This window comes from Myotis myotis, unplaced genomic scaffold (genome assembly GCF_014108235.1).
Source record: "Myotis myotis isolate mMyoMyo1 unplaced genomic scaffold, mMyoMyo1.p scaffold_m19_p_1, whole genome shotgun sequence".
In the NCBI taxonomy this organism is placed as follows: domain Eukaryota; kingdom Metazoa; phylum Chordata; class Mammalia; order Chiroptera; family Vespertilionidae; genus Myotis; species Myotis myotis.
Window position 1 is genome coordinate 220,656,381 of NW_023416313.1, and position 140,175 is coordinate 220,796,555.

The following is a 140,175-nucleotide window of genomic DNA, read 5'->3' on the forward strand; positions in this document are numbered from 1 at the left end:
ATAAGGAAGTTGACAATCAGCCCAAAGGGACAAATATACGGGAAATATGGACAGAAAGTTAAGAGACCTAAAAAATAGAGTGAGAAGTTCCAATGTAGTCTAATTGCAGCTGCAAAGGGAGGGGAGAGGAGAAAGGAAGAGAGAGAAGGAGAGATGAAGGCAGAGAAAGGGAGGGATGGAGCAAAGCCTACCATGTGAAAAGATAATGGCTGAAAACTTCAAAATCGAGGCAAGAACAATCCTCAGAAGCCCCCGAATTCCAAGCGAGTTCATTTAAAAGAAAAACATGGCACAATGAAACTGGGTCACCAAAAAACTAAGAATCAATTTTATAAGCAGGAGAGAAAAGATAGATTATACATAAAGGATGGACAAGCTTACAGCTACCTTCTCAACAGAAACAATAGGCTCCAGACGACAGTGGGATGGTATCTTCAATGTGCTGAGAAAAAAAATCGTCAACCTGGAATTCTATACCCAGTGAAAATATCTTTTAACAATGGGGATTAAATACAGTTGTTTTAGATGGGCAAAACTAGAAAATTTGCTACCCATAGACCCTCACTAAAAAACTCCAAAGAAAAATGATTCCAGGTTGAAGGTCTGAGGCACAGAGAGGAATGAAGAACTAAGAAAGTTAAAATGTGGGCAAAAATTGTTTTTGGAGTATATTAAAGTATATACACCTGGCATGTGCTTGTCAATAGTAGTAGTGATGATGATGATGATGATGATGATGATGGTGGTGGTGGTGGTGATGAAGATGGTGATGACACCAATGGTGAATACAATTTGCAGGGTGGTTATATAGAAAGAGCACAGGATTAATAACAGGAAAACTCAGATTTAATCATAAAACTTCCAGTTATTAGTTGAACGAGTTTGAGAAAATTACTTCTACTCTCTGTGGTTTTATGACATATTAGAGAGGGATAAAAATAGTGCTCATATAATTTTTTTTTGAGAAGTAAAAATAGAAAATGCATTTAAAACACGGATTACAGAGCTTGGTACAGAGTTGAAACTTTGATCTCAGTTTGAATCTCAACTTCTCTAAGTCTGGAAATGGAGGGGTAAGAGGTTGAGAAAGGTGGATTGAGGACCAATTGCTTATGGGTGTTAAAAACAAAAGCTACTGACCTAGCTGGTTTGGCTCAGTGGATAGAGTATCGGCCTGTGGACTGAAGGGTCCTGGGTTTGATTCTGGTCAAGGGCACATGCCCAGGTTGTGGGCTAGATCCCCAGTAGGGGGCATGCAGGAGGCAGCCGACCAATGATTCTCATCATTGATGTCTCTCTCTCTCTCTCTCTCTCTCTCTCTCTCTCTCTCTCTCTCTGTCTCCCTCTCTCTCTTTTCCTCTCTGAAATCAATAAAAATATATTTTTTAAAAAAGCTACCATACATTCAGCATCCACTAAGCCCTAGGCACGGCCATGGCCTTTGTATAACTTACTTGTCAGCAGCATTTCTAGTATGCGTAACAAGGGAAGCAGGTGATTTTTAACACTTTCCTTCCTCAATGTAACAAAATTATTTAAGTAATAGTCATACAATAACCAGTAATATTATTTTCTCAATGGCTATTTAGTTCTAAAACAATAAACAATTTAAAAAGAAATACCAATGTTACATACATTTAAATTCAGCAAAATAGTTAATTTATGAATTAAAATTTTCACTTACAAAACAAAAATACCACACCTCTCAGTTGGCAAGCTTGCATGCGTCCCAACCATTATGAACTCACTTTCCAAATGAACACGTGGCACTGTGTTCACGTGTATTGGGTGCAAACCACTTAACTGGAAGTTCTTTGAATTAACTTCTATGTAGGATACAATATTCAATAAAGGGTGAGTAATAAAAATGTGCTAATTTGAAACTTGCCTACATGTTATTAAAACTCAAATGTAATAGCAGCAATTACTTATAAGTTAGGCCAACAAAGTATTTTTTTTTTTCCAGGAGTATTTTATTACTGGCATTATTTAGAATGGCCAATGTGTGGTGTTAATAAAAAGCAAATAAATGTCTAGCTTTATTATTGTTTAAAAATTATCTAGAGACAATCTGCATACAGGGTGACTACTCTCATGGGTGCACCCTTAACACGCCTTCATATGCCACTGACTTCGACATTTCCTTCAGAAATGGTCATCGTAGTTGGGGCTCTCACTTTTTTAAACTTCAAATTTATGATATCTTTGTGCATCATTTAAAAGATCTATTTTAAGACCTATCTTTCTATCCGTCCATCTAAAGTGAATGTGTGTGTACATACGTACACCTAAATGTATAGTAAACAGATCATTAGCGTCATGCTATGTGATTATTTAAAAACTTTCCCTTAAGGTGTCTTGAAGATATTTCCAAATTAGTACACATAGGGAAAATTACCTCAGTAAAAATGGTTACATGGCATTTTGTCGTGTCGGTGCACCCTGATTGTCAAAGTAATTTAAAAAACCGAAGTGTAACACACATAGAAAAACATATTCAGACCACAGTTGTATAAACTAATGAATTTCTGGGAAACCAGCCCATTTGTGTAACCACCACATATGCCAAGAAATAGAAGATTATCAGCACCCAGAAGCACCCTCGTGTTCCCATTGCTTTCTCTCAAACGTCACCTCCTTCTATCACCGTGGCTTATTTTTTTTTTTTTTTAAGCTTTATATACATGGACTCATACAGGAGGTAGGCAATTATATCTGACTTTGTGAGCTGTAGCCATATTATTGCATAGATCATTGGTTCATTTTATTTTCTTATTGATCTATGGTATTCTATTTTATGGCCATACCACAGTTTATTTATTCATTCTACCATTGACAGGGATTTGGGCTGTTCCCGGTTTGGGGCTAAAATGAAGAATGCAGCTATGCACAATCTTCAACCTGCTGCTTGGCGCCGATGTGTGCTCACATTTCTGTGGGGGAGGGATGCGAGGGTCGGCATGTATTTCGTTTTAGTCCACAGTCTTGCCTCGTTCCTAACCTGAGGGGGAAGCATTGTCTTTTACCGTCAAGAATGATGCTAGCGATAGTTTTTGTAGCTGCCCCTTCCCAGGGTGAGAAAGTTTGCTTCTATTCATAGTTTGCTGAGTTTTTAAAGCACGAAGGAGTGTTCAATTTTTTCCAACTGCTTCTCCTAAATTTTTTTTGAAATGATCATGTGGTTTTTCTCCTTTAGTCTATGAATACTGTAAATTGCATTGATTGATTTTCAAATCTTAAACCAAGTCTTCATTTCTGGGATAAACTCTACCTGGTTATGATGCATTGTCATTTTTATGTATTGCTAGATTTTATCTGCTAATAGTTATTAAGAGTTATATATATATGTATTTTTAAATTTTTTAAATCCTCACCCAAAGATAGATATTTCTTAAATGGATTTTTTTCATCTTTTGTAATATATACATTTATTAATTGTTTTTATTTTTATTTTATTGTTGACAGTATTACAGGTGTCCCCCAATTTCTCCCCTCCTGTACCCCCTCCTCCCAGCCCCTGCTCCACTGCAGGCCTTCACCACACTGTTGTCTCTGTCCACTGGTCATGCATATATGTATGCAAGCTCTTTGGTGACCCAGCTCTCTGCCCTCATGCAGCTTACATTCTGGTAGGGGAAGACAGACAAGACACAAAAGAAGTAAAATTTCCTACGGAGGGGCAAAAGTAGGTTTACAGCTGGGAGTATGCAAAACACAGTTGATTCTGGCATTATCATTTATTCATCATTGTATTGCTTTCCCTTGAGCAACTGTACGCCTACTTTTGCCGCCCTTACATTGATAGTCATTACCTTCCCGGAAGAGATAAAGCCCAGGGAGGGGACAAGAGGTGCCAGGAAAGGCACTGGTGACCACAGAGACGAGTTACTTCAGTGTCCGACCTACAGAAACACGGCAAGAACAATGCAGATAACTCAGATACTCATCAGCCATCCTCCCCAAATGCTAATCTATTGCCCCATTTACCCTCCTCCCCACCTCTGAACCACTTAAACATATGATGGCCATATGATGCCTTTAGCTCTAGAGCAGTGGTTCTCAACTTTGGCTGCACATTAGAATCACCTGGGAATCTTTTTAAAATCCTGATTTCTGGGCCTCATCCTCCGGAAATTCTGTTTCTTTGTTACTAATGTTGTGGCCCCACCCCATCACAAAGAAACAGAATTTCCGGAGGATGAGGCCCAGAAATCAGGATTTTATAAAGATTCCCAGGTGATTCTAATGTGCAGCCAAGGTTGAGAACCACTGGCCTAGAGATTTCTGAAAACAAGGACTGCTCTTAGGTAACCACAGGTGATCAAAGCCAGGCGATGAGGCCTGCTGTCCGCTCCGCACTCAGGTGTGTGCGCTGCTCACCTGGCGGGGCATCCGCAGAGGCAGCGTCTGCGCAGGCGCACAGCCAGCCTCTCAGGAGTCTGCCCCCCGCCGCCGGGTCCACCGACTGGCGGGCCCAGGCACTGCCAGGAGCGGCCTGCGGTCTCCGCCTGCAGCTACCTGGTCCAGGTGAGCACAGAGGGATGTGGTGGTGGCCGCAGGAGCAGGGGCAGGACTCAGGGGTCCTGGGGCAGGAGGGCAGAGCGAGGACACCCGGAAGGAGGTGGTGCCCGACAGGCTTCCTGGCCCAGGCCCCCAATGCCACGGTGCAGCTTGTCACCTGCTGCAGGGACCGGCCGAGCGCCCAGGCAGAGGGACACGGCGTGAAGCCACGGCAGGCCCGGCACTCAGCCTGCAGGGACCCAGCAGGTGGCCAAGGTGGTGGGCTGGGGATGAGGTGGCCCTGCAGTGGGTGGGTGCCCTCCTCTATGACCCAAAGGGCTGGGATTCCCCCCCTCCAGGTGCTCACCTGGAAGCACGTCTGGTCGGCCCCACTGCCACAATGAGTTCCCTGCAGGTCTGATGTTTCTGTTTCCCGGGTGGGCGGTGAGCCCAGCCTCACGCCCCATGAGAACGCACAGAGCAGCCGCCACCCTGCCCTGGTGGGCCTGTGGGCCAGCGAGGTCCCTGGGACAAGGTACCCCTCTGACTGGGAGACCGTCCATGTGGGTGTCCACTTTCCTGAGCGGGTCCCTGATTTCTTTAGGACCTGGTGGCCATCCTGGAGGGGACACCTCGTCCAGGGTGAGGGCTGGCCTCTCTGGCCTGGTGCAGGGCACACGTGGCAATGATGCCGTGTGGAAGGAGAGAACGGCCCCTTTCCGTCCCTGACGACCAGAGTCCCACCTCACACACCATTTCCCTGGCACCCCCTGTCGTCCTGGGTGACTGGCTGTCGGGAGCCTTTGTCAGGCCTAATGGAGACTGAGCCCTAGGATTCCTCAACAGCTTACTTCTCTTGTGGTATTGACAGATTGAAAAGGGATTTGGGGGACGTCAGGGGTGCAGCCACGGGCCTGGGGGTCGGGACACGGAGGCCCCCACACCCCACCCAGGCACTCGCTCTGGCCAGGTGCCTCCTCCCCTGGCCTCGGACTCCCTCCCCAGGTAGGTGGACCCCATCATCTCTCGGCTCCTCCCAGCTTTGAAGTTCTCTGCTCCAAATCTATCCATCAAACAGTATTTTGAGGGCTTCGGAGTGAAGCTGGGTGTTTTACATTATCCCACACACCTGTCTCACACCTTCCAGAGTTCCGAAGTCTCTTTTGATTGGCATGTCAAGTGGACACATTCTTGGACTGGAGGGGCTCCGTCTGGGACCCCCTTCTTCCTAGGAGCTGACTGGTCCCCTCAAATTCTGCAGGTCTGTGTTCTCCTGACGGCGAGATGCACAGCGAGTTACAACGTCTCCTAGAGGAGGGCTTGCGTGTTAACCTGCAGGCCCTGCTCCTCCTCAGTGTGACGGGGGCAAGCGGAGAGATGGTTACAGAAACTGTGAGTATCAGAGGGTGGAAAAAGCCCATTGGCTCAGAGTAAGAATCCTAAGTAAGTTATGTAACACACTGGGCGTGTTATCTCTGTCAGGGAGCCATCCTCTGCTCCCCAAGTTGACAGGTGAAGAAATTTCTAGTTAAAGCCCATTCGTCCTTTTAGTCAAGACTTGGTATCCAAGGGTTACACTATCTTTGGACATGGTGGCCACCAGGGGCAGGCACGGCCCTCCACTGTCCCAGGTGCTCGTCCATATGTCCCAGCCTCCCTTGCAGTGAGGTTGGGTCCCATGACTAGCTCCGGCCAATGGTCTGTGAATAGAAATGCCATGGGTCACTTCTGGGCTGAGGCAGTTAAGAGCCAGTGTGACTCTTTGGTGTCCCTGGAGGCCAGGAGGTGTGGCGAGAAGGGCAGTAGACAGCGGGGAAATGATGCTTTTCTTGTGCAAACCTCTATGGTTAGGGACCGACCGGCCGGTGACTACAGCACGGCCAGCTTGTCCTGGCTAACATGAGGCTGTAGAAAGAAGTGGGACCCACACCACTGGAACCCTGACTTGGGATCCTAACTCTGCCGGGACTGGCCGTGCAGTGCTGGGCAGGCTGCCCGACTTGGTTTCCCCACCTGTCAAATGGGACACTGGTGTCTCAGCGGCAGGGTGGGTGGGCGGAGAGTGGACGCAAGGTGTCCAGCCAGTGCCTGGCACACAGGAGGTGCGCTGACTGTGCGGGTTCTCCTCTGGAAGCCTGGCCCCAGCACCCCACTCCTCTGGGGGTCACAGTCTAATAGGGAGACAGACCCCTATTAGCTAAGTCCCATCAACTGGCCCTACCTGGGAGCGTTTGGTCGAAGTCACACCTTTGCCTGGCGTGACTGCAACACTTCTCAGAAGTGTGAATTCCCCGTTCTCCCTCCACGCTGCACACACAGGACCCAAGGCCGCAGAGCCACCCGGAGTCCATTCTGCCCCTGGCCTGAGCTTTCTTTCTTTCTTTTTAAAAAATACATTCTTATTGATTTCAGAGAGAGAGGAAGGCAGAGGGAGAGATAGAAACATCAGTGATGAGAGAGAGAGAGTCATGGATCGGCTGCCTCCTGCACACCCCCGACTGGTGATTGCGATCACAACCCGGGCATGTGCCCTGACTGGGAATCGAACTGTGACCTCCTGGTTCATGGCTCAACACTCAACCACTGAGCCACCCCAGCCAGGCTTCCTGAGCTTTCTCACAGGGCACTTGGGGAGACAGGTAAAGAAGTTCCTCTCTGATCTTTAAGCTGGAGCCAGGCTGCTTTCCTTGCCTGGAGGATTTTTCAGGTGTGCGTGGGGTGGGGTGGGGTGGGAGGAGGCCTGCTTCTATTATATGCAGAATGGTTTCAGTCCAAACCCGAGAGACCTGTCTTTTACCCAGTTCCATTTTCTGTAACTCTGTCACTTACTACCAGGACTGCAAGGTAGTCAGTTCTTTGTTGTCTCTTGCTTCTCATTCTTTGTTTATTTAACCCCTAAATGAAAATGAAACCCAACCACAAACCAAGCTAAGGCCTCAGGTGCTGAAGAGTGTGAGGGCTGCTGTGCTGGAATCACCTTCTGCAGATGCTGAGTGCCTGCTTACAGGGGTGGGGGTAGGGGTGGGAGGGGAGGGGGAGGGAAGGTGGGGGGTGAGGGTTGGGGGGGAAGGGGTGCTCTGGGGGCCCGGGAGAGGCTTTTTGGCCTCCAGGGCTTCCTCCACCGAAGTGTGGCTTTCCCCAAGTCCTGCCATTATAGTTGGAGTTGGAAGTTTGCTCAAAGCCTGGAGCTAGGATGAGAGATTAGTGCGGGGTTTTTTGGGGGGCTGTCAGGATGGAAGGGGGAACCTGCCATTGTCTTGGCCTCATGACTTTTATAGTCCAGTCATCGCTGTTCGACTTGAGGGTGACAGGAGGGTGGACAGTTCTCGTCAACATCCTCTTTGCAAATACAAAGCCCGTGGGTTGTAGGAGAGGCCCGTGGCCTGGGAGCCTCCCGGGGCAGGCGCTCCTCTGGGCTGCCCAGCTCTGCCGCCTGTGCCTCGCTCGGGGCCGCACGCAGCCGGAGCCTGTGTTAGTCTCCGGGGGAAGTACCGCAAACCGGGCGGCTCAGAGCTAGACGCTGACTGTCTCCCGGCTCTGGAGGCCAAAGGCTGGCCTGCAGGTGTCGGCCCAGCCACGCTCCCGCCCAAGGCTCTCGGGAGGGGCCTTCCTCGCCCCGTCTGGCTCCTGGGGCAGCTGCGCTGGGCATTCTTGGAGTTCCTTGTCTCCGTGGACCTATGAACTCTCCCCTGTGTGTCTCTCTCTGCGTGTCATCTCCTTTTCCTATAAGGACTCAAGTTGCATTGGATAAAGATGCACTCAATCCAGTGTGACCTCCCCTGAACTCAGCACACCTGCAAAGACCCTGTTTCTGACTAAGGTTGCAACGGGACAGCCAATGGGTCCGCGCTGACTGTCACTACTTGAGCCAATTCAGCAGAGACAGGGTTGAATCCTATATGAGCGTTTTTCTCAATCCTGCCGGCAGTGTGGGAGCATCAGGTCAGCCACAAACATCTGCTCTGCACCCCCATAAGGCAGCTGCTTATATTGGGCAGAAGGACAAAGATTAGTAGGCTAAAGGGTATGCCAAATGGGCAGTTAACAGATATGCAAAAGGTCTGGGTCTTCAAAGGGCTGGCGACTCTGGTTCTGCAGCAAAGTTGTTCATCTTTCCCTGAGAACAGGCAGCTCCCAATGGGGAGGCAGGGCGGCCTCCAGAGGTGAGCTCCCAGGTCCCGTGAGCAGCTCCCAGGCAGGCTAGAATGCGCCTTCTTTAATCAGAACACAACCATCACGGTTAACAGAGCATGATTGATATTTCCTACAATTATAGCTGGTCCCCAAAGTTCTATTTCTGCCCCTATCAAGGCCACATCCACGGCACAGGGATCAGGACTTCAATGTATTTGGGGGGGGGGGGCTACCCTCCAACCCACAATAGAGCGCAGTCCATATTTCCCCGGTGAATGACCGGTGCTGGGGAGCAGAGGGGCCACTGGGGATGCGAAGGCGGTGGCAGACATGGCGGTGCCGGTGCTGGGTGCTGCTGAGAGGCTTTCACCGCACCCCTCCCCCACCCCCTCCCCCTCCCCCTCAGCATCCCCCACCCGCCAGGAGGCCCAGCGTCTCCCTCTGACTGTGCCCTCCTGCGCTTTCTCATTCCTGCTGAGTTCTGATGAGCCCGAGAAGTGAAGGGTGCAGTCCCCTCCCCGAGGAGCACTGGCCAGGCCAGGCACAAGGCCCTGACAGCGTAGATCTCATCGGGGAAGGTGAGCAGAGCAAGATTAAAAAAATACAAACTTCTTTTTTATTTTTTGAGTTTTGTTTTATCCAAGTCAGGATCCCTGATCTAAAAAACCACGCCTGACCCCCCGACTGTGAAGGAGAATGTGGGCGCCTGGCTGGGGCCAGGGTTTTCTCTGCAGCGATCAGGGCGTGGGCGCCTGTGACAAGTGCGTTTCCCCGCGCGGCGGCTCCGGGATGGAAGCACACGCCGCCCAGGGCTGGTGGCGAAGGTTCCAGGGGACAGTGTCCTTTGCAGGAAGAAAAAGAGCCATCCTTGTCACCTTCCATGTTCCAGAAGGCTCCGTGGTGAATGCATAATTAGGCCTCTGTAATTACCAGCTTGAATCTGCCTAGGACAGTAGGGCTCCCACCCCCTAATTTACCTTATAAATTTATTCTGCTAAAAGTGTTGGAAATGTCAGTCTTCTGTGAAAGCTGCATAAATGAATTATCCCCCAGATGACAGAAGGTGGGAAGGAGGGGGAAGCTCCAAGGGGACATTCTTCGCTGCGAGTGTCTACGGTCCCCCACTCAGCGTGTACCCAGCCCAGGGCCTAGGGTTCGCTTCACCAGGTGAAGAGTTCCAGTTCCCTGTCCCCGGAGGGTGGGGAGAAGAGGCATTCAAAAACCAGCCCCTTTTGCCCGCAACTGTGGCTCAGGGGTTGAGCATCGACCTATGAACCAGGAGGTCACAGGCTGGATTCCTGGTCCAGGGCACATGCTCAGGGTATGGGCTCGATGCCCAGTAGGGGGCGTGCAGGAGGCAGCTGATCAATGATTCTCTCTCATCATTGATGTTTCTATCTCTCTCCTTCTCCCTTCCTCTCTCTGATCTCAATAAAAAGCATATTAAAAAAATAAAAATAAAATCAGCCTCTTTGGATGTTAGAGTCTTGCATCAGGGCTAGCAGTTTCAGGCGATGGGGCCCCACACAGAAGGGAAGGAGGGAGAGAACAAGGCAGCTTCTCCTCCCCCTCCCTCCCAATGCGCGAGAGAAACATCGATCGGTCGCCTCCTGCACGCGCCCCAAGACCTCGGTGCATGGGACGGCGCTCTAACCACTGAGCAACCAGCCAGGGCCACAGGCAGCATCTTCAAAAGAGTCCCTCCAACCTTGTCCTGCAGTCCCCTGCCCCCAGGGCGGTCCCATGCCAGGGCAGAGCCCTCTTGTGACAGCCTCTCAGGGCCAGACGCCCCCAGGAGCTGTTCTTCAGAGCCCAGCGATCGCTCCCTCGATTCTTTTACAAACTTTATTAAAAATGTATGGCAAGTCTTTAAGGGCATTTTAGGAGGTTTGGGAAATAAAGTTCTTTAAGAAGCCTCTGGAATCCCATAATGTGAACGCTCAGCGGCCATCATTTCAGCCTCTTCTCCCAGGCTTTTCGTCATAGGCCGTCTATTTATCACTCTCCCCCTGCACCCCCCCCCCCCCCCGGCTGATGTATGGTGACCCTCGGGTCCCCATCTCTGAGATGACGCCTGCTGGCACACCACAGGGCTTCTTCCCAGTGTTTGCTCTGAGGGCCCTGTGCCCGGGTGCAGATGTGTTAGGCCTTGGGTGCAGGCCGAGCTGGCTCCTTGATAACCTGCCGCATGCCGCCCTGGGCAGAGGAGAGGGGGCAGACTCCGCTGTCTGCCGTGAGGGGCCCAGCGCCCAGTGAAGGGCTATAACCCTGGCAGATAAGGACCATGATGTCTTCCTCTGGGTATTCCCAGAGGTTAGGCTGGTCCCTGGCACGTAGTAGGTGCTTCATCAATATTAGGTGACTATGTTCACAAATGAACTGTGGGGAGAGTTCCTCTTTTCAGACCTGAAATGAAGGTGCTGAAGTGTATGCCATAGATGATTGAGTGTGAGGCTCCTCCACCCTAGCATAAGGCTTTAATAATAATAATGATAATAACGATAATGATAATAATAATGATAATGATAATAATAAATACCTGTGATTTATTAAATGATTGCTGTGTGCCGGGCCCGGTGCCGGGGGCTTTCAGGTAGGCAATCTGATGTAATCCTCAGAACGTTTTGGTTGTAATACAGGCGCCGAGACCAGCGTCCCAGCTCAAGTGGCACCGGCGTGTGTGTGTGTGTGTGTGTGTGTGTGTGTGTATGTGTGTGCACGCGTGTATTAAGCTAGTGATGCCTTGCCCTGCATATCTCACAAGGTTGCTGGAAGGACAAACTCAAGTCAGGGAATAAAAGGGCTTTGTGCTCTGTAACGGTCTGTACCAATTTTGGTTATTCCCAAGTTTAACCGGCAGACCCTCTGCCTACCCCACTGCCTCTCACTGTACCCCAAGTCCATGGCTTCTGCTCGGCCGCCTCTGAGACCCACCATCCCCAGATGCTCTCCATCTTTTCTCCTGATCTCTCTCCGCCTCAGTTACTGGGTTTCAGAGCCCTGGTCACGTTTCCCTGGATTTTGCTGTCCCACATGAAAGAAAACTTGTCCTGCTGCTCACCCCGCTTTAGGCGTTGTTTCCCTTTTTGTTCTCTCCTGCCGCTTCTGTGTCCTGGACCTGCACTGTCTTTGCCTTTGCCAGTGGTGCCTGCAGCTGCCTGCTGCAGCCTTGCAGGATGGGGGACCCGAATCTGGGAGGGATGGGGAGGTGGCTGTCCCCAGGCTGGCTCTGGCCGGCCTCTTAGCTACTGGCCGTGGGCTTCTGGGAATGAAGATCTTTCTTGTTCCTGGATTAAGTAGGATAAGCCTGGCAATGGCATTGGTCCACCTGTCTTTGACCTAGCAGGCCTCAAAGGTCTTAGAGGAAGTCTGTAGCCTGGGACCAGCACCCTGCCCCCGCTCCTGTGCCCCAGGAGTCCCTTGTGGGTTGACTGTAACTGCCAGGGTCCTGTAACTGTCACAGACTCCTGCTCCACCTCCCACGTTCCTCGGAGCAGGGACGGTGCGGCAGATCAGGCTGTCTGAACGAGAAACCCGGGTCCTAACCACCACACACACACACCGCCGTCTTTGGGCCCTAGCACCCCTCCCTGTGTTTGGCATGTAGTAGGCACCCCGTTGTCACGGAGTGTTGTTGGAGGAACGAGACATGGTGATGCTTATGAAGTGATTGCTGGGTGCCAGAGATTGGGCCGGGCGCCAGGGCCCATCTCCCGCAGCTCCGCCGGTGGGCCCGCCGGTGAGGTGAGCCCCGTCTGACAGGGAGATCCAGAGCCCGAGAAGTGAACGCCCTCTCCCCTCGCCCCGGACCACCCAGCCGGAGACCAGCTCTGAGGTCCTGGCCGCTCAGAGTGGCAGGATTTTGCAGGGCCGGGGACTAAGGGGCTGCTCTTGGCTGGTGAGGAGGGGCTGACACTTGGCCTGGCCGTCACTCCTAGCAGGCAGGGTTTAGGGGGCAGCCACCTCATCCAGACCCAGCCTCGGGTTTTCATTTAGAAATGACAGTTGATGGGCGCTGTGGTGGCGGCTGAGGCTGATTGCAGGGCCTGGGAGCCAATGCAGCCGCTGTGGTCCTTGTCTCCTGCAGCCACTCGGTGGCAGCTGCCATTGGATTACACGGGGCCTTCAGGGGCTGTGCGCTCCCCAGGGAAGGGGTCACATCAGAGAATGGCAGGGCACCAGGGCAGCTAGGGGCGCAGCACCGCCTCCCTCCGTCATTAATGAGAGGGGGACCTGGGCGACCACTGCCCGGCCTAATCGGTCGTGATCCGTCGCAGTGGAGCCTGCCCTCAAAGACCTGGGTGGGCAGCAGCAGCGCGGACAGCCCAGCTCGTGGCGGGAGGAGACCGCCTGGCCCACGGGCTTGGGGGAGAAATCACGCCCCCGGCTTGACTATCCCAGCGTCGCGGGCCTCCCTGCAGCCTGTGCGGGGAGTCTGGGGCTGGCCTGCCTTTGCCCCTGACGTGGGAGCCGTACCCCTTGGAGATCAGGAGGAGCCTGGGAATCAGACAATTCAATAAACTCACAATCAAACATCCGCAGCCTTTCATACTTTTTCACTTTCTTTAACTCAATTTATTTTTCATTTTGTGGACAGAGATTTAGTCCGGGTATTAGTTTATGATTTTTTGCTGAAGGAATTACTCAACACACACACATATAAAAAGGAAATATTATTTTTATCATTTATTTTGTGCCATGTATACCATAGGAGAAAAAAACGGAGTGAAATCACTTCAGTACCGCTGTGTTTTTCATTACAAAGTTATTACATATAGAAATTACTCCAAATTATCTGAAATGAATGGAAATTATGAGGTTTAAATTCCCCAGGTTACTGCAGGCACAGCTCTGGAAATTTATTTTGTCATCTTGCTGAACATAATTGCTACAACAAAATTTCTTCCATTTTACAACTGCAGCATAACTTATTTATACCGGTATAGCTGTAATTTTACATCAATAAGTTGCATGGGAAGGAATACACAGGTGGTAATTGAAAACAATAATTTGTACTGAGGTCCAGGTGGAATGGTTGGCTGAGGAAAAGACTCCAGTTACCGTCGGCAACAGCTTTGTGTCACTGTGCTCTCTTCCCATCCGGTTCGCCAGCATCCTGCGAGCCATCCAAACACCCTCAATCACCTCCCTGTGGCTGCCAGGGTGAGAGCCAGGGTGGACCCACTTCCCACCACGGCCCAGGCGTCCTGGTCCAGAAACTGAGGTCGTGGGCCAGGGGTGGGGGGGCGAGGGAGGCCCTGGCATCTCTGTGCAGCCCCTGCCCGTCCCCTCTCATGCCTCGCAACTTGCCTCTGGGTTGGGCACACTCAGGTACCCAGAGCTAATTAAGGTGTTTGATAGATTTCAATTGGAGTATGAGTTTTTGCCAGAAACATCAACAATTCGATTCCCTAAACACAACGCGGAGTGTTCAACCCACTAATGCTTTATACATTACTGTGTTCCTTCCCAGCCGGAATGTGTGGTCTGGGTACAATACCGAACCGGTCCCCAAACGGGCGTCCTCACTCTTCAGTTCTCTAATTGTTCCTGTTAAGCAGATACAAATAATGAAACTGCAGATGCCTGTACGAAGTCCCCGCAGCCGATGCATCTGCCCATTTGAATCCGGAGATCCAAATTCAGATGTAAGGAAAACGGGCCGTGAGTCTGCCCTGTTTGGATTGCAGACCATCGGAGATGGGACCGGGATGGGTGTCTGTGCTCCTGTCCAGATCCATTTCAGGTCACATGTGGGAGGAAGATAGATAGATAGATAGATAGATAGATAGATAGATAGGGAGATGGATGGTGGTGGTTGTGGTGGTGTGGGGTGGGGGGGGGGAGGGTAAAGGGCTTTGTCGCAAGTTCAAATAGAAAGTGTTCTTGCCACATCCATATTTTAGAGGCCATTGTTGTTTCAAAGACCCCAAAGGCTTAAAATCACAGCGAAATCAGTTTTTAAAGGACCAGATTAAACGAACACGCTGTACCAGAACGCACAGCAGTCCCGCGGCTCCGTTTCCTTGGGTGGCATTAATTATCTTTTGTTGCAGCAAATTGTCTGCCTTGTAAATTGAGCCGAGTGTGTGTCTTCAAGCAGATTCAATGTTTTAATATGTGCATAATGGAATTTCTATAACGTCCACGTCCTATAGATCTATTATTCCACCTCCAACAATGTGCCTGCCGCTCAGACCGTGTGCTGTGGAGGCTTGTTTGTCGTCTGGCAACCGCAGCCCCTGTCGGTTCGACAGAGGGAACACCACTTAACTGTTTTCTAGGGTACAAACCACCTTTGTTGAATTCACTCGAAAGCATGCATGGCTGTTTCTAGAGCTACAAACAACAGATAGCTCCCAGACCCTTTCTTTTCCGGCTCTGGAAGGCATATGTGAGGCAAGGTGTTGCCTGGTTTTTATGTTTACCTTTCGGTAAGTGGTCCCTCGCAGCATTCTCATTAGACATGCCTTTCGGAGGATGCTGGCCTGACTCACGCCTCTCTCTCCTCTGCTCTTCCCGGAGCCAGTCCTCCCCCCTCACTCCCCTCCACCAGGTCCTCTGCAGTGCATCTCAGCACAGACAGAGCCTAGGTTGGCGGTGGGGCGGGGGGAACGCAGAGCTTGCCACTGAGTCAGATTCATCTACAACTCCAGCTCAGCATTTACTGAAACTTCCTCCTTCTCCAACTGCTTAAGGATACAAACTAATTAATCCTCACAGTCTCATAAAAACCCTTGTTAGAAGGTGATCATTATTGCCTCCACCCCACCCCTGTGCATTTCCTATTATCAGACACCTCGTTGCCACTGCAGTCTGACAGCCAGAGTCAGAACTGAAAATTCCCTTCTGGTTCTCAGTTCTTTCCCCAAATGAACCATGTAACCCTCTCCTCACTCTCCCCCCTTGTGTTCTCAGTAGGGGAGATTGACGGCCACTGGACCCATGAATTCAAACTCGTGTGTGTGTGTGTGTGTGTGTGTGTGTGTGTGTGTTGCACATTCAGTCTTACAATCCGGAGACTCAGTGACAAGAGAGACGCAGCAGAGAGACCCTTTCTGCACATCACCTCCCCCACACGCCCTCGCCCTCTCACAGTCACTCTGAACTCTGTGCACAGGGGTGGGGGTGGGAGGGGTGGAGGGTGCGGTGGGGTGGGATTTGCTGCAGTCGGATCATCCTTGTGAACAGTATTTCTCCCTCGCCGACCAACTGGGTGATGCCAGTCAGTCCCTACCAAATTTGAATTGATGACTCAACTAAAGAATTAAAATTAGCAAGGCAAGAAAATTCCAAATGAGGTGAGAAAGCTGTAGAAATAGTTCCAGATCCCCTAGTACTGAGCCATTCAGTATCATTTCTGATGACAGGGACAGAGAGCTAGGAACATTCGTGTGGGTGTGAGTCTTTCTCATATATGGAGAGCTGGGTTAAGTGTTTTGTTTTTTTTTATAAGAAAAATAATGCATGAATCAGAAGCAGTGACTTTGACTTAACCCCTTGCAGGCTGCAGCTGTAAAGACAGCAAAACAGCGCTGCCTCTTAGATTTCCTAGAACATTCCTAGGCTCCGCACAGTTATCCAGCCCAAGTGTTACAGAAACGAATAAGGTACAAACGGTGGCATGTTTGAGCAGAGGCGATGTTGCTAAATTCAGTACCTGCGGAGAACCAGCCAACCAGTTGTTGGAAGGCACCTTGTGGTCCTGCCTCGCTACAAGGTGACAGACTGCAAAATCCCCTTCCCAACCTGGCAAGCCAAGCCTTCCTCGAGTGCTTGGGGCACCTGGAAACTTGCTGTACTTTGCAGAAGTGACATCAAATAATTCTAGAAGATACTCCAGGAAGCCCACACGACCTCTTTTGCCTTTTTATGCTTCTGGATTTGGCAGCTCCTAGAGATTCCAGAATGGCGAGGAAGGAGGCCGGGGCCGTCTTGTTAATATGTGCACACCCCGGATTTGCGTCGTGCCTCCACTGCGGTTTCCTCGAAAGTGAAAACAAGCCAGTCCACCGATCAGACCGATGCGTGCTATTTATCGCCATCTTCTCAGCCAATCGCGCTCATAGATCCCGAGGACTGGAAAGTGGAGACAGTTGGCTTCTGCACTGGCCCTCTACCTGTGAATACGCAAAGACTCGCCGCCTCTTTGCACGGATTTCCTGCAGAAACACTGGGAGTTCCCATTTCTACTGCCATTACTCATCTCGATTCTTTCCAAATTTTCATAAACACATAATATAAAATATAACAGCCCAGAAGGCAAAGATAACATTGTAGAATCTCCTACAGCCCCCACCCCCGTCTCAGCTAAGAATTAAGGATGAGAACCCTTCAAAGAATTTGAAACAAGAATCTCTGCCTGGGGGAGGGGTCACGGGTCTGTGTCATCTGCCCCCACTGCAGGGCCTGTCACAGGCAGCGCACACAGGGAATCAGAGCCCCTCACAAGATGAATAAAAACACACCCCGACTTGATGGAACTGATCTCTGACTGCTGAACTATTCCTCTATAAGGAAATTTAAAATGACGGAGAATATGGGGGGGGGGGGGGTTATCTGTTGGAATGAGCTCCGAAGCTAGAAAAAGGAGAGCAGGGAAATAGTTGTGACTTCAAAAAGCTTTTTGACATCTGCTGTTTTTTTTTTCCTTCTCTCTCAAAGACAGTGCAGAAAATGTGGCATTTCTTTCCATCTGATTCTAATCTGCACAAAGCCCCAGCACTGGGTCCAGCACACAGTAGGCCCACTGCAGGTAGGCGCTGGAGAAATGAGTGTGAGGTTGTGTAATCTTTGGGACTGCATAAACACCTGCACGTTTTCCTTCATATTTTCATATGTTAAGCACCTGCCCCCCCTCCCCCCTCCCCCCTCCCCCCATTGGGGATGGAGGGACTTTTATTCTAAACAAAGGCTTGGTAGATCAAGGAGTGGTGTGTGTGTGTGTGTGTGTGTGTGTGTGTCCCCGCAGTGGCCTCAGAAGGGTACAAGATTACAGGATCCCCAGCCTGCCTGGGGTCCTGAGGAAGGGGTAGAGACCGGGCTGTGGCCGGACCTCCGCCACTCTCTTCCTGCCCAGCCCGCCTGTTGTGTGGGTATCAAGAGAGGGGAGAAATCTTAGAGCCGGCCAGCTGCTGGAGCCGGGCGGGGTCTAGGGAGAGGTCAAGGTCGGCGGAGAGGCGGCTATTGATCTGGCTTGGAACGCGAGACAGGGAGCGCAGCAAGACTAAAGGGGGAGCTGTGAGACCAGACATTAACAGCTTTCAGCGCTAATGATGCCCGTGCCAGACGGGCAGAGGGAAAAAAAGGAGACTGGAGCGGCAGCTGGGATTGCTCGCTGCCTGCACCCGGCCGCCTCTCCTCTCGGGAGAGGAGGAGGAGGAGGAGGGCAAAGGGGCCAGGGCCTCCACTCCCCGGCCACGGCGAGGTGGAGCGCGCGGGCGGGCGGTGGCGTGTCCGGCCCTGCGCCGGCCCGCCCGCCCGCGCGTCCCTCTTCCCGCCGTCGGGGCAGCGCAGGGCCAATGAGGAAGCGCTCCTCTGTCAGCCGCTGCCCGTGCCGCCCCCTGCCCGCTACTTCCTGCCGGGGGTGGGGCGGAGGGTGCCCCTTCCCCAGACCTGCCGCCCCCCGCGCGCCGGAGGTGGCAGCTGCAGCGGAGGCCCCTGAGCGCCCCGCGCAGTCCCCGTAGGGGCCTCTTTCTGGAAGGGGCTGCCCCATTCCCCCAGCCCCAGGCCCCTTCCTGGTCACCAGCCCCCGGAGGGCGAGGGTGGACGGTCGGGATTTCGGGCGCCGAGCGCAGGCGGCCCGGGCGGCGGGCACGCCGAGGCGATCTGAGTGGAGACCTGCCCCATGCGCGGCGTGACCTTGGGCAAGACGCTAACCTCTCCTGGACTTCACAATGCCAGTTCTCAGGAAGGGAGCGTAGGGCTTCCCCGCACTTAAGAATCTGGGCGAGTTAGAATGGTCGGTTTATGGTTTTCTTAAGTTTATTAAAGGTGCGTGTGGGCATTTTTTTCTTACTTAGGCCACTTCTTTGGAAGGTTTTTCGCTGTAGGGCGGCATGCGAGGAGAGGGAGGTGCTTCTAGACTTTGGACCACGTGGAGGTGGGGTGTGGGTTGGGGGTGGTGGGCAGCTGTGCGTAGTCCTGGGGTGGGGGTGGGGAATGCAGACTCGCCCCTCCCTATCCCCCTCCACCCGCTCGGCCGGCGACCCCGCAGTCCATCGGAAAAACTACATGCTAGGGCACATTTTATTGTTATTGTTTTGGGGGGGCGGGTGGTTTGGGCAGGGAGCGCTTTCTATCCTCGCTAATGGGCGCTGCGCTCGGTTAAGTGGTACCGTCGCCCACCAGAGACCTGGGGGCGAACTAAAGCCGGTGTGCCCCCAAAGGCACAGGCCCCGAGGGAGGCGGCGCGCCCGGAGGCGTCACAGCCCAGCCCCTCGCTCCGCTGAACCGCCCGAGCCGCGCCTGGGGGCGGGGTGGGGTGGGTGCAGCTCGGCTAGCCTGCCAAGCCCAGCCCCGAGCCAGGCCCCGACCCGCCCAGGCCGCCTCCGGCCCGGACGAGAGAAACCCTGAGAAGGGAGAGCGCTGCAGCCGCGTGGCCCGCCCAGCCCAGCCCGGGAGCTCAGGTCATCAAATAGACTAAGTTAGCCGCCGCCTGGGCAGGAAAGGGGGGTGTCCACAGACCATGGCCTGGCCTGGTCCCCTGGCCGCGGTCAAACCCTCCTCCCCCACCCCCCTTGTCCTCGCCGGCTGGAGATCAAACGGGTGACCAGACAGCTGTCTTCCCAGTCTGCCCGGGGGTTTCAGGTCCTGCCCTGGGCCTGGGCGAGGAGCAGTGGGGTTGGGGGCAGCTTTTCTGCAGGAGGCAGGAATTGTCAGGGGTGGGGGGCGGGAACTGGGGAACCCGAGTATCTTTGGAGATCCGGCCACACCTACTTCTGGGTCAGCACGCACAAGTTCCTGTCCCACGTGGCGCACCCCTGCCCAGGTACCCCCACACTTCCCACAGACCCTGGCCTTGGAGGAATTAAAGGGGCGAGCTGGTGGGATTCCGGTGAATACTGTTTCCAGAATGAGACTCAAACCAGGTCTCAGGTCCCCCCCCCCCCCCCCCCCAGTATGCTCTTAACTGTCTTCTCTTAGTATCTCTTATTTTGTCCACTTCGCTGGACAAAATATCAGGACTTATATGGAGACACTTTTTTTTTGAAGTTTGACCCCAATCCCCCAATAAAATAAAAAGTAAAAACAACCAAGCTCTTTTCCAGGAAGACGAAGCAATTGACCATCACCCCCAGTCGGGAGGCCCACCCCAACTCTCCAAGAACTTTTGGTGGGTGTGGGTGTGAGCGTGGGGACTGGCCTTGATTCAACTTCCACACACACTGCACTTCTCCCCCCTTCTCAGGGGGTCCTGCTCCCTGGAGGGGAGGAGGGACAAGAGGATTTTAAAATTTTATTTAAAAATATCCTGCCCATCGTCCCCCCCTCCCCACTTTGCGCTCCCAGTGCAAGGGGAGGAGGGTCCTGACCAAACAAGCTGGACTGTGGGTGTGCACGAGAGAGAGAGAGAGAGAGAGAGAGAGAGAGAGAGAGAGAGAGAGAGAGAGAGAGAGAGAGAGAATGGTGTGCTTTCTTGTTCTCTTACAGGGTACAATGTTAAAAAGCCACCGCTAGTCGCCCCCAGTGCTCCGACTCTCTGGGTCTTTTTGTCTCTCTAGTGCAGATTAAACGTCACGTCCGCACTTGAACTTGAATTTTATCCCATTGTACAGAGGCAGCCCCAGCCATAGAGAGACCGAGAGCTCCCAGAGAACCCGGACTCCGCCATCTTCACGTTGCAATCTATAGCTCCCAGTCCGCGCCCGCACCGACCCAGGCGCACTGGGCGAGCCGCCCCGCAGCCCAGCTCCCCCCGGGCCCGCGGCGCCAGGGGAGCGCGGGGGAGCGCTCGCGGGGACCCAGCAGCCTCTCGGCCGGCGCCAGCCTGCCAGGTGAACTGGGAAGGAGCCGCTCCCGGAGTCCCCCCTGAACCTCGGAAGGGTCAGTCTCCGAGAAAAAACCAGGCAGCCCGCAGAAAATCCAGAAACAACCGAACCCGGGCAGTTTTCCATTGCTTTGGGTTTTTTGAGGGGGCGGGGTGAGGGGGTACGCGACAAGTCCCCAAGTTTTCTTTCCTTTTTTTTTCTTTTTCTTCTTCTTCTTCTTTTTTTTATTTGTTTGCATTTTTTTTCCTTCCCCCCTCTCCTGGTAGAAGTGCGCTTTCCACCTACCAGACCCTGAAAGAAAAGTGTCAGGAGCCGGTGCAAAATCCGGTTTAAGTCCAAGAAGACATCTGGAAGTCCAGGAGGCCAAGCAGTCTGAAGAAGTGCAAAGGATTTTTTTTCTTCTAAAGAATATATTTTTAAGGAAACCAGCCAGTCCCCGGCAAGCAAGAGCAGATTTTTTTTTTTTTTTGCCTCTTTCTCCTATCGAGGTTTTTCTTCTCTTTTCCTTTTTGCAAACAAAACAAAAAACAGCATAGAAGAAAGAGCAAAATAAAGAGGAAGAAGAGGAAGAGAGGGCAAGAGAGAAAGGGGGCAAAAACCAAAACACCAACCCGGGCAGAGGAGGAGGCGCGGCGGCGGCGGCGGTGGCGGCGGCGGCAGCGGCAGCGGCGGCGGCGGCGGCGGCAGCGGCAGCTCAGACCCCCTCCCCGGCTCCCCTCATCAGAGCAGCTCTCCGGGCGATGCCAGAATAGATGCCGGGGCAATGTCCCGCCGCAAACAGGGCAACCCGCAGCACTTGTCCCAGAGGGAGCTCATCACCCGTAAGTGTCTGCGGCGTGCGCGCGTGGGGCCGGAGGATGGGGCTCCGGGCGCCCGGGGCTGGGGACGCCGAGCCGGGTGCAGCCGGGCCGGGCGCCCAGGCGGCCCGCGAGCTCGCAGAGGCAGCGGTGTGGGCCCAGAGCGTGGTGGGGGGCGGGGGTCCACAGGAAAGTTTCTTTGCAGCCTGGGGAGTCGGGGCGCTGCGCAGTCAGACGCGCCCCGGGCTCTGGGGCCTGCGTAGCGGGTGCTGGGCCGGGGAGGGGGCGCGCAGGCTGGAGGAGGTGTGTGTGTGCGCGCGGAGCCGGGCTGGACGCTCGCCCCTCCGAGCGGCGTGTGTGGCGGCGGCGGCGCTGGTGGCGGGGTTTGGAAAGGAGGGGGAGGGGGCTAGGGGAGAGGAGGGGGAGGGGGAGCTGGGAAGTGGGGAAAAGTTGGCGAGCGCGTGGGTCCGCGCTGACGGCGCGGGCGGAGAAGAGCGGGGTGGCTCTGGACTGGGGGAGACGCGGCTCGGTCGGCGGCCGCCGGCTCCGAGGCCCGGGTCGCTGCACCCAGCCCGGCAGGGCTCCGGCCACGCCGGTCTTCGGATTCCGAAGCCGCCTTTCTCACCCCTCCTCTCGCTATTTGCAAAAGAATCCAGCTGCGCCGCTGTTTGCCGGCTCCTGCACCCCCACCCCTATCTCCCCACCTCCGCAGTCTCCTGGGATGATCTCCTCTTCTTTCCCCCACTCCAAAAAAAGGTGGGGGTGGGGGCGATTGGGGAGGGGGGGTTGATGAAAAATCCCCGCCACGGCGTGGTGGTGGTGGTGGTGATGGTGGTGGGGGCAAAGATTGTCAGCTAGGAGTGGGAAGCGAGGGATGTGCTTGTAAATTACTAGTAAAAAAGAGAGAGAGAGAGAGAGAGAGAGAGAGAGAGAGAGAGAGAAAGAAGAAAGGAGACCTATCAATCTCTTACCCATCCTTCTATCCAGCATCTTTCATCTTCTCTATCTAAATAAACAAGGCAGGTCGCAGGGGAAAGCCATGGGCTGAAATCCTGTGGATTTCAAGCCAATGGCGGGGCGGACAGAGTCAGGCAGCGGGGCAGCGCGGCGGCAGCTTCCAGCGCCCAGTCGGGCTCATTGGGAGAAGGAGAAGGAGAAGGCGGGCGGGCGCCGGCGGGCCAGGTGCCGGCTTTGCCGCGGAGCTCGCCCCGGTGCCCGCGCAGTTGCAACGGGGAAGGTCGGCTGCAGCGCTCCCGGCCCGGCCGGCCGCTGCTTCGCGGCGCGGGAACGTTCCCCTGCGGTCCTTTCTCTCGCGGTGCCGGGGTCGCCGTTGATATATGTATATATATATTTAAAATTATGTTGCAATAGAAATAAAACATCCTCTGGGTGCCATCGAGACCGCGGGCAGGTTGTGTTCCTGAAATCCTCCGGGCGCCTGGCTCCTCGGGCTGGGGCCGGGCTGCCCGCGTGGAGCTGGAGACGACCGCGCTCCCAGTCGCCGCCGCGGCCTCGGCGGACTGGCTGCAGGACAGCGGAGAGCCGAATATTTATGTTATATTTTAAAAAATTTAAATAAATAAATAAATATATATATAAAGGGGTTCTCCCCTCCCCTGAATTCCCAGCATAGGAGCCATCTGCTCGGAGCAGTTGCTGCTGCCATCCTCCTTTGTTACAGCAGATACCTTAGTAAGAATTTGTGGATTTATTCTTATTTTTTTTGGGGGGGGGGAGGTAATAGGTATCAATGTGGGGTTCACCTTGGGAGAGGGGTGCCTTTGGAGGGAAGGACGAGGACGTCTCTTTTATTTAGCACCATTCTAACCTGAAAGAGGACTTCCCGGTTGCATTTAAAACAAAATGTTTTGCAACCAGATTTGAGCCTGGCTTGACCCAGATCTTCCTTTTTGCCAGTTGACATTGTGCCCTTTACCGATAATCAATTGCTTCTTACCCTGACCCCCCACCTTTAGACGGATAGTGGAGTGGTTGTTAGAATGTCTGTACTTGCAGATGCCTAATCTTTCCAGGAGGCAATTTGCCCCACACAGCTTCTGTATAATGGCAAGAGTTGTTTTTGAGGAGGGGAAAGTTGGGGTGGGGGTCTGGGAAAGGGGGAGTCATGGGGGTGCATTGCTAAGCTAGCAGCTTCAAAAAAGCAGCCGGGCATGTTTGCAGTTGTGTGTCAGGGGGAAGAAGCAGGTAGGTTTGCTTGGCTTTTGCTGGCTCCCTTTCTGGCATTCCTGGGCTTCGGGGAGAAAGCCCGGACCAGGAGGACTGAAGGCAGCTGGGTGAGGGGGCCCAGGGGTGCCTGGTGCGACATCCTTCCCTGTCTCATTTGTTCTGAGTCTCTCTTAGCCTCGCTCAGAGCGGTGCTGGGGAAAGCCAGTGCGGGAGCCCTGGCAGGGAGGGAAAAGGGAGGCAGAGGAGGAGGGAGGTGGGGACAAGGAAGAGAGAGGGCAAAGGGTATCCCGCCTGCCTCTCAGGGCACAGGGAGTCCAAAGCATGTGCAGGGGTTTCAGCGGGGAGAGTGGCCCAACCAGTTTGCAGACAAGGCTATTTATTATCCACAAGCAGCTGGCTCTTCTGTCTGTCCTGTGTCACCGGGAGGTGGGAGTCCAGGCTGGGGAAAGGCCAGAACTGGGTGCAGTTTAGGCTGCACGGGTCTGTGCATGTGTCCCTCCATGATGCTGGGAGCATGGCCGGGAGGTGCGCTGGAGCCCTGGCCAGCAAAGTGGGTGCTGTCACAGCCCCCACCTGGAGTTCACATTTTAGATTTTAAATGTGAAAGGAACCTGCAGTGTGGTACAGCTTCGGTTGGGTGGCAGCCGGCCGGCCTGGGGAGCAGCAGCCTGGGGCTCTTCAGGGATGACGCAGCCTAGGAAGAACTGATGGTCGGGGAAACACAAGAGCACAGAAAGAGCCTGGATAACCTTGGGGTGTTGGGGGGAGTCGAAGGGCTCCATGATGAGCTGGTTACATTTGCAGGCAGGACCCCTGAGAAGCGGAGGGAGGTATGAGGAGTGTGGGAGACAGCTGGGGATGAAAACCTGGGCTTCTGGTTTGTTTCAAAATGTTTGACCCAGATGGAGATGGCTTTTCAAACCGGAGGACAGACACAGCGATGAATCTAAAAACAAACGCAAAACAACGCAGTGACAATAGTGAAGAGGGTTCCAGGAAGAGCGGCCGGGGTGAGCAGGCCGAGGGAAGGGCCTCGAGCCTGTGGTGCCACCCAGGGTGAGAGGCAGGGCACGAGCACCCGTCCATGAGGAGCTGAGGTTTCCCAAGAAACTGAGATGCCCGCGGTGCATCACATCACCCCAGGAAAGGGGAGATCTCGACAGCCCACCAACAGGTTTCTGTGGGAGATGAGCCATTTTCCACGAGAATTCACGATTTTGTGAAACAACTAGAGACCCAAGATTTGACTCCGAAGTTCGGCTGTGTGAGTTCCACGGGTGCCTTTGCATTAGGCTTTGCTGTAGCTGTCTGTTTGGAAAGTGGCGGTGCTTACCGGGATCGTAACCCCCCAGGGTATGGTTGTACATCTCCAGTTGTCCGCCGATCTTTCAAAATTGGGCCTCTGATCAATATCATAAGCTATAGGCCCTTCTTTTTTTTTTGGGGGGGGGTAGCTGGTAAGGGGAGTGAAATCTCTCCCTCCCTTCTGCACAGAAGGAAACCCCATATCATTAGAAGTGTGATATAAGTCAGCTGCTCTGAATCCACGGGAGAATAAAATGTGTTCGTCAAAGGTGTGATGCCGGGCTGATTTTATTCATTTGTAATTCACACCTGAGCGAAAACAGCCGTGAGCATATTTTAACAACCCCTAATATTTTTAAAGGTTTTCTCCCCCCCCCGCCCCGCCCCGGATATTATGTACAGATGCCTATTTCTTTTTCTTTTTTGAGGGGAAGAAGTTGCTATCTGCCTATGCTCTGGCCTTGGTGATTTTTGTCTGGCCTTCAAAATATTTCATAACAGAAAACGAGTCATTTCTCAACTGCTGGAGTGAATGCAGTTCGCTCTGGTGAACCCGGCCTCAGGAACAGGGAGGGAGGCTGAGGGCCGAGGGGTGGATGCGAGGCTCTGCTGACCGCTGTGCGGGACTAAATGGGTCCTCCTGGCGGAAGCAACGGCCAGCTGCGGGTGCCTTTGACAATAATTAGCATAATGTCTCCGTGAGATGGAGCAGGCCAAACGGCCCCTTTACAGAGATATCCGTTTCCGACTGTGGAGTGCACCGGTTTCCAGCGTCTTATCAGAACCGGGCTCTTGGCACGGCCTTTTCGCTTAGAACACGGCTTGCACTAGCCGTCCCCTTTCTCTTTTCATCTCCCTTCTCCATCGCTTTGCAATCTCTGGTGCTTGTTGTGATAAAAGACTTTCCAAAATAAACTTTCAGTTGCATTGGCTTCTGGTGGATGGATGACAAGCCTGAGGCGCCGAGACGCGCGTGGCGCCACTAGGCAGCTAGGGGGCGCTCGGCGCCCGTGTCATGTCTGGGCGCCTTGGCTGCAATGGCGAGGAATGGGCTTCCTTAGGCGGCTCAGGCCCTTTACGTGGCTGCAAAAATGTCTTAAGTGTGAAGTTGTAATATTGATTTTCCTGCAGATATTCGGGCCGGGCAGAATGAGAGTATAAGTTTGAGAAATCTATTTCCAAGCGATCAGCATTGATTTACAAGCCCTCCCTTGGCAGGTGGGGGCAATTTTATTTTCTTTCTCTCTCTCTTTTTTTTTTTTTTTTTTTTAAAACAAACAATTAAAAGGGTTAGTTTGGAATGGTGCGTTTCCCCCAGACTAGTCTGTGGTCTGGACTTTTCTGAGAATCCCCCTCGGCTCCGAGGCATGCCTAACCCGGGGGGACGGGGGTCTGGGAGGAGTGTGCATCATGCTGTCCCTTTCTAGGCTGCAGGTCACAGAGGCAGGGGACAACTGAGAACCACTGCTTTGGGGAGTCGTGTACCTAAAACGGCTTGATGAGTGGAAGTCCTTTTAGCTCAGGTTTGATAACACTTGGACTCTCAGTTCCATTCATTAGGTTCTGTTCCCACTGTCCTAAGGGACAGGGCATCATTCCCCAAAGAAATAAAATGCCAGCTCAAATAATGTGTGAAACTTTGTTCGGAAGGAGGGTATGCTTGCTAGACCCCACGTTGCGAACCCCTTTCACCCCAAACGGGGCTCGCAATGGATGGCTTTTAAAGGGACCGTGTCTCCCTTCATGTGCGGTCTGGTGCTGGGGAATGTGTGTGTGTGCGTGTGTGTGCTTTTGATCACAGCATTTCTGCATCTATGATGGCTTCTTCTTCAAGTTGAAGAAATCTGGAGGCAGCACAGTTCACCCCGAGTCTTGTGCCTGAGTTCAGTATCTGGGCAGAAGAGGTTGCCCTGCGACAGGAAAGTGTGCTTTATGCTAACCTGAAAGAGAAATAAATTAGGTCAGACAAAAGCCGAGCGCTGTCATCAGCCGGAGGAGCCTTCCCTCTTCCGCGCAGAGGGCCGGCAATTTATCTGATGATTTCTCTACTTCGTTTAATGTTTGAGTCGGGCCGGTGGTAAGCGTGGCGCAGCAGCGGGCTTATCTGACAACGCGGAGATGAGGCGGCCCCATCCCCTGGCCGCCTGGGGCTGGGCAGTGGCCTCTGGCCCGCAGAAACCGTTAAAAACATTCTCTGTAGAAATCCCTAATCCTGTGCCTTGGAACTTGGGGGCGATTCACAAGCTGTAACTCAGTACAGACCACAGATATGACAAAGCTTGAAAAAAAAATATGTGTCTATGGGGGAGGGTGAAGATGAGGTCCTTGACTTTTGGGGACTGGCTCCTGCATCTCCTGCGGCTCCAGGAGGGCTCCCCCGGCTGCCCGGTTGGGGTTGGGCCCTGCCTTTAGCTGAAACTCTCCAAGGACTGGGCTGCTCGGTTGAATGCGGTGCCACATTTGGGAGGACAAGGGAGAAGAAATACGCTTTGGGGACTCTGCCCTGCGCCACATGGTCAAGTTTTTGATGCCACCCAGCAGGCTCCTCTGGAGGGGGTGTGAGCTGGAGGGACACGGACATGTTTTTTTAATGGGGTGAGGGCACAGGAGAATGCCGGCGATGCACGTCTGTGTCATCCAGCTCCGGGAATGGCTTTGTCACTTGGAGCGTTCTTTACGTGTGTCCTGTGTCTGCCCCCACCCCGTGCTCCCCACTCCCGCCAACCTCTCCTTCCCAGGGGGCCAAGCACCATGGAGATCTGCCCCCGTTCGTTCTCCCCTCCCCTCCCCGAGCCGCGCGTGGACTGCCTTCCCTGAGCAGTGGTTTTCCCAAGGCGAGGATGGGAAGTGCCGAGACCAGGCTATCTGGAGGCACATGAAAGCCGGGGGGCACACTTCTCGCATGAGCCGGCGGTGGGGGTGGGGGTGGGGGGACAGCATCGTTGTTTTACTGGCGAAAGTGACACCAGATCGGAGGTTTGATTAATGGCGTTACCTTCACGGGGACTTTTCGTCCGGCATTTTGACATATGCAAGTCTTTTGTGTAGTTGGTGAAATTCAAGATATTCATGCCTTTTTTTATTTCTTTTTTTTTTTCTGAAGCAGCCGATAATCTGCTTGGGTGTTGGATTAGGGAGGCTGCGCTATTTTACTCTCGTGAAAGCCCAGACCACACAAAATTAAGTGACTTAAAAGTTAAAAAAAAAATTCTCCTTTTTACATAACTTTTTTATGACCCCCTTCCACTGAACTGCTGAAATACAAATACATTTGTTCATGTTCTAATGAGTTCTCCACTAAAACAACACAGGGGAAAAAAACCAAAAACCCACGGCAGAAAGTTGAATGCCAATGTTATTGTGACTCACGTGGGCTTCAGAAATGGAGGTGCTGCTCAGGAAAAAGATGGGGTGGCTTGTAAGTGTCGACCTTGGGCATGAGGTGTGGAAAGCAGCCTGTGCCTGCGATTTTGGCGTCTCCCTCGGAAGGCCCTCCGGCTGCCGGCGGCCTGCAGCCCCTGTCCTGGGTGGGGGGCCCCGCTTTCTCCTGCTCAGCACCTTTGGGGGAGCGGAGCATTCAGTGCAGCAAAGCTCGTCATTTGGCTGCAAACAATGCTTTTCTATCGCATCCTGGTGAGCCCTGCTGTGGCTCTGAAGATGTAGGGCAATTGCAGTTTTACAGGATCTTCTGAACGTGTTTAGGAGGATTTCTGTACGTTGGGGTACATCTTTCTTTCTTTTTTTTTTTAAATTAAACTGACTTTCATTTATGAAAACGTAGGTCACTCCATTCTTTGGTGTCATGGGCTTGGCTTTTTTCCCCAGAAACCTTGCAGTCATGGACAGGATCTGTGAGAATACCTGGACGCTGTTTTCCTTATCCCTGTGGTCCTCTTTCTGCTTTTGGATGTGTGAGACCGGCCTCACGCATCTGGGGGTTCGCGGGAGAGCTGCATGTGGTGGTGGTGGTGGTGGGGGAAGGTCGGACTAAGTCTGTAGAGCAAATGAGGGTATTCCCGGGAGCTGTTTTGGATACGCTGAAGTGTCCTGGCACCAGGCGGGGGTGTGTAGGGCCATGTGTGCATCTGGACTCCTCCTCACCTCCTCGCACTAGCCCATCTGGACCTGCCCCCTGGCTGTGTGGCTGAGGTGCTTTCCGCCCCCCAAACCTCTTGGGTGAGGACTTCCGACTTCCGGAATGCAGACCAGGCCCAGGCCTTCCCCGCCCCCCTCAGCCAGACCCCTGGTCATTTTCCTGGGAAGGGAAAGCCACATGGCAGATAAGGCTGTGTCCTGGCAGCCTCCTCTCCGTCTTCTGCCCAGATGTCAGAATTTTGAAAATTTCCGTCTGAGATACGGTTGGTGTGGAGCAGACAGGGCTTCATAGGGGTGGGGGTGGGGGTCCCAGTGGGCACTGGTCTGGTCCCTCCAGTAATTTGAGGGCGGTAGGTAGGGAGGGGACCCCTTTGGGGTCTCAGGGAGGCCCAGGGCCTGGGCCACTAGCTCTGCCACACCTGGAACAGGCGATGCCTCAGACTTCATTGCAAGAGGGCAGGTGGTCAGCAGAGAGAGTCCATCAGAATGACCTGCCCTGCTTGGGCCCGGCCGCTGTGCCCTCCAGGGTCCAGCAACAGCCCCGAGCCCTGCTGGCTGCAGGAATTCGGTGGGGAAATGCACTGGGACCTGGATTGCGACCCTCGGATCTGTCCTAACCCTTCGTGGCCCCGGGAGGACCGTCCTCCTAAGGCGTGACTGGCCAGGCCGGTCTCCCCGCTGCCGTCCGGCCCTCTGCCCCGCACGCATCGCTCCCTGTGCTGGGGGAACTTCATCGAGCCTCTTGCTGCGCCTTAAAGCGTCATCCCGTCACAGATCGTGCTCTTCACCGAGAATGGGTTCCTCCCCTCTCCCACCCCCGCCCCCCCTCCCCGCCTCGCCGCCGTTGTTATTTTCTCTTGGATCCAATAAATTAAAAATTGATGGCAGCCCAGAATGTGTTGTGCTCCGCGGAGTGCGCGTGCCGGTTGCGTTTCCGCGTGGTCGCCTGGAGTCCGGGCCCCTCCCTGAAGGTTCCCGGGAGGGAGGGACGGAAGCGGCCCCTCCGCAGTTACTCATTCGGAAACGGGCGCGGGTCTCAGGACGCAGGTGTGGAGGCTCCCGTCGGGTGCCGAGCTGGCTGGGTGGATGCTGCACAGTCCTTGTAAACATGGGTCCCCGTCAGGGTGGCGGCGGTGACGTGGGTGGCACACGATTTTAAGATCCTTGCACCCCTCCCCCCACATCCATCCCTGTATCCCCCGCACCCCCCACCCCCATTCCTGAGACAGTAATTCTGTGTATGTTCCTCCCGGATTGTGGCTTAGCCATGGAAGACAGAGGGTTGGGTTTGAATCACTGCAGGGTGAGGGGCACGCAGCCCAGTGATGCATGTGCGGGGATGCTCCTGGGACCCCAGGCGCCTGCTCCCCCCCTTCACCCCCCCCCCAGAATTCCCGGGAGGGCAGGTGCAGGGACAGTTGTTAGAGACCCACCCTGTGGGCAGGGCCCAGGGGATCCTGCGTGGGGGGGATCACCGGCCAGGTAAGGCCCAGCTAAGCCTGAGCAGCCGCTGGGGGCCTGTCGGCGGCCTGGCTGGGCCCGAGTTAACCGTGTCTCTCCCTTTCCGTCTGCTGCCCAAATTCCTTTGCAGCCCAGCTGAGGCGCGGGAGAGTTTGTCTTAGGATCAAGTGCTTCCCCCGTGCACTTAATGTCCATTATTATTTGTGAATCCTGACTTCATTGCTTCTAAATGCATTCACCAGCTGGGAGGAGGCCCTGCCTTGTAAATAAAATTCGGTTTTGTTGTAAAAGAGGGTGAACGTGCTTTGTGTGTGTCTGTAAATATGTACTGTTTGGCCGTGCACTTCAGGATTTAACCTTTCGGGACCCACCCCAGGCCGATGTGTGCCTTTGGGACAGCGCCCTGGGCATCCATCCCTCTCTCCTCTTAACGAATCAGACAGTGTGGCAATCTCTCTACCTTATTCGGCCCACAACAGTGAGGGCAACCGTGTTTTCCAGGGCTGCCCGACTCGGGGAGCTTCCCAGCACAGCCCCCAGCCCCCCGGAGGGCACACCTCCGCTTTCACGGGGCCCAGGTTGGCCCAGGCAAGGCAGGGGCTGGTCTGCAGGGCTCCGGTATTCAAAAAGCTGCCTTGGTTTGACGGTGTCTTTTATCTTTCCTGGTGCTTTCTCGTCTCTGGGTGGCAGTTGGGACCGCTCTGCCTGCCAGGCACAGGCTGGTTGTCTGAGGCGGTGCCGAGCTGTGCGGCTGGGCGCCCACCAGACAGAGGAAGCAGGGTTCCGAGGGGCCAGGCGCGGCCCCACTCGGCCCTTCTCTAAGCCTGGCCAGGTGCCTCTCTCTCCTTTTATTTCTCCCATCAGTGATGCAGTTCTGAGAAGGGACGCACACACGCGCTCCGCACACCTACCTTGGTATCCGCCTGCCAGCGGAAATGAAACCACAGCCTGACGTTGGGGTGTCTCCCAAGGCCTTGGGTGTGAAGTTTTAAGGCTGAGGAGGCCGTCTTGGTCTACCCGCTCTGACCCAAACAGTCAGCAGTTTGGGGGTGCCATTGCCACGGTCCTGGGAAGTGTCTCCTGTGGCAGGCCCCACGCCCCAGGAGGCGGGGAGAGGGAGCCCCAAGGTCGGGCGGGGTGAATGCCCTCTTCACTTGGAGTTTTACTTTCAACACTGGAAGTGGGGGGAGGGAGGCTTTCAGGTGGGTGTTTCCTGGCCTCCTGGCCTCCCCTGGAGGCACTGAGCTGGACCCTGGGTCAGGAGGTGGGCATGGAGCTCAGAGCTGTCTGTGGCTCGCCAGTGGGCCCGGCTGCCCGGGTGGGTTGGCTGTGAGGGGACTGGAGGCGGAACCTTGAACTGCCGCGCAGCGAATGGAGTGGGAGACTTTCAAACTCAGTGACTGGGGCTCGCGGGGCTGGCGCAGGAGGAAGGGGAAGGCAGAGACCGCTCAGTCCAGGAAGGCTTACAGATGTTACAAAAAAACATCTGGGGCGGGGCAGGGAGGACAAGGAAGACAGAACTGGCGCACAGACGGGAGGGAGAGGGCAGCATGCTTGCAAACAGAGCATGTGGCCCTTGCTAATTTTTAAATGAGCCCGTGTCTCTTTCGAATTACAACAGGATTTGAAATTACGTAGCTTCCCCGCCCCCCCCTCCCCCCCACCCCCAGCAGAGAGAGCAGTGTGCTTCCTAGAACTGCACAGGGGAGCCAGGGACCAGGCTGAAAAAGTTCACGAAAGCAAAGCACACAGCAAGGAAGGGAAGCCAGAGGTGACATGGACAGCAGGAGCCCGCCTGGCCCCCTGGCGATGCTGGGGACCGAGCACCGGCCTCCTTCGTCCTTGCCTTACGGTTATCACATGGCCTGAGTGACAGGCCGGGCACCCGCCCGCCTGGGCAGGCCCGCCTCTCGCCAGGGGACAGGGGCCGCCCAGCCTGCCCACCGCAAACTCACCCGTTTCATTTGCATTCCCAATTTCATTTTGCCCTTTTCTTTTTTCCTCTTTCAGATCATTTCCTTTGTGCCTCTCTCTCTTTTAACAAAACAATATTTTGACACCCTCCTCCCATGTATCAGAGTCCTTCTCTAGACATGGTGCAGAGTCCGCCCTGATATTTCTAAAGAGCTGTTTTCACAGCCCTCTCCTTTGGCTCTGAAATTATGTATATGTAATTGGTAATTAAAGGTGTGAGCTTTTCAATACAAACAGTATTGCTCAATGTTAGATCATTAAAGGGAAAAGAGGCTCCGAATAATTACCTTTTTCCGTCCTGACGAACGGTTCACGGGAACCCAGGCCGCCCCCCCCCCCCCCCCCGGAACTGCATGGGGTGGGAGGTGGCGATTCCATTTTCACCGGAGCAAGGCATCTTTTCATAAAACCAATTGGTAAATTAATTACGTAGCATTGTCTTCCAACTCCTTTCCAAGGCGCCCCCCTTTTCTTCTTAAAGCGGAATGAATGGTTTCTGGGGCGGGCCTTGTGAAAGATGCCTCTCGAACCTTCCAGGGTCTTTCTGTTGGAGGGAAGCAGGCGCCGGTTTAGGCTCTCCTCACCTGCGGGGCGTTTCTGTGGGGCCACGTTTCGAATGCGTGCCTACGTTCCGTTCATGGGAGGCTCAGTCTGCTTTCCTGGAACCCCAGGCAGGATCTCAGACACCCGCCTCCCTTCTCAGCGGGACCTACTCGAGGGCCCACACGCTCATGTTTCATACGTGTTCCGTGCCGGGTTCTGACGACCGTGGACTCAGTCCTGCACGCGGACGCGCACAGGCCCCGAAAGAAGCCCGCGTACGGAAAACACAGAGCAGGGATTTATGTGTAGGATGAGAGATGCCACAGGATTTTCCCCTGAAATTATCTGTTCTTTGGCTCGGGCCCGCCGATCACTTCACAGCCACGGAATGTGTTTCCTCCCTTCCCTTCCTTCCCTCTGTGCTCCTGCGGTTTTCCCGATCCTTCCTAACCGGCTCACAGCTTAACATGTACCCCCCCCCCCCGACCCCCGATGTCCCACCTCTGAGGACCCCGACACGCGTGCCATCTTCCCGACCACTCCGACCCGGAGGGAGGGCGCAGCTCCGTGTCCACGTCCCTGATTTATGACACCGTTTCTGCTGCCGAGTCTCCCAGTGCCCCCCGAGGGGGTTGCCACTTTCTGAGGTATTTATTGGTTTCAAAATACTTGTGTCCTATGCCCCTTACAAAATAAAAATAAAAATAAAAATACGGAAGTGTGTCAGCTGCTAAAGAAATGGGAAAATGTACGAAACCCATTGAAAGTGTGGTTTGTCATCTGCCAAGAAATGCCTCTGGAATCTGAAGGATTTTTTCCCCTTTTCTTTTTCTGGGAGCGAGAGTGACACCAACAGGCACGCGGGACAGGGGTGGCTGGCGGGTGCTGGGAAACCTACTGGGCGACGGTCTGACCCGTGCCGGGTGCTGGGGACGGCCCGCTGCCCCTCGGCCGCAGCCCCGCAGCCCCGCAGCCCCGCAGGGCCCCTTCCCTTCCCTTCCCTTCCCTTCCCGGCCTCGCTCTTCCTTTTGATATTTCTCTTGGAACCGACACTCACTTGTTGCTGGGCACGTGGGCTCCTTCCTCTCAGCAGGCCTGGGCCTCTGACGGCCGCCTGCCTTTCTGTCTTCTCTTCTGGTGTGCCGCCAGGTCTCAGGTAGAGGAATGCAAGTCGGACTCGCATGAATGGGGGAGCCATGAATGAAAGGTGGAGGCCAGGGGGGCGGCAGGGAGAGCCCCCGCCGGGCCAGAGGGCTCTGGGTCGTGGCTCTCAGCCTTGGCTGCCCATCGGCATCACCTGGGAGCTTCAACCACAACCACCACTGGGCATTTGGCTCCCAGGGTCCTTGGCCTGGGCGTGGAAGGTTTTCCAAGATCCCCAGGTGACTCTCAGAGGTTGCAAATTTCGAGGGACACGCGCCCCATCTGGGATGGCTGAATCGCTTGTGAAACCAGCATGTGTGTTCGGACGCTGTGGGTGGGGGTGGGGGTTGGCAGAGAATCCACTAGGAAGCAGTAAGGTTAGCCCTGCTTCAGCCACAAGCTCAGGGAGCCATGCCATTGCTCCCGGAACCTCAGTTTGCCCATCTGTCGCCCACCTTCGGGATGGTGCACCCCTGCCTCCGGGAGTCCGGGGGAGGACGTGGCGAGCTCTGGGGTCCCGCAGCGGAGGGGGCCTGCCTGCAGGTGGGGACGGGTTGGAATGCAGGCTGGGTGCTTGTGACTGCCTAAGCCCATCTCTGTCTTCTCTGCCCCCCTCTCCTTTCTCTCTGCAGCGGAGGCTGACCATGTGGAGGCTGCCATCCTTGAAGAAGACGAGGGTCTGGACATAGAGGAGCCCAGCGGCCTGGGGCTGTTGGTGGGTGGCCCCGACCCTGACCTGCTCACCTGTGGACAGTGTCAGATGAATTTCCCCCTGGGGGACATCCTGGTTTTTATAGAGCACAAGAAGAAGCAGTGTGGCGGCAGCCTGGGTACCTGCTATGACAAAGGCCTGGACAAGGGCAGCCCGCCGCCCTCCTCACGCTCCGAGCTCAGGAAAGTGTCCGAGCCGGTGGAGATCGGCATCCAAGTCACCCCCGATGAAGATGACCACCTGCTCTCGCCCACGAAAGGCATTTGCCCCAAGCAGGAGAACATGGCAGGTATGGCACGTTGCCCTCGCCCGGCCGCTGCACAAGCCACCTCCCGCGTCCCACGCCCACCTTCACCCCTGGCTGTGTCCGGCGCCGGTGCCGGGATGGCCTCCGGGCCACCCGCTGGGCTCGCCCTTTCCGAAGGCCCACCGTCCAGGTGACGCTCAGGGGGAGACGGGCCCAGGGTTCAGGGCGGCCCGACTGGCTGATGGTGGCTTTGCTTTCGACAAGGGGGCGCGGCACAGGTATGGCCTCGTGCACAGGTGGCCAGGAGTGCAGAACGGGAGCCTGGAAGGCTGGCTGGCCCTCACGGTGTGGTGGTTCATAGCTTCGTCTCTGGCTTTGGAGCCCTAGCCTTGGGTTGGAATCTGTGCTTCACAACTTGGCCTGATCCGTGTCCGCATCTGTGAAATGGAGCCTGTGACACCTCTTTCCTTAGGGTTGTTGTGAGCTGGGGGGACTGCATGGGGGCGGTCCCTGGAGGGCACTTATGAATGGGGTCGCTCCTTTTCTCCCCCTCCTCTCTCTGGCCTCCGTTTCCCATTTGTGCAAAGAGGCTCCTTCTGCCACGGCTTTGTCCCCGTGGGTAGGTCTGGGAAGGGCTTGTGGGCACTTGCTGGAGCACTGTGCCCATCGGGGAGGTTGGGCATGCCCTTTGGTCCGCCGACTGAGCTGGCCACCTGGACCACTGGTTCTTTCCGCCTGAACAACAGGTATGGGGCTTGTGGTCTCCGGCCAGTCTGCTCATCACGTGGTTTTGCATGAGTCCCTCTCTCCAGGCCCTGGCCATGGTCTGCTAGATCCTCTTTCATGGGGCCCAGGCTCTGTGCAAACCAGAGTGCTTGCTCTGGCTCATCCTTCTGAGCCCAGGAGACCTCGGGGACAAAGGAGGGCTCTGGCTGGCCCGTGTCCCCGAGAGCGGCAGCCTGGCATCAGATTGGGTGCAGATGAGGGTTCGAATCCTGATGGTTGGCTTTGGACAAGTCACTCCTGGACCCCTGCCTCAGTTTCCCCATCGGTCAGCAGGAGTGATGACACTGGCAAGCCTGCATGAGGATTACACGAGCAGCGGCTCCGTGAATGCTTTGCCAGTGGAATTTTTCTTTGGGGCGGTCCCCTCTGTGCTGTGGTGTGCAAGTAGGTGTGGGTGGCCGGCTGGGAAAGTGTGCGGATCCGTCTCCACCGTGTTTTGGTCATGAAAGCTAGTGGGGAGGTTGGTGCCCCTTGGAGGGTGAGCCAGTAAGCCCACAGGTGAGATGGATGGGTGTGTGTGCAGAGATCCACGCCCCCCCCCCCCCCCCCCGCCACCAGGAGGCAGTGGGTACGATAATACAGCAAGCCCAACTTCTCTGTAGCAGCCATGTGATTGTGGGCCTCACTTTGCCCATCTGTAAAATGGGATCAGTGAGCTAGCTCTCTCTTGCGGAGAGACTGTGGTGGTCTGTGCTGGGGACACTGGCCTGTGGGCCTTGCCTTCGGGTGGGTGTGTGTCCCAGCAGGAGAGCTCCCACACTCCTATGGCACCAAGGGCGCTGAGGAAAATGTCCCAGGCCATGGTCACGGAGACCCTAGCTTTCGAGTTCCGTGCAGATCTGAGTGGTGCTTCCTGCGTTGAGTCTGAGAACAGTGCTGGGTCCCTTTGTCTGTACCGTTGAGGTCCCCACCATTTCTTTTCTCAATCGGATGTGCGAAGATTGTTCTCCCCAGCGGTACAAGCGCCGGGCATCGGTGCCAACCGACCCCCCGGGGGCTCAGCAGGGGGCCGGCTTCCTGCTTTCCCCAGAAGCCCTCTGAGTCCGCATTTCAGGTGGCGGGTGCTTCCCAGGGAGAGGCTGCCGGCCACGGAGGGTATGTGTGTTTAAGAAAGCGACTCAATATGATTTCATAAAAGGCCACACTAATCTCCAAGGCACTGTGTCTCCCTCCCCTACACCCTCCCCCCCTTTGGTTGTAGGTGGTAATACAGCAGCAGCCTCCAGTGTTTTTGCTTTATGTGACCAAAGGTATTCTCGGCCTTTTCTGTTCAGCAACAGGACGAATGGCTTTCTCCATTCCTGAAGAAACATGTGAAACAATCCCTTAGAAGGCTAAAGAGATGTGTCTGTGCAGAGCATTTAAAGTGGTATTTTGATCAAGGGCACAAAACAGTCTCCGTGCCCTGCCAGCCGGAGACGGCCGTCCGTTCGACCGCCAGCCTCGCTCTTCTCTCTCTTGTCCCCCCTTTTCCCCTTTTCCCTTCCTACTTTGGCACCAACTTCTTTTTTATTATTATTATTATTTAATAAAAAGGGAAGATTAGAGAATAAAACTTCAGGGGCTCAAATGTATAAAGTAATTTAATATGGTGGGAGCATTAATTATTTTAGCGTAATTGAATTCTGAGGACTGCAGCGGTTGCATTTCTGTCGACAAGCCCTGTTTATTATTTCTCTGTGTAGATTAACAGTAAAGGAAACACAGATAACTTTCAGTTATTTATTGTAAAATAAATGTGTCAATTCATGTGTAAAGCAAGCTGCTCAAAGATAATTGAGCCTTTATATTTTAAGAGGGGGGCTAGGAGCCACAGGCGCTGCTCCCCCCCCGCTCCCGGAACCCCGCCCAGCTGCTGCCCCTGCCACTGGCTCCGCTGGCCGTGCCCAGGCCTCTCCGGTGGCTGTTCATTCTTGGGGCCTCGCCCCTGGCTTGGTGTCCGAGGTGAGGTGCTCGCGGTGGCCAGGGGCATGGTGACTTTGCTGGGGGGCAGTCTGCGTGTTGTCTCCCTCTCTGCCAGGTGCTTCCAGAAGCTATGATCTGGAAATGGATGGGTAGGGCTGGCTTGTAACTATTCCGGGTCCCTTCCACTCCTGTGGGCATCCCCAGTGAGAACTACGTTGGGATTCTGTCAGTCATCGCACCAGGGTGGGACTTGGGATCACCCTTTCTTGGACAGTAATTCTGGGGATGGGTAGGAAAGGATTCGTTACTATTCCTTTTTATTATTATTATTTTTTTAATGGTAGAGAAATAGGAGAATGGAAGGAGGAAGTTTCTGAAGCTTTGTCTCTTGAGGGCATTCATTCATTCAAACATCCATCCATCTGTTCATTCATTCAGCAACTGAGCGCCTACTGCCCTTCCCCCGGTGGTGGAGTCCTAGGGGCCCGGAGCGTGTGGGAGGATGGCCATCAGGGCTGCTGCTCTCTCCCGCGTGGGGAACGTGGCCAGAGTGTGGGCGGGTAGGGTCCCTGCCCTTGATGTATGGAGCTACCGACCCAGGCCCTGCTCCCTGAGCGTCCACTCTGGGAGAGGAGGTCCGTGGTGTGTGTGTCCCATCTGGGGACAGAGAGGTGAAGCTGGTCATGGTGAGGACCTTGGCTTAGAGGTCCGAGTCGGAGGAAGGCATCTGATGCTGGTACCTGCCAGCTGATGGAGGAGTTCTTCCCTTTCTTAAGATCCCTTCCTGCGGCCTCTCCCTGCCTCTCTGAGGTTTCTGATGGAGCCCGGGGCGCATCCGTCAAGGGGAGATGAGACCCTGGGAGGGGCCAGCAGGAGGTTCCAGCGTTTGCACAGAGCAGGGGTCCCTGAGCCGCTGTCTGGGGTGGGCGTTTTGAGGAGGAGTGAGGAGAAAGGGAGATTAAGGGGCTGTGGGGCTTGTGGCCTGCTGTCTGGAAAAGCACCTAGGCCAGAGGCGTGCCACCCGGCTGCCTGCCGGCCTCGCTAAGCTGCAGTGCCCGTACCTGGGGACATACCTGACAGTAATGGTGACTTTAAGTGGCATGTGCTACACATGTGAGCGCCCTCCCCCTGCCCCAGCCCCATCGTTTCCTGGGGTTCTGAGAATCCCGCCATCAGAAACAACTTCAGAACCACTGTGGTGCTGTCCTCTGTGTCCCCACCCTGCCGGCCCCCATCCTGTTCCCACTGCTGTCCTGGGGCGATGCGCTCACGGTGTGCCGCCCTGGGAGGGTCTCGGGGGTCGAAGGAGCCAGGGCTCGCTTGGGCATTGGCTGGACCCAGGAAAGTCAAGTCACTTTTCTGGGCCTCAGTTTCCACGTCTGCACCTACTTCCCAGCACACGTCCAGCTGGCGGTAGACGATGGAAAAGGGGAGGCTTTGAAAAAGCCACGCTCAGGAGGGCGTGGACCCTGCTTGGTGCACGAGGTGTTTGCTCTCCTCAGTGGACGTCTTGGAAGTGTACCGTGGCTCTCTCAGCCACGTCCTCGCCATCCCTCCTTCGAGTTCCCATCTCACAGCCACGGGAGGGGAGGCTCTTGATCACAGGTAACGGGTTCTTGCGTGCTCTCCCCTCTTCCACAACCAAATGAAGCTATAACGGGAGGAATGAGCCGTCAGCCGTCACTCAGAGCTTTGCCTTTTGCCTTCTCTTCCTCCTCCCCCCAGACCCCAAATGTCAGGTTTCTGGAGACAGGCAGGAGACAGGCAGCGGGTGACAGGAGGTGGCAGCTCCCCCTGGGCTGGAGGTGGCAGGCAGTTCCTCGCCCGCCCACAAGTCTTCACCCGGAACCCCGAAGGCCAGGGTGGGCCTGGGTGGAGGGCGGTGCAGGCAGCAGGCAGGGCGCGGACAGGGGGTTCGGTTTGGAGTCCCGGTGACCCATTGCAGGACAAAATGCACTGGGGAAAAAGGGCGCCTCATCAGCTGGAGGGTTTTCATGCCGCTCTGAGACTTCGTTTCAGACTTTTAAAAATAAATAAAATAAGTGCGGGGAAAAAAAAAAATTAGCTTGGCCAGTGGCAGACGAAATAACTTGCTTGTGCTGGAAACTCGAGATAAACTCACTTGCAGGTTGTCTTGAAAAACTTGCATTTGATATATTTCGAGTTGTTATTTTCCCTCCAAATTAAGATTGGTTAAATCCATGTGTGTTGTGGCATGGATTATCTTTTTCTATTATTAAATCGTGACAGCTAATTATTAGCTCTGTCTACACCAAGGAAGAGGGGAGTGCTCTGTCAGAGGGATGTGGCCTGGGCTCAGGCTGAGATGCTGACTGCCCCCTCTGCCCCCCCCCCCCCCCCACCCCCGAGCTTGGGCAGGGTTGGTGGGTGGAGGGGAGGAGGGGGCCTGCCTGGTAACCCACACTAGGCTAGATGCTTTTCTTGGGTAGAAATAGTTAGCAACAATGAAACAGATACCTGTAACCCCACTTTGAAATTAGACATTCCTAACCCTACTTTAAACTGGGGTTCAGAGAGGTTAAGGGACTTGCCCAAGGTCACACAGCAAAGTGGAATCAGAGTCGGGTCAGCCTGGCGTCCTGGGATCACACAGGGATGGAAGCTTTTAGGGGGAGGTCGGCAGAGCCATTGGAGGCAGGCACTACCTCTAGACCCCATCCAAGGTGGTCCTGGTAGCTGGTCCCAGGCGTGATCCTTGCCCATATGGCCAGGAGCCCTCAGGCTCCCAGAGACCCTGGCCCACACACAGTCTGCGTACTTCCTGGTGAAGGCTGTGGAGAGGCGGGGGCAGGAAGAAGAGCAATAGAATGTGAATTCAGGCAGACCCGGGCTGGGGTTCTGGTTTTGCCAGTGACTGGTCTGATTTCAGCTCTCCGAGTCTCCGTTGCCTGTAAAATGGAGATCATCCTTCTTATCTTTCAGACTTCTCGTCGGTGTGATTTAGACAACTGATGCAAATACTAGGTCCCCGTGATCGTCAGTTGCTAATGACACTGAGTCACCAGTGGGATGCAAAGCAGGGTTCTGGCCTGCCGACCCGCCCGGAAGGGCCTCATCGCCACCCCTCCCGTTCTTCCCTGCGGGGAGGCTTGTTGGAGCTTGTGTCCCTGGTCCTGGCAGGGCTGGGTCCAGACCCCAGGGATGCTGAGTCAGGACAGGTGGCCTTTTGCCACACCAGGCTGCCCAGCCCTGCGGCTCGAGACCAAGCATTTCTTCCCCTTGCAGAGCTCCGGTTTCCTCACCTGGAACCGGAGCGCGGGGTTGCTGTCCGGCCGGCCTCCCCGGGAGGCGGTACACCAGCTGTGTGGCCTCTGCAAACAGCGTCAGCAGCCACAGAATGTGACTGAGTGTCCACCGAGCTGTTGTGGGAAACTGTACTGAATGAAAACCAAGACAAAAGTACTGGTCAGCTATGGGGCCATTTTTTTCCTTTTCTTTTGAAGTTTGGGGCCGTAGGATCTGTGGTTTAGGTCGGTGGCTCCCACTCCGGGTCAGGAAAGAGGGAGGGAGGAGGCAGGAGGAGGGGCCTGGGCTCCGGTGGCCAGAACATAACCGACAGCCTGGTTACTGTTATTATTATTAGGGCTTTTATTTGACAGTAAATAGTTAGCAGTTGACTTAAGTTTTTTATTAGGCATTTGACAGCTTTTTTTTTCCTTTGCTAATTTTCATGCCTGACTAATGCGTACTCACCAGCTCTAGACTCCGCTAGGAGCGGGCTCCGCGCAGGAAGCCCTAGAAATAAGGCGGCCCGGTTGTCACCCCTGCGCCCTTGGGTTCATCTTTTCACGGAGGAGACAGAAAGCCTGAGCTGCTCATATTAGGGTATTAATGGGGCACAGGCTTTTAGAGCTTCCGATGAGCTAGTCCCGGTTTGGAGGGCTTGACAAATCTTAGTCAACTTAATCCTCCTCACAACTCAACGGGCAGGTGCAAGTGTCAGCCCCACTTCGCAGAATTGAAAACTGAAGCACAGAGATGTTAAGTCACTTGCCCAAGGTCACACAGCCGGTGAACAGGGGCTCAGGGTGTAAACTCTCCAGTGACGCTCTGCTCTGTGGTGAGGCGGTGCTGCCCTGGCCATATTTCACCTTATGTTCCCACCCTCTGTCTCCGCCCCAGAGAGGTGGTAAATCAGATATGACTGTCATTTTAGAGACCAGGAAACCGAGTCTCAGAGAGGGTAAGGCCTTGCACCATCACCCTGTGAGTAAGCCTAGAACCCGGGCTCCTGACTTCTGGCTGACGACCTTCACGGAGTAGCACTGGGTGATCCCTGGGTCACCTCCAGTTCGGTCACTGTCCCTGCCACAGGCTCCCTCTGCTCCCAGCCAGGCAGTGGGTGACTTCCAGTCCTTGGGTGATGTGCCGTGATGGGACCTAGGGGCTAGTGTGGGGTGAAAGAGCCAGGACCATGGCCTCCACCTGTCCTCCATGCGTCTGTGGGTTTCGTGTCGACGACGTTTGTGCAAAGTCCATCTTGTTAGGAGCTGACTCCTGTGGGAGTGTTGGATGCATGGGGTGGGGTGGGGGGAGGGCAGGCAACCTGGAATCCTAGACTGGGGAAGGTGTCCTTGCTCTGGCTGACATGCTGTGACCTTGAGCAGACCCTCCCCCTCCCTGGGCCCCAGCTTCCTGAGCTGAAGTGTGAGAAGGTATTACCAGTGGTTTCCAACAGCTGTGAGGGCCTGGCGGGAGGGTGGGGCCTTCCATTCCAGCTTCTCACCTAAATCCCCTCCCCACCCAGCGGCCCCGACCCACCCCCTTTCCTCATGTGTTACAGATGGGGCTCAGTAAGTTTCCTCGGAAGAAATTGGTGGCTGGAAAGGAAAGCTCTTATCCTAGAGCAGTGGTTCTCAACCTTCTGGCCCTTTAAACACAGCTCCTCATGTTGTGACCCAACCGTAAAATTATTTTCGTTGCTACTTCATAACCGTAATGTTGCTACTGTTATGAATCGTCATGTAAATATCTGATATGCAGGATGGTCTTAGGGGATCCCTGTGAAAGGGTCGTTTGACCGCCAAAGGGGTCGCGACCCACAGGTTGAGAACCGCTGTCCTAGAGGATAAACAGGGTCTCTCTCCAGCTCCAAGCTGGGCAGACTCTTTGGGAGGAATTGGTGCACTGACCCTGAGGTTGAGAGCTCAGGCTCAGGGACCTCCTGTGCCCAAGCCCCTAATGTAGGTGTGGTTTGATAGTTGATATTTTTGTTAAGAGGCCCCCCCCCCTCCCCACAATTGTATAAGCCTCAGCCCCGGTGAAATCCGGACCCACCCTAGCGCAGACACTGCTAGGTGGCGGCCAGCGACCTAAGGGGGCAGAGATGTCAGCCTTCCCTAACTGAACCCCGGGAGGGGCTCCCCATGGCAGGTGTGGTCAGGGCCTAGAGGCCCCCGGCTGGGTCCAGGGCGGTAGGGCCTCTAAGCCTTGGTTTGTTTTTTTCAGTGGGTTTTCTTAGGGCCCTCCAGCTGGCCTGCTGGTTTTGATGTGGAAGGGGAGGTGGTTCAGGAAGGAGGAGCCTGTGCTCTGTGTGTGTGTGTGTGTGTGTGTGTGTGTGTGTGTGATGGGGCAGGGGGAGGGGTGTGAGAGTGGTGGCCTGGGAGGGAGAGGTGAACCCCTGGACGAGGGGCAGGTCTGGGAAAGACTGCCTGCTGCTGCTCAGACTCCATGGAAACTGGGACTCTAGGCTCCGCTGGGTGGAAAATAGCAACAAAACGGCCTTTCCTTTGGAGGTGGGAAGTCAGAGCCCCCAGTCCTGGTGCGGAGACGGGCAGCTTTCAGACGGACCACGAAGGCAGGGAGAACTGCCCAGCCCGGGACAGCGATGCTTGCTCAGGGCCCTTGAGCGCCTGGGCCGAGTCCCGGCAGCTTGCGGAGCCTGCTGGTTGTAGGTGTGGACACAGCCTTAGGCAGATGAATAGAGATTCAAAGGCACAAACTCACAATGCAGAGTCCTGGGCCTGGCGTCCCTAGAGCCTGGTCTGGTGGGGCTCGAGCGAGGATACCTGTCCACCCTGCAGAGTCCAGAGAACACCATTTCCTGACTTCAGGAAAGGGACTTTTTTTTTTTTTTTTTTTTTTAAAGAAACCAACGTATTTTTTATTGATTTCAGAGAGGAAGGGAGAGGGAGAGAAAGATAGAAACATCCATGATGAGAGAGAATCATTGATCGGCTGCCTCCTGCACGCCCCCTACTGGGGATTGAGCTGGCAACCCGGGCACATGCCCTTGACTGGAATCGAACCCGGGACCCTTCAGTCTGTAGGCCAACGCTCTATCCACTGAGCCAAACCAGCTAGGGCAGGAAAGGGATCCTTGAAGGCAGTGGAGAAAACACTGGCTTTGTTTCCACAGCTTTTTGGGGCAGAGTATGGCATCTGGAGAGTGTACCCTCAATGGGATTCTAGGGGTCCCCCCTCCCTTGGGACTGGGGTCGGGGGACTGCCTGCCCTGGGCTCAGTGTGATGGCTGGGTCTTCCTCTCCCTTAAGGAGAAACAGGGCAGACCTTTGATGACCCCTTCCCACCCCAGCCACCGGCTAAGTGGGCTGAGGTTGGTAGACCCCACAAAACTAAGCTCTCCAGGGCCGCCAGAGCGGATTCTTTTCCCTCTCCCACCAGGAGTTCAAAGCCCGCCAATTAAGCAGCCTAAACAGTGTGGTCTTCGCCCTGCATCACTGACATCATGGGCTTGTAAAACTTTCCCTGCGAAGCAGGCCACTTCATTCGCCGGGAAAAAGAAGTCTGTAATTTTCCTGACCTGGCCTTTGCTTTGGAGAGAATAGGAAAGGGAGAGAGAACTCATTTCCAGAAACAATCGCCCCGAGTGAGCAAACAAGGTCCATCCCGTGTGGGGCCCCGCGGTAGGGAGGGTAGGGAGCGCTGAGGTCCAGGACTCCCCAAACCACGTGCTGTGCAGACGAGGAGGCTGCCAAGGGCTTTGGGGCCTGGGCTGGCACGTTCCAAAACTAGGAGGGGGGAGGTTGGGGAGATGGACATCAAAATCCTTCCGACTTCGAGTCGGAATCCCTCCTCCCGCTGGCATGAAACCACCTGCCTCCCGACTAATGCAGTTTCCCCCCCTGCTCCGCCGGTTGCAACTTGCAAGACTCGTTCTGCCCGGGTCTGAATCTCCAGCGACCCCTCCCCCCTGCCCCCTGGACCTTGCCCACCTCCTGCAAACCATCCCTTCCCCCGCGGGCGGGAGGGGGCAGGGACAGCTCCTCCTGCCCCGCCTGCTTGCTGGGGACTTCAGCCCTGCCCACTAGGGGCTCGGAGCTTGGGGCCCATTAGTCTCCCTTCACTGCCAAGTCCAGGCACCACACAACGGCCTTTTCCTTCCCGAGGCGGGTGGAAGAGCTCAGGCGGGGGCGTGGGGGCGTGGGGGCGTGGGGCGGCCCGCACCTCCCCGATCCCGATCCCGATCCCGCACGGGAACCAGCAGACACTCTGGAAACTTTGTGATTGTGCCGGGGGGACTTCCCTGCTGTCCGTGCCCTGCCCCTGCCCACTGGGTACCACCCCGCCTTCGGGGGGCGCGCCTGTGGCCTGTCCAGTGGCCCCGCGGGTGCGCGGCTCTGCGACCATCAGCCACCTCCTTCCTGCTCTCCAGGCCGACCCCCAAGCACGTTGATTGTGTCTTTCTGGGGCGGGAGGGCCGAGGGGGCTCCAGGCACATGCATAATTCGGGGGCTTAATGGGCCAGCTGCCGGAGGGGGGTGGCGAGGGGCGGGCGGAGGCGCAGCTGACCTGCCCTCGTCTGGCCTCGCGGGGACGGCGCGCTCCTTTCTTCCTCCCGTGACAGCTCCCCTCCCCCTCTGGGCCCGGGTCGGGGAAGAAGGGGGGCTGGCGAGACGTCGGGTTAGCCAAGGGGTGGGGGCTTCCTCCCTGCACCCGTGCAACTTTTGCTTTGGGGGGCGGGAGGCGTGCAGTGAATCGGATCCGCCCCAGGACCCAGGTCCTGCAGGAGCCGGGGACTCTGAATGCCCGTTTCCTGGGAGCAGCCCCCGAGGTTTTTTCCGAGCCCCGCCCCCCGGCGGCCCCCTGTAGGCCCCCAGCCCTGCTGCGCCCCGCCGAGCTCGCCCCTGGCCCCGAGCCAGCCCCTTTCCCGGGCTGGGCTGGCTGCCGCTGGAGATGGATGGAGGCGGAGACCCAAGGTCAAGGGCGGGGAGCCCGCCATCCTGGGGCCCCTTTGTGCGCATGGGGCCGCCCCTCCTCCATCCGCCTCCCCCTCCCCCGCTCAGGGGCCGCGTGCGCGGGCCCTGGCTAGTGACCGTCCCAGACCTGAGAAATGGCATTTCAGGACCCTGAACACTCCTGCCAGTAGCCCCTCCCCAAAACCGTGGCGCGCAAGGGCCTGGGGTCCTTGCTGGGGCGGCTTTCCTGGGGCCGGGGTGGGGTGGGGGTGCCCCAGAATCCCCTCTTCTCCCCCCTCTCCTCCCGCCTCCAAACGCTGAAGGGTCGTGCCTCCCTCCCCAGCTCGCGTTGGCCCAGAGCTGGGCAGGTCCCTGGACCCAGGTGAGGCGGGGATGGAAGGTGCCTCGGGCCTGTGTGCATTTTATGTCCTACAGTCCCCGTCCAGAGGCGGTTTTCTTGGGAATCCCCCCTCCCCTCCCCGCCTTCCTCCTGCAGGAGGGGGAGCCTGCTTTTCTAGAGGGAATTCCTGGGGCTGGGATTTTAAAACACTCGACACAAGTGCTTTCCCAATTGTGTGGGAATGGAACCCTCCACTAGAGTGGGGCCCGAAGCCTCATGGAAGTACAGGAAATGAATGTCAGCCCTTCCTCCAGCCCGGTTTCTTTTACAACCAGTGCCCTCCCTCCAGGAGAATTTGTATGCAAATGGCCACCTCGCTAAGAGTCTCTATTTTTGCTTCTTAAAAATTGGCCTCCAATTGTTTAAAGCACTCCAGCCAGCCCTTAAAGACCCAGAAAAGCAGGGGTTTAGACTCCCCATGTCTTTACCACAAAGCTCTGGAGGAAATGCTCCAACATTTCCCCGAAGCTGTGACTCTGGAAATAAAAATGTATGCTATTTGGCTAGAGGAGATTGAAAGTTTACCTTCGCCGGGACAGCTTTTCTAGGCTGGAATTGGGACCACGTCTCTATTTTTCATTATTCAGAAATTTGCTGTAACAAGCATCAAGGTAATTTTTAAAAAATATGCATGTACATATCTCCTTCTGATCTGGGCTGATCCAGATCATAACAGAATACTGCCGTTTCTGTGCTCTCAGGGGTACAGTATTTGTAACCAGTGCCTTCGTGGCATTTTGAGTAAGAGTTGACCTTAACAAAAAAAAAAAGAAAGAAAATCTCCGTTTTAGTGAACCCGAACTCTGAGCAGCTAGCTTTTCTGCTGGAGGACTCTGAAGGTATTTGTCAATTTACTTTTTTGAAAGGCCTGTGGAAAAGGTAACACATTCAACACTTGGGAACTCAGAACTGCTGGCAGCCCTGGACAGGGAGGTTTGCATATCTGCCTGAACTTGCTGGCCGGTTTCTCAGACGTCCATTTATAACAGTTCTAACAAGATAGAATCTGCCTTTGAATATCTGTAAATACAGGTAAAGACCACAACCCGGCTCTCATAATGGTCCAGGGCTGAACAGACAGATCCCCGTGTTTGATTAATATTTATGTTGCCGGATTCCTTTAGAGAAAGGGAGATAAAACACCGGTCACGTGTGTGTGTGCTCCGGGGGCCCCATCCTAGGTCCCTGCCGTTTCTTTAGAAGGATGTACGTTTGGGGATTTGGGGAGACAAGGTGTGTGTATGGGGGTAATTGTTCAGGCTCTGCCTGGAAGATAGGGACGTGTGGTTGGCTGACTTAATGGCTATTACACGAGGAGGAGGAGGAGGCCAACTTATGTTTTTTCTTTATTTTGATAGTTCAACAGTGGTAAAAATGACCGGTGATTTCTCCCTCTCGTTTTGGGGTAAGGCTGGGGGCAGAGTGGTGAAAGCCCCCCTTCCCTCTTCTCTCGTTCCTTGGAAAGCGCGCACCTTTGTGTCCCCGTGGCAGGGTGGGCTGCCTCGAGGGTGTGTTGTTCTGAGCCGTACATGACAAGCCTGCAGGGCACAGGTGCCTTGCCACGCTTTGTTGCGGAGCCGTGTGTGGGAGATTTGCTTGGGGATGGGGGACTGTGTCAGCTGCATCCTGTTGAAATAAATGCCGGTGGAAATGGTCGTCAGTGGGACCCCAGGGAGGCCTCCTTTGGAGGTGTGGATAAGCATCTTCCGTTTTATGACTTTGAGAAATCTAGATGTTCTTACCGGATTTTCTAGAAGCGTGGCCTCTCAGAGCAGCACCTGAGCCCTGGCGACACCTTCGATCAGTATTTGTTGTGGCAGGAGCAGGAGGGGCCACCTGGTGTGGAAGCACCGATCGGAGATGTGGGCATGCACGGCACTGACAGTCTCAAATGTGTTTGTTCCTAAACGGCCCGGGGCAAATCAGCTCATCGTCTCTTCGTTTCGCCGTCCAGGTGCCAGAGCAAACCCTTCCCTGGCAGTGGAGTCACTGCTGATTTCAAAGACATAAATGAGTATAGGCTGTCATTGTTCAGCTCCTGGGGGGGGGGGGGGGCGTTGGGGGGGTGGGCAGCGTGACTGGTTTGCAAAAGGGCGAGGAGTCACATAGCTACTTGGGTAGCATGTCATGTTCAAGGTAAGGGGAAAAGATAGGGGGCTTGGGGGGGCTGATAAGGAGGAGGACTTGAATTTTCAATTTAGTGACCTAATACCAATAGGAAACGCTTCTCCCCCATTCCCATTCATTTTAGGGGCCTGCCCCCCCAGCTCTTTGGGGACTGCCATGTAACTCAGAACCCTAACACCGACTGGGCTTGCTGTTGCCCTTGACCTGAACATACCAAGAAAGGTATCTTTCCTGGCATTTGGTGTCTGGCTCCAGAAAGAGAGGACTTGGGCAGGGGGAGTGCAGATCAAACACCGGCTGGGCTGGGGAGGAATGCATACAGCAGGCAGCCTTTAAGTGCGCAGTCTTGCTCGTCGCAGGTGAGGAAGCAACTCCCGTACAGACTGGCGAGGACATTGTTTCGCTTTCGCCGCCGCCTCTCAAAGCTAACAGCCATTGGCATCTGTGCCCACAGAGCACACAGCTGGCGCTCGGAAACGGTCCCTGCACTGGGGAAGGAGAGGCCCTAAGTGTCCTGCTGGGGCTCCGTCTTCCTGTTTTGTTGTTTTTCTTTCCGAGAGGCTTGGATTCCTTTTTTCCAGCAAATGCTGAGTGACCTGAATTGGAGTTTTAATAGGAGTCACCTGTGGCAGGGCCAAGCCCCTGTGGTTCAGACTTGCTATTTAGAAAATACAGATGCTTGCTTTATGTGTTTCGTGGGTTCACCCCAGCAGGGCCGAGACCTCCGGCTTGCGTTTTGGGGTGGGTGGTGAGTGGGGGGTGGCCTTCTGCCTTCTCCACGGGGCACTTGAGGGAGCCCTTGTTCCCTGGCATCGGAGCTGGAGTGGGGTGAGGGCATGGCAGATCCCCGTAGCTGTGTCGGTGCAGGCACGGAGCCAGAGGCTGTCTGGTGTTCCTTAATTGAATACAGATCTCAGTCAGTTCCATGTGGGCATGCCAGAATGGGCAGGGAGGGCAGGGAGGGTCCTCCTTCCCCCAGTTCGGGTCTTAGAAGCTCGGACCCCCCACCTGAGTGGCCTCCAGGCCTGTCCCCACACCCAGCCTGCGTGGTTTGCAAAAAAGGAAGGGAGGTGGGCGCCATGATCGTGCGACGCCCATGTAAACACTGTTTGTATGAACTGGGTCTTCTCTCTTTTGTTAGTGGCAGCTCGTTAATTAACCAGCACATTAGTGCAGCCTTCTTGGACACATGCATGTATTTGGGGGGCAGAAGGTTGTCTTTCTCCTAAAACTCTGAACGGCACCGTTCAGGAAGTCCAGGTAGCTGCCACCTCTTCTCTCGGTGCCCCGTGGTCCTCCCTGCCGCCCCTTCCCACCCCCTCTCCCCAGCCTCCCCCTTAACCCCAGTGATGGGGCTCCTAGTCGGGTGGAGGACAGACGCGTTAAACGCAGCTAAATAAATCATGTTTACGCTTGGCGTTCTTGGGAGTGAAGAATCTGTTGGCTGTTTTTACTTCCTTATTTCTCAGCATTTGCTTCCTACCTGTTTTTGAGCTCATGCCCAGAAATAGTAGTTTTGTCAAATGAGGGTATAATGCCAGCCAGTCTCTCTCGCTGCCAAGGAAGCTGCTGGATTTTGCAAAACAGAGTGACGTTTTTTTTAGTGACACTGATTTTTTCCCCCCCAAAAAGAAATTAGGATGTAGAATAAGGGTATGAAAATGCATGTAGGGAAGAAAAAAAATCCCCCCCTCCAGCCGCCCCCGAGGCTGAGGGACGCGCAGGGAGCCGGCTGGGAGACAGGTCTCACTTCTGTCGCACTTGGCAGCTCCGGGGGCAGGAGGCAGCACAGACCGGGAGAGGCCGCAGCTGCCTTGGCGGCTGAGAGCTGAGTCAGGTTCCTCGCACTCAGCCCCGAGACTTCATTTGCTCTGCCATCTTGGATGATGTGGCGCAAAGATGTTTGTTTTCTTAGTTCAGGTTGGTCTTGTGTCTGTGTCGTTTCCGAGGCCTCCTGCTTGGTGCTTGCTGGATTCTTTCTCTGAGGTTACAGTCGATTCTGGTCCCAGTCCGGCTTGGGGGCCTGTTGGGACCCAGCCGCATGATCATTGTTTATATACAGAACAGCCAGGGAGGCGGCCCTTTCTCTGCCTTTTATCCACCACACTGTTTTGGGGTATCTGAAAAGCCATTGCCCTGGTGGGGTGCTGGGCAGAGAATTACAGGGAGCCTGCAGGTTAGAAAAACTTTTTTTTAAGGTTTCAAAAAAAAATAAAAAAAATAAATGGCAAATACAGGTGGGGGGGTGGGTGCTCCTGCCAGGAGGCCAGGCCTGACTTCTCCGGAGTCTGTGCAGGGAGCAGCCAGGCCTCTGGGGTGAGTTCAGTCTGAGGCCCAGCACACCAGCTCTGTTTCAAAAACACCAAGGAAACCAGGGCAGCAGGACCAGCGCCGGCGTGCTGCGATCCCCCCAGTTCCTACGGGGAGCGCTCGGCGGTGAAATGCTGTCTCCACAGAGGACCCTGCTACGGTTCCTTTAATTACACCAAAGAGCGGTGTGACGCGCAGCTGAAGGCAAACCTCTGCGGCGGCGGCGGCAGCGGTGGCGGCGCGGGGCTAGACTGAGTCGGAAGGAGCAGCGTTACCAGTGCTAGCCTGCTAACCATCTTCAGTGCATTAATCCCGCCAAGTGTTCATTTTTACAAATTTTGTTGTTGCACACACTGTACGTCACCGTTGGTGCGTGAGGAGATGAAAATGGATTTCGCGTCAGAAAATAAGCAGGGACGTGCCTGCCGGGCTGCTCCCTCGGAAGGCAGTGTGGGACGTTCATCGTCAGACGCTACCTGTGCAGAAAGGCAGGCTGGCGATACGTGGATGAAATGCCACCCGCATCCAGGAAACCCGGCCAGAGGAGCTACTTTGCTGGGGGTAATTACAGGCCTCCAGGCAGTGGCATTCCAGAGGTGGCGTGGCAACCCAGCGAGGCCACGGAAAGATGTTCTTACGTGATTGAGCCTCCGTATTCTATGTCTATTAGTAAAAGGTAAAAAGAAATGAAAAGGAAACAAAAACGTCAACAACAAAATCCAGGGAGAGTTTGTGTGTGTGTGTGTGTGTTTATTATAGGAGACCAATTGCATAGAACTCTACTAACTGCAACCAAAAACAAGACATCTATTTAAACTATAACAGGGTCCCCCGTTTGACAATTTTTTCTTTTTTCACCTTCTACTAACCGAGTGAAAATTCTGTTCACCTACAAGGAGCCCTGCTGGCCCTGGGGTTGCAGGCTCCCCGCCTGCCCAGTACAACGTCATGGTCTGATCTTAAAACGGGGGTGAAGCCGACATTCCTCCCATCCCCCCGCCCCCCTGCACCTGGGATTGTCATCCCTTTTCCTGGCTGTAACCTCCTTGCTGGGCGCTGTGTTTCTCGGGGTTCTTGTTGTTGGTGGGGCTGCGTCCTTTTTGCTGAATTCTCTGAGGTTCTCAGAGTTCGGGCTTCCTCCTCTGTTGACGCTCTCTGCGTGCAGGCGGCTGAGCCGAAGCAGCGGTGGCCTCTGTGGACCCGAGACCACAGCTTCCTGAGCTCCCCCCGTTTCAAACACGCCTATAGCGGACCCGCCCGACGGTTAGCGAGTGCCAGGGGTCAGCATTCCGAGGTCCTTCACTCCTCAGAGGCCAGGCCCTGTGGAAGCTGATGGGAAAGAGAAATGTGTTGTCAGTTGGAATCATCTTCTGGTTTATTTCCCTTGTGTGACGTGAGACTTCAGTCTTGACGATGGTCCCTGCCCTCACCACACCCCCCCCTCGGCTTCCCCCTCCCTCCCCCTCACATACACACATGCAACTATGAGAGATGGGGACATGCCGAAGGGATGTCTGGCCAAGCTGGTCATTGGGGTCTGGCCACTAAGTTCCATCTAAAAAGTGGCCATAGGTTCCTGACCCCACATCCCAAATCCTTCATGGCTGGAACCCAAATGGCTTATCCAGCTTTTTACTTCAGTTTATAGGCTGTGCTGTTCGCCAGGGGCGGCGGGGGGGGGGGGGGGGGGCCCATTGGGAAGATGCGTGTAGTGTAGCGTTTGTGGGTCCTGAAGCAGCCGGAGAGGAGATGATTGGAGGAGCTTGGCTAAGTTGTTTTAGGGCAAAAGACGGAAGACGGACGCAGGTCAGGAGGCCGGGAGAAGGGGCAGTGCCTCTGCCAGGCTTTTGCTGGTGACATTCGGAGGATCTGTCACCTCTAGCTTGCCCTTGGCCTCTGTAGCTTCCTGGGGATGGGAACACACACTGTGCCCTGCCCACACTGCTGACACGTGCGTGTGTATGCGTGTGCACATGTGTGTAATCTCTGTGTAACAGGTGAGCATGCACACAGTTTCCTGACGAGTGAAACACATGGTTTCACCTGTTGTCCCAGGCCTGCCCATTCCAGGATCGGGGCTGTGGATCCGGGGGCCCACCTGCTGAGGTCACCCCAGAGGACTCAGATCTGTTCCTGTGGGGGGGTCCCGAAGCCAGGGTGGAAGGCCTTGGCGTCCGGCTGGAGCAGGAGGAGTTCTGTTCATTGGCATTCCCAGTGGAGAGCCCCAGGGATTTCCCCGCGAGCCCGGCACGCACCAGGAGAGAGACGGAGCTCATGTTTCCCCGGAGGGCTGGCTCAGGCGGTCAGCTCCCTCCACTTCCCCCGAGTAGGTCGGGAGGAGGTTTGGACACAGCCTTCCTCCCAGCAGGCCCCGAAGTGCTCGCTGCCACCTCGCTGGGCGGGGCCACAGAGGGACGGGGACTTGGGACTTGTGCTAAAACCCCACCGACCCTCGGCTCGGGCTGCAGAAAGGGGACGTGCTGCTCCAGAGGACTTGGCGGCTGCATCTTGGGGAAGTTGGGGTTGGCAGCCACGGGCACCTGTGCTTTCGGGCCTGGTGCAGAGGTGGCCTGCACTCCTTCCCACCGTGAGGCGCAGCTGCGGGGAGGACATTGCCTGAGCCCTGGTGGGAGGGGGAAGGCGGGCTTGGTGGTGTTGGGGGCATATTGTTCTTGGCCTCGCCTCTCCCTTTCTGGGGTGCATGAAATGACAGCAGGCTGGGGAGCAAAAGTAGTGGAGGCGGTGACTCACCCTTGACAGATTCCAGAGTGCGGGGTGGGCGGGCGGGGAGGCACCCAGAGGAGGGGCCTGGCTCAGGTGCTGGGAGGGACGGGAAGGCAGGCATGGGGGTCTCCGGGTGGTCGGGTGGTCGGGTGGTCGCTCTGGAAGCCCTGCCCTCCCTCGGTGCCCCCAGCCAGCCAGGCCCAGGTGGTGAGGGCAGCCTGTCAGCCCAGGCCACCGAAAGGGCTGTGTTTTCAACAGGCAGCCCGGGACCGGCTAAATGTGGATTTGAACCATGTTTTCATGTCTCCCATGGAACGGCCTGAAGGAAATCTTTAAACATAGCTGTGCAAACCCTGTGAACCCCATTTCCCCTTCCCATGGCTCCTCCTTTAAGGGACAGTTACACGTGAACCCCCAAACCCCAACCCATGGCAGCCAGGGACCCAGAGACCGGTGATGGGCGCCTGATTTAGAAGGAGAAGTTGGAAGTGGGACTGGGGGAGCCTTAGCTCCCCACAGAGGACTTTTTGGTCCCCCAAACGCTTGGTGCCAGGAGCTGAGCCATGCAGTACCCTCTGGGCCTGCCCTCCCTTCCCCCCGTCCCCGGCTTACAGGTTTCCACGGTGACTTTCGCTGTTCACTGAAATGCTTGCATTCCCTGTCTGCTTTGTTTTATGACGAGGATATACATTTATAATGAAGTGAAAAACAAGTTCCAGGCTTTGCTGGTTCCCAGACCTTGGCAATTAAAAACTAAGAAAAAGGTGAAATAATACCTGTAGAGGGAAGGAATTTATTATTTGAGGACCTCCTCCCACACACACACACAGGACCCTTGCTGCCCTGAAATTGAGTAACAAAGATGCCTTAGGACCCTTCCTCTCTGTTCCTGCTGTCTCAGCCACAGCCCTGCCCCTACACCCCCGTCCCCCCAAAAGGGCAAGGGAGACAGATGATGGGTTAGGGCTGGGACCTGTCTGGTGAGTACCTACGCCGTCTCATTTGAGGTGGCACTCCGCTTCTTTCAAAGAGGAAATTGCCAAAATGGATGTCATCGGCCGCTAATTAGATGTATTTTAACCGCGGGGTCGTTTTGCCGGCTAATGCTGTTATTATGTGCTTCCATGTGAACACGCCGGAGCTGTTAAGCAGGGTCCTGCGGCCGAGCAGGCGGCGAACGGGGCCACGGCCGCAGAGGCACTTTTCCTTGGTGTCAGCCGGTCCCCCGGGGTTGGCCCTGAGATGGCCACGCCGGGCCCCTCGCCGAAGTCTGAGTCCTTTTAGCTTCTTGACATGCACCCCTTTCCCCCTGGGACCACCTTCTTTATGTGTTTCGACCAGGGAGGTGCTGAGCTCTCCAGATTGGGGACCCCCAAATCACACCTCTCTCCCTCTAGCCACGGTCACTGTCCTCCAGTCCCCTCCTAGAAGCAACAAATGACCACCCCAAACTGGCCGGCCTTGGGTTTTCAAGCCTGAGCTGGCTTCCCTCCCGCTTCTCTCTCTAGCAAAACCGGAAAAAGGGTCCTGATTTCCCGTCAGGTGGGGGGAGGTGGGCTGGAACTTGGATAATGATCCTTCAATGTGAGCAGCGCCTTTGACTTCCTGTGATTGCTCCCTCTCCCCGTCGTCGCTGCCTGCCCCACCCCCTTAATACATAGCATTTTTATCATCCTTAAGACAAAGTAGCTGGCAAAATATTTAAGCGATCCGAAAGAAATGTTTTTATTTGCCCGCGTGCTAACTGGGTTATCTGCCTATCTTGTTTATGAAATTTGAGGCTGCCTTTCCTGCAGCCTGTTCCACTCCCACATCTTCCCGGCTCCCATTTCCATATTTCTGCGTGCATGTTCTTTGTTAATCACTTGGCAAGCGCTTATTTGAATATTAAAAATTTCTTTAATCATCAAAGGCAGGAGCACAGTCTCATGAATATTCATATTTTTCCCCCTCCTCATTACCCTGCAGTAAAAGCCAAACAGCCATCAATCGCCCTCATTACAGGCTCTGGCGTTTTGATTGGCTGCCGGCTGCCCAGAGCTTTTTTATTTTTTTATTTTTTCCCTTCTCCTATGAGCTGTTTCTTACCTGCCAACGACCAAAAAAAAAAAAAAAAAAAAAAAAAAAAAATCAACAATGCAAGAATAAATTTCTCTGGTTGAAAAGCAACTGCAAACTTGTCACACAGTCCTGTGGCTGGCTGGCTGCTGCCAAAGCGGCCAGCAGCACTACCTAGGCCCCTAAAAAAAACAAAAACAAAAACAAAAAAACCCAGGAAAAAGAAAAAGGGGGGGGGGGGAGAGGAAAAAATAAATAAATAAATAAATGAAGAGGGAGAAACTTGAGCCTCAGCGATGAATATTTGTCAAGAGAGTTGACGTAAGTTTCATTTGCATAATGACTTTGTACTTCTGCATTAATAAAATTTGCATATGAAGCCATGTTAATTACTCCTGATCATGCTTTTTGCATTCATGCATAGTAATTTTCTCCGACTTGTGAGAATTAATGTCTTGGCATGGGGGGAGGGGCGCGGGATTGTCAGGTTTCCTTGCCAGTGGCCCTCACTCGCAGGCGCTGGCTCCCTGTCTGTCTGTCTGTCGCCCTCCTGGGTCTGTGACTCATTTTTGCACTATCAGTAGGAGTTCTTGGCTTTAAAAAATGTATCCATGGAAAGGCACCGGTAGGGAGAAAAATATACATCTGCACAGTGTAGTCCAGAGCCCGTCTCCTGGCTGGGATCTGTCACCCTCCCACCCACGTGGGAGGGTCGCCCGAGGATTCAGCCTTGGGAAAGGCTCCATTCCCCTCAAAACCGGCCCCGCGTTCCCAGGAGGGTTTTTGTGTCTCCACGCGCTGGTGGGTGGGTGTGTGCGCGTGTGTGCGAGCCGGGGACGTGCGCATGTGCGAGGAACGAAGCCACACCATCTGCAGGGCCCCTCCTGAAGGGAGAGCGGGTTACACCCCCCTCGGAACGATGCATTAAAAATTACCTTACACCCTGATGGGGAGCTTAAGAAACGTTTTGGGGTTTCTGCTTGGGCATTTTCGTGCCTCTTTGTGCAGACGCACAGAGTGAGTTGCCGATGCCCCTGGGCCGTGCGGTGCTGGGCACCCAGCCTCGGTTTCCTCATTGGTGGGGGGGGGGGGGGTATGCTACTGACTTCCTCGGGCGGCTGCTGGGCTTAAATGAGATGATATATGTATTCACTGTTTATTTCTCTTTCCCTAATGAAAGTGAGCTTCCACGGTAAGCAGGCCAGCCAGCCAGGGGTTTATTTTTAAGCCGCCTGGATCCCGGTAAAGCCGGGATGGCGTCTCGGCGTCCCTCTGCCACATACCACCGCACACGTGCGTCTGGTCCGGATCCAGCGGGGAACCCGCCGAGACCTCCAAAGAAATTTTTTTTTCCTACAGGGATCCCTAGGGTGCCTTTCCATGGGGAGGGGGGGAGGGAGTTCCAGAAAGGAAAATAAATAAATGAATGAAGAAATGAATGGATGCATAATATAAACGAACAGGGTGACAGTTATTGCGTGTTCACTAGAAGCTCTGTTCCGGCCAGGCATGTCCGGACTGTCCTTTAAAGGCGGGAGTCTGAGAAGTGACTCACCCAGGAAATGGCAGAGGAGAGAGAAATGGCAGAGGTGAGATCAGAACCCAGGTCTCGGGCTCCCAGGCAGCATCTCTCTGAGCTCCTGGCTTCCTGTGCACGTGTCAGCCTCTGGTCACAGGGTCTGAGTGCTCTGTCACGGGTTCTGGGTCCCTTGGCTGCACTTTATTTTTTTAAAAATGTGTTTTCTGTTGATTTTTAGAGAGAGAGGGAGGGAGAGAGATTGAGAGATAGAAACATCGACGAGAGAGAAACATCATGGATCGGCTGCCTCCTGCATGCCCCGTCCTGGGGCCCGAGCCCGACACCAGGGCACGTGCCCCAACTGGGAATCAAACTGTGACCTCTTGGTCCACTGGTCGATGCTCAACCACTGAGCAACACTGGCCGGGCGCTGGCTGCACCTTTGAAGGCAGACACGCTTTCCTTGAGAAGGAACCAGAGCTGGGAGGTGGCCTGGGATGGGCAACGAAGCCAGAGACAGTTGGCCTTTAGAAGAAAATGGAGATAAGATTCATAGAACAAAAAATTCACCATTTTAACCCTTTCAAGGGGTATGAGTCGTGGTTTTGAGTGTAGTCACCGTGTTGGGCAGCCATCACCACTATCTAATGCCAGAACCTTTTCATTCTCCCGAAAGCAACCCCGCCGCGACCCTCTCACGCCCCTCCCCGCCCCCTGTCCAGGGCTCTCCCTGGATTTGCCTGTCCTGGACTCTCCCCACACGTGCGATCATACAGTAGGCAGCTCCTTTCAGCACCTTGGGCTTCTGCCCCAGCTTCAGGCCAGGACTTCTGGAGCCGCACCCTTGGGCAGGCTTACACTGCTCCAGTGGTGACCAGCCCCGCGCGCGCCCCCCCCCCCCCCAAGCAGGGGTTCTCTGCAGGCAGGTCAGGATTGGGAGCCCCTCGCCTTGCTGGCCCCTGCCCTGGCTCGGTGGAGCCCGCCTCCACCTAGGAGCAGGTGGACTTGGCTAGGGGAGATTCCTAATGAGGTGCTGAGGTCCCCCAGGGGCAGCCCAGCCCCCACCCCCTGAGTGAGGATGGCTGGACCCTTCCTGACTCGGGCCTGAGCCTGACCTTCCCAGAAGGAGAGAGTGTGGCTGGACTGTCCTGTGGTCCTTCCTTCCAACCACGGAGGCACAGGTTCTGCTTGTTCCGCCTTGGGCAGTGCCACCAGCACCGGGGGCTCTGCTGGTTTTCTCAGCCCTGGGAAATGCTGTGGCCTCACCCAGAACCTGGGGACCCACCCACGTTTGCTCCTTTGCAACCTCTGATGGCCTGGCTGAGCCCACAGACCCTCCAGCTCCCCTTCCCCCCACAGCCCCTCCCTTTCAGGATCCAGGGCCGCCCCATCACTCCACCCCACTGCAGGGCACCTCCAGACTTCAGAGACGCAACTGGGTTCGGGTTCCCAACCTCCCTGAGCCTCCGCCTCCCCGTGGGACGGGGATGATCTTCCCTGCTGAGCGGGTGGCTGTGGTCGGTGTTTCGCTCAAAGCTGCTGTCACAGCCACGGGTGGTGCAGAGCCGCCCTGGGTCTGTAGGCAAGGCCTCCGTAGTGGATGGGTTCTCAGGCCAGGACTGGCCGGGGCAGGCTTCTAGGAGGGGGCAGGTGGCACTGGCCTCAAGTGCCGACCCTCCCTGGGGCCTGTCTGGAATCTGGGGCATTGCCTTCTGCTCGGCATCTGTGGCTGGAACTGCGTATGGGGCCCTCGCCACACCCTTCCTGGGCCTTGAGCTCAGAAGCATCCCGGGGCCCTGGGCATAGCCTGGTGGGAGGTCTTCCGTGGCCCAGAGGGGCCAGGTGGCTGGGGTTAGCTCTGACCTCCCGGCAGGACATTGGCAGGTCTTCTTAAATGCCCCGATGCCCCTCCAGTCCTGGGTTACAGACAAAGCACCCCGGTTCCGCAGCCAGGCAACCAGGCTGCTGGTGTGTACAGCTTTCTGGGGCCACGTCATCAGTTTCCTGGTCTGTGCAATGGGTATCGTAGGCCTCATCACCCCAGGGCATGTTGGGAAACTCACGGGCGGTGAACACTGTGGCTCCTGGCTCGCAGTGGGTTTGCAGGGCCCTGTGGCTCTCTGGATGGAGGATTCCACGTGGGGCCGTGGCGTGGGCAGACGCCCCCCCCCCACCCCCACCCCCGCCGTGCAGACCTGTGTGGGGCGGTGAGCAGCGTCGGGCGGCCTCCCTGGCAGAGCCGGCCCAGGGCCCAGCTGCCTGTCGTGTTGTTGACGTTTTCTTTTTGTCTCTCTGATGCTTCCCCGCTCAATTATTCACCCAGGGAATTTGGGCTTCTTCACTTGTGGTTTTGGCAAGGGCTTCACACAAATGTTTTGCCCTGGTGGTCTCTTAGCCATTTAAGATAAACGGCCAAATCAAATGCAGGCCGTGCCGGGGAGCTGAGGCGAGGCAGGCCCCTGGCCCTGCGTCGTGGCCATCGGACCAGGGAGGCGTGAGGAGGGGTGCTGGGCAGTGCCAGGGTTCTCTTGGGGGTGTTCAAAGCCTCTGAAAGGCCTGGGGGCGTGGGTCGCTGAGGAGGGCCTCGGGCTGCAGGGCGGCACCAGCTGGCCATTCGCCAGGCTGGAGGCTAACCGGCGCCCGGCGCTCCGAGATGGACTGGGGGAGGCCGGGCCTGTCCAGACAGCCATCCGATAGAGCAAGCGGTGGCCTGGAGTTTCCCAGGGTGGGTGGTGGCCCAGATTTTTGGGAACAGATGCCCAATGGTGCCCGCTCCCCAGCACTTCAGAAGCCCCCCTCCCATAGGAGGACCTACCTGGGAGTGGGCACCCTGACAGCTCCCTGCATTAGGCCCTCGGGGAGGGGAGCCTGGCCCTAAGACAGCCCAACCTGGCAGCTGTGGAAGTAGCACCCCCAGGCCCCTGCCTGTGCCCCGGTGGTCTTCCCTGCGGGGCCTGGCACCCCGGGAGGGGGGCCTGCAGCCCTCTGCCCCGGGCCCCTGTTCTGCGCCCCGAGCCCCGTGTACAGTCCAGGGCCCGACTGACCAGTCTTTTCTATTGTTTTTTCTCCAGGGCCGTGCAGGCCTGCCCAGCTGCCCGCGATGGCCCCCATAGCTGCCTCCTCCTCCCACCCTCACACATCCGTGATCACCTCACCTCTGCGCGCCCTGGGCGCTCTGCCGCCCTGCTTCCCCCTGCCGTGCTGCAGCGCGCGCCCGGCCTCGGGTGACGGGACTCAGGGTGAGGGGCACATGGAGGCTCCTTTTGGATGTCAGTGTCAGTTGTCAGGTAACAGACGCCGCGGTGGGGGGGCGGGCTCCCGGGGGTGGTGGGGTGCACCCTGGCAGAGCTAGCAGCTGCCTCTCCCAGGTGGGCCGGGGCAAGGTGGGGACCCAGGGGGGCCGTGCAGCCCCTGCCCCAAAAGGCATTTTCGGGGGGGCTCCAGGGGGAGTGGTGAAGGATGCCGACAGAACTGAGCACCAGTGCCTGGTCCCCATGGGTCAGGAGGTCCCCACGCCTCCGCCCATTCTGAGAGTCTCCCAGAATGCGCCCCAGCCTCCAAATTCCATCTCGTTGGGCTGTTTAGCTAAAGCTTAATTGGATAACGCTTAACATCTGAGGTTTTCTTCTGCCCTCGCCACTGCCACCCCTTTCCCGCCCCAGCCACTGCCCCACTCCAGACATGGCCAGGAGAAGATTCCGTGGTGGTTGTCTGTGTACATTGCCAAGCCGTCCAAAACGCGTTTCTCTTTGTGAGAATGTGTTGCCCATTAACTTTGAGGGGAAAAAGTACTTTAAAGGAGCCTTTCAGGGGGATTTCAGGGGGGTCTTAGGGGGCTGGGGCAGGGCCATGTGTTTACTGAGGGGCTGAGCACCTACTGTGCGCCTGGCTTTCGGTTGACGAGGCTGCCCATTTTACAGATGGGCACACAGGGGCAGTGAGGTGGTGACTCAACCTGGCCACCATTACAACCACCAACCCCCTCCCCACCCCCAGTCCCCAAACAGAAGGCCACCTCCTTTTCTGGCCTGGGCCCTGGTGTGTGCGCCGTGTGCCTCTCGGGCTGTGTGCGGCTTCTCGGCCGCCTGCCTGGTGTGCAGCACATCGCAGCCTCGGGAGCCAGGATGCCGACACACCCCAGGTGGTGGGCGCACCTGCTGTCCGGTTCCCAGGCGGGAGAGGAGAGGGTGGGCGCAGAGCGGGGACACATGCAGGATTTCTCTTGACGTGGGTGGTGGAAGGAAGGTGATTTTATTGGGCAGGGTTTGCTTTTAGTTGAAGCTGTTCCCAGGGAGGGTCCCTGCTGGAGCCCCATCTCTGTGGAGGGCCACAGGCGGCCCAGCTCCAGGGTCAAGTGCTCGCTGGGCCTTGCTGCTGGCGAGGTAGCCTTCGCAGCATCCCCTCTGACACATGGTGGCATCATAGGGACTGGGTTATGCCTTGATCGCACCAAGAAGAATCGCCTGGGTGGGGTTCGCATAGAAGTCACGTGGGCCTGGTGTCCAGGGTGACTGGGGCTCCTGTCCCAGCCCGTAGGTCTGTGCTCTGGTGCCTGCGCTGTCTGGGCGGCTGCCCTGCTCTCATGGCTTCCTGTAATGAGTGCTGCGGGCCTTGCAGCCACTGCGGGGTAGGGGTGGGGCGAGCTCTCAGAGATCAGCCCAATGTTTATGACTGGACTCCGTCAAGTTCTGTGGTGCAGACACACCATCTTCTCTGCGCTCAGGGCTCTGCTTAACCCTCTGTCGGCTCCAGCTCTTCCGAGAAGCAGCTGTGCTGTGCGGGAGCTGTTCCATCCCCATTGTGCAGACGGGGAAGTAAAGCCTTGGGCGGGGTGGCTGGGCCAAGGTTGGGGACCTGGAATTTGTCAGCAGGATGCCTCCTGACAAGGCTACCCTCTGCCTACTGAGTCACATGCCTCTGCCTACATCCGGGGGATGTTCCTCACACACCTGCTCACAGCCGCGGTGCCACCTGCTTCCTTGTAAGGGCTGTGCATAGAGGGCCTACTGTTTGCTGCCTTGTTCTAGGCACTTTGTGTGCATTCTTGAGTTTAATCCTCACAGCAGCCTTAGGTAGGTTCACTCCCCTCCCCACTTTACAGATGAGAGAATGAGGCTCAGAGACATTGAGGGCTCACAGCTCTCATTCATTCATTCATTCATTCACTCATTCATTTACGCATCCATTCCTCCACAAAACGCCATTTCTTGGGCACCTAGTTTGTAGACACTGTGCAACCCAGGCGGAATCAGGCGAGGGGTCCCTGCCCTCCCGCTGCTTGTAGTCTGGCGGTGGTGGGAGGAGCCGGAAGGGGACTGTACATCCCTTTAAAGGGGATGGAGGAGCAGAGGTGGGATTTGATCCTGGGCTGCTCAGCCAGCACCTGTTCCATCTTTGGCATTGCCTCCTCAGTGTGAGGCCTTCTCGGGCTTTATAGCTCGATGCTATGAGGACTCAGAGACCGGAGCAGCCCCCAGAGTTGATGGCAGTGGGGTGTCTGTGCCTGGGGTCGTCCCTGGGACCGCTCCTCCTGACCCCAGGGGCCCGCTCTCAGCCTCCAGCACTCCATCCCGACTCCCAGCACTGTCCCCTTTCATCGCCGGGTCCCCATGAATCAGCTGTGCCAGGTCGCACCACCGTATTTTCCGATGAATTTCAACCTGCAAATATCCCGTTCCTGTGGTGTTTGTCCCTCTGTAGCTTCTGCCCCCGGCACCCGGCTGTTTGCTTCAGTGTGTTTAGTGCCTGTTTAATTAGCAGCTGCAATGGAGTCATTACATTCCCAGCTCCCCGTCAGGAGGAGGCAGGCCTCTGTGCAGGGGGGAAGGGGCCGCCGGCCGCACTCTGTCTTGTCCCTTTCCGGATCTGGACGCACTGAACCTCTCTCTTCAAATTAATACGGAAAACCCCGGTGTAACCGTGTTTCGCGCAGGTTAATTGCCTGCCCGGGAACAGGCTCGCAGCTCTTTATGGAAGGGTGTGATTTCCTGGGGGAGAAGACCGCACAGGCATGGTGCTGTGTGCCTCTCGGGCTGGCGGCACCCACAAGCCCCGTCTCCCAGGACCCCAACCCAGCCCCCTTTCTGGTGGTCAGGGTCGGGGAAGGGACTTCTCTGACCCCTGTGCATCCGTTGCTCTTTGACTCGCTGAGATAACGGGCAGCCGAGTCCAGGCGTTCCTAGAAATGAAGATTTTCCTGAGAAATTCCACGTAGGGACTTCCCCAGGCCTCCCGTGGAGTCCAGAGGTTCAGGCTGTGGTCCTGGCCCTTCCTGTACCTGGCTGGTGACCTCGAACAAGTGACCCCTGCCCCCCCCACTCTGAGCCTCATTTTCCCCTTCTAAAAAAATATATATATATACACATACACGTACATATACAGGGTGCCCCCCAAAATGTACACAGATTTGAAGAGCTGATAGCTCAGTTTTGAAAATGAAATGTATTTGAATAAACATGGCCTTTATAATGGTTCAAAGTGTGTGTATACATTGTTGGGGGACACCCTACATAGCTGTGATATTCATGTTACAGTTAGAAACGGGGCTCCTTATATTGATCTCTGAAGTGGGTCATTTAGTCCTTTCAGTTACAGTTACTGTGGCTGGCTGGGCCTGGGGCTTGGGGAGCGTGCCCTGGAGGCGTCTATGATTCAGAGGCAGACACGAGAGTGTGTCAGACCCTGGGTGAAGGCCGCTCTGTGCCGCATGGCGGTGTGACCTTGGAGAGTGTGACCTTGGAGAGGTGTGACCTTGGGGAAGTCATTTCCTGCCCCTTTCCTCCGTTTCCCCACCTGCAACATGGGGGTGGTGCAGGCTCTGAAGGACTGTTTGGAGGACTGCATGAGGCCATAGGTCAGGAGTGGAGAGCTGTGCCCCGTGCCGAACGAACCCTGTAGACATCGCGACTCACGCGTGAGCAGATGGGCTTCAGAACACGGCGTCGTCCGTGTCTGGCACCGCGTGGACTCTTCCTTCAAGCCGGACCCCGAGGCTGCGTTCTGAGCGGCAGATCCCCCACCAGCCTTGGGAGGTAGAGAAGGAAGCGAGAGCCTTGGCTGCGTATCTAAAAGCCGCCAATGGTCAGCAGCCACCCTGATTAATACATGAGTTTGGTGGAGCTCAAGGGTGCATGTAAGACGACACAGGACCCCAGCTCGGGGAAGTGGAGTGTTCGGGTTTAATGGAAGGAGTCAGCTGCTGTCACTGGTATCTGCTGAAATCACAGGGCCGTCCTGTAAAGTTAAATTCAATTTACTTTTCTGCCGAGAGCCTGCTTGCTGTGCTGTGTAACCAGGTGGGGGTTTCTTGGCTTGGGTTAAAGGGACAATAAAGATAAAAGAATACCTGTAAGTAAATAGGAGGGTTTAACCATCGTTTCCCCCTCCTTCTACTATATCCCAGTGTTCATTTGCGTTGGTTTTTAAAACCGGGCCGTCCAATGGGACGCCGTGGACTGGACCACCCTCGCTGTGGAAGCTTGGTGCAATTAATACAGTCTGTCTGGAAAGGGGCCTTATTTCTGGAAGCTTTATGTTAATGATATGGTCTGTGCTTTGCACATTTCATCCCAGAACAAGGAGCGAGCTGCAGTTGCGTTCTGGACTGGGTTTGATTAACACCGGAGGATCCGTGGGCAGCCACGGGGCGCTGCAGGCCGAGGTGCAGCACCCGCCAGGCCAGCGCCAGTGCACTGCCTCGACCCGTGCAGGGGCGCCGAGGTGCCCCAGTGGGGTGTGAGAGCCTCCATGGAGACTCTGGAGGGAGGGGTGAGTATGGGGTGAAGAAGAGAAGTGAGTGTGGGTGAGCGTGTGTGGACGGAAGCACTCCGATGGGGGCAGGTTCGAGACATGTTCTTGTAGATGGGGCCTGGTTGGTCGGCCAGGTCTCAGGGCCGGTGGGGGCTGGCTCACTGTAGAGGAAGGGCTCTCAGGGGAGTTATTAAACATTTAGAGCCATTCGCACACCTTGTGATGTCTGCACCGCCCAAAGGGCCGCGGGTCCGGCAGATGCCACCCAGTGGGGACTTCTGCACGCCAGGCCCTGGATTCTGCTGCGGTGTCTGTCCGCTTCTGAGGTCACACCAGCGCTGACCGCCGGCCTTGAGCGCCCACCATTGGAGAACGTGCTGGGAGAAGCCGTGGAGAGCCGCACGGCCCCCAGGATGGAGGGAGCCCCCTCTCCAGGCTGGTGGAGGTGGCCCAGGGTCCCAGGGCATGGGTGAACCCCAGAAAGTCCCCTGTCTGGCTGCCTGAAGTCACTTCTCCAGCACCACTGGGGGCTGAGGTTGCTGGGGAGCGGGGAAAGGGGTGGGGGAGGGGTTGAGGCTGCCCAGCGGGGGGTGGGCGGGGGGCGGGGGGCTCTACCAGTGTGACTGTCCTTAGATAAAAGGGCTCCCAGCGACGACATCCAGACGGAGACCTGCAACCAGGCCAGATTCCACGTGCCTCTGCGAGCCGGCCCCGCAGACCCTCTGAGAGCAGAGCTAAATCAAAGAGTTCTGCTCAAATCCGTCCAAGATGTTGCTGCTTTTCCTGCTCTGACAGGAGAGGCATTGGAAGTGCAGTTTCTTTCCTTTTTTTTTTTTTTTATAGCTGTCTTAAAAAGGAGTTTGGCTGTTTAGCACAGCTGGTGCTCATTACATTATGCACTGGCAATAAAATAGCATGTGTAATTAATTTTTAATGCAGCCTGGATGCAGCGCTTTAAAGCAGTGAGTGGATGTGAATAGCCGGCACTGGCCACCGACACCAGAGATCTCAGAGCGAGGCCGCCCCCTGTTCCGCAGCTTGAAAGGGCGCCCGAAAGAGGCGGGGGCGGCCGGCGCCCTCCGCGTCGAGCCCAGTGGCCCACGACCGGGCTCACCTTGGTGGCCCAAGGCTTGTATGAAGCTTTAACGATGTAGGATTGGGGGGTCCCGGAGGGGTCATCTCATCCAACCCCTTCATTATCTAGATGGGGAAACAGAGAGCGGGGAAGAGGCCACACGCCGTGTATGGCTGAGCTGAGCTGGAGTACACCCCTCAGGCTCTGCCCACTGGACAACACTGCCTCGCGTAGTTCATTTTGAAGACGGAGGAGTCTCACCGTCCTGCTGAGGCTGCGGGACACGTGCCGCTGGACTGGGCAGCAGATAGGTAGCGTTTGCCTTGAGGAGCCTCACGTGCTTAGCCTCTGGGATGCTCAGCCTGGCCGTGTGCGGTTGGAACACGCTTCCATGCGTCTCCGGTGCGAGACGTTCTGTGTCCGCCCCATCTCCTCGCAGGGCTCGCGGCACGGATTCCCGTGGGACAGGAAAGGCCATTGCAGACACATGTTGGCAGAAGGGCCGCAGCTGTCGCGGGAAGCTCCAGCGAAGGGGCCGTGCTTGGTTCTTATTCTCCAGGGCACGGCGTGACCCTGTGACCTTGGCTAGCCACGGCCTTCCTTCGTGCCTCAGTTTTCTTACCTGGGAAGTGAGCTCTCCCTGCTCATCATCCCTGCACTGGGGGGCCCGCTGACCGGCCCGCCAGCGTGGGACAGCCACAGCCGATCACCAGCACGAGGGGCAACAGAGGCGAAGGGAGGGGTGAGGGGCAGGAAGGAGGAGGCTGGCATTGAGAAGCCTCGAGTGCCGCGTGCTCCAGGCTGACGTGGCCGCATCTCTCTGACAGTCTCCTGTCAGGGACGGGGAGGGGGGCCCACGGCCGTCAGTGCTCCTGTGGGTGGTAGCTGTGGTCAGCCGTGCCCAAGGCACCTCATCCTCATGACACCCCCTAAGAAGAAGCCGCCGCACCACCTTATGCTCATGAGTTTACTGGAGCTCAGAGAGGCCAACCAAGTGCCCGGGTCACACAGCACATGAGTAGCAGAACTGAGATGGGGACTCAGGTCTGCCTGGCCCTGGCGTCATGCTCACAGCTGTCCCCTCCAGTTGGGCTGCATGGTGGCTCAGAGGCGGGCAACGGCAATGCGCCTGCCCTGGGAAACCGGACCCCATTCACAAATGGGCCTGGGGGCGTCCCCCAGGTCTGCCTTCATCACCAGCTGTCCTGGTGCCCAATCCTGGGCCAGACACAGGGGTCGGAAATGAGCTGAGTGGGGCCCTTCCCTTGAGGAGGTCCCGGTGGTGGGGGTTGCACAGCAAACATGAGATGCACATCCCATGATGCTGTGCTTGACTGAAGACAGATGGGAGGACTGGGCTTGGGATCTGGGAGGAGTCGGGGTGCACGGAGTTTCCTGCTGGGGAAGATGAGGCTGGGGCGGGGGCAGGCTTCTTCCAGTGTGGGGGGCAGTGACAGAGACGGGTGTGGGCGTCTTCTAGGAGGGGTGCCGCTGATCTGACCAGCTTCCACTGGCCCTGGATGGCCCCCCCGGCGGGGAGGGCGGTCCGAGTTGTCAGCGGCTTAAGGGGACACCGAGTAACTGACCCTCAGACCATCTGAGGGAGTTTTGATGTTGAAGAAGTGGGCTGGGGTTTGGGAAGAGATTTTCTCATCACATCGCCTTCCAATTGGTTTCTGGGGTCTGGCTGGGAGGCAGGGACTCAGCGCTGGCCCCGCTCCGGCCTTCACCAGGTCCACACGTGTCCCGGTCACTGCCTTCCCAGTGCTGGGTGGGCCTAGGAGACACGAGTGGACGGTGAAGACCTGGAAAGGTCACGGTCGTGTCCTCCAGGGAAAGCAGGACAAGCTCACAGATCTGTTCGTGCCCCTTCACTTGTGTGCACCGCCTCCCGGAAACAGTCTCCCTTCACTTGAGAGAAGCAGCTGCCGTCGCCCCTAAAGCTTGAGGTGTCTGTCTCCTTTAGTGGGGGAACAAAATGTACTTGTCCTTTCAAACCCGAGGGTCGGGAAGGGCGGAGAGGCTGTGTGCTGTGCATATTTCACAATCAAACCCAAGTAGTCTAAACCATGAAATATCGTTTATCCAAACATAATCAAGGCTGGCCAATTTCATCCAAAAAGCAGCGGGAAGGAACCTTCGGGGGGCAGGGGCCCTGCTGTGTGGGGTTCCACGTGCAGCCCGCCTTACACCTGAGGCGGATACAAGCTGCCCGTCACTTGAGTCCCCTCCTTGGGAGTTATTTAATAACCAAGAGCCGGGGGGTGGTGTGTGACCACGGTGTGTGGTCGGTGGGGGTGGAAGCATCAACCATGATTTCCTCTCCCACCGGGTTTCTTCTTACCCTTGGCAGTGAAGCCACCAGGTCACGGACGGGCCACTATTTCTGTGCCCCCACTGTGCGTCACTATTTCTGTGCCCCCACTGTGTGCCACTATTTCTGTGGCCCCACTGTGGGTCAGGCCTTCTGCAGGGGCCTTTGCAGACATTTAAGCTTCCCAGCAGCTTCTCTCTTAGGAAGGTAACCTTGTACAGTTCACAGGTGAGAAGGCCAGAGAGGTGATGTAACTTGCCTGAAATGGCACAGCTCGTAGATGGCAGAGGTGGGATTTGAACTCGGATCTCTTTGGGTCTGGGGCCACAGCCCGCTCCTCCCCTGGCTTTCTGGCTCATGGGCTGCCCTCCCACTGGCCTGCCTGGCTGGGTGAGTGGGAGCAGCCGAGAGAGAGGAACGAGCTAGTGGATTACAGAGCTGTGCCAGCTGGCTGTGACCGGACAGAAAGAAGGCCTGCATTTTATGATTTCAGCGAAAAGGACCCGAGGGCTGGGACTTCTCAAAGGAGGTTAATGCAAAAATGGAGTCACTAGCTGCAGAGACAGGGACAGTTGGAATCGTTTCATAAATCTGGACATTTTACATTATTGCCTTTGTTAATAAGAGGTGAGGCATGGCCGGCGGGAGGAGCCGAATTTAACCAGTTCTTGCGGACTAGGGCTCCCTTTTCTCCCAACTCCTTGCACTTTATTAACAAGCACCTCCTTTATTCTCGGTTTCATAGTAAAAGGAGCCATTGCTTGAAGGCCCACTGTGTGCCCCCGCCTCTGTACGTGCCATCTCCATGATTCTCGTGGTGGTACGAGGGTATGCTGCTGGAATTGTTTCCATATTGTGGTCAACCACACAGAACAGAAAACTGGCCATTTTAGCCACTTTTCGGTGTACATACTCATTGTTCTGGTCCCGTCACCACCATCCATCTCCAGAACCATTTATCATCACAAATGGAAACTGCCCCCCTTAAGCTTGAACTACCCCCCCCCCCCCCCCCCCCCACACACACACACAAAACCCACAACCGCCATCTACTTTCTGTCTCCATGAGTTTGACTCCTGGGCCCCTGGTAGAAGTGGAACCACACAGTGTTCGTCCTTTGGTGCCTGGCTTGTCTCACCCAGCGCGTCCTCCTGGTCCGGTCCATCCATGTTGTCGTGTGTGACAGGCTTTCCTTCCTTTTTGAGGCTGAGTAACATTTCACTCTGCGGATGGACCACGTCTGTTTGTCCATTCGTCCTGTGATGGAGACTTGGCTGCTTCTGCCTTTTGGTGGTTGTGAGTGATGCTGCTGTGAACGCATGCACACAGTGGTTCGGGACCCTGCTTTCCGTTCTTCGGGGTTTATACTCAGGAGAGAAATTGCTGGATCCATGGCCATTCTATGTGTCACCCTTTGGGGAACTGCCTCCCCCCCCCCCCCCCCGCTGCCTTTCACAATGGCCACACCATGTTCCATTCTCACCAGCAGTGCCCAAGGGGCCCAGTTTGTCCACATCCTCACCTGACCGTGGAGTTTGCTCTCAAGGACCCTGAGTCAGGGATGTGGACAACAATTGGCCCAAGGTAAGCGGTTAATACACTGGAGGGTCTGGAATAGAACCAGCTTCCCCTGGACTTCAGGCTCGGTGCCTGTAGCCACTGTCCTGGGCACCTCCTTCGGTACCTTCTGTTTGAGGGTTTCTGACCCCATGGTGGCCCTGTCCCCAGCATGACTGGTTCTCTGCAATCAGCCAAACATCTCTCTAGCCTGAGTGTCTGGGGAAGAAAATTCTGCAAGTGGACAATTCCCATTTTCTTCTCTGCTGTGTCCGCAGGGCATTGGTTTGGGTTTGGTTGAGCAGAGCCATGAACTTGGGAGCGAGGGAGAGCTGGCTGGCCCCGGGGCACGCCCCACCCCTCTCTGGGCCTCATCCCGCGGCTGGCCTTCCCTCCCTGGAGGGGCTGTGGGGGGACCGAGGGCGCCTTCCTGGGTCTTCGGCTGTGATGGGTGCTCAGGTTCGTTGTTGAAGGGGACAGGGAGGGTTCTCTGGGGCTGGGACTTCTCCCGGTTGCTCTGTATTGCTCCCTAGCGCTGTCCTGGCAAATGACCCCAGCTTCAAACAACAGAAATGTTCTGTTTCTCAGTTCTGGAGTCCACAAGTGCAGACCCCAGGTGTGGGCAGCGCCGGCTCCTCCTGCAGGCTCCGGGCAGGACCTCTCCCTGCCCCTCCCAGCTCCTGGCGCCCCGGTGGCCCTGGGCTGTGGCCGCTTCTCTCCAGTCTCTGCCTCTGCGGTCCTGTGTCCTTCTCCTTGGGGTCCCTCTTCTCCTCTCCTGGACAATTAAAATGAAAAGGACAACTGTCCTGCCTGGCTGGTGTGGCTCAGTGGTTGAGCGTCGACCTATGAACCAGGAGGTCACAGGTTCGATTCCCCATCAGGGCACGTGCCTGGGGTTGCGGCTTGGTCCCCAGTAGGGAGTGTACAGGAGGCAGCCGATCAATGATTCTCTTCTTTGATGTTTCTATCTCTCTCTCCCTCTCCCTTCTGCTCTGAAATCAGTAACAATATATTTAATATAAAATAAAAGGACAACACTCCTTGGGTTTAACGTCCACCCAGATAGTCTGGGGTGATCTCACGCCGGACCCTGGACTTAAGTACATCTGCAGCGGCCGCTTTTCCAGAGAAGGTCAGAGTCACGGAGTGGAGACGTTCGGTTATGGGCATTTCATTTCGGGGTCACCCTTCCGCCCATGACATCCTCCGTGCTGGGCTGAAGGCCCTTCAGCAACCCCAGTTGGGTGTTCTCGTGAACCCCTGAGTCTGGGACAGGTTCCGCATCTGGGGGCGCCCCAGATGTGTGCTGGGTTGCACTTGGAGATGGTTGCACATGTTCCCTCCCCCAGGAGCCCTGTGTTTCTCAGGTGCTGCTGCCTCTCGGAACACCCAGATCCCCAGGGTTCATGGAAGGTGGTGTGGCCCCCAGTCCTGCCCTGTGCCAAGTCAGAGCACAATTATCAATAGAGAGTGGGGTGGCTTTAAAAAAAAGCCTGCGATGATTATTGTGAGAAAAAATTAGCAGAGTTGAGTAGGAGCTAAAAATAGCTGGACACATACTTGCCTATAATCTTTTTTTTTTTTTCAAGAAAATGTAATTATTTTTGTAAACCGACTCTGAGAAGCCAGGAGTATTTTTAGTCTGCATCTTCCAAGATGTTGTGCATCTTTTCAGGAAGAGCAGCCTGGGGCCCCTGGAGTGTGATGCCGCGTCAGGCTCACAGGCCTGCGGAGCCGATGGGGGAGGGTCAGGAGGATGGTCCGCGAGCAGCCTGGCCGTGGCCTCCGGGGGATGTCCCGGCCACCCCTGGTCAGGTGCCTGGTCAGGTGGGAGGACTGTAGTCGCTTCAGCTCAGGAGCCAGGAGGCCTGGGGTCTCCCCCGGGGGAAGCTGGCCCGGCCATCCCGCTATGAGCCGGGTCTGCGTAGACCTGTATGAAACAACCCAGATTTGAGGGAAACATTCCATGGCTTTTTCACTGGGAGCCAAGCATTGCCTCATGTAATTTTCTCCCTGGTTTTTCCCATTGCCTCTGCCAGGGGCCTTGGGTCTGGCACAGACCCCATAATGAAAGGCCCCGTGTGTTTGTGTGTTTATATGTTGAGTATATGTATTTGTGCGTTCATGCATACATGTGTATGCATGTGTTTGCATGTGGGTATAGGTGATGTGTTTATAAGTGAGTATGTGTTTGTGTGCATATGCATATATGTTTATGTGAGTGAGCATGTGTGTGTCGGTGTATGCATGTGTATGCCTATGCACGTGTGTGATCGCATGTGTGTATATACGATATGTGTATTTTTGTTTGCATGTGTATATATGAGTGTGCATATGCGTATAGGTGTGTGCGTATGTATGTGTGTCCTGCCGTGTGTGTATGTGTATATTTGTGTACATGTGTATACCTATGCCCCCGTGTGCGTGCACACGTATGTGTGTGGTGGGGGGGAGCGCCCCCGCCCCCACAGCTGGTGCTGAAGGCAGAGGCCCTTCGGTGACTTTTCTCCCGGAACTTGGCGGTTCCTCCTGCGTTGCAGTGGGCGCGTGGCGCTTCAGGGCCCAGGCCCGAGGCCTTGGAGGGCGCTTCTCTCTGGGGATGAATTTGTTTTCTCAGGACTTCCTGGGGGAGACCTGGCCCCCCCCGCCCGCCCATGGGCCAGTCCTGTGGGCCATCCTCCCCAGGACTGTGTGCCGGGGCAACGCCAGCTTCGGAGGCTGACAGCCGGGTCACATCCTGCCCCGGGCATTATGAGCTCTTTGGCCTTGAGGGACCTTATCTTCATCGGCCTCAGTTTCCTCGTCTGTAGATGAGGACGGCAGCGACGAGGTGGGATGGGCAGCAATGATAACCGGGCACTTGACTAAACGCGGGCTTCGTTCTCCACATCCCCCGCCCCAAGCCTGCGAGGAAGGCACCATCGGCCTCATTTTGCAGGTGTGGAAACTGAGGCAGTCTGCACGGAGAGCCCGAAGCTCTGCTCTGTTATACTGAGAACCGGCCCTGTCCGTTGCGCCGCCTTCAGCAGCGGCTGGCATAGGAAAGGTGGGGAAGAGTGGCAAGTAGCAGTATAATATTTTTATTGTTGTTATAACAATAATTGTTATTATCAGGATCATCATCATGGCCGTTTCCCGGGTGAGGTATGTCCGGTCCACCCGGCTCTCCCCGCTGTGCTGAGGGCCGCCCTGTGACAGCTCTGGTGTCCGCCCTGTTCATCCTTGGGATTGGACAGGCCTCCGACCAGCATCCTTCACCCCCTCTGCCCCGTCTTCCCTCCTGCCTTTGGGTCTGTGTGCGTTTGAGGTCTCACATAGCCTTTCTCTTCTCACTGAGATAATGAACACGGTATTTCCAGAACCGCTGCACTGAAAGTCAGGTGCAAAGTGATGGTTTTCATTTCTCTCTCTCTCTCTCTCTCTCTCTCTCTCTCTCTCTCTCTCTCTCTCTCTCCCCCTCCCTCTTTCTCTCTCTCCTCCCCCCCCCCTCTCTTAATATGCACCTCTTTACGGAGGGATTGGCTGAAAGCAAACAGCTAATAACCTATGGATTTATGGAGCCAGCGTGAGCAGGCTTAATAAGCTTGTATACCTGGAACCAGCATTCTGCCCCTTTAAGTTGAAACTCCAACTTGCTTGGTATTTTACGGTGCCTGGTTTCATTTATGCTGGAGCCAGACTTACTATGTGAGAGCCGTCCGCATGCTGGAATTAGTCTTAAGCTTGCTTCTGTGGCGTTGCCAAATTCCATGTTTGTGTTTTATTTAGAATTCTTTTCACGGCCAGCCGATTCTGTTCCGGCACACACAGGCGCTGTTGCGCCCCATGGAGAAAATAAGCAAGCTTGCGTTTTCTTTGGCAGGGGCCGCGGCCACAATAGACTGCGGTCTCCGAAACATTTTTTAAAAGCTATTTTAACCCATAACAGATGCATAAAGTCGGCACAGGCATGCCAGTTTTCCTAGTTTTAATTAAAAAATAATTGCAGTCTAATGGGATGTTAGTGACACATTTCGATGAATGGTGGGTGACATTATCTGCAACTTATAGATGAGTGCTTCTCCCGTGGCCGGAGCAGGGGTGGGGGGAGAGTTGGGGAGGTGGTCTGGATACCTGTTCTTTCTGGCATGGTGGGGGCAGGGTGGCGGGTGGCGGCCTGGGCACGCTGGGGTCCTGTGGAAGCCACGGTGAATGGTGTGCAGCACTCTGAAGGCACATCCCGTTGTGGCCGGCCATGGTACCCTAAGCATCCTCCACCCCAAGTGCTCCATGGGAAATTCTCACCTGCAGGGCTCTTCACTGGTGTGAGGGCCGGATGGCGGCACCCAGATGCCATGGCCTCAAGCCAGCACCTGCTTCTTGGCCCCACGATTCCTCCTCCCCTTCTGGAACCCTCCAACAGCTAGAAGCCCTGGGGACCCGCTGGGGGCCATGTTACTAAGAAGGTGCGGCTGAGAAGGTGAAGAGGCAGAAAAGCAGTGCCTGACCAAGGGCTGCTGCTCGCCAGAAATCTGCACCCCAGACACTCGCCCTCGGATCAGTCTTTACGTAAAAACTCACACTTGTTGGGATCCGGAGTGGGTGGGTTAGAGGGGGATTTAGGGGAGGGTCATGGATACAGCCCACTGGCTGTGCCAGGAGGGATGGGTCTGGTCAGGCACAGACATTTCTGGAGCTTCTGTGATGTCTCGTCATGGGGGTGGGGAACGGTACCCCCACTAACCAGGCAGTTGGGAGTGGCGACAGGTTATGTGACCTCTGAGCCCTGCTTCTGTCAGCACCCTCCCCCCCCCCCCCCGCCCCCCGGGGGTGAGGACTGGGCCTGGGGCACAGAAGGCGGGCGCCGTAGGGTCCGGGTGCGGAGGCCGCCCCTGTGTAAGAGGCACTGGAGCTACGTCATCGCCAGCCTTCGGAGAGTGGCAGGAAGCCAGAGCCCAGCTGTGCCCTGGGCCCTGCGTGCTGGTGGTAGCCTCCGGCCCTGCCCACACCGTATCCCCTGCCCAGTGCCTGTGTGCTTCTAGGCGGGCACAGCCCGCAAGACCGGAGGGACTAGCCCCAGGCCACCAGCTGAGTTAGGCCCCCAGGCCCCACCTTTCTCCTGAGACCTCCCACTCTGCCCAGGCCCGCGGGGGTCCCATCCTGTGGAGAAGGGCGGGCTGGGGGGGGCCTTTGTGTTTTCCTTTGGGGTGGCGGGCGGGCCTTATTGTTGTTGGCGGAGTAAAATGAGTGTTTCTTAGACAATGTTTCCCTGAGCCCGAATTCCTCAGAAGTGAAAATTAAGTTCCTCTATTAAAAACATGAGTCATACCAGCCCAGATGAGAGTCGTTTTGGCGTTCCTCGAATTTTTGGAAGGGAAACATGGCATTCACGCTAATCCTTTCAATTATACCTTATTGCTGAATAATCCACCGGCGCTCTGCGTGGCAACAACCCCTTGCGATCTGATTCCAGGGCAGGCCCTGCGCGGCACCGAGCGGGCGGCCTCGGGCCTGTGCTGGCCTCTCCGCGGCTCACCTGGCTCGCAGAGCCTGGCTGGTGAGCGCCTCGGGGCTCCCGTCCTTCCCGGGGCCAATCGGATTCCCTCCTCGCGGGCTCGGGTGTCTAATTGCTGCAAATGATTAATGTCCAGTTGAAAAGGTTCCATGTCTGTCTTCTCACGTGAACGGGAAGCAGATGGGAGTTGGGGGTGTGTGTCCCCTCTCCGTGGCTGGCCCTGGCACAGAACCCCGGTCCCCTCTGCCTGCTGGGCGTCCCCCGCTCAGGTGAGGGTGCAGACCGGCTAGGTGCTGTTTCCTTGAAGAAACTGCTCTGTGCCTTTGCTGTTTCTCTGTTCTCCCCAGAAGCCTCCCATGACCAAGGCAGGGGCCGTGCAGGGAGGTGTCCCTGTGGGGAGGGCAGATGCAGAGACTGCTGTCTGAAGGCCACGTCCTGGGGGAAAGCACCCGGGCAGGAGGGGGCGGGGGCAGGAGGGCGCAGTGAGGCAGGGTCAGCCCCTTGGCTGGGTGTCTATACCGAACACTGTGGGCCCCACAGGGCCTGGGCTGCCCGTGAGCGGACCTTTGGCCCCAGATGCGGCTTGCAGGGGGCAGGGAGGGAGGGATGGCCTCCGGGAGGCGTCTGCTCGGACAGGGGAAGCTCCAGGGCTGCGTGTTTAAGAAATGTGAGACTTGAGGCTCTGCAAGACGCAGCTGTCGGACCAGCCGGGAACCGGCTCCCTGGCTCGGGGCATGCCATGGGGTGTTTTGAAATGCAGTCTTTTGGGGTGGTCCATGTTTCTCTCGCTTCTCGTCTTCAGTGGGATGCTCCAGCCCGCCCACCGCTCCAGCGAATCCTCGGGGGGGAGGAGCAGTGCGTGGGGATTGGGCCTGAGACGCTGGGGGTGTGGGGGACCCCCCAGGGGTGGAAGTCTGCTCCCGGGATGGGGAAGGCTCTCGGGTTTGCAATCAGATGCAACGTGTGGTTTCTGAGTTTGGAACCACCAAGCGGTTTGGGGGATGTGTGGGGGGAGGGGGGAGAGCAGGGGTTCACGCTCATTCGCTTGTGTTAAGCTGAAGTTTCCTCTTCTCATGGGGAAGAAGCAGAAGCCCCTGTGGATGACGAGAAGCACAGGCGGGACAAGCAGGGTGTGTCTCCTCGTTACATTTCCCAGAGAGCAAGCGAGGGCTCAGGACGGAAGGACCAGCAGGCCGGGCGTGTGGGGAGGGGCTTTCCACAGGGGAGATGGCAGAGTCGGAGCCCTCGGGCCCCTACACCTGCAGGTGTATTTGTGTCAAGGAGGTCAGGTGTCACCCTGGGGAGTAAGGGCGACAGGCTTGACTGACTGGAAGGAGTGGTGTGTGTACGTGCATGTGTGCACATGTGTGTGCATGTACCACATGTGTGCATGCATCTGTGCGCACACATTTGCATGCAGGCACATGTACTCCATGTGTACATGTTTGCATGCATGTGGGTATGTGCACGCATGTGCATGCATGTGCATGAACAGTGCTCCCACTCTCTGTTCCCAGGGCCAGGCTCCATGGCCAGCTGCTCTGTGATGCGTTGTGAAGGGCGTGGGAGCAGGTGCCCAGGACCACGGGGTAGTGAGGCACCAAATGACACTGAATGTGTGACCGGAGCTCTCTTGACGATTGGCCCTTACTCTCCTGGGCACCCTGTGGCCGCCCTGACGCTACTGTCAGAGGCAGAGCTGTTAGGCAGGGTGCCTGCCAGGAGCCGCCGGGCCTGAGCTTGCCCGGCTCCCACTGGGTGACCGTGGCCCTTCGCCTCCGTCTCGCAGCCTGGGCCCCTCACTCCCTGAAAGGAGATGGTGGTGTTACCCAGGTGCCGGAGTGTGCCGGTGGATAGAGCAGGGCCTGGCACGTGGGAGGCCCCAGCAAAGGGAGCTATTACTGATCTTATTAGGACAGTAGCGGTCATTGGAGGCAGAAGGGAAGGTGTCTTCTCCACCGTGACCCCAGCAGTCTGCAGTACCGCGTGAACTGAGGGGATGGGGGCGAGGCCTTAGCTCCCCCCACAGGTCCTCCTGCGTCCTAAGTGTGGAGCCCCCGGGCTGGGAGTGTCTGTCACCCCGTTAGTGTGAGCTGCTCTGCGGGGCTGCCGTAGACCTCCTGGTGCCCTGCCCCCGCCTCAATGCTCGGGCCCCCGGGAGCCCCTGTCCTTGCCGGCTCCCTGATTTTGCTGGGCTACATCTCCTTCCCGAGTGGCCCTCTCTGTACCTCGCCAGGGACCCAACCTCAGGACGCCGGTTTCCTGGCCCACGGGGCGTGAGCCCGTCGGGTTCCTTTGGGAGCCTGTTTCACACCCAGCGCAAAGGGGTGGAGCGGGGAGGTGGCCAGCTGAGTGCAGACCTCTTCCCCATTGCTTCTCCCCGGAGAAAACCTTCTCAGTAAACACCTCTGTCGTCAGGAGGGACTGGAAGACTTGTGGCTAACGAAGCCCAGAGGTTTATGGGACGTCTGGGCGACTCTCCTTCCTCCCCGCCCTGGCTTTGGCCATTCTTGTGGACGAGCGTCCCGGCTTTCTCCTTCCCTACAACTCCTGTTCCATCTTTTTGTGTTTGTTTCTTGCAGAAGGAATGGGATGCTGTTGTCCAGAGGCGGGTTGGGCACCTGTGTAGCACGGGCCCCTCCATTGCTCCTTCCCATGCCCGTGGCAGACATCACCAGTCGATCACGGCACCTCTCTCCCCTGGGCCCAGGCCTGGGCACCTCAGGTTGAGGCAGCCACTACTAATCAATCATCCAGGCCCCAAAGTTGAAATGTCATTTCTGTCCTGGCATGGCTCTCCTCTGGGGAAATGGCGGGAGAAGAGGCACCTCGTTGCACCGTTTCCCCAGCCGTTGAGGAGGGCGTCTGGGGCCTTGTGGGTCTGTCCAGGTCATTGCAAAGTGGCAGTGGGAGGGTTGTGCCAGGCCCCTCAGGCCCTGGCCCGGCTTATCCTCTCTCTGGAGGTGGTTTGAAGCAAGCGTCTCCATCCTGTGCGGTGGTCAGAGCCCCGTCAGCTGTCACCAAGCCCCGTCCCCTTCCCTGCCCCCACTCCCTCCCTGCTCTCAGGTGCCCGCTGTTCCCAGGTCCGTGCGGGCCTTGGCCGGGCTGCAGTGTATGTGCCCATCTGTGTCCCATCTCCCCCCCCCCCCCCCCCCAAGTCCGGACATGGCTGAGGCAGGGGCCGTGTCTTGTGACCTCTGTTTTCCTAATATGAGCATCTGCCTGCCCACCGCAGGGGCCTGATGTCTGGGGGATGGGTGGGTGGGCAGGCACCAAAGTGATTCTTCCAGCGAATATGCCTTCACCTGACCTTGTGCCTTAGGGCAGTAAAGTCTCACAGGTGGCCAGGCCGAGTTCTGTGACGGGTCTCTAGCCTTGCTTGTCAGGACGGGGGCAGCCAGAACCAGGACATCACGAGCCAGAGGGCACCGGGAACCCCTTCCCTCTTGTTAAGGGGGACCCCACACTTGGCTTTGCAGCAGGATGGGACAGCCCGTTTATGACCCAGTGTTGGGGAGACCTGGGGACAGCGAGGGCAGGTGTTAGAGCCACCAGCAGCCCGGGGGGCACCTGCCCGGTAAGCTCCGAGTAAAGAACTGGGTGATTCGCGGACTGGCAGCCTCTGGGCAGGCCCTTGTCCACCCCTGGAGTGAGGGCTCATTCACACCCAGGGCCCGTGGCCGGGTGTCACCGGGGCTTCTCCGTAAGGGGAGGGGATGGCAGGGCTAAGTCAGCTCAAGGTCAGACTGCAGGACACAGGGGCGAGGGCCCCAGCTCCCAGCTCCAGGCCCCCTCGGGGAAGTGGCTCATCACTGCCCCATGCACGGGCTCTGGGCCTCCGGACCGCCTCCCAGGGCTTCCGGTGCACCCCACCACCAGCCAGCCGCCGGTCTTAGCGTCCATTGAGAAAATGCCACTGTGAGCCGGGCCTGTTATCGCGTCCTCTTACAGGCTGCTGCTGAGATGTGGGTGCGAGGAGGTGTGGGTACGAGGAGACGGAGACTCGGGGAGCCTCTGTAACTCCCAGGGTCACCTGGCCTGGACGTGGCCCATTTCCAGGTGGAACTGGGTCAGGGCTGGGCCAGAACCCCTGTAGTTCAGGGCTGGTTGTTACTGTTGACTCCTCCCAGGGGTCCTGGGTACCTCTGCCCTTTGTAGCCTGGCTGGGCTCTGCCCAACAAGTCCCTCGGTCTCTCTGGGCAGCTGGGATCCTGTTTACTCCCTCGGCAGCTCCCACATACGCCTCTGGGCCCAGCTGACCACGCGGTACCCTTCTGTGTGGAGCGGGAGGGCTCCCAGTGCACGGTCGTGCTCTGTGTGTGTGTCTCGGTCTCAGCATCCAGTGCGGCCTTGGTGCCCAGGAGGGTCTGGGTGAATGAGGGGTGTCTTTCTTGCCCCCAGAGGCAGGTGGGGCACTGGAAGTGACCAGAGTGAGTGCCCGCAGCTCGCCCAGCTTCATGCGGGAATTCCTCCTGGAGGACTCAGCTGGAGGGAGTTTCGATTGAACAGGAAGGAGCAGGGTGGTCTGTGCCGCCAGGGAACTCTGAGAATGGGGTCTGCAGAGCCTTTTCAGATGCAGGGGGACCCTGGGCTGGAGCACCATTCTGCCCACTTTTTCTTTATTCTTTAGACCGTTACTGCTTCCATAGCAGAGTCTGAAGTCTCTTACTTTAAGTTTAAGTAAACCTGTAAGAGAAGCATGAAAAGGATGGTGAAAGGAGTCATACAATTAAGGGAGGGGGAAGGTTGTTCCAGTCACCTACACGGCCATGAAGCACAAAAGTTACCTCTGAGCTTCCTGGTAGCCTTGGCGAAAAGGGAAATATGGTGAGTTCTGATTTGCTTATAAAATAAAGAGCAGGATAGAGAGATTTTTGCGTCAACCTCAAGCCTAGGAGATTTCCTCTCATGAATTTTTAGGTAAGATAGGGCCTTTACCTAAGATGAAGGTCCACGCAGTAAATATTTTAGGCCAAATGATTCCTGTTGTAACTACTCAACTCTGCCATTGTCAGGCAAGAGCACCTGTGGACAGTGCATACCAAATGGGTGTGGCTGTGGTTTCAATAAAACTTTATTTACAAAAACAGGTGGCCTTTCCGTGGCCCATAGTTTGTGGATTTTCGAAATAAGAATTGTGAATATCACACTGATGGACCAGCACGATATTAGCCCACAGAAACACAGCTATCTTGTATCGACGCTGGTGGAAGTTGATGGTCCTCTTATTGTGCGCATTTGTCCCTGGAGAGAGACAGTCTGGTCAAGGGGGCGATGGGTTTCGTGTTCCCTCCCCAAATCCTCAGCCTTTAGGCGGACAGACAGCGCTGGCCCTGTGGGCTCCCTTCCTGCGAGACCTCCTGATACAGGCCATGCCCGTGGGGCTGACCTTCTCTCGGCAGCTTGTTTCTGCAAAGGAAAGGCGTCGGCAGCAAGGCCTGGGCTGGTTCTATGGCCGCACAGTGGGTATGCTCTTGGGAAGAGATATGTGGGCTGGTATTTTAACTGTTGGAGGCAAACTATGGGAAAAAGAACTTTCGTGAATTTTGCTCTTTACCTCTTACCTTTAATATTTTTCTTTACTTAATCCCGACCTCATTCCACAAAGACCGCGGAAGGGTGTGACCGCAGAGATGTACGCGTGAGCGTCTCTCGTCCTCACGATGCCTGCGAGGCGGCGCGGCCCCAGGAGCCGTAGGGGCCAGTCTTCCTCCTTCGCTGCCGGTGCAGCCAGCTCCGTGCAGTGTGGCCGCATTGACTGACCACTGTCGGGCGGCGGGGGGGGGGGGGGTGGGGGTGGCGGGGTGTGTGTGTGTGGGGGCAGCGGGTGATGTGCAGCCTCTGGGAGAATTCCCCGCTGCAGAAATCACGGGCGAAGGCGCCAGCATGGACCGGTTTTCTGCGGGCCCAGCCGGCCCTGGCGTCTCAGTTCGGGGTGTCTCTGGATGTTCATTTTCAGGGTGTGGGGAACCTCTGGCCACACCACCGTGAAGAAATGGCAAGGACAAAAGCACCATCTCTGCCAACCCCAGAATTTTTTAACTGCCCGGGGTCCTACGGCTCCTTTAAGGTCCTGCTTCGTTTGACCCCCTCCCACTGCTGTGAAAGCGCATGTTCCCTGGGTAACGGTCACGTCCTTCCTTAAAGGTGATTTCACTGGAGGTGCACGCTCTGGACACCCGCCCGCAGGGCATTTGGGACCTGGCCCGCCTGTCGGGGGGTGTCACACCGCATGGCTTCAATTGAGGCCCACACCAAGCAACGGTGTTTCCCTTCACCCACATGCCTTACTCTAGAGAAGTCCATGAATCTCTTTAGGTTTTTAACATTTTTGAACAAGGAATGCCCTTCATCATGACCTTCAGGGACCCAAGGATGGAACTAAGATGCTGGTGCTTGGTTTTGTCCAGAACATTCCTTCCACGGCTTGGACTCTAGCTCCACTCTGCCTGCCGCAGGGGAAGAGGTGAGCGAGAAGGTTCCAGGCTCCTGTCAGGCGCATCTTGGTGCCCGGCTCCCAGCTGCTCGGCACTGGCCCCGGCACCGAGGATGCATTCGGTGACTGTGGGGTGAGCAGCGGCGGGTCCCTGTCGGGCATTAGCAGGACGTCTGTGCCTCAGTACCTGGGGGGAGGGGCCGCTGAGTCCTCCCCTGCAGTGTTAGGGTGCAGTGCCAGGGCTGGGCAGCAAGGTTCTGAGTCTGCACCTGCCTCTCTACCCCAGAGCACCCTGCCCGCTCCGCGCTGCTTCTATCAGGTGGAATGCCTTTGGTCCGTGCAGACAGGAGGCCTCAGGGCTGATGCCAGGGGCAGAGGCACCTTGACTGCAGACTCCCGGGCGAGGGCCGGTCCCCAAGTTCATGGGGCCCACCATGGACATTGTCTGCAACCACCACCCAGGCAGTGACCGCCCCCCTTCAGCTGCACCTCCCCTGCCTCCGCCCTCTTGTCCCAGATGACCTTTGACATTCCAAGGCCAGCTCAGGTCTGACTGAGCAGGGTCCCAGAGAGTCCGGGCTCTGGGGGCTGGGCAGAGCTGGGAGTCCGGGGCAGGGGCAGTGGCTGCCAGACCACAGGGTGGGAGCCTTTACATGGCGCCGGGACCTCTCTTCGATGCCTGTTGGCTGGAGGGCGGGGGTGGGAGGGGCTGGGGTGGGTGTGCTGCACAGGGGCTTGTGAGGCCCCCAGAGGAAGTGCAGGCAGCGATGATGCCTCCAGGTGTGTGTGTGTGGGGTCCCCTTCATAACTGCAGCCCCTGCCCAGCACAGAGCCTGGCACAGGAGACTCATGCAGTGGATGCATTCCTGAGCAAGGATAAACGAGTGAATGAATGAATGAACAGGTGAATAGATGAGCTCCTTGAAGGCAGGGGACCTTGCCAGGACCCCCACAGCGCCTGGCACATAGTAGGTGCTTAGGGGATGCTGTTCATCAAATGAACACACAGAACCCATTTGAACCTACCTGTTAGAGACTAAAGCCACGCTGTACTCTGTTCTGTCCCTGCTGCCTGAAAGGTGTCTGCGGTCAAGTGAGATCCCCTCATCACCGAAGCGCCCCTTGTCCTGGGGATGCGCCTGCAAAAGCGGGATTTACAGGCAGGACCCGAGCCAGGTGGGGACCTCCCAGCTGGTGCTGCTCTCCTAGCCGTCGAGGCCTGTTCTGCCCACCAAGGCTGCCAGGAGGAGAAGGGGGCTGGTGGGCAGGGCAGTGGCTGCTGCTTCCTGCCCTGTGGCAGGGGAAGCTCCTTAACCCCCAGCTTCCGTTTCCTCCAGAAAGTGGGAGTTAATCGAGATAACGCGTGGATGGGCCCAGCGGGTGCCTGGACGTGCTGGGGGCTCGGGAGAACAGCTGCCGTGTGTTCTGTCCAAGTGGGCCCTGGGCATTGAGCAGTGAGGACGAGGGGGCCCCTCAAGTCTCCACGGACGTGGCTTTTCAGGGGTTGCTCCTGCCCCAGAGCCCCTGGGCTGTGAGGCCCCAGATTCTTGGTGGAGGGCGGGAAGCTGTGTGGCCTGACTCCCTCCCTGACCGGAGACCCAGGCCCAGGGAGGGGAAGGGTCTTGTTCGGGTCACTCAGCAGGGGCGGAGCTGCGTTAGACCCCAGGCTTGTCCCGCTGGGCTGCCTCGCTGTCCCCATGGTGACCTGGCCTGCGTCATGCTGGGGCCAAGTCGGATGGCCCTGCACAAAGCTTTTGTAAGAAAAAACAGCCGCTGCAGAAAGGGGCAGTGTGTCTGATGAATGAGGTTGACGCAGTCCTGTTGGTGCTCAAGGACCCCCTTGGAGCCCAGCCCTGTCCTAGGCACCAGGTTACAGAGACACCGGTCAGTCCCTGGAGGTCACCGGGTAACAGTGAGTTGCATCCAGGGACAGTCAGGGGAGGCCCTGGAAGGGGCTCTGAGCCTGGGTGTGAAGGAGGCAAATACATTCCCTGGGGTACGGAGGATGAGGGCCAGTAATGTAGGGGTGCCCAGGAGAGGGTGTGAGAGGGCAGAGGAGGCCACTGGCAGCAGATCAAGGTGAGCACAGGTGCCAGGCCAGGGGGGCGTCTGCTGTTTCTCCAGGGGCAACCCTGTGATGGGAGGCTGAGGGCGCCCAGCTGTGTGTCCTCGGAAACATCACTCCACCTCTCTGAACTGTAGGTCGTCACCGCAAACTGGAGGCAGCACCCGGTGGGCTGGTGATGGTGGTGACGTGTCATCCGGGTGTTGCAAGGCTCAACTCAGAGTTAGGACCAGGACAGGGAGGGTGGCTTGGTCACCACTTGTGCCCCCAGCACCCCCACATCTGAGAACCCCCTCCAGCACTTGATGTGTTAATTGTAAGTGATAGCTTTTCAAGAGTGATCAGTTTTAGGCAGTCGATGGGGAGCTGGTTTTCCAGGCATTCTTTGCAGTGTCTTGGTTTGGCTTCCAGGGATAGGAATCCCTGGCTAGCGCTGCTTTTTCCTCTGTGGAAATATTTGCACAGGCCACTGGCCACTTCTCTTGGGAAACTGGGTGCTTTGCGGTAGAGACCCTGCCCCTAGGAAAATGCGGGGGGCCTGGAAGGTTGGGGTGAGTGTGTCCACTCTCCAACCTGCCCCGATGCCCCCACCACACTGGGCCGGCCGTGCCCCTTCCCCATGACAGCTAAGGCGGGTCTGGGAGGAAAAAGGCCCGAGGGCTGCGAGGCCCCTGGCCCTGGCCCTGGCCTCGGCCTCTGGGAGGCCGCTTCACATTCACTCCGAGTCAGCAAATATGGACCGAGGGCCGCTCTGTGCCAGGCCTGAGGGAGGGCCCCGGGCGCCAGTGTGAACTCCACACAGGCCCAGCCCTCCAGGAGCTCCCAGCCTGGGACTCCCTGCTTCTGATTCCCTTCTGGGTTTGCCCAGAAGTGGCTGTGCCAGCCTCCTGCCCTGTGCCAGGGGCATGTGCTCCTGGTGAGCGTGGCCCAGGCCCTGGAGCCGGCATTTGCTGGGGAGCCCAGAGCCATGACTGGAGGGGTTGGGGGGCCTGTGTTCACATGCCTCTCACCCCAGAGTCATGGGTAAGGGGGTTTCCCTGGGCCTGGATGGGGAATCCTATTTCTCTTGGGGGAGCAGACGAAGCACCAAGCCCCCCCAGAGAATGCCGAGGGGGGGGGGGCGCCTTTGCCTGGCGTGTGCCCGGATCTCAGTCACCACCTGTGTTTCTGGCTCTGACTATGGCTCCGGCCCTTCAGTGCTGGGCACCTGCTCAGCTGTGGGCTTCCCGAGCCGGGGTGACAAAGCTCCCACTGGGGTCTTAGCCAGGCTCCCTCCACTCCCCGGGCCTGGGCTAGGGGGCCAGGGAACTGGGCTGTGTTCTCCGTGACGTGGACCCTGGTGGCACCCACATTGCTCAACCCTCGGGGTGGGCCTCGAGGGGTTCGGCCGCTTCCCCGCGCTGCGCGTTCATAGATTGTTAGGAAGAGAGGGCGAGCGAGGGAATGTGGTGCCTGAGAAGCCGAGGGCTGGCGAAGTCAGGGGGAGCTCTTCCACAAGAAATCGGCGCTCCTGTCTTGGGGTTTGGGGAAGCAAGCAGGCGAGGGCTTCCTTCCCGGCTCTCTGTGTTATTAAGACACTCCGTCTTAGAAGGGGTGTTGGATAATTAATCCTGTGGCGAGGCGGTGGCAACAAGCCTCCGAATAGATTTAAATAATGAGGGAGCGCGCTGACGCGGACCCGGCAGATCACGGCGGGCCGGGCGTGGCGGGGAGCGGGCCTGCGTGCGTGGAAATGTGCTTTCCCCCCCAGAGGACGGGGCTTTTCTTTTGCGTGTATGCGTGCGCGCGCACACACACACACGCACACACACGCACACCACACGTGTGCATGCCCACACAGAGCCTTTAGCCGGAACCCTTCGATGCCGTCTCCCTTTTCAGTCGAAAAGAACCAGTTACGCCTCGTGTCGCTTTCCAAAAGCCACTTGGATGGTGTGATTGTGTTTCAGTCGAGGGCGCTCCAATCAGCCCCTCAGAACAGGCGGGGGCCGGGGGCGGGGACCCTCTCGTCAAATATCTGGGCGCCGCGCAGGTTCCCGGCAATTGAGAATATTGACAGCAGTCCGCGTTGCGCGGCTGCGGAAACTTAGCCTCTAATTGAACTGGGAAAGGTAAACCCAGATTCAGGGCTCTGCACGCTGTAATTGCAATAATTTAATTTAGCTATTTAACCTGTAATTCAGTGGTATTTATTAAGGAGCATGGGAGAAAATGAGGCCATTAGGAGCCAGAGATGAATACATTGAAATGAAAATGAACACTTCTAACTGCCAGTTGACCTCCGGTTTGTAGCAGTTTTTATTAGGCTGGTCACGGTAATTACCGGGACGGGAATCGGGGGGAAAGTGAATAATTCCGTAATGAACATTTTTATTCATTATCTCGCATTTTCAGGAAGCAGACAAATAAGCGCGCAGCAAAGTATCGGCGACGTGCTCTTGTTTGTTTTTTTAAAAGGATCGTTTGTGGACAATGGCCCCGTGCAAAGCATCGTGCCGTGGGGAGGGAGTTGGCATCCCGGGAGCTGGAGAGAGGGGTGTGGGCGGGTGTGGCATTGGTGCTGGGCGTGCGTGGGGATGCACTGGGAAACAGCTGTGCAGACGCAGCGGGTGTGGTCCGGTGGCCAGTCCAGCCGAGGAGGTTTTCCCCAAATCATCCCTTAGACCAGGGGTCGGCAAACTGACCCCTTGAGTGTGGCTCTTCCACAAAATACCACGTGCGGGCATGCACGTACAGTGCGATTGAAACTTCGTGGCCCATGCCATGGGGCCAAAGAGCCGCATGTGGCTCACGAGCCGCGGTTTGCCGACCACTGCATTAGGTGGAAGGCTTTCTTGATGTATGCTGACCACGGGTGGGGTCAGCGAGGTACTCTCACCCATTAGGGTGAGCTGTGAACTGTTGTGGGATTTGCGGGGGTGGGGGGCACAGCAGGGAACACAGCCAGGTCCTTCCTACCCTTGACCCAGGGGCTCCACCCTGAAACTAAGGAGGGATGCCCAGAAAAACGCCTGCGCACCCTGCAGTGTCCCTGCAGCAGTGGGCAGTGTGTAGATTCCAGCAGGAGGAGACCGGTTAACTGAGCGGGTCCCCACCGTGGGATGGACCATCCCCGAGAGGTTCAAATGAAGATCTCATGGTGTCTCTAGGGATGTGGGGAAATGCTCCCACTAATATCAAGAGAGAAAAGCCCAGCCCCTCCGGCGAGGCTCAGCGGTTGAGCATCGACCTATGAACCAGGAGGTCACGGTTCAATTCCAGGTCAGGGCACATGCCCGGGTTGTGGGCTTGATCCCCAGTGTGGGGCATGCAGGAGGCAGCCGATCAATGATTCTCTCTCATCATTGATGTTGCTATCTCTCTCTCTCCCTCTCCCTTCCTCTCTGAAATCAATAAGAGAGAGAGAGAGAGAGAGAGAGAGAGAGAGGAGAGAGAGGAGAGAAAAGCCCAAACCCAAACTATAGACAGTCTGAGCTCCGTCGGCCGATGTCTGTGTGTGCGCGTCTAAGTCCACAGCAGGGGGACAGAAAGCAAACTCGGAAATTTTAACGCAAGTCACTTGGATGGTCTCTACGTTCTTCGTATCCTGGTCTGTTCTCTGTGAAATGTTGTATGAGAAGAAAAGATTCCTTTAAAAATCAGAAGACGCAGTAATATTGATTTCAGAAGTTATGACTTGCGCTGATTGGAGAGAGGTTTCTAGCCGGGCACATGCCATCGGGCGCTGCCAAGCTTGCGGTTTCATTAGCTCCTCCTTACTGTTTCCCAGAAAACCATTCAGCCCTGAGATGAACGGGGGAGACGAGCTGGAGACGCTCCCATCGGCCCGGCCGTGACGGATGGCTTCCAACACGGAACGCCGGCGTCCCTGTGCGTGGCAGCGGCATCTTCTTTTCAGTGGCTTCATGTCCATTCTCGGCCTGTTGGTCCACATTGGAGTCAGGGCCTCTGGGGCTGGGGGATGCATGGTCCAGAGGTGGGACATTCGGTGCGGGCATCTGTTGCGTGGATGGCCCCAGATTCTGCATCTTCTCCACTTCCGCCGTCCACCCTGTGGTCATTTCCATTCAGATAGAGGCCCAGAAAGAATTTTCTATTCATATGTGTGTGTTTCTCTGTGTGTGTGTGTGGTCAGAAGAACTTTATTAGATCCTCAGATGATATTCCCCCGCCCCAACAGGTCTTCATTTCCTCCCTGGGGTGCCCCCCTCCCTCACCCTCCGATATCCACAGGAACATCCTGGAGGCCTGCCTCCTGGAACAAAATTATTCTCTTTCCAATTTTTAATTTTCCAACTTCACTCATTCTCATTATTAAGTGCACTGTGGTTATTGGAGAGAAAGGAATAAAATGACAGCTCTGCCTGGAACTCAGGGTCCGCACCTGCTTTGCATACTGACTTCGGCTGGCTGGCAAGAAGGGGCTGGCGGTTCTCAGGCCCTGGGGATGGAGCTGGTACACGCCAGGCTCATGCAGACATGCCTTCCGCCGTGGCCCTCTTCTCACTCGTCTGTGTCCGACTCGCTGCCACCAATTGTAATTCTATCCAGTGCCCTAAAACAAGGAAACTGCTAGGGCAGGCTAGGGGAATCAGAGAGACATCTTTATTTTTTTTTTTAATATATTTTTATTGATTTCAGAGAGGAAAGGAGAAGGAGAGAGAGAGAAACATCAATGATGAGAGAGAATCATTGATCGGCTGCCTTCTGCACACCCCACACTGGGGACGGAGCCCACAATCCTGGCATGTGCCCTGACCGCGAATCAAACCATGACCTCCTGGTTCCTAGGTTGATGCTCAGGCAGAGAGACATCTATTTGACATCTGGTTCAGAAGCAGGGGCCTAGGTGTGCATCCCGATGTGAAAATAAAGTTCCCAAGGTCACGTATGTGAAACCTTGGGCTCAGTTCCTCGCACATAGTAGGCTCTTGGAAAATGATCCTTCTGCCGCCTCTCGCCCTGAGCTTGGATCTCACCCAGAAGGGTATGATGATGACAACACCCGCCTAACCCCGGAGGACTCGGTGTCCCCTTGGGTGTGAAAACGCCTGGCTTGTGCCCGCTGCCCAGTGTTAGAGCTCAGCTTTCGAAGTGTCTGATAGGGCCTCGAAAACGTGTTGAATTTTTAGAGCGGGTGACTGCACATGCTCAGGGCTCAGAGAACTCCCGTGCCCTCGGCCAAGAACCCCAAGGTCCTTTTTCTGTTTCCCCTCCCACAGACCCAAAGCGTTCTCTCTGCCTAGACACGGCTCCCCAAAGTGCAGCTGAGCCCGCCGCACCTCCAAGACGTTGGTGCACCGGCATCGTGGGAGCATTTGTCAAAACAGCTGCAGATGCCCTGGGTCAAGGGGGATGGGCTCCTGCAAAGGGAGGGCGTCTCGGGAAAGGCTGTGGGCTGGGCCTTTGCTGCAGGCCTGTGTGGCCATGAGGACAGGGAGCTGTGTCCCCTCCAAGCTGGCCAGCGTGGCCGGGGCAGGGGAGGGAGATGCTGGGGCACGTCAGCCTTCATGTTGCGTGAGCCGCTGGGGTACCGCACCCCCTGATTTTAGAGATCCAGAAGAGGGTGTCACGCCGCTGCCGCCCGGGAGCCACCATGAGTGGCACGCAGCCGCCCCTGCTCCTGTGCAGGAACCCTGGGCCCTTTCCTCTGCCTGGTTGCCTGGTTACAAGATCATCTGTCAACAGCTCCCGAGAAGGGGGCTTGGCTGGGAGACACGGGCGGGGGAGTTGGAGATAGTGTCTGCTGTTGGGAACGCAGTGAGTACATTTGATCATATCTAATTCCCATTTATATTAAGCCGGACAGCCCCACTGCCCAGCTGCCCTCTCAAAGCCTTGGACCGCTGGGGGTTTTTTGATGCATGAATGAAGACTGGGAAGTGGGCCAGGACTTGGCTCATGGGCTTCTTCATCATTTATTAGCTTCTAGTTTTAATTGTTTCCCGACTTCTTTCCAGATATTTATCTAGGAAGGATTGTCAGTTCTCGCTGTGCCGCGCAGACGCTCGGGGCGGGCGCCGACTGCAGAATTTTAAGGGCTCTTCTCGGAGGCGGGCGGGAGAGGTGTTTCCGTTCAGTCCAGCAGGCGTTGGTAGAGCACCTACTATGCGTCGGAGGGTGGCACATGGTGAAAAGCTATGGGGATGGACGGGATCCTGTGCTCTGGAGAGGCCTGCCATCCTTGGGGAGGGGGGTGCTGGGGAGGGGTGTGGAAGGGGGTGCTATCACACGGAGACTTATTTACATTGGTTTGGAGCACCATCTGAACTACAGGCCTTGGGTGCGTCTGAGCTGTGTGGCTTCAGGCAGGTTACTTTACCTCTCTGAGCCATGGATTCTCCCTTTGGAATTGAGGTGAAGAGCCTAGCAAGGGTTAGTGACACACCGAGACTCCTCAGCAAGTGCTTGGCGAGGGCAAGCCATTGTTTTTGGGGTGCTGTGGCCCAGGGACGTGTCCTGGGTCTTGGAGTGAGGGGAGTTATGGGGTGGGAGGGAGCGAGGACAGGATGCTGGGCCGGGAACTGTAGGCTATGGGTGTGTCATTTGCCTTCAGTGTTCTGGTCTCATCTGTGAGACGGGGTTCCTGGGGCACCCCCATGAAGGACACATGGGGAATGTCAGGGGAGCCGCTGTGGCTTCTCTTCCGCTCCTTCCAGAAGGAGGCCTGGGTCCGAGTGGGCCGGCTGCGTTGGTCCAGTGGTGTGTTTGGCCAGGGGCACTCAGAAGGAGGCTGGGTCGGGAGCCAGAGCTTGGCTCCCTCAACCTGTGTGTGACCTTGGGAAGGCTTTTCTTCATGCTGGGCAGCCTCAGTTTCCCCAGCTGGTTCTGTGGGAGAGCTGGGTGGACCTTGCTTGTTGCTGGCCCTTTGTTTCATGGTGTGGGTGCTCTTAGGCACATGTGATCCTCAGGGGCAGGTGAGCTGTAGGGGTGCCATGGGGTGGGACTCGGCCCTGCTGACGGGTGCGCCGGGCGGGTCTGGCGGCTCCCGGGGTTACTGACATTAAGGGCAGTCGGCTCACGGTTAGGACGACAGGCTCTTGAGCCAAATCTTCCAGGCCTGGGTCTGGGCTCCTTTGCAGAACAGACCCTCGGGCCGGCCACACAAACCCTTTGAATCTCACTTTTCTCCCTAAAAGACACAGAGCAGTTGTTTTCCTCTCGGCATCGTTGTGCAGATGGGCATGTCACCCTGAAGGACAGATTCAGAGGAGCTGAGCACCTTGTCCCCGTCACTTAGCTAAGAACTCGGGGTGGGTGCGTGCTGGGAGCAGGAACCAGCGTGTCTGGTCCCTGGCTCAGGTTCATGGGGCCGCGCCGGACAGTGTCCTGAGTGGCCCAGACGACAGAATGCTGGACACGGCCCTGCTCCCTGGCCTCCGGGCTGGAGTGACTGTCCGGAAGCCCAGCTCCTGGGCAGGCCGGGCCCACAGCCCTGGGCGAGTTTCGGAGCCTGGGCAGCTCGGTGCGGTTTCGGCCATTCACTGTCACCTCTGCTGCTGGGGGCAGTCTGGGGCCTGGAGCATTTTAAAAAATATTTTTTTTTATTGATTTTAGAGAGGGAGAGAGAGAAAGAAACATCAATGATGAGAGAGAATCACCAATTGGCTGCTTCCTGCACGCCCCACACTGGGGATCAAGCCCGCAACCTGGGCATGTGCCCTGACCGGGAATCGAACCGTGCTCTCCTGGTTCATAGTTCGACGCTCACCCCCTGAGCCACGCCGGCCGGGTGGGCATTTGCTTTGTGCTCAGGTTGGAAGGTCGGAGGGCAGGTGGCCGGCGTGGCAGCCCTGCCACCGATCTCGCATCTTCTCCATCACCTTTGGGAGAATTAAGGTGAAGACCGGATGCTTTGTGTGCAGGGACATACATATTCCTCACACCTGTCCCATCTTCGTGGGAACCCATTGAATTTACAGTTCATGGGGCCCTAGTGATCGGCAGAAACCATCAAAGCCCACCGTAGCGCCCTCATTTCATTGGCAAGCATTGTGGCCAGTAAAACGAACGGCTGGCGCTCACTGGCTTACAGATTAGGTTGGGGTGGCTGCAACGATGGGGAAGTGACAACATGCTTTGATTGGGCAGTGAGCTTCTTGAACATGAGGTTAAAAACCCATTTTACATTTGGGGCTTTTCAAGACAGATCCCCCCCTCCCCTCTGAAATTTGGCCCACAGGATTGGAAGCAAAATGATCCCAGAATTGATGAGAAAGTGGTGAGAGCAAGGCCCCCTACCTGTGAGCCGTGGGGCTTGTAAATGTGCGCGTTTGCCTATTGTTTCTGCACTCAGCCACACTGGTTGCGTTAGATTTGGGCTTAATCACGTACTTTCTGTGTAGAAGGGAGACATTCTTGCAGAAGAGGGTGGGGAGAAGACTGGGGGCGGGTCGCCCCTCTGTAGCCGGAATCTGAGTTCTTGCGCACGCACGTCGCGGTGCCAAATCCATGCGTATTATTCCCCCAGAAAATAATGTTCCTTTTTTTGTGTCTTTTTTTTTTTTTTTTACTTGCTTTTAACATTCTGCCCCTGGCATCTGTTCAGGCATTGTGGACGAACGGAGCCTGTGTTCTGACAATGGGTTAAAGCAAGCACTTATTGAAAAGCATTCTCTACTTAATTACATTTCCTTCTTCTGGAAGCTATTTTAATTTTTTTTATAATCACATGTTAATTGTGTATTAGCGGGGCCTTTCTGATTAGTTGAAAACATAATGAAACCTTTGTAAACAACACAGAGGAAGAAAGGGGAGCGTGTGAAGCAGAGACAGTGGGGATGCGCCCGTTCTCGAAGAGGCCGAAATAACTGCAGTGCCTGACGCCAGGGAGGGGCGGGAACTGGACCTGGAAGTCCCTTTTCTGAGTGACAGCTGCCCTAACGGGGAGGGTAGGACCACAGCTACTAATCAGGGAAGGAGAGGGGTGGGCTCATGAGTGGTCCCTCTCCTCCTCCTCCCTCCTAGCCCCACTCTGCTGTCATTCATTCATTCATTCATTGACTTGTTCATTCACTCACTCACTCACTCACTCACTCTCTCACTCTCTCATTCTCAGCAATCACTAGCTTCCTCTGTTGGGCGCTGTCTGGACGCATGCGTTAGCCTCTCGGGATGGGTTAACCCCATTTGCTCAGAGTTGAGCTCACCCATTGCTGGTCAGCCAAGGCTGGGAGCAGGAGATGCAGCTCCGTCTCTCAGTCCTGGGACCCAGCCCCAGTGTGGTTCTGAAGTCCCTGTGTCCCTTCCCATCCAAACTTCAGCAGGTTCTGGAAGAAGGAGGGTGGGGGGGGCGCCCTGGGGCTGGGCCTGGGAGTGTGCTGGGCGGTCGGCAGGCAGGCGGGCGAGGTGAAAGCCCACTGCCGTCCCCAGAGCGTGCGGGCATTGTTTTATTTTCCGCCTTTTAACAGCTTGACTGAGAGCAGCAGCCCTGGTTTATGCTCCCTAGTGTGGGGGGAGGGCCCCCCGAAAGCCCGGCTCTGTTCCCCACTCCCAGGCTGGCCTGACAGGAGCTTGCAGCTTCCAGGCTGTTATTAGGGGAGCGTGGCCGGGGCGCTTAAAATGAAAGTGCTACTGTGTGCAGAGCGCCAGGTTCACGGTGCGCGCTCCAAGGAAAGGCGGCCAAGACAGCGCTGTGAACCGCCGCCAAGCCAAACACACGCAGCCGGCCGGCCCAGCCAGCGCACTTCTGCAGATAGGGGGAAAATTGACTGTCTGATTCGGAGTGTTTCTACAACTAAGAAGAATCACTCCAGCGATTGTTCTAAAAATATTCTGGAGGAGGCACGTTCTCGGAGGCCCTGGGGTTCCGAGCGGCCCTTAATCGTACTTTTTATGTCGTCTCTGCGGATCGTGTTAAAAAAAAATTGACTAAGGCTTGCGTGGTCATCTCCCCATGCGCCCCCCCCCCCCCCCCCCCGCATAAGTGTGGCTGCAGCCTAAGAGTGGCGTACGCAGCAGAAATTATGTTTTTATCTCTCTGACTTCAGGAAGGATATTTGGGTTTTCGTCTCCTGCAGCTGCTGTTGCAAGACTCACATCTGAGCAGCGGAATCTAGGGCAGCCCCTGCCCTCCCTGCCTTGGGGGCCGGGCCCAGTCTGGAGGGAGGTGTTTTGGTGGTGGCCGTGGAGGGGGCGCAGCCACAGCTCCTGCTCCTGAGCCTGCGCAGGCTGGCGTCCCCCGCTTAAGGCTCAGCTCCCCAGGAGGCCCCGCTGCACAGCTCTGGGCAACTCTGGAATGCAGATGATTGCTATAGTGATGAGATTGACTGGGATTCCACAGTTCGTTTATTTGCCAAAAGTAAATGATGTCAGCACCCCCCCCCATCCCGCCCCCCGCCCCCCGCTTCCCCGTCTCTCAGTTTCTCTCCACCCTCCATCTCCACCCCTTCTCCCTTTCTGCCTTACCCCCAATTTTGAACATTTCTCTTGCAGTCTGTTCTGCAGGTTCAAGCTGAAGTGCACACAAGGGAGCCCAGTACCGTGAAACCCCAGCACTCGGCTTTGGGGCCGGGTAGTTCGTTGTTACATGCTACCTAACGGCACCCCTGCCTCTACCCTCAAGGTGCCAGCAGCACCCCCTCCCAGGGTGGCATCAGAACCGTCTTAGCACATGGCCCCAAGTCCCTGGGAGGGCACCCAGTCCTCAGGGGGGAACTGTTGGTCTAGCCTTTTATTTCCTCCCAAACTGACAACCAGTCAAAGGCCTGGAGAGCAGTCATGTTAGCCTCTATGTTTAGGTTGACAAATAACCAATAATAACAGGATGGGCCAAAGGACTTGGAAATTGAGAATGAATCCCCAGTGTTGAATTTTGCCCCCCAAAGTGTATTTTAAGAAGAAGTCCCAGGACCCTTCTGGTTTGAGGGTTGACCAGGTGTGGCCATGGGCGGGTGGGGCCGGGGGAGGTGGCCTGTCTGACTCCAAATGGCCAGGCAGGGTTGTGGCCAGAGTTCACCCCTTCCAATAATCAGGAAATTTTTCTTGAAAACATTTCCTGTGCTGAGCTTATAAGACAAATCTCCCAGAATTAGGCAACTGATGATATTGGTCAATGGACAATTTTGAGGAATTTGCCAGTATTCTGGGCAACTTATGTTAGGACTTTATTGCCTTTCCTTCCTTCCTTCCCTCCCTCCCTCCCTCCCTCCCTCCCTCCCTCCCTCCCTCCCTCCCTCCCTCCCTTCCTCCCTCCCTCCCTCCCTCCCTCCCTCCCTCCCTCCCTCCTGCCCTCCCTCTCTCTCTCTTCTCTTCCCGTGGAGGATTTTTACTGTGCGAGGAGTGGGGCCTCGCCTGCTCCCAGGCAAGCGCCTCGTTCTGATGACATACGCGGCAACCATTCGCTAGAATCCTATTCTGTGGCTTTTCGCGTTGACTCATTACTGGCGCACCCTACAGGGTCAGGTGCCAGGTGCCATTTCATCCATCAGCAAACCCATCTTTGGAGAAATCTAGAATTGGGTGGTCAGCGGGTTTCGTGCTGGGCTTTCTTGGAACGCCGCGTGGCCAAGTATGCGCGTGACAGCGTGAGAGTGACTTCCTGGGCTCAGCCAAAACCCGCGCTTCCGCCGGCGTCTCTCAGCCGGCTGGCGGGCCCAGCCAGCCTGGAGGTGCTGCGACCATCCGGGACTCACAGGGCTCCCCTCCCCGGGGCCTGGGCTTCTGGGCCTCCGCCGCCCTGGTGCAGATCCTGCGGTCAGTTTGGGCTGCAGCCCCTGGCCCCCAGCCCCCATCCTCCTGGAGCGGTCCCCTCCTCTTTTGTTACGGGCACAGCCTCCTGCCCCTTGGCGTCGCTGCTGCCTTCATCTGCCTTCTGGGCGTGGGGTGGGCAGTGCCATAAGAACCAGCTGGCGCAGTCCCTGTGGGCCACGGGCATGAGCCGCTGGGCCACGCAGCCGCCCTGCTGGGCTCACGGGTTTTGGAGGGGGACCATGTAGTGAGCACGGGTGTGATCCTCTCCCCACCACCTGGTGTGTGTGTGCATGTGCTAGCACATGCGTGCACACACGCACACCCCCCCCTGCATTTTTGTGTGAACCTGGGCGGGGGTGGGGGTGCTAGGTTTCTGTTTCCTGTAACCTCCCATGGCTGTCGGTACATCTCCGGATGCTCCGATTTTCTGACACCCGGCCGCTTGGCCGCGCGTCGGGCCCGGAAGCCCGGCACTGTCAGCGGCGCCTGGCGAGGGTGGCCATCGCCCGGCTGCCGGCGGCTGGAGGAAGCTGGCACCGCGGCAGGCTCAGCGCGGCTAGTGCCGCAGGTTTTTTCATATGGAAATGTGAAATAATGGGGTGATTAAATAGAGCTGTATATTAAAGTACATCTGACATTAGAATTACCATAATGTGCTGTAGCCTTAGGCTGAGTACTTTATTTGCCATCTGCGTAGGCCCCAAATCCCCCGGGGAGGCGCTAAAATATTCTGAATAAACTCAGCTCGAGTCCTTATTGAGAGTAAAATACCATTTGTGGCACGTCGTATTGATTCGTCTTAATTGTGGTGCAGAAAAGAACATTCACTCGCTGATGACTTTTGTGCTTGGTGACAAGCTGGCTGGAGTTACTCGAACGCTGCAGTTGGTTAACCTGGGCGGGCCAGGCGGGCACCTCGGCTCTGAGCGGGAGATGTGCCACCGTGGGCACAGCTGGGGCTCGCTGCCAGCCCCCTGCCCTCCTGGGGGGGTGCCCAATGGGGGCACAGGAGATTCGTGCTGTGCCCTTGAGGGGCCGTGGCCTGTGTCTGTGCCCCGGGTTGGAGAGATGTGCTCTGCAATTTTAAGAAAACAAAACTGAAAAACGAAAAGGAAAAAAAAATCCCTCTCGCCCTGGCAAACCCAGGCTTGGCTGGTTCCTGGCTCGTGGGGGGAGGGACCTGGCCGGGAACGGTCCCCGTACCCCTTTGGGGGAAGGCGCCTGCGACGCATTAAAGATAAATGAGTCATCGGCGGGAAAACACTGGGCCATCCACATGGCACTCCCCCATTCAGAAGGTCCAGTTTTTACCCCGTAATTGCCCATCATTATACACAATTTAAATATTCAAACATTCTCCACAAAGCTTGGGCCAGCATGTTTTTATTACAAATTCAGAACAAGGGAATAACCTTTAACTTCAGAGACAAATGAGACAAATTTACAAGTGCATGTCTGCTGTTTTCTTGTGTTTTATCAATCCCCGCGGACCGGAACACTTTGGCTGTAATGCCACTCAGAACAATATACATATATTACTACTTGTTTGTGGTGCGTCCGTAACGAGTCCCCTTTGCATTCGCGAACCTATAGCGCTGGGGCGGAGGCTCTCCGTAACGTCAATTATCTCCTCGGAGCTAAACGTACACTCCATTAACACGAGATTTACTGCCCCTACAATACTTCTTGGGGTGGAATGTGGAGATCTGTGTGGGTTTAAGGGAGGGAAGGGCGGAGGCCTGCCTGGGAAGGGAGTTGTGAATGATGCGGGGGGGCGGGGAGGGGGGGGGCAGACTTCCTGTGTCCCTGGCAGGCGTGCGTGAGACCCAGAGGAGGTGAGCACTTGTGTACGCACGCACACCCTGCAGCCCTCTCTGGCCCTCTTGCCTGCTTATTCCTTAATTCACTCCATTTCCCATTAAATGATAGCGAGGGTTGGCTCTGTGCTTCCTGTTCCCGTTCTCTGCTAAATTCCTGTCCCCAGAGTTCCAGAATCTACCTTTCAGAAAACCCCATATTTGGGGGGGGGGGTGTTGGGGTGAGGGGAACAGAACCCTCAAACACACTGGAAAAGGTAGGTCCTTCTCAGGCCTGCCAGGCTCAAGGGACCCCGAGGATGCAACCCTCGGTTCCAGGGAGGATGTATTATTTCCAGCAGATTCGAGTGCCTTATGCAAAGGGGAAAACGCTATAAAGATGATCTAGAGCAGCGGTTCTCAACCTGTGGGTCACGACCCCTTTGGCGGTTGAACGACCCTTTCACAGGGGTCGCCTAAGACCATCCTGCATATCAGATATTTACATTATGATTCACAACAGTACAAACATTACCGTTATGAAGTAGCAATGAAAATAATTTTATGGTTGGGTCACAACATGAGGAACTGTATTTAAAGGGCCAGAAGGTTGAGAACCACTGCTCTAGAGCGGCAGTCGTCAATCCTTTGGGCCTCACGGAACACCGGTGATCCTTGGACCACCCGTTAGCGGCCGCTGCTCCAAAGGTTTCCTTAAACCAGCGGTCGCCAACCTTTCGGGCCTCACGGACCACAGTGCTCCGCAGACCACCGGCTGGCGGCCGCTGATCTAGAGAAACAGGCCTAGTTTTCCGAGAATGTCGTACACGAGTTACCACATTTAAAGCCGCTCTGTGTGTCCTGCCCCTGGCTCCCCCATCTTAGTGGCAAACACTGCTGTTCTCACCCCGCCCCCCCGAAGTATCCCGCGGTCAGCGACGTTGCTTTGTTGCAGCCTGAACTGCACACCTGGTCTGACCACAGAACAGAGCAGTTGACAGCGAGCCTGGGGAAATCGGGGTGCTTGGCGCCTGCAGCTGCGGTTCCGTTTGCTTCTCGCCTGTGTCACTAAGAGGCTGGACCTCCCCGTGCCTGAAGGTGGCTTCCTGGGAGTTAGGCTGAGAGGCCGGGTGGGATCATTGAACCACCGGGAGGTAGGAGGCTCCCTGGAGGGCAGTGATCCTCCTCGATTGGGTTTGAAGATCCCACTGTGGTTCCCGCCCTACCCCCCCCCCCCCCCCCCCCCCCCCCCGTCTCATTTCTCTGAGCCTAATGGGCTCCCCATTTGGGAAGAGTGGGTCTGGTCTGACGCTAAGCTCTCCACGGCGTGCACCTCCATCCTCCCGCTGCACTGAGGTCTCCTTATACCGAGTAGTTGATGACTCAAGTCGTCTTGAGTGTGGGCTTGAAAATCTTCCTTCTCCCTCTTGTGCTAGAATTGACACAATGGAATTTGATCTGCTTCCAGCTGATCTTTGCCTGATTCCAGAACCTCCTCAGGCTAAGCCCAAGCCCCTTTCAATTGCACCTGCAGTTCCCCCCGACTCCAGGATCCCACCCCCACGCCTCTGTTCATGCTGGTTCCCCCACCAGGCAGGCCCTTCCCCCTGAACTCCGTTTTGGGGTCTCCTCCTGGGAGGAATCCCTCTGACCCTCCCAGGCTGTTGGTCTCTCCTTCCTCTGGGTCCTAGAGCACGTGGCACACCCTTTACCGGTGACTGTGGCCTGGGCTCTCACTAGCTGCATGTGGACGCGTTAACCTCTTGTCCTTGACCGCTGGCTCCATGGGGGCAGATGTTTTGGTGTCCCTGCGCCCAGCACAGGGCCTAGCACTTCGTATGTATGTTCGTGGAGTAAAGGTCGGAGGGAGGGAGGAGCACACGTGTGAATGGGGCTGAGAAGGCCCTTTCACCTTTTTCTATGACGGTGCAGTGGTTTCTGGGGTGCCAGCCAGGGTAGTGTAGCCTTGGCTGTGGTCCCGGGTCCCTCCTGGCATCTTAGGAGAAGTAGCAGGGCCCAGAGAGCAGGGCAGGTTCCTCACAGGCACGTTTAGCCCTGGGTTTGGATGTGCGCGTGGGGGAGCGAGGACAGCCCTGCGCGGGGCACCTGTGGACGAGCAGGGGCTGCACCGGAGGGAAACGTGGGAGGGGAATTCTCGCAGGTGTGAGCCCCTCTGCCTGCATCTCCTGTTCCCCTCACCGCCTCCTCTTGCAGCAAACAGACTTGCTGTCTGTGAGCCCAGGCGCCTTACATGTGCTCAAGCCGGGCCTTCCACCTGCCTCTCCTGCCTGGCGGGCAGGTGCCGTTGTCCCTGTGTCCGGCTCGACCTCACTGCACACAGGGCTTCCTGCCTGCCTCCCGCCCGGGTGCTCTGAACTCACTCTGCAGGGTCTGCTCTGCCATAGAACCCTGTGTGTCCACAGATTAGCCCGCCCCGAGCCCGAACCCGCCTGTGGCCTCCTGGAGGGCGGGTCAGCGGGGCCTCTGGCAGCTCGCACCCAGCACGTGGGGCCTGGATGGGTGAGGAGTGAGTGAGTGAGTGAGAGAGGCATGTCCCTGGAGCACGGGGGCACGGTCAGCTCTCCTCGGTCCGCTCACTTCCAGGAACGCCTCTTTGGCTGGAGGCGGGATTCACCGGTGTTTTTGTGCACAGCTGGCCGTCGGGGGGACGGCAGGGCTTTGGGTTGAGGCTGCGATGAAGGCTGAGGGCCCAATCGCCCGCCCGAGCTGACTCCAGGCGTCTGAAGCACAAAGCTCTCCTCGGCCACACGGACACCGGGGGGTGAAGGGACTCCCCACAATGCTGAGGCTGAGCGAGGTTTCTTCACTGTGTGAGGCCGCTGCCCTCTCGGCCAAGGGACCCGCGGCGTTTCCTGCAAGCCTGCAGCTGCCATCCCTGCCCCCACTGGTGTTCACGGTGCTGCCTGAATGGTTGCCTCAGGCCACTCCTCAGCGCCCCCTGTGGCAGACTTCGCCGTGGCAGTGGAGGGGGCAGCCAGCAGCCAGGTGTGCGCCTGGACTCAGACCCCGGCCTGGGCTCAGACTGGGTGGCGTGACCTTGGGCCCCTCCCTTAACTGTGATGAGCCTTACTTCCACTTCCCCACAGAATTTGGATTCAAACCCATCTCCCAATGTCGCAGTGAGTGTCCACCCGAGATGCCCACACTGGCACGTGCAGGTTGGATGTGAGCTGAACACACCAAAGTCAAGGGCTGAATTGACCATGCGTATGGTGATGCGTATCCGGCAGCATTCCCAGAGTGCTGTGGGAGGCGTCGGGCTCTGCCTGGCCTGGGTCTGAGGAGATGTTTGGGGGGAGGGAAGGAAAGGCAGGTGTCCAGGCGTTGGAATGGCAGGTGCACAGACGTGTGAAGGTGCGCAGCTCCGAGGAGAGGGCCGGGAGGGGGAGTGGCCGGGGCAGGGGTGGGCAGCGAGTCTGGCTGGATCCCGAAGGCGGAGTGCCCGGGCTTCCTCCGGGGGTGCAGGTGCCGTTTGCTCGGTGATTCGGGCCCATCGCTGGTCTGTTTGCCCACTCTGCCCAGGGCAGCTGCAAGGTGGGCACTGGCGGTGGCCTGGTGTTCAGTCTGTCGGGAGTCTCCCGGGATCCCGGCATGCTCCGGTGGTGGGCATGCAGCCGGTGGAGAGCGTGGGTGTGCCGGGTGGGGCCTGTGCCTGGCGTGCCCGGGAAGTGGGGCCGTTCGTTGAGGGCTGAGCTGGAGCTGGCCTCGCCGGGAAGGCAGGCTGGAGCGGGGCCGGTTCACCCAGATCGGGCAGATGACCTTCTCCCGATGGCGATGACTTCAGTGACACAGAGCCCGGGGCAGCAGACAGGACACTCCGCTCACACGGGCCACCAACAGTGCTGAAGGACGTGCTGGTGGCCCGCGTCACAGCAGCGGACAAGACCTGATCGATCCCTGTCCGCAGGGAGCTGGAATCCGGCCCAGACAGTCCGTTTTAATAAATAACCCAAGACCAGTCATGTGGCCTTGAGCACTTACTTATGGTCTCCGAGTGTCCTTTATTGCTGCTGTAAATGGCCACCGTGTGTCGAGTGATCCTGAGGACAGAGTCGGGTGATGCAGGTCAGAGGAGGCCCAGGGCAGGTCTGGACCCTCCGAATCCTGCCAAGCCACAGCCTGCTTCCTCCCGGCGATTGGTAGTGTCTGGCACGGGCACGGAGGGAGGGGTGTGGACTCTGCCAGCTGAGGCAGGCTCAGCGCTTCATCACCAGGGACAGGGTATTCGCTGTGATAGTGCTACCCCCGGTATCACCAGCACCAGCGCCCTCCCAACAAGGGGCAGGTATTACGTGCCCATGAAATAATCAGCACGATTTCACCGAGTTATTGACATTCTAGCCGAAAGCAACGCATCTCCACGTGTTCGTTAGCCCCTGGGCTGGAAGCAGAGGTCCCATACCAGGCACACGCAGCTGTGTCCTACGCCATCAGGTCCCTGGGCTCGGGGGACCCCAGGTCCGCACACTCTTTCTCTTGACCAGGCGATCAGGCTAAGTTACAGCATAACGCTCAGCTCAGAAGCACAGTGTCTGCGTGGCCTCCGGCAGACCGTTTCCTCCTCCCACCCTCATTTTGCTCATCTGTGAAATGGTGCTGATGACAGTTCCGACCTCAGGGTTGTCGGGAGCCTGGTGTGAGGTTGATTGCACTCAGCCGTGGGCCGGCTTGTGGTGAGGCTGTAATGATGGCTTATTGTTCCTGCTGTGACTGGGCGTCCCCAGTGCCATCTCTCCCTGTCAGGCCGCCTTTGATGGAACGCATTCAGAACGAGCAGCGATGGTCAGAGATTCCCTAGACATTCGTGTTCAGAAATAACACAAATATGAAACTTACAAAGGCCCCCTCCCCCCTCAAGGTCGCTGGTTGACATTTTCTTTCTGGGACCCTGAGAGGGGAGATGGTGTTAAACTTTCTGGGAAGGGGTCTCCACATCGAAGGGGGGATGGTGATGCCAATGGCTGCCATTTGGAACTGTGGAGACCAGCGATGTTCGCTGTCCTAGATTGGGCGGTGGGTCAGAGGCCCAGGCCCTTTCTGTGAGCACTGGGCACCGTGGAGTCCAGGGAGGGGAAGAGGCCTGCCACAGGGGACCCGGGATCCAGCCTCCTGCACCTGACCTGGCTGCCTGGCATCTCACGGCCCCTCCACCAGGTCCTGCGTGCATGGTGTGCCCTTCAGGCTCACTCGCCCTGTGAAAGGTCTCCCTCCCGCCCAGGGGCCGGGCCTGTGGGGGAACCGGATTGGGTTCCATCAAAGCACCGCCGATGCCCTTCACTGGGAGGACACACAGAACCTCTCTCCACTGTTTTCACTGGGAAACAGGCCCTGACAAGTGTGAAGGGAGTGACCTGTGCCTGGGTGGGGCTGTGCGCTGAGCAGCAGATGGAGCCTGGGGCCGGGAAGCCTCCCCTGCTGGCTGGGGCCTCTGCTGTCCTGGGCTTCAGCACCACCAGCAGGAATGCAGCCCTGGCCTGGCCTCCCCCGACACCGTGTGAGCAGCAGGAAGCGGCCGTGCACATGCCAGACCCTCTGTAAAACGCGGCGCACGCTGCAGAGGGCCCGGTTCTGATTTTGGCCTCCAGCTTTTGAAGGACAGGGCAGCCTGTGTCCCAGGCCCTGCAGGCAGGCTGCCCTTCCAACGGGGTGGCTTGGCCTCGGTGGGACACGGGAAACTCGGCCCCTAGCGATGGCCTCTTCCATGAATGACTCCAGTAAAGGTGTGTGTTTTATTGACGTCGTCCCTGATACCTTTATTGGTACTATTAGAGTCACTGGCATACTGACGAGGAAATTATTTAAATGCTCATTAAAACACACACCTTAACAGCCCTAGCCGGTTTGGCTCAGCGGATAGAACGTTGGCCTGTGGACTGAAGGGTCCCCGGTTTGATTCTGGTCAAGGGCACATACCTGGGTTGCAGGCTCGATCCCAGTGTGGGTATGCAGGAGGCAGCCAATCAGTGATTCTCTCTCATCATTGATGTTTCTATATTCCCTCTCCCTTCCTCTCTTGAAATCAATATAGAGAAAACTTTAATAGCAGAGGGAGAGTAGCATTTCTCTGCAGGAGTCCAGTTGGATGTCTGTTCCCAAGCATCACAATAAAAAATGATGTTTCCTCAACATTTGCAAGTTTCGGCTTCCCTGGAGCCTCCCGTGCGTTAGGTGGGCTGCATTAGAATCCCTCCAGCGTTTTATCACTGCCAGAGCTACACTGACAGGCATCCCAGAAACACCCAGTGCTGGGTCCGAGATGGATAATAACCAACGAGCCCTGGCCATGTGTCCAGTGGTTAGAGCACTGGCCCGCACACCGAAGGGAGGCAGCCAGTTGATGTGTGTCTCTCAAGTCTTTCTTTCTTTTTCTTTCTTTCTCTTTCTCTCTCTTCTCCTTCTCCTTCTCCTTCTCCTTCTCCTTCTCCTTCTCCTTCTTCTTCTCTCTCTTCCTTCCCCTTCTTCCCACCCTTACATTCTCCCTGAAAAGCAATGGAAAAAGATATCCTCAGGTGAGGATCAACAAAACAAAAATAAAACACACACGAATCATGCACAGCCCCAAACCCGAACATCCGCATGGCAGCGGGGACTTCTGTAGGGTGTGCCCACGTACTGGGCCCTGCTTGGTCCCCCCAGTGTGTTGTTCCCATTCTACTGATGAGGAAATCGAGGCTCGAGCGCTTAAGGACCTGGTTGACTTCACTGTGCTGGGAAGGTCGAGGCAGAGGTGTGAACCCACACTGCGAGCTCGTTGCCGAGAGATTGCAGAGGGTTTTGAACTTGAGAAAAACACAGGGGGCTCCCTTTAGAGCCCGTGGAGCGAAGAAGACCCAGCGTGGACCTTAACAACGTGTGAGGAAAGAGGCGGGAGGGAAGCAAGGAAAGAGGCGGCCCCGGGCTCCGGCCGCCAAGCCTGAGTTAGGGCTCCCGGTGCAGCTGAGAGTTCCAGGGCTGGAGGCCAAGCTCCACGCTGCTGCGGAAGTCACTTCAGAATAACCCAGGCATCGGCCCGGCAGCTTGGAACCTCCGCAGCCCAGTGGGAAGTGGGTCCTGTCTGGGCCACCGGGGGGAGGGGGTCCTCACCCGTGGAGGCTCCAGTTCACCTCCGGGCAGGCGGCCCTGAGCTCCAGGACGGGGTGCCGGCGAGGAAACCTCTGGTCCCCGAAGGGGAAGGGGCGGCCCTCTCCCCGAGGGCCTGCTGCTGCGTTTGCCAAGGAGCCGTCCGGGACTGTGTGCGCCGCCAGGTTTCGGACAGAAAAATGCTCCGCGTGGCTCTCAAAGACTTTGACGTCCTTCAGTTCTTAAGTGTGAGGCCCCCAGTGCTCAGGGCGATTCTGGGCGGGAGGGTCTCCATGAGGTGGGAATGGAAATGAACATTTTATTTAAAAAAGAAGCGGGGAGAGGTGTCAGGGAGGGCCTGTGAGGGCCCGAGGGTTTTAAAGTCGGAAGCTGCCCGGTCCCGGGAAGGCTGGCGCCGGGTGAGTGTTGCCAGGTGAGGGGGGGAGTCCAGGAAGCTCAGCCGTTTCTGGGTGCAGGAAAAGAAAGGGCTCACCCCAGCGTGACGAGGGGCCCAGCAACCCGACTTGAGGGATGCGTCCGATGGTGAATTCCAGGCAGGTGACTTCCTCCCCAGGCCGCGCCCGGTTAGAGATTGACAGGTGCCTGCCCCTCTTTTTTTTAAACGAGAAGTGGAAACGTCTGAGCTGTTTGGGACCTGTGGCTACACGTTTCCCAGCAGCTGCCATCTTGAGTTGATTTTTAAAAAACATTTTAATCGGCCATTTCGCCTGCAGAGCCTGCCTCGGAGTTCTGACTGGTCTTTGGCTAGCTATAGAATTTTCTAGAAAATGCGTGGCTGTCAGTGCAAGAAACAGGAGTGCTCTGGAGATACCCAAGGAAATGCCGATGGTGGAAAGGGAGAGTGGGGGAAGGGAGGGGCCGCTGGTGCTGGGGCTCCATGAATGGCCGAAGCCCAGGTGAAGGCACGGAGGCGCCCTTTAATTTGAAGCCTTACGACCTTGGGGGGTGTGGCCCTTCATCTGTGCTATTAGCTGCTGTGTCAGAAAGAACTTTTATCGATCTGCTTCTTATTTCTTACTTATTTATCCTGCTCCAGGAGAGGGTTTGAGGAAGACTCTATAAATATGGCCTCTGGCCCGCTCTCCCGTGAGTCTGCACGAGGTAGCCAGTTCCGTCTCCCACGGAGAGTAACTAATAAGCCAGGATGGGAGATGGTGCCTCCGAGGAAGCGGCACTTCCTGTCTAGCTGAGTGGCATGCAGAAAGGGGGGCTGGGGTGCTGTGAGGCCCTGCACCCCCACGTGCTGCCCGGGGCCTTGGGAAGGTCCCCCACCACAGATTCTCCTGGGGCCCAGCGTGAGGAACTGAAGTCCCCAGACGCCCTGGAGAAAGGAAAGCGTCTCGCTCAGAGGTTCTCCTTGAGCTGTTTAGAAGCGAGGTGAAGCGGAACGTCAGTTTCCCTTTTCTTTCCGGCCTCCCTCCCCAGTGGTCTCCTCGCCACCACACGCGCAGACACAACAGAGGAGACGAGAGTGAAATGATCCCGCAGCACAGCAAACCCGCAAAGCTGGCCTCGCTTGCCGGCGGTGGGGCTCTGGCCCCGTCAGCTCTGTGGCCTGGCAGAGTCGACCCCCTGCGCCCTGGTCGGGGGGGGTCGACTTTTCTGTGACACCGTGCACCCTGCGTGGCTCGGGAGGCCCTGCCCCCTCGGGAGTCGTCAAGACTAACCTACCAGCGTGGAATTCATGGCATTGGGCCCGAGTCCCTTGGTTTTTCCTGCTGAGGGTGCAGCCCCCCAGAAATATAATTCATGGGTGGAAAACAAAAACAGAATCTCTGTACAGGATTTCAGAAGTCCTTCAATGGACCAGGGCAAGGGGGGGACTAGCTTCTTCCCTCTGCACCCCGCTGTACCTCCCATCACCGTACTAACGTTGGTTATGGTCCCCAGCATGGTTCCTGGGTTTTCTCAGCGTGAGGATCTCCCAGGTACAGGGGAGATGGAGAAAACAGAGGGGTTCTTCCAGATCGTGGCTGTGATGTCCTGTTCCCCGTTCCTTCCGGCCAGCGAGCAGATCTGGTGGTGGAAGGCAGGGCCTGTCCGCGCCGACCTGTGTGTGAGGAGCGGTAGGACAGGCGGCAGCCTCACTTGCAGGTTGAGGGGGGCAGCCACAGGACGGGCTCTGGACGGAACGTTCAGCTCCATGACTGCCCCAGTGACGGACAAGACTCCACCCTGGCTCAGTGCCATCAGGTCTGTGACAGTTTGTACCCAGTGCTCCCCCTCTCCCCCCCAGAGCCAGTTTGGAGCAAACCCATGCGTGCCGCCATTGATCCCTACTGCTGTGGTGGGCCTGACAGTCTTCCATTCGGTTAACATTCTGGCAAAGGACTTCATGTAGGCCAATGGCCCCTCCCGCTCTGGGGGGTCTGTGGAGGCCGACCCCACACAGTGGTTATGGTTAGAGTGTGTGGGAGGCCACGGAGGGGCAGCTGTCACACAGTAGTAATCTTTATCGCATGCTAATGCCTTCTGCGCCTGCACGTCCACGTTAAAGTTTGATAGCCCTTTCTGTGCGGATGCTGATATATGAAACCCTAGAATTTCCTGGAGTTAAAAATCCCAAACGAGGCAGCCATTTCTTTTAAAAAAGCCTTTGCAAGGTGATTCCGTCTGACTTGTGTTCTTAGAACTTCCTTGGAGCAAATATTGCCTCATCAGTGGTTCTCAAAGGGGTTGGGGGTTCAGTTTTGGCCCCCAGGGGACAGTTGGTAATGCCTGGAGAAATGTTTTATCTTAGTGACTGGGGGTGGGGGTGGGCAGGGGGGTGCAGAGGCCAGGGATGCTGCTGAACATCCTATAGTGCATAGGGCAGCCCCCACGACAAAGAATTATCGGGTCTCAATGTCAGTCATGCCTTGGTTGACAACCACCCCCCCCCACCCCCCCAGAGAGTTGCCAGTGTGGGCAGGGCACCCTTTATGCAGTCCAACTTTGATATCATCCCCATTGTTGGAGTCAGGCATTCTCACAGACATCTCATCTGGCTTCTGAGCAGACACCAACAAGGATACCTTTTCTTTAGGGGCGCAAACTGAGGCCAATGGAATTGGATTAGCTGAGGTCCGGTGGCCGGTTGGGCTTTGCCAGGCCGCCTGCCCACACACACAACGGGCTTCTTCAGCCCCCAGCCAGCTGGGGACGGACACCTAGGGCCTGGCCCAAGGGTCGCCCCACTGCGGGCCTGGGCCTTGCAGAATGCGCCTCCAGGTCCGTGGCCACCGGCAGGCACGCCCCGCGCCGCTTCTCACGCTCTATTCTCTGCCTTTCTGTCCGTGTGTCTCCCCAGGTAAAGATGAGCCTTCCAGCTACATTTGCACAACATGCAAGCAGCCCTTCACCAGCGCGTGGTTCCTGCTGCAGCACGCGCAGAACACGCACGGCTTCCGCATCTACCTGGAGCCCGGGCCCGCCAGCAGCTCCCTCACGCCGCGGCTCACCATCCCGCCGCCGCTGGGGCCCGAGGCCGTGGCCCAGTCGCCGCTCATGAATTTCCTGGGCGACAGCAACCCCTTCAACCTGCTGCGCATGACGGGCCCCATCCTGCGGGACCACCCGGGCTTCGGCGAGGGCCGCCTGCCCGGCACGCCGCCGCTCTTCAGTCCGCCGCCGCGCCACCACCTGGACCCGCACCGCCTCAGTGCCGAGGAGATGGGGCTCGTCGCCCAGCACCCCAGTGCCTTTGACCGAGTCATGCGCCTGAACCCCATGGCCATCGACTCGCCCGCCATGGACTTCTCGCGGCGGCTCCGCGAGCTGGCGGGCAACAGCTCCACGCCGCCGCCCGTGTCGCCGGGCCGCGGCAACCCTATGCACCGGCTCCTGAACCCCTTCCAGCCCAGCCCCAAGTCCCCGTTCCTGAGCACGCCGCCGCTGCCGCCCATGCCCCCCGGCGGCACGCCGCCGCCGCAGCCGCCCGCCAAGAGCAAGTCGTGCGAGTTCTGCGGCAAGACCTTCAAGTTCCAGAGCAATCTGATCGTGCACCGGCGCAGCCACACGGGCGAGAAGCCCTACAAGTGCCAGCTGTGCGACCACGCGTGCTCGCAGGCGAGCAAGCTCAAGCGCCACATGAAGACGCACATGCACAAGGCCGGCTCGCTGACCGGCCGCTCCGACGACGGCCTCTCGGCCGCCAGCTCCCCGGAGCCCGGCACCAGCGAGCTGGCCGGCGAGGGCCTCAAGGCCGGGGGCGACTTCCGCCACCACGAGAGCGACCCGTCGCTGGGCCACGAGCCCGAGGAGGAGGAAGAGGAGGAGGAGGAAGAGGAGGAGGAGCTGCTGCTGGAGAACGAGAGCCGGCCCGAGTCGAGCTTCAGCATGGACTCGGAGCTGAGCCGCAACCGGGAGAACGGCGGCGGCGTGGCCGGGGTGCCGGGCGCGGGCGGCCTGGGCGGCGCGGCCAAGGCGCTGGCCGACGAGAAGGCGCTGGTGCTGGGCAAGGTCATGGAGAACGTGGGCCTGGGCGCGCTGCCGCAGTACAGCGACCTGCTGGCCGACAAGCAGAAGCGCGGCGCCTTCCTGAAGCGCGCGGCGGGCGACGCGGGGGACGACGACGACGCGGGCGGCTGCGGGGACGCGGGCCCGGGGGGCGCCGTCAACGGGCGCGGCGGGGGCTTCGTGCCGGGCGCTGAGCCCTTCCCCGGCCTCTTCCCGCGCAAGCCGGCGCCGCTGCCCAGCCCGGGGCTCAACAGCGCGGCCAAGCGCATCAAGGTGGAGAAGGACCTGGAGCTGCCGCCCGCCGCGCTCATCCCGTCGGAGAACGTGTACTCGCAGTGGCTGGTGGGCTACGCGGCGTCGCGGCACTTCATGAAGGACCCCTTCCTGGGGTTCACGGACGCGCGCCAGTCGCCCTTCGCCACGTCCTCCGAGCACTCGTCCGAGAACGGCAGCCTGCGCTTCTCCACGCCGCCGGGGGACCTGCTGGACGGCGGGCTGTCGGGGCGCAGCGGCACGGCCAGCGGCGGCAGCACGCCGCACCTGGGCGGCCCCGGGCCCGGGCGGCCGAGCTCCAAGGAGGGCCGGCGCAGCGACACGTGCGAGTACTGCGGCAAGGTGTTCAAGAACTGCAGCAACCTGACGGTGCACCGGCGGAGCCACACCGGCGAGCGGCCTTACAAGTGCGAGCTGTGCAACTACGCGTGCGCGCAGAGCAGCAAGCTCACGCGCCACATGAAGACGCACGGGCAGATCGGCAAGGAGGTGTACCGCTGCGACATCTGCCAGATGCCCTTCAGCGTCTACAGCACCCTGGAGAAACACATGAAAAAGTGGCACGGCGAGCACTTGCTGACTAACGACGTCAAAATCGAGCAGGCCGAGAGGAGCTAAGCGCGCGTGCGCGGGCCGGGCCCCCCGCCCCTGTACAGTGGAACCGTTGCCAAGCGACAGAATGCTGACCTGACACTTGCCTCCGTGTCACCGCCACCGAGCACCCCCGCGTGTCCCTGGGGCCGAAGGGGGAGGCGGCTCTCCAACCTAACCTGTGTCTGCGAAGTCCTATGGAAACCCGAGTCAAAATTGTGGAGCCTTTTAACTGTGCAATAATTTCTGTATTTATTGGGTTTTGTAATTTTTTTTTTTTTGGCATGTGCAGGTACTTTTTATTATTATTCTTTCTGTTTAAATTCCTTTGAAAGAGTTTGTTGGGTATCCATCCCTTCTTCATTTTTTTTTTTTAAACCCAGTAGAAGCCTGAGCAACGACTTACAAGCAATGTAGAGGGGAAGCATAGCTTTTAAATTATAATTTGGGAGGGAGGGCGCTGCTTTTTTGAAATTTAAGCTAAGCATGTGTAATTTCTTGTGAAGAAGCCAACACTTAAATGACTTTTAAAGTTGTTTACTTTTTTTACTCCTTTTTTTTTTGGTCCTGAAATAAAAAGTGGCATGCATTTTTTTTGGGGGGGGGGATGGGGTGGGGTGGGAGTGGATGTACAGCGGATAACAATCTTAAAGTTGTAGCACTTTGTTTCAGAGTTGGAGTGGAGCTGTAGCACTGATGATGTCCTGAGAAAACGGGCCTTTTCTGCGTTGATTTCAGCCTTTCCATGAATAACAGGGGTGAACTTGGAGTGGTGGGGGAGAGGCCCCCAAAACTCTGCACACTGCCAGAGACACAGGAGTTTTTGCGGGCTACCCGGGGAATGGCCCCAGAGGATTCTGAAATTGTGCATTACCAGCAGACACTACCCCCTCCTAGAAATGGAGGCGTACCCTGGGATGCCGTCTTAGCCATTTGCCATAGAACAGGCTAACGTCGGCTGAGGGTACCTTTTTTGGGGTCGATGGTGGTGGCCTGCAGTGACACAGAAAGGAAGAAACCAGCCAGGTTCTTCTGGGCTTCTTCTGGCTTGCCAGCTTCTCTCTCTCTCTCTCTCTCTCTCTCTCTCTCTCTCTCTCTCTCTCTCTCTCTCTTGTTATCACCCTCACCACGAAAATCCCAAGTCCTACGTGGACGTTGCTGCCCATGATAGTGATGATCGGTCATTTCTCAAGCAGACAAGTGCCCTGATGGTGACTGGAAGGAAGTTAGCGTTCTCATTTCATGCACACGTGACATTCTAAGGCCCGGGGTGGGGGAGGGTGGGACCGTGCGAATTTCTGTTCCCTTTCCTGGGGAAGCAGGGGAAGGCCCATCCCAAGGTGCCCGGCGCTGCTTCCCCTTTTATCATTCCCGTTTGGTTGGAAGGTACTAAACCCACGAGGTTAGATGTTTGAGTTCTGTTGACCCGCACTTTAAAGCTTTTGTTTGCATTTAAATGAAATGGCTTCTAAACAAGAAATTGCAGCATATTCTTCTCTTTGGCCCAGAGGTGGGTTAAATAAGGGACGACTGAGATTGAGTGTCAGTGTTGCTAAGCATGGCATTCACAATACTGGCACTATAAAGAATGACATAAAATAATAACTTATTGGACAGTCTCTCTACTGCCATTCGATTTGATGTGAGTGCCTTGAAAACTGATCTTCCTATTTCAGTCTCTTGAGACAAATGCAAAACTTTTTTTTTTTTTTGAAACGAAAAGACTTTTTAAAAAAAAAAGTAAAACGAGAAAAGTACGTTCTTTAGACACAAACAAAGCCACATTTACTTTCAATACAATTTTTAAAAAAATCCCGGTTGAAGATAGAGGACATGAAAAATGCCATCAGACCCAATCGAGTGAAGAAATAAACCCAGCACAACCTTGGACATACAATTGCTAGCTGAAGGTCCTCAGCCCCCTTTTGTTTGTGGGACAACGCTGCTTAGATGTGGAGTGGAAGTGATTTACTGCTGAATTAAAACTCAAGTGACAAGTTGATATCGTTGAATGAAAAACAAAACAAAACAAAAAAACAATTCAGGAACAATGGCTAATTTTTTTTCTAAAGGTAAATTTAGTGCACTCTGTCTTAAAAATACGTTTACAGTATTGGATACATACAAGGGTAACAAAAATTGTGTGTATGTGTGTTGGAGAGATCATTTTTTCCCCCCCACAAAGTTTTGCTTAATAGGTTATAAAAGATGCCACAGTGGCTGTGTGTATATTGTTTCTTTTGGTGATGGGGTTTTAGTATATATTATATATATTAAAATTTCTTGATTACTGTAAAAGTGGACCAGTATTTGTAATAATCGAGAATGCCTGGGCATTTTACAAAACGAGAAAAAAAAACACCTTTTTTCTTTTCCTTGAAAATGTTGCAGTAAAATTTAAATGGTGGGTCTATAAATTTGTTCTTGTCACAGTAACTGTAAAGTTGGAGTTTTAGTAAATTTTTTTCTGCCTTGGGTGTTGAATTTTTATTTCAAAAAAATGTATAGAAACTTGTATTTGGGGATTAAAAGGGGATTGCTACACCATGTAGAAAAAGTATGTAGAAAAAAAGTGCTTAATATTGTTATTGCTTTGCAGAAAAAAAAATCATTCCTGACCTGTACTTATTTTTCTCTTCCCACCTCCCTCTGGAATGGATATATTGGTCGGTTCATATGATGTAGGCACTTGCTGTATTTTTACTGGAGCTTGTAATTTTTTAACTGTAAGCTTGTCCTTTTAAAGGGATTTAATGTACCTTTTTGTTAGTGAATTTGGAAATAAAAAGAAAAAAAACAAAAACAGGCTGCCATAATATATTTTTTTAATTTGGCAGGATAAAATATTGCAAAAAAAAAATTTGTATGTTCAGTCCTATTGTACAGGAGAAAAAGGGTTGTCTGACAACCTTGGAGGGAAAGAAGCAAAAGGAAGTCGTGAAATGCTTTGGTTCACAATCATTTGAGCTGTGTGTGTTTTTGACGGAATCGGAAGTGTTGGAGCCAGGCGTCCCTTGCACCCAGGCCCCGGCGCGGCCCCAGCAGACCCGATGGGAATCCATTATTCCTGCGGAGGGGAGAAGTCAGCTTCTGTAAACATTTCCCAGCGCCCCCCCTTTCTCTAAGAGGCCATCTGTAAGGGGTCAGTGTAGAGAGAGCAGAGAGCGAGTGAGCATCTTCCGTCTCCCCGGACCCCGCCATGGGAGTCACCACCACCACTTCTCCTGCCCGGCAGAGCAGAAGGAAATGCAAACTGACCTTTCCTTAGCCCTTGACCAAACCTCAAACAGGAAGCGTCTGCAAAGGGGCTGGCCCAGCAGCGGCGCGCAGGTGACCGACCTGCTGTTGAATCCAGCGCGTGAGCGGGCTTTCAGGAGCGCCTTTCCCTCCACGGAGAGGCTTGGCCTGTCACCCTTTCCTGCTCTGCTGCTTTTCTGTCCGAAAGCTGCATCCCGTCCGTGTCCGAATGCCTAGGGCCTGGGATGGGCTCGGTGCCTTTCCATCTCTCCCTCCCCATGTGTCTTCTCCATCCTCCACTGTTGGTCCTTTATTTGTTTGCATTTCCATTTAATTTATTTTCTTTCTCCCTCTCTGTCCCTTCCCTTCCCTTCCCTTCCCTTCCCTTCCCTTCCCTTCCCTTCCCTTCCCTTCCCTTCCCTTCCCTTCCCTTCCCTTCCCTTCCCTTCCCTTCCCTTCCCTTCCCTTCTTCTCCCCCCCCCCCCTCTCTCTCTCTCAAGCCAAGTAGCTTTAAGATGATAAAGTGGTAGTTTTTTGGATAAGGGAATAATTCATTAAAAAATACCTATATCAGGAAGCCATTTTTTATTTCAGGAACTGTAAGAAACCATTATTTCAGGTTATGAAAGCATAACCAAGCATCCTTTGGGGCAACTCTTTACCAAATGCAGAGATGGGAGCTTCTCTGCTGAAATTCTCTCTCCTCCTTGCTACTTTCCTTTGCAACGGGGAGGAGAGGGCGGTAAAGCTGAGGTGTCAGTTTCCTACCTGCTTGACCCTGAGCCCCTTGGGCTGCCCTGGGAGCCTCCCAGGCGACCCTCCTGTAGTGAGAAACGTAGCCAGCTCTTCCCAGCTCACACCCAGTCACCAGAAGCCAGGACTAAGCCATCCTAAAGCACAAAGATTGTGTCTCCGTCCACCGACGGCAGAAAAAAAGAGCATTTTGCTTCTTTCACGTTTCGAAAGCCAACGCTGCAGCAGATGACCGGGTGGGGGAGGCCCGGCCTGGGCGACACACTGCCAGGACTTGGTTCCAAGTTGCCCCAAATAGGAACCCGCCACTTGCCATTAGAGGGTCTGTCGTGGGAGAGGGGGAGGCTGAACCGGGAGCAGAGTGCGAGGGGGAAAGGAAGTCGGCCTTTCTTCCCGGCTCAGGGCGGCCAGGCGACGTTGTGTGGGGCCCAGGCGACCTCGTGATTTTGGTGCTCTTTGTACCCCCTTCCCCCTCCCCTGCAAAGCCAAGTTCCATCGATTTCAGTTTGCATTTGTATTGGCGAGGCGAACTATACTATTTTTATTACCTTTTCTATCACTTGTTGTATGAGCTTTTGTTGTTTACTTGGAGGTTCTGTCTTTTGCTACAAGTTTGAACTATTTATTGCTTGGTATTGGTGCCCTGTTTAAGAAACGGGCACTTTTTTTTTTTTTTTTAATTATGGAGAAAATGTTGAGATGACAGGAGGTCATTTCAATATGGCTTAGTAAACTATTTATTGTTCCTTTTATTCTCTGTACAAGATTTTGGGCCTCTTTTCCCCCCCTCAGTGTCACGATGTTGAGTTCAGCATGTGTCTGCCATTTCATTTGTACGCTTGTTCAAAAACCAAGTTTGTTCTGGTTTCAAGTTATAAAAATAAATTGGACATTTAACTTGATCTTCAAACCTTGTCCTTTGCTGTGTCTTTTAAAGGTGGGGGATGGACAGCTGATTCCCAAGGGCGAACGGAAGGTCTTTCTCCACTTTCCTCCCAGCCCAAGCCCCGACCTCTCTATCCGGGAAGACAGGGAATGATGGTTCCAGAGATGATGGTCCTCTTCCTTTACCTGGGAACCTCTGGGTGGACAGTGGTCCTGGGTCCACTGCTTGCTGGAACCTTCTGGGAGCTTTCAGACATCTTAGGCCAGGCCTTAGCCCAGCCCGATTTCCACTGGAACTTCTGGAGGTGGGATCCTGGTTGGGCTTAGGGTTAGGGCATCAGTGTTTCTGGAAGTGACCCAGATGATTCTCAGATGCAGCCAGGCTTGCAAAGAGGGGGTTTAGAAGAAACCACCGAGAATGACAAGTCTCGGGTCCAGTTTAATTCAGCCAACATTGCCGGGACACCCAGTGAGCGCCATCAGGCGAGGCGAGAGGGGTCAGGCATGAAGGACACAGAGGCCCTGAAGGGTCCTGTGCCCTCACTCAGGTCCGCTTGGGTTTCCTGTCGGTGAAGCAAGGACGCTGGGCTCGCATCCCTATCATCGGGAGTTTTAACAAGTCACACAGGAGGACTGCCTGCCGTCCCGTGTTCTAAGTGTTAACAGATTTGAGGACACGCTCTTTAGGGATAATCTCACTGATCCAGAGGGTCTTTCAGAAGGAAATAGCCTTTAGCTTGGTTCTCCCCGGTCTGGTCCTGGGAGCTGACAGGATGGAGATGGGAGAAGGCACTGTTCTGCTGGGTTTCGGCCGCTTGGGCCTTCTGTGCATGAGAGAACACTCCCTCCCACCTCCGTACCCCCGAGTGGAAAGGGATCAAAGATCCACAGGGTTCTTGGCCACTCTTCTTGTGTTTCCTGCTCTTAAAGGCACAGAAAACATTCCACGCACGTCACTTTCTGCAAATTCACAGGCACCAACCATGGACTATGTACCAAGCTAGGCAGCCCAAGAAGCTTGGCAAGGAGACTTAGCAAGAAGCATGCAAATACCAAGCCATGCTTGCTAAGACATTTTGAGACACCAGGGCAGCGTGTCCCTCTGTGTCCTGTCTTCACCCCAAACAAGGCCCCATTTGTCCAAGGCCGTGTCCAGCCACTGGAGGAACAGAGTGGGATTTGAACTCCAGCGCCAGAAATGGACTTGGTGCCATTCAGGGGAAGGCCTGCCCTGCTTCCTGGGGGCAGAGAGGAATTCTCTTCTTTTCCATGCGTCCTGGGCTCCAAGTCTTTGCCTAGCTGGCTTTCACATGCAGGTCTCTGAGCCTTTGGGCTTTTTCTCGCCCAGAAAATCGTGCAAATAGCAGAATTGAAATGCCCTGTTGCTTTCTGATTGGAAAACATGGGGATGTGCTCATTTTGGGAAGACTCTCCATCTTGGGGTTGGGGAGCAAACATCTAGATGGAGTACCCAAAATTGCTTGGGATGAGTGTGCTAACACTGGTGAATGCCCGTCATTCACCCTTACAGCCCGCCCCTTCCCTCTGTCCTTCTGAGAAGACCAAGGTCAGAGATTACCAGTGGGGCAACAGAGGGGCTCGATTCAGTTCTCAGCAGGATCCCATCAGTGACTCTGTGACCTCAGGTCAGTCCTTTCCCATGTCGGGGCCTCAGTTTCCCCATCTGTATAATGAAGACTGAAGGGGATCGGAAAGGACTCAATCTGCCTTCACATAGTTGGACCCTGGGGAGAGGGCCCCTCGGGAAAACAGTGACAGAATTTGATAGGGATGTTGGTGTCAGAAATGTTCCCTGTTTGGATTACAAAAATGGGGTGAGCATGGGTTCTCCAACAGAAAACCCCCTGTTCTTGCTGGTTGTCACTTAGAAGTCTTCAGCCACCTTGCAAGTCACGGGGTGTCCACCTTCTCCCAACAGTCCCAGCCTGGGCTGGGGCATCAGAGCAGGCCGCTGAGCCCCTCACTCCCGAGTGCTAAGTTCAGCAATTAGAGCTGGAAAACATTCCCCCTTCTGCCCAGGAGAGGAAACTAGACGAACAGAACTTTTTTTAAATGTTAATGTGATGAAATGTATAATGAAACTCATGTAACTTTCAAACGAGGGAGGATGGAATTTCTGCCTTCCTGGTGTGCAGGCGAAGCCTTCGTTAATTGCCTGCACTGTACAACCTTCAAAAACAATTTTACAGGGTTCTAGCTACAGACCATTCAGGGTGCTCTAACGCTGTCAAGACAGGTGGAGCTCAGAGTGTATGGCATTCCCAGAGTGAAGGCTGAGCCGGCTGCCAGGGCCGGGCACTCAGGGAAGCCTTGGGCCTGGGCTTTGCTCCAAGCAGGGCCTCGCTCAGCCAGAGAAACGCATGATGAGAAAAGGCGGCAGGATGGGCTAATGTGGGCAGCAAGCGGATCCTGGGAGATGGAGCAGCTCATCAGCTGGGTGGAGGGTGGGTTAGGGAAACTTTGCTGCTCCTTGACAGATGAGCAAAGATTCACTGGGAAGATGAGGCAGGCGAGGAGAAATGGCGTGTCTTGCAGAAGGACTGACATGGGAAATGCATGGATGTTGGAGAAACAGTGGAGAAGCAGAAGCCTGGAGTGGGCTGGGACTCTAGTACCACCCCCACCTAAAATAGGATCCTCTCCAAAATCCTAACATATAGCATATCCATCCATCCATCCATCCATCCACCTATCCATCCATCCATCCATCCATCCATCCATCCATCCATCCACCCACCTATCCATCTATCCATCCATCCATCCATCCATCCATCCATCCATCCATCCATCCATCTATCCATGTATCTTCCTAGGCCCTAGGACCTAGGGGAAGACTGTAGAATGAATGAGGGTGGTGGGGTAGGTAGGAAGGGAGTCAGGGTTCTCTCTGGCATGGGAAGCTAGAGATGCCTACTAGTTACATACTGATAATACCTATCTCTCCAGGTTGTCAAGAGAATTCAGGGATAAATCCCTGCCACGCAATGGCACGGTGTAGCTACTAACAGCCTGCACCCTGGGTACCAGCTGCCTGAGTTTACAGCTTAGCTCTGCTGCTTATGAGCTGTGGGATCTCAGCCCAACCACTTAACCTGGTGGTGCCTCAGTTTCCTCATCTGTAAAAATGGCGACAATAATAGTGACTGCCTGTTGTAGATTGAATGTTTGTGTCCCCCAAATTTATATGTTGAAGCTCCCCCCTCACCCCCTACCCACCCAGTGTGATGAGATTTGGAGTTGAGGCTGTTAGCAGTAATTAGGGTTACATGAGGTCATGAGGGTGGAGCTCTCATGATGAGATTAGTGTCTTTGTAAGAAGAGACTCCAGAGAGCTTGCTCTCTCCCACCCACACTCTTGAGTGCACAAAGATAAGGTCATAGGAGTGCACAGTGAGGTGGTGGCCGCCTACAAGCCAAGTGAAGAGAACTTAGAATAAAACCTACCGTACCAGCACCTTAACCTTGGATTTCAGGCTCTATAATTGTGGGAAAATAAATTTCTGTTGTTCAAGGCCCAAAATCTATAGTATTTTGTTATGGCAGCCAAACAAAGGGCTAGCTACCAAAAGAATCTTTGTCAACCTAGTCATTCTCTCAACCATGGCTGATGAATCAAACAGAAAACTTGTTAAAGACGTTTTCCCTGTGTTGTCTGACACACATGGTGTTGTGTGTGTCCTCTGAGCCCAGCAGTTCTATGGTCTTGCTCAGCTCATTCCATCATTCCAAGTTCTCTCCTGTTTCAAGGACTCTCATGGATCTGGCTCTTTGGTGGTTTGTGATTTCAGCTTGTGATCTCATCCTTGTGGGTTTCCCCATCTGGATGAGTCTGATTAGTAATGGTGATAAAAATGTCCTTCAGAGCATTTCCTGGCTACTTCTGTGGGAGCCTAGGGCCTTCAGTGGTCCTAGAAAGGGAGTGTAGACCTGGATCCCACACATGCGTGTTCCCAGGCAGGCCATGCTTCTTCATTGCTGTCCAGCAGGTGTAGTGTTCCTTGTCCTGTTTTTGTTGATGGTTGCAGCTCTTGAAAATCCCAGTTTTATGCAAGGGGTCCATTCCAGCTGCCCAGCCTCACATGGACTGATGCCAGACTCTGGTTCCTAGTTTCATTTGTGGATCTGAAACCCATGAGCTGTGGAGTCAGCTCTCATCTCTCTGGCTTCCATTTCTCCTTCTTTCAGGGATTCCCTTTCTTTTGAGTTTAGACACATTCATACTTGCATAATATATATAACTATATACCATATAAGTATATACTATATAACTATATACTATATAACTATATCAACTAGTTACACATATAACTATAGTTGCATAGTTATATAGCTCTTTATATGCTACACAACTAAACTATATTGTTATGTACACACATATGTTATATATATATGTATATATATAGTTATATATATAGTTATATATGTGTGTGTATAGCAAGATAAGATAACAAGTGTTTGGTATTTTTCATCTTATCCATGACTTCTAGGACTTAGCATTGGGAAAGAAATGTCTCTCTGATAAGTTGGCAAGTTTCATCTTGTATCTGAACCATGTAATCATGTAACTTGTTGCATTTCCCTTTTTGCCACAACTGCCAGGAAGCTCAGTGTTAAATTTAGTGTTCCATCACAGCATCCCTATTAGTTTGAGGTTTTATAAAAGCGTTTCTCCTTCTGTACCATTTTTGATTTTCTACTTGGACAGTCGGATCATACATATGATCTTACTGCAAGCCCCCCACAATGCTTTTTAGAAGATGGTAGGGTCGAGAATTAAGTAAAGAGATGCCTCCCTCCATCCCATGAAGTCATCCCAGGACTCTGCCCATGTTGCTCTGCTCCCCTCCAGACTCCCGCTGTGTCTGCCCCTCCTTGTCCATGGTCAGCCATGGCCTTGGGATGCCTCAGGTGTGTGAAATGATGCTGATGTCACCACATTGCACTGTTTAAAAAGGCTGTGCATTGTTCTCTGTCTTCTTATGGACTTGGGAACTTCAGTGCAGTGAAAAGAATGTGGAAATTTAGAATTGCACACACTTGAGACTGAGCAGGATCTCAGCTCTGCCTCTTAGCAGCTAAGTGCCTGACTTCTGTACTTTCTCAGTCTCAGTCTCCTCATCTGCAATCCCGGAGACGCTCTGTACGTCGCAGAGCTGTTTCGAGGATCAGACAGGGAGATGTGGACCTGGCACCTGGAACATGGAGGCTGCCCAACAAAACGGCATTGCTTTTCTCTCCTTTTCCACTGAGCTCCCAAGTTCCTAACTAGTCCCTCTTCCCCCCACTCCCACAAGCCTCTTTGCTCCCTGCCTCCCACCCCACACCCCACGCCCTACACTACACAGAGGACTCAGCAGCCTGTCACTTGCCTTGCCACCTTGGGGCTGGACTCAGCCCAGGCCCCCTCCATCCCGCCCCCCCACCATGTGTGCGCCTGGGGGAGTCTCGCCTGGCACAGTCACAGAGACACCCACTTGGCACAGCCCTGAGCGCCTGGCAGCTGGGCAGGGGGTGGCTGACATGTGGGGAGGGGGCCAGCTCCGGAGGTGGGGTGCTGATCCGGCCTGGTCTGCCCCTCGCTCGAGGGAGGGGTTGGAAGGCTTGGCAGATGGGAGTGACTCACGTCGCATGGTCTCCCTCTGTTTTCTAACCTCCCTCTCCTGCTCCCTCCTGTCTCTCCCTCCACTTTCGCTGTCTGTCTGTCCGAGTCTCCCTGGCCTCTCTCTCTCAGGTCACTTTCTCTGTGTCTCTCTTCCTGCCTCTGTGCCTTCCTCTCCTTGCCACCCCCCCCCCCCCACCTGTGCTGTACACCCTGAGCTGCTGTGAGCACCTCTCTGGGCGATAATACTGTTTCTTCCTGCCCAGCACCCACCCTGGGCCATTCTGAGGACTCGGGGGAGCCGTGACCCCGTCCAGATGCCTGCTGCCTGGGGAGAAAGGCCCACAGGCTCCCGAAGACCTTTCAGTCTGGCAGCTCCCACACTTCCATAGAGGACGGCCCGTCAGCTTCTTAAATATGTTCCCGGTCACAGGCTCAGAGAGTCTGAGCCAGCAGGTCTGAGGCAGGGCCTGGAACATGCCTTCCATACACAAACTCCGAGAGAGCTGATGCAGGGGTTTCCTGGGCCATGATGCAGGGGTTTCCTGGGCCATGACACAGGGGTTTCCTGGGCCACAATGCAGGGGTTTCCTGGGCCACGTGTAGGGGTTTCCTGGGCCACGGGCAGGATGCCTCGGGTGTGTGAAATGATGCCGGTGTCAAGCCCACCTGTCTCCAGCGTGTCCACGCCAGCCCCAGCCTCTGGCTCCACGTCCACCCTCTCTCTGGACAGTCCTGTCCCTTCTCAGTCTGTTCCTTTCTCCGCAAGCGGGTGGACCGGCCCCTCACAGCGTGCCTGGGGGTCACTGAGGTGGCGCCCGAGGAAAGATTCCCGAGAGCTTGCAGTCCTGGACACGTGTTTGAAAGGGACAGACGCATCACATCCAGAGCCAAGTGAGCAATGGGAGCCCCCGTCCGCCTCACCTTCCCCAGCGCGTCCCTCAGACTGCAAGCCCTTCCCGACATCCTGCCTTTCCTCGTGTGCCCCCTCCCATCCTAACCCCGGGGACCTATTGTTCAAGGTCCCCTCCTGCCCCAGCTCAGATGTTCCCAAGAAGCGAGGATACACCTGCCATGTTCCTCCTCTTTTCTTCGGATCCTGAGCTGCTGGTCCTTCCCTGGCTGCCCAGCAGTCCTCACCTTCCCTCCCTCTCAGCCGGCGGGCGTTAGAGTTCCAGGTGCCTTTCATATTCTCCTCCCCCCTCGCAGAAGCAGAGCGCTTTATGTATCTATTTATTTAGTCAGAGGTGCCCAAGCATTTAGCAGTTACCGATGATCAACAGAATGTGTTGCAAACAAGTAATAAATTCCAGCAGCAATTTGCCTATGAATTGTGTGACCTTTCCGTGATGTATTTGATTTCCCCCCCGAAGTAGAACTTCTTTGTCATCCGAGTTTGATTCATATTTTAATTTTTTTAAAAGCAAATGGTCTGCATAACACGTTGCAACATGGAGCTGATTGTAAATGCTCTTTGGGCTGCAGTCAATATGTTTAATTTATGCCGTCGGAGATGCACAGGGGGCCCCTGGCCCACTTCGCTAACAGCTGCAAATCCACACGTCTCTGCCCCTGACGTGTTAATACTCCGTCGTTTTCTTAATGTTAGATGGATTTTTTTAAAAAAATAAAAAGTTAGAATAACGTTTGCCAGTGCCTTTTAATGATGCACTTTTAACCACAGATAAAGCAGGCAGCGTGGCTCCAGATCCGTGAGGTCCCGGGGGGTGCTGCAGCTCAGCTTCCATCCATGGAAAAGGGGCTGCCCTCTGCGCCCCCCCCCCACCCCACAGAGCATTCCTTGTGTTAATTACCTCAGGAAGGGAGAGTGGCTCAGAAGCAATCATCTTTGTTTGTTAACACCCCCTCCCCGCTGCTCCCCTGCCCATAAATAAAACATCACTGAGATTACAATGTCATGTTCGGGGGACTCGGGCCCCTTCGAGGCTCCAGGAGAAAGCACACGAGGTCCCCTGGCAGCGGGTCCTATGGTGACCCGGGTCGCCGGTCAGGATGGCTTCTCATTCGCAGTCCCCTCACGCCCGCCAGGCCTGGCTGCGGTCCCCCGTGTCCTCAGGCTGGCAAGGCCAGCAGGAAGCCCACGGTTTCTCCTCTAACTGAAAAGAGTTGGGCTTGTCAGGCTGCGAGGTGTTTTCTGCTGCTTGGAAGGGGCCTGAGTGGACGAATGGGGTGCAGAGCTGTGGTCAGGGATGTAGCCAGCATGAGCAGCCACCCTCCGGCAGTCATGCATTTATTGATTCGTGCCAGGGCTTGGTTACACACACAACACACACACACACACACACACACACACACACACACACACACAAAAGAAAAAGATGGCTGATAAGAAATAGACTTAATAAGTTAGAACAATATAAAAAATAAGATTAGGACAAATGTCGATTTGATTAGAAGGATGAAAGCACTCAAGGCACAGGTTCTAATGTTTGCTAGTGTGACTCTGAGCTTCCTGGCTGCCGAAGAGAAAAGGGACACAGTGCGCGTCATCACCAGGGTGGAGAGAACCACAGCATCGAGGAAGCAGAGTGTTTCCTCCATGACTCTGGAGGCAGCTTCTGTTATGGATGGTCCTGGGGAGTCGTTTCTCAGTGTGTGGTCCACTGTGGGAGGCAAGGGCCAAACTGATTGAAAACGCACATTCTGGTCCAGTTCTTAGTGGTGAGTGATGCACAATCTTACTTAGTTTTGTTGTTTTGTATGACTGATGCCTACTTACTACTTAATACTCATGTGTACGTACTACGTACCACTACTGAAACTTCCTACTTAACACTGATGTCTACTTACTACGTACTACGTACTACTACTGAAACTCTGTCAGGCAGGGCACATGCCCGGGTTGCGGCTCCATCTCTGGTAGGGGGTATGCAGGAGGCAGCTGCTACGATGTTTCCTTCTCGCATTGGTTTCTCTCTCTCTCCCCATCCCTTTCCCTCTGTTTAAAAATCAATTTTTAAAAATCTAAAAAAAAAATGCAATCGTTTTAAAGATATAAACAACCTAATATATCCTAAATATTTTTTAAAAAAATACTCATTAAGTTACTCCAAGTTACCAAACATACTTCTCATAAATTAAATTTAGTGCGTTACTGGAGTTTACTAAGGACTTTATTTTATCATCCCATCAGGAAGTCTGCCTTCCTGACCATATTGCGACATTCCTGTAGACCCGAGGGGTAGGTGAAGAGTTGAGGTCTCCTCACTGTTGGGTAAGGACACTTTGTGATTAGCGAATTAGGAATGTGGTTCACAATGGTTTCTAGTCTCATATTGGTACATGCATTGGTAGAATAGCTTTAGGTTTGAATTTTGTTAATCTTTTTTTTTTTTAGTAATTGCTATGGCAAATGGGATAGGTAAGGTAATGAACTGCAGGATCATTTGCTCCACCTAAGTGGGCTGGAGACAAAGGGTTGAGAATCTATACTAATAAAAGGGTAATGTGCTAATTAGACCGGGAGACCTTGGTGGCAGGGCTGAGGCAGAGGCGGTTAGGGGTGATCAGGCCAGGAGGGGAGGGCAGTTGGGGGTGATCAGGCTGGCAGGGGAGGCAATTGGGGACGAGCAGGTCAGCAGGCAGAGTGGTTAGGGGCAATCAGGCAGGCAGGCAGGCAGGTGAGCAGTTATGAGCTAGTGATCCCAGATTGTGAGAGGGATGTTCAACTGCCAGTTTAGGCCCGATCCCACAGGTAGGGGTCCCAGAATGGAGAGGGTGCAGGCCCAGCTGAGGTACAACCCCCTCCCCCAGTGCATGAATTTCATAAGAGGGACTGAGATAAGCTTTAACAGCATACCCACAGCAATGCCATTCATGAAGCAATGTGATGATCCTAAATGCCTAGGTACCTAATAACGAACTAAACTGTATGTGGCAAAACTGATAAAACTAAAAAGAGAAACAGATAAATTCTCAATTACAGTTGGAGTTTACAGTATTCCTCTCTTGACACCTGCTAGAGCGAATAGACAGAAAGTGACAACACTATCAAATCACATGACCTCATTGACATTGAGGGAACGTTCCAACCACCACAGCAAAATGCACATTGTTTTCAAGAGCAAAAGGGACAGTCACCAGCACAGACCACATTCTGGGCCATAAAAACAAGTCTTAATAAATGTCAGTGCTTAGAAATTATAAAAATATGTTCTCTGACCACAGTGGAACTAAGCTGGAAGTCAATAACAAGAAGATCCGGGACTTCCCAAAACAATCCCAAAGTAAACATCACACTTTTTAGTGATTCATGCATCAAGGATGAAACCACAGGGACATTTAAAAAATATTTTGAAGTGAATGAAAATGTAAACAAAATCTCAAAAATCTGTAGGACACAACTAAACAGTACTTAAAGAGAAATCCCTAGCCCTAAATGCTTACGTAGGGAAGAAGCCCTCATGTCCGTGATATAAAATCTTCCACTTAAAAAAAAAATTAGAAAAAATAGAGCAAATTAAACCTAAAATAATAACAAAAGGATTAACAAAGATGGAGCAGGAAGCATTAAAATAGAAAAAAAAAATAGAGAAAATTAATAAAACCAAAACCCAGTGTTTTGAAAGATTAATAAAATTGGCAAGTCTCTGGCTGGACTGACGAGGAAAAACAGAGCGGAAACTCAAATTACTGGTGTCAAGAATGAAAGAGAGGACATCACTACTCAGCCGACCAATATTTAAATAATGGTAAGACAAGACTATTCACACCTTTATGCCAGTAAGTGCCATAACTTAAATAAAATGGACACTTTCCTTGAAATAAACTGCCAAAGCTCACTCAAGAAAAAAAGACAGCCCAAATAGCTCTGTATCTATTCAAGAAATTAAATTTAACAGTTAAAAACCTTCCCACAAAAATCAAACAAATGAAAAACTTCCCAGGCTTCACTGGGGAATTCTATCAACCATTTAAGAAAGAAATATACTATTCGTGCACCAACTCTTTCTCCAAATAGGAGGAAGGAATAACTGAACTTGTTTTATGAGGCTAGCATGATCCTGACATCTGAACCACACAAAATAGAGTCTCTTTTCTGTGGTAGGGTTGGGTTCATTTTCTTTTCTTTTCTTTTTTTTTTTTTTTTTTGCATTTGGACATCCAATTGTTATTACAAGAAAAGAAGACTAAAGATTAATATTCCTGTCAGACATCTTGGACATAAGTCCTTAACAAAATGTTAGCCAATTAATTCAGTCATATATAAAGTGATAATACATCATGACAAAGTGAATTTTGCTCCAGAATTTAAAAAAAATCAATTAATGTAATTTATCACATTAGCAGACTTAAATGAAAAATCATAGGATCATCTCAATGCAATGCAGATGCAGAAAATATATTTAACAAAATTCAATACCTAGTGATAATTAAAACTCTCAGCAAACTGGTTATAGAAAGGAATTCCTAAATTCACAAAAGCTTGCAGCTAACATCATACTTAATGGTGATCAACTGAAAGCTTTCCCCTTAGATCAGCAATGAGGCCATGATATCTACATTTACCACATGTACTCATTATTACTTGTGAGGTCCTAGACCAGTGATGGCAAACCTATGTTACGTTTGTCAGAGGTGACACGCGAACTCATTTTTTTGGTTGATTTTTCTTTGTTAAATGGCATTTAAATATATAAAATAAATATCAAAAATATAAATCTTTGTTTTACTATGGTTGCAAATATCAAAAAATTTCTATATGTGACACGGCACCAGAGTTAAGTTAGGGTTTTTCAAAATGCTGGCACACCAAGCTCAAAAGGTTCGCCATCACTGTCCTAGACAATGCTATTAAGCAGGAAAAAGAAATAAAAGGGCTACAAATTGGAAAGGAAGAAGTAAAACTCTCTTTCCAGATGACATCTTCTGTGTAGAAAACTCCAAAGAACTGACAAAAGAACCAGCAGAACTAATACTTAGTTTAGTAAGGTTGCAGGATACAAGGTCAATATACAACAGTCAACTATCTATATATGTAAAAGCCTAATATGCAAATTGCCCCCACGGGAGTTCGACTGGGAGACCAATCACTCGCTATGATGTGCGCTGACCACCAGGGGGTAGTGTGGAACGAAGGAAGGCCCCAACCAGCAGCCGGCCGCCAGGGAAAGGAGGCCCCGGCCAGCAGCTGGAAGGCCCCGATCAGCACTGATCGCCGGCCAGGCCTAGGGACCCTACCCAGGCACGAATTTCATGCACCAGGCCTCTAGTATTTCTATATAACATCAATGAATTTTCTCTTCCACGGTGGAGGAGATGAATCAAGGCTGTAAGCAATGGAAGTCTGGGTCCTGGCCAGGGGCAAGGGTGCAGGGGGGCGACGTACATGACATGCTCAGAAGGGGTGACTGCAGAGAGTTTAAGTAAAGGATATTTACAAATCTGTGGGCAAAGCTAACTGAAGCCAACACAGGGCTAATGAGTGCGGTAATGCCAATGGTGAGCGGTCCCCCAGGGGCAAGGTGGTGGGTGGGTACTGGGACTTGGAGGCAGGGGCAGACAGACAGGAGCTGTGACCTTGGACATGAAACTCATGTGCCAAAATGAGTTCTTGGCACATGCTGTTCCTCCTGTGCCAGTGCCCTTCCCGCTTTCCCCCAGGCTAGCCTGACCCCACCCTGCCCCTCCTCTGGAGGCCTCGGCTCCACAGCCCAGTCTGGTGAGGCACGTTCTCACCTCCACTCTGCCTGCCCACGGAAGCCAGTGTCAAATTCATAGCATACTTTTTTAAAGCACAAAACAACTTTATTACAATTTTTATACATATTGTTATTGATTTCAGAGAGGAAGGGAGAGGGAGAGCGAGAAACATCAATGATGAGAGAGAATCATGGATCGGCTGCCTCCTGCACGCTCCCCACTGAGGATGGAGCCCACAACCTGGGCATGTGCCTTGGCCGGGAATCGAACTGTGACCTTCTGATTCATAGGTCAACGCTCAACCACTGAGCTATGCCGGCCGGGCTCATTTTTAAATACAAATATGACATGGCACCCGGAGTGTGGTTTACTGGGGGATGCTTGCTGTATACCTCTGTAGTCATGATGTTCACTGGTCATGACGCTGCCTTGGTGGATAAGAGGGCACTGCCCCATCCCAGGGCCTGAGGTTGGACTTGACCTTCCTCCTGGGCTGGGCCTGGGCTGCTGGAGTGGCTCCCGTGGTGGACGGAGACCCGGTGGGAGCCGCTCCCAAGGCTCACAGCCCGTTGGATGAGGCTGTTGGAGGAGTTGATGATTCTTGAAGGAAGAGTGAGGTTGGTCAGGGGAAGATGGTGACGCAGGGGTAGAGCCAGAGAGACCGCAGGACACGGCACCTTCAGAGACCGTGTGTGAGGCTGGAGCGTAAGGTCTCAGGGACGGTGGAGAAGGAGGGAACTGTGGGGTCATGAAGGTACCCTGAGCGCTTCTCCTAGGGGACGGGGTTCATGCCATCAACTGGCTCTCAGGGACACATGGAACCAGGCTCCAATGGCCTGGCCTGGCCCTGGGAACAGGATTTCCCGGGAATCTCAGTGTGTGTCCTTCGGTGGCACCTTGGAGAACATTCCTGCCGGGGGGGTGGCCCAGCAGGTGGAGGTTAATTGAGGCGGGTCAGCTGCCTGGTGGTGAGGCTCCGGAAGGCAGGAGCGTCTCCTAGACAGGGCCCGGAGGCTCTGAGCAGTAACCTGCGGAGCTATTCTTTTTTAAAAATACATTTATATTTTTTTAGGAGAAAGGGAGAGGGATAGAGAGATAGAAACATTGGTGAGCTACCTCCTGCACCCCCACCCCCACCAGGGATCAGGCCCCCAACCTGGGCATGGGCCCCAACCGGGAGTTGAACCGGTGACCTCTTAGTTCATGGGTCGACACTCAGCCGCTGAGCCGCACAAACTGGCTGGACCGGAGCGTGCTTCACAGAGCACTGGGAAAGGCGGAGGTCCCGGGGAAGCACCGCACCTCGATCTGAGCTCATTGCCGCCTTGTAATGTGGCAGGAAAGGGGGCCCCGGAGTCCCATTCCACCCTCCGTAACACCCGGACATTTTATGGAAGATGCTGTGGTTTATGACGATGCACAGAACAGGTCATTGCTCAGCAAAATGTGCCTGTCGGACGCCAGAGGCCTCGCGCACCCTCCTCCAGCCCTGCTGTCTTCTAATGGTGGCCACACTCACTGTGTTCTTTTCATCAAACGCCTCCTTTTCTCCGGGGAAAACCGGCCAATGGCGGCTGGGGTTTGGATGCTTATTGGCTGTGCTGGGAGAATGTTCAACCAGGTTTTCAGAGAAATGTCCAGAGTTTGGGGAAAAAAATGAGGAAGGTGAGACAGTCTTTGACAGATGCTTAGGGTTTGGCCCAGAAGACCCCTTTGGTCGTGAGCTCCTCGAGGGCACAGGGAATGTTCTAGCTGCTGAGGAGCCCTGGAGTGGGGGTCAGGAGCGGTGGCTGTGATCCCAGTCCCACCACATTCCCTACATCACTGCTCAGTTATTTAGACTGTATCTCGCACCCAGAGGGACGCAAAAGACAGTACAAGAGCAAAGAATTGGTAAGGGAGGAGACTGGAATCGAAAGAGAAGGAAAAAGAGAAAGGAAATAAAAGCAGCGGTGAGCTTATTCCATGAGATGCTGCCCCGTGTCCCTTATACTTGCTAGAAATTTGGCTCTGAGCTTCCTAGCTGCCAAGGCAAAAAGGGAAACATAGTCATCCCCAGCTTACAGTGTCATTAAGCTTAAAATCAAAAGCAAGGAAAGCTGCTCGGAGGCCCCGTGTTAAATGCCGTGTTTGCCAATACCAGTCCCCTCACTCCCCTGAGTCGTAGGCTCTCATCGCCATGATGAAGGTACTGGACTTTGCTTTTCTTGCTGTAAAAGCAACAACCCCTGCCTTACCCCTTTGTCCACTCCTTTCTCTCCAAATCTACGGTTACGGAGTCCCTGCACAGGCCGGGCACTGCATGGCCGTGGAGGTGGAGAGGAGCCATCCTGCCTTCCAGGGGGAAATGAACTACCCCTGGGCCTCGTGCTCTCGCGTGAGTTCCCAGCAGCCTGAGCGTGAGCGCCGGGAGCCCTGGGGCGGGATGATGGACGCTGAGGGTGTGCGGACCAAGAAGCTTCTCGGAGGAGGTGACCTCTGCCGGTAGAGAGAAAAGGGGCCAGGTGAGGGAAGTTGGTCGCCTCCGTTGCGGAGGAATGGAGAGTGTTTGGGCCTGGCTACGCTGGGAGGAGAGAGGGCGCGAGGAGGAGGCCTGGGGTGGGGAGGGAGGCCTGGTGAGCCTGGCAGCCTCCTTCACCAGGCAGCTCTCAACCTGTGGGTTGCGACCCCTTTGGCGGTTGAACGACCCTTTCACAGGGGTCGCCTAAGACCACCCTGCATATCAGATATTTACATGACGATTCATCACAGTGGCAACATTACAGTTATGAAGTAGCAACGAAAATAATTTTATGGTTGGGTCACAATGTGAGGAACTGTATTTAAAGGGCCAGAAGGTTGAGAACCACTGCCATAGTGGGTGGGAAAGGTCAAGCGTGCCCTTGGCAAGGTCACAGGAAGCTGCTGCGGCGGATCCATGTCCTGCTTGGACTCCAGCCAGGTGGCAGTTTTCTCTAAGTGCCTGACTGTGTCCCTCCTAACAGTGGGCGGGGCACCCAGGAAGCCGGGATCTGGGATTAGGAACATGCGAGTGAGTCAGGCTGCACTGGGAGGTCACGTGGCCAAGGGCTCAGCCAGAAGCTGGTTAGAAAAGCTAATTCTTGGTCCCTGCATCAGGTGGGGGGTGGAGCCTGGGGATCTGCACTTGGCCATCCCCCAGGTGACCTGGCGCGTTCTCACCGGGAAGCGCTGGTGGAGACCATCTGGGAAATGAACTACCCCTGGGCCAGCTGCAGGCAGGAGCCTAAAGACGCCTGGAGTGAGCGTGGGTGCTGGTGTCTGAGTCAGACGTCAGGTCCCTGAAGCTGGAGGCGGCACGGGCCTCCTGGAAGAGGCTTGAGGGTGGGGTGATCTGTAGCTCCTGGAGCAGGGACCCTTCCCCCAGGGCGGGGGCGGGGGGGGTACGGGGGAAGTTGGGCTCTGGCTCTCTGGGAATCCAGGAGCATTTCCCAGGACTGCTGATTGCCATTCCTGTGTGTGCATGTGTGTGTGTGTGTGTGTGTGTGTGTGTGTGTGTGTGTGTGTGTGATTGCTTGTCTCTGATGGGTGCAGACCCTGCTGGTAGAGAAAACACACAGATTCGTTTAAAGGGTTCCCTGAATCCTCTGTGTGTTTCCTCAGCCACACGAGGCACGCCCGAGGAGCAGGCGTATTCAGGGGGCTTTCGGTCGATGGGCTCCCTGCGCAGGGACGTATTCAGGGGGCCTTCCAGGTCCAGCCCTGGGCTCCGTGGAGCTCACACGTCTCTGTGACGTTTCTCATCAAGATCAGGGCACTTAGGTGAGGTCCTTTGGTGACAGTGACAAGCCCAACTCAAATGGGTATGAACGAAAAGGGGACTTCTAGTCCCACGGAACCAAGATGTCCCCTCAAACCTTCAGGTGCAGCCGGACCCAGGGCCGCGAGCAATGCCGTCGAGCTTCCCACGCCTCAGGCACCTGGTGGTCTGCTGGCCACTTCCTGGCTTCATCAGGCAGGTAAGGTGGTGCCGCATCCCTCCGTGATGCCCTCCAACGTAGTGAACCTGGCAGGAGCCTGTGGTCGGCCTCCCCTGGCTCATCCGTTCATCCCTGGACAAACGGTGTGGCCAGAGGCGGGCCCTCTGGCCACCTGGCTCCGTGATGGGTGGGAGAATAGGACCCCGTCCCCATTGTCCGACTGGTACCTATGGAATTGGGGAGCCTCCCAGGGAACACCAGGGCAGGTGGCGAAGGCGCTCTGTGGACGCGGCGACAGCTAACATCGTTTATCCCCCGGGTGAGGCAGGCCCCTGCCTGTCAGAGGCGAGGTTCCGAGGTCCTGAGGGGCCTCACTGAGCAGGACAGCCAGCAACGTCCTGGCCCGTGGAGTCCTGTGTCCACAGTGTGGCCCCATGTGGTCACGCACGTGCCCGGCCCCAGGAGGCGCCATGGAGGTGAGGCTGTGAGCACAGGAGTGAGGCTGGGCAGGGCACGGGCTCAGGGCTGTAGGGGCTGGGCCTGAGGGTAGGGACAAAGCCTGCTTGGCTACACGGTCTGGGGTAAAAGAGTAGGTGACGGAGGTCTACTCCTATCCCGTGGAGAGAGGTCTGAGGAGTGTGCCCAGCATGTGGGATGCTCAGGCTGGGGCAAGGAGGAAGAGGCCACAGGATGAGGTCCAGATCCTGGGCCCCGTTGCCACACTCTGCTGGGTTCCCAGCTCCCCACCTCCCGGTGGCCCTCCTGGCACCTCCAGGCCCCGCGATATTCATTCATTCCTCCTTCAAGCCTGGGCTACAGAGGCAGTAACACCCAGCCCGGCCCCATGGAGCCCAGTGGGGACAACTCCCACCTCCTGGTGGCCACCCCGCAGGCCTCTCCAGGGAGCCTCTCCCCATCTCAGGAGCACCCCAAGGGCACCCCACCCTCTGGGGACTGCATGGGGAACCCCCACCACAGGCAGCCTCTCTGGGAACCCAGGCCCTCCCCACTGGGCTTGTGGGCACAGGAGGGCCAAGGCAGTGCCGAGTCCCCAGGGGGCACCAATGCCACCTTCCGTCTGTCTAATCGACAACACGGCCCTGCAATCCCGTGACTGGTTTCAGTGAGAGGTTTGCTACCATTTGGTTAAGACGAATGATTGATTTGGGATTGTTCCGGCCCTGTCTGGCTTCCTGAGGAGCTGCAGGTTAAGGGGCTCCAGGAGGGCTGGGCGTTCTCCCACAAATGCGGTGACACGTCGCTGCTCTGGCCAAAGCTGTCGCTGGCGGGGAAAGGTGGCGCTGGCCAGCCTCACGGGCCCTGCCAGGCCCTGGCTGTTGTTGCTTGCACTGTGCCCTGCCAGGCCCCCGCTGGGCCCAGCCTCCGTGTCCTGCCGCCCTCCGTGCCCCTTCATTCTGTTCCTCCACCGGAGCCCCTTTCCTGCCTCCATCCTCAGCGTCCCTGCAGGTCCTTGAGCTTTCCGTGAAGTTCACCCCTCCCCTCCCTGGACCGATTCTCCCCGGGCCACCTGTGTGTGCCTCCTCTCCGTGGCCCCGGATGCAGCCTGGTCTGTGAATTTCGGGGGAAGGGGAGCTCTTCCTCTGTCTGCAAGGAGGACGTCTGAGGCCTGGGGGGCTGGCGAGGCATAGAAAGGGAGGGCCGTGGGTCTTTGAACCCCCGAAAGGACAATCCCCGCCGCAACCAGGAGCACTGGCATTGGGCGTGTACCAGTGAGAAATGAAGTAGAAATAAAGTTTTTACATAATAAAGTTCTAGTATGTGAAGCTTCTGAAGCTGTGGCTTGTATTTCCATCAGCAGCTGGCCTTGCCTTGGGGGAGAGATGGGTAAGAGCAGGAGGACCATCGGAGAGGCTGGAGGGTGAGAGTCGAGCTGGGCTGCAGGCTGATGGGGAGGGGGGAGGAGTGTGGTGGAGAAGTTCAGGGTGTGGGACCCACAGGCGGGACCACTGCACCTGGACCTGCTTGGCTGGGGTGGGTGGGGCTGAGGTGACAAGTTTGGTCCCAGCCACACAGAGTTTGAGGTGCCTGGGGACCGTCCCTAGCAGAGATGGTCCAAGCAGCAGCCAACCATCTGCGGCTCAGAGGAGAGGCCGGAGGAGCTGGGTTGGAGCCGAAGACTGAGAGCAGGTGGGAGGCTGCGTTGACAGTGAGCCATGGGCGACACACTGTGTGCTAGATCCTGACAGCTTTAAGGAGGCATCGGTGGGCGTAGGGCTGGAGCACGGAGGTTGGATTTTGTGTTGCAGACTTCCTTGTGGTCGCCAGGAGGAGGCTGAGTGGATGGGGGTCCTAGAGGCGGGGAGGCCCGTGAGGAACCCACTGCAACAGACCAGGGGACTTGGGGGTGGGAATGGGGGTCAGGATGGAGCAGAAGCCTTCCAGGGCACAAGCCACTGGGTTTTAAACCCTCGAGGGGAGGGGTCTTGCCTCTGAGCCTGTTCCAATGCCACATAGGTGCTTCTCAAGCGGGTTCTCCAGGGCACCCTGGCAGCTCTTGGTGCACATCAGAGCACTTTCCTCTTCCCTCCAAATCATAAATGTCGCTTGTCGCACGTGGACAGGGCCACGCACTGGCACTGACACTGGCATCGTGTGGCTCTGATGGGTAATTCCCCTCCAGCAACTGAGGGGGCTGTGTTTTCTGAACGGACAGAGTGGCACATCCAGGCTCTGTGCCTGGGAAGCAGCTGTGGGGCTTGGCTGCCGGCTAACTGGCCGTGGCCTCCCGGCTGGCGCCCAGCCGCACTCACCTTACACCAGGCCCCCTGAAGGCCAGGCTCTGAGCTGGCCGGCCAGCTCCAGGCTCTGGCATATCTGGCGGCAGCCGGTCACAACCTCGGTCTCCGTCATAGCAGGCTGCTTGCCACTCCCGGCAGAGATGCTTCTGGTTGACACCTGTTCCCACTGGGACCGTAAGTGCCACTGGGCAGTGTTTAGTCACCGCTGGGTGCCCAGTGTCCAGCGCGCGGCCTGGCACCCAGCAGGCCCTGGATAAGTAGTGCTGTGCTGAGTGGTGGGCTGACTAAGGGCTGAACAAACACTCCCAGCTCTCCCTTCCTCCTCCTCTCGGCGTTGGCTTTGAGCCTCCTCTGGGCCACAGACACTTTGAGGACTTGACTGCAGCCCCCCAGGGAACGCACGTGGGCTCAGCCCCAGGGATGCCCATCCCTTCGAAAGCTGCCCCCGGTGTTCGGGCAAGTGCTGTTGGCATCCTGCTGGACCTCTGAGGTCCGGCCCATTTTGTTTTTATTCTTTTTATTTCATTTATTTATTTTTTGTTTTATTTTCCTGTCCATTTTGGAGTGGCAGTGGCCACTACGGTGGCCGGCACAATGGCCTCTGATGGAGGAATGGCTGGTGGCGTGAGGAGCTGATGGGGAAGGGGGAGAAATCATGAGAAAGCACCGCACTGGGGCTGGCGGTGGAGGACGCCGAGGCTTCGTGGGAGGTTCGGCTGAGCCTCTTCTCAGAGACACGGGACTGAGTCTTCCTTTCCCTGAACGTCACCCCTGGGCTCCCCTGTCCCGTCCGGGAGCGGAATGCGGAGGACAGAGTCTTGGAGTTCTTCAATAGAAAGGGGCCCCAGGCATCACTTGGCCGAGCTGCTCTGGACCAGGTGCGAACAGTGTGGTCACAAGTGGGATTGGGCCACAGGGGCGGATGGTGGGAGGACCTTCTGTGAGCAGCAGGGCTCAGGGGGTATGGCAGAGGCCAAGGTGGCCATGGAGGCCACACAGCTGGCCTGTGGGGCGTCAATCACTGCTAGTGTCGGGGACTCACTCAGTCCAGATGTGTGTGACCCATGTCCTGCACGGTTCAGGGTTCAGGATCTGGAGAAGGGCTGCACGAAAATGACAGAGATGAGACGAGAAATAATAATTTGGAAATATTGGGGGCCAGGCGGGAAGCCCAACGCAAGGGAAAGGACTTCCATTGGTGCCCAGGCCTTGCCAACCTTTTATTCAATTTTGGATACACATCTAGCCCTTAGGCAGGTAATTGTGGTAACAGACAGACTATCTTAAAGGTTAGTAAATATTAGAAAGATTTACTCTGAGACTATTTGGTCAGGAAATTGCTTGAAGCCCCCATTGTCTGGACTAAACAATCTGTGCATAGCTCTGGCCCTTGCCAGGGCTCAAGGTTCACCAGCATTCCGGGCTCCTTGTTTACACTTCTCTGATAGTGAAGACAGTGGGTGGCTTCCCACACAGATGCACATGGACAATGATACCGATGGTCTCTAGACCTAGGGTTTAGCAAAATGGCCCACGATTGGCCCAGCTGGCGTGCCTCAGTGGTTGAGCATCAACCTCTGAACCAGGAGGTCAGGGCTCGATTCTTGGTCGGGGCACATACCCGGGTTGCAGGCTCCATGTCCAGTGTGGGGCGTGCAGGAGGCAGCTGATCAATTGATCAATGATTCTCATGATTCTCTCTCATCATTGATGTTTCTATCTCTCTTCCTCTCCCTTCCACTCTGAAATCAATAAAAATATATTTAAAACAAATTAATGGCCCGAGGGTGGGTGGAGCACGACCAAACCCACACTCCGGGGCGAGAACTCCCTGCAGCTGCGCCGGCTCTAAAGGGGCGGGGGACTGGGTCAGGGGCTCCTTCTGTCCTCACTGGGGAGCAGTGAGGCCTGCGTCTCCGAGGGGCTGGGGACACCGCGCCGGCCTATCAGGCTCAGCTCCGTGGCCTTGGCCTTGAGCTGATGGCCGGCTCTGCCGTGTACCTGGCTGCCCTGCACACAGCAGCATGTCAGTGCCCCTGCGGCGACCCCCTCTTGCATCCGAGGGTGCTGGCCCCCAGGACTTCCTTCCTGTCCTGCTGGTGGCGGCAGCATCGAATCCCTGCCCTTGACCGGAAGAGGCATTTATCGCATTTCCTGCTGCAGTTCCGTCTGGAAACACATCCCCACGGAGTCCAAACAGGGCCTCCCTGCCACTTCCTGTGTCACACGGTGAAACGTCCTCCTGGGAGCCGCGGCCCGGAGCAGCTTGGGGCCTGTACTGTTTCCATGTCTGAGGCCGCGAGAGCTGTAAATGCTCTGCAAACTACACCCATGTGTGAGTGCTGGGGCAATGATGCCCGGCCTGGCCTTGGAGCCCGAGGGCTGGAGGGCGGTTCAGGTGTGCCCCGCAGGCCAGGGAGAGGCCAGTGGGGAGCAGCGGGCACCTGGGGGTCAGGATGCCCCGCAGACATCTGGATGCGCCTGGCCCAGGCGGGGCGGTGGAGTGGCTCACAGCCGGTGTCCTTCGTGATTGAAATCATGTGGAGTCTTGCTCAGCTCCTCTTGGGAAATGCTGTCCTAGTCTGACTGTGGGGCTCCCTCCCCAGCGCCGCCGGCTCCCTTCCAAGAAGCGTGTTTTGTAACAGTTGGCCCTGGCTCCCCTGTTCTCACCCGGAGCAGCGAGCAGAGAGGAGGCTGTCATCCTGGAAACAGGGCCTCGCAGACCTGCAGCGGAGACAGGACACGGTTTTCACGGGAGCGCTGAGTGCGGAGGGCGGCGGGAGGCTGCGCTGGTGACAGCGAGGCCCACACTCCCCAGAGAGCAGCCAGTGCCTGGGGAGACAGGGGACGTGTGCCCAGAGGAAGAGAGCCTTCAATGCAGCTGCCACTCCTGGTGACGGCGCAGGCCACTGTTGGCGTCTCCCTTGTTCTTGGTGTGAACACACTCTTGTGGGAGAAATGTGACAAGTTCTTTATCCCTCCCAAGAACTTCTCATGCAAATGGAGCCCTGATCATAGTCAAGTTTTCCCCAAATAAGGAACTGCTTTGGGAGGGGACAGAGGGAGCAAGCAAAATACAGAGGGTGGTTTCACATCTTTGATCCCCCCACCCAACCCCCGAAAAACATGCTGCTCCCCACCCCCACCCAGGGTGCCTCCCTGCCTTGGCTCTGTCTGACAGAAATGAGTAAGGACTTTTATTTCTGGCTGTGGGCAAGGGAGGGAGGGCCCCGAGGCGGCGAGAGCTCAGTAGTTCTGTCAGTCTCAGGACAGCCAGAGGGAGTGAGGGCTGTGACAAGACTTCTGGATGGGGTTATGGACCCAACACCAGCCAGGACCCTGCTCTGTGGCTGAGACCTGGCCTTACTATTATGGTTTTATTTTATTTTTCTGGGGAAAAGGAGAAAGGGGTGGGAATGCACCATGCTGGGAGCCCATTGAATGAGGGTTCCCTACCACCTGCCGTGATGCCAGCATCCTGGGCCTCTGCCTCCCTTCTTGAATGGGAATGAGCCCTGTGCCCCCTTGCCTCTCAGCATTGCTACTAGGATAAAAGGGAAACGTAACTACACAAGCATCACCTTGTGTGGAGCTGAGGCGTTGGTGTGAGTCAGATCGCAAAGCCCAGAGAGCCTTCTGTGGTCATAGACCAGCGGTTCTCAACCTATGGGCCGCGACCCCTTTGGGGGTCGAACGACCCTTTCACAGGGGTTGCCTAAGACCATTGGAAAACACATATATAATTACATATGGTTTTTGTGATTCATCACGATGCTTTAATTATGTTCAATTTGTAACAATGAAAATACATCCTGCATATCAGATATTTGCATTACGATTCATAACAGTAGCAAAATTACAGTTATGAAGTAGCAACGAAAATAATTTTATGGTTGGGGGTCACCACAACATGAGGAACCGTATTAAAGGGTCGTGGCATTAGGAAGGTTGAGAACCACTGTCATAGACTCATTCTGCCAGGTGGCCGGTGGGAAGCTCTGAGGTCTAAGCCCTTCGTTCCTGGGGGGATGCGAGGCCCAGAGAGGCGACAGAACTGGATGAAAGAGACAGGAGCTGACAGAGGCGGGCTTAGGACTAGAGGCACCTCTTCCGGTCCTGGTTCACTTTGAGGCCACCACACTCACGCGTCTCACACCTTCAAGAGGAGGGGAAGGACCCCACACTGTCGGGCACTGCCGTGTTAGCTCTGAGCTGGCCACTTCATTTTTTTATTTTTTAAATATATTTTTATTGGTTTCAGAGAGGGAGAGAGAGAGAGAGAATCATCAATGATGAGAGAGAATCATGGATTGGCTGCCTCCTGCACGCCTCACACTGGGGATCGTTCCCGCAACCTGAGCATGTACCCTAACTGGGAATTGAACCGTGACTTCCTGGTTCATAGGTTGACGCTCAACCACTGAGCCACGCCGGCCACTTTAAAAACAGCATTTTATTGAATGTTTTCAGCAGCCTGAGGAGATAGGTCTCATCTGACCCGGTTTAGAGCGGAGGAAAGTGTGGCTCCAACAAAGCAAGTGGCCGATGGGGGCCAGTGAGGGAGGGCAGGGCTTCCGGAGCATGTCTTTCTGACCCTGGCTTCCTGTGCATCGGGCCAGAGAGAATGAGGAACGGGCAGTTCTGGCGGCTCTTCCCCTGAGCCTGTGCTGGGCAGAGCTGCTTTGGGCCCGTTCCCTCCGACGTTCTGCCCACCCTGTGGGGTTGCACTCACTCCCTGCGTCTGGTTGTGGGGATACCAGGAAGGTGTCTGATGTCACTGTCAGCCGTTTCCTCCCTGTAGGGTGGGTGCTGCCTCAAGGCTGACCATGAAGAAGGGCACTGTCCCGCCTGGCACCCTGAGACCCCAGACCTTGAACTAGGAGGCAAGGCTGGCCTCCTGGACAATTCCTCTGCTTTGCCTTCTCCATCAGCCTTGGGCTAAGACCCACCCGTTGTTCAAGGGGCATTCCAGCGGGGCTCCCTTCCCTAGGCCCCCCAGGCTGAGAATGAGGGGTCACTGACTCTCAGTCCTCTGCTCCTCCCGCTCCCGGATAAGGCTTCGCTGTCCGGCGGCGTCATCCAATGGGCGGCCATTAACTTCTGCTCCCTTCCCCACGGCAGCTCTGCTCATTGCTGTAGAGTTTTTGTTTGCAAACTTTTATGCTTTAATTACTCTATACGTGAGTATTCATAAACTATACACACGAAATTGTATATGCTCACACATAAACTTACATGCTACACAGAAATGACATGTAAATCATGCATCCTGTAGAAATATCGATTAGTTGATATTACATGACACACATATGCTATCTATGTTCTTACACAGGTTCTATAACCTACACTATATTAACATTATATAGACTTAGATACATGCTTTATATATTTGCTATTATTTTATAGTTTTAAGTGCTTGAAGATCAGTGCTGCTTCTCACTGGCTGTGTGTCTCTGGGCAAATGACTTAACCTTTTCTGGCTCAGGGCACAGAAGGCATAACATAGGCTTTTTCTCAAAATGACAATTGAAAAAAATATGTTCATTTTAACAACAATGGAAAAATCTTATTGTGATACTTATTAAAATACTCTTTTTAAAAAAAATATTTTATTGATTTTTTTTTTTACAGAGAGGAAGGTAGAGGGATAGAGAATTAGAAACATCGATGAGAGAGAAACATCGATCAGCTGCCTCCTGCACACCCCCTACTGGGGATGTGCCCACAACCAAGGTACATGCCCTTGACCAGAATCGAACCTGGGACCCTTCAGACCACAGGCAGACCCTCTATCCACTGAGCCAAACCGGTCAGGGCTAAAATACTCTTATACTACCCATTGCTCTTATCATCCCATTCGCTGGGTGACACGTTCCCGCCCTTGGCGCAAGGCGGGACCTGCTCTCCTGTCCCAGCACACGGGAGCCTGCACGCCCCTGCTCCCCACCAGGCTGGATGCCAACAATGTCCTCAATGATGCCAGCTCTTTAAGCAAGAAGGTGCCTCCCCTGCCCTGTGGCAGAGGAGTTTTCTAGAACTCTCTATTGGCTTAGCTCCGGGCCTTGCTCCGTTTTGGGGCCAGGGACAAGCAAAGGGAAGACAGCCTCACATTTACTGAGCCCCGGCTACAACGAAGAGACGGGCAGGGAGGGAGACGGAGGCAGAGAGAAACCCAAAGGGGAGAGAAAGGGAAGACGGAGCGAGAAGATCAGACTCGTAGAGAGACAGAGAGCGGGGGACACAGAGAGAAAGCTGCGCTAAGACAGGGTAGGAAAGAGAGGGAGGGAGGAGAGGATGGGAGGCCGGCCCAGGGCAGGCCGGGGAAGGGAGAGTGCACACCAGGGACTCCCCAGAGGAGCCTGTGCGTCTCACTTCAGCCTGGTCCACGCCTCCCCCTGGTCCCTGGTCTTCTCCTGGAAGGACGGCAAGCTCCCGCCCGGTGGCCTCCCGGAGAGGATTTCCTCGGAACGGAGCTTGGGGGAGCCTGGAGGGAGGAGGGCGTCCCGGGAAGCTGAGCTCAGTGATGCGTGTGTGACCTGCCTGCCCCTAGGCTTCACGGCCTCGACCGAAGCCACTCAGCTTACACTGAATGGGAGATCAGCCACAGCGCCATCCGGAAGGAGACAGGCCAATGATCACACTTTTCAGGCAGGTTTCAGACCCA

General features: G+C 55.5%; 1 protein-coding gene and 1 long non-coding RNA gene across 4 annotated transcripts; one reads left to right on the top strand and one right to left on the bottom strand.

Moving 5' to 3' along the window:
* The first annotated feature begins 21,198 nt into the window (after window positions 1-21,198).
* Window positions 21,199-112,459, top strand: BCL11B (BAF chromatin remodeling complex subunit BCL11B). Of its 3 annotated transcripts, XM_036317405.1 has the most exons (4): window positions 21,199-21,445; window positions 34,762-35,130; window positions 60,148-60,363; window positions 107,645-112,459. In XM_036317405.1, exons 1-4 carry the CDS (start codon window positions 21,388-21,390, stop codon window positions 109,681-109,683), a joined length of 2,682 nt encoding a protein of 893 aa, XP_036173298.1. In that variant the 5' UTR covers window positions 21,199-21,387; the 3' UTR covers window positions 109,684-112,459. The 3 variants fall into 3 exon arrangements, with proteins under 3 accessions (XP_036173298.1, XP_036173308.1, XP_036173319.1); XM_036317415.1 differs by lacking the exon at window positions 60,148-60,363; XM_036317426.1 differs by lacking the exon at window positions 34,762-35,130.
* On the bottom strand, window positions 47,681-49,365 carry LOC118660242. The gene is made up of 3 exons (XR_004968846.1): window positions 48,680-49,365; window positions 48,081-48,330; window positions 47,681-47,964 (listed from the first exon to the last, which is right to left on the bottom strand). It is a non-coding gene; the product is annotated as an uncharacterized LOC118660242 (long non-coding RNA).
* Window positions 112,460-140,175: the final 27,716 nt, after the last annotated feature.

What these genes read in the sequence shown, in the direction of transcription:
- BCL11B (XM_036317405.1), top strand. Translation starts at nt 21,388, where the DNA reads ATGTCCCGCCGCAAACAGGGCAACCCGCAGCACTTGTCCCAGAGGGAG. An exon ending in CCAGAGGGAGCTCATCACCC is followed by an intron (nt 21,446 to 34,761) that starts GTAAGTGTCTGC and finishes TTCTCTCTGCAG; the next exon opens with CGGAGGCTGACCATGTGGAG. An exon ending in CAAGCAGGAGAACATGGCAG is followed by an intron (nt 35,131 to 60,147) that starts GTATGGCACGTT and finishes TTTTTTCTCCAG; the next exon opens with GGCCGTGCAGGCCTGCCCAG.